General features: G+C 29.0%; 1 protein-coding gene across 3 annotated transcripts; it reads left to right on the top strand.

The window, feature by feature from the left end:
- The first annotated feature begins 6,935 nt into the window (after positions 1 to 6,935).
- LOC129616462 (protein suppressor of forked) lies at positions 6,936 to 81,211 on the top strand. Of its 3 annotated transcripts, none has more exons than XM_055532100.1 (11): positions 6,936 to 7,113; positions 7,169 to 7,491; positions 7,590 to 7,865; positions 7,922 to 8,033; positions 8,403 to 8,594; positions 26,666 to 26,857; positions 26,917 to 27,042; positions 57,287 to 57,574; positions 71,737 to 71,844; positions 71,902 to 72,181; positions 77,998 to 78,296. In XM_055532100.1, exons 1-11 carry the CDS (start codon positions 7,081 to 7,083, stop codon positions 78,177 to 78,179), a joined length of 2,112 nt encoding a protein of 703 aa, XP_055388075.1. In that variant the 5' UTR covers positions 6,936 to 7,080; the 3' UTR covers positions 78,180 to 78,296. The 3 variants fall into 3 exon arrangements, with proteins under 3 accessions (XP_055388075.1, XP_055388076.1, XP_055388074.1); XM_055532099.1 differs by lacking the exon at positions 77,998 to 78,296 and adding an exon at positions 80,943 to 81,211 and having other exon boundaries at positions 6,938 to 7,113; XM_055532101.1 differs by lacking the exons at positions 26,666 to 26,857; positions 26,917 to 27,042; positions 77,998 to 78,296 and adding an exon at positions 80,943 to 81,211.
- The last annotated feature ends 25,242 nt before the right edge of the window (positions 81,212 to 106,453 follow it).

Raw genomic sequence — 106,453 nt, 5'->3', positions numbered from 1 at the left:
ATTATTATTAATTATTATTATTATTATTATTATTATTATTATTATTATTATTATTATTATTATTATTATTATTATTATTATTATTATTATTATTATTATTATTATTATTATTATTATTATTATTATTATTATTATTATTATTATTATTATTATTATTATTATTATTATTATTATTATTATTATTATTATTATTATTATTATTATTATTATTATTATTATTATTATTATTATTATTATTATTATTATTATTATTATTATTATTATTATTATTATTATTATTATTATTATTATTATTATTATTATTATTATTATTATTATTATTATTATTATTATTATTATTATTATTATTATTATTATTATTATTATTATTATTATTATTATTATTATATTATTATTATTATTATTATTATTATTATTATTATTATTATTATTATTATTATTATTATTATTATTATTATTATTATTATTATTATTATTATTATTATTATTATTATTATTATTATTATTATTATTATTATTATTATTATTATTATTATTATTATTATTATTATTATTATTATTATTATTATTATTATATTATTATTATTATTATTATTATTATTATTATTATTATTATTATTATTATTATTATTATTATTATTATTATTATTATTATTATTATTATTATTATTATTATTATTATTATTATTATTATTATTATTATTATTATTATTATTATTATTATTATTATTATTATTATTATTATTATTATTATTATTATTATTATTATTATTATTATTATTATTATTATTATTATTATTATTATTATTATTATTATTATTATTATTATTATTATTATTATTATTATTATTATTATTATTATTATTATTATTATTATTATTATTATTATTATTATTATTATTATTATTATTATTATTATTATTATTATTATTATTATTATTATTATTATTATTATTATTATTATTATTATTATTATTATTATTATTATTATTATTATTATTATTATTATTATTATTATTATTATTATTATTATTATTATTATTATTATTATTATTATTATTATTATTATTATTATTATTATTATTATTATTATTATTATTATTATTATTATTATTATTATTATTATTATTATTATTATTATTATTATTATTATTATTATTATTATTATTATTATTATTATTATTATTATTATTATTATTATTATTATTATTATTATTATTATTATTATTATTATTATTATTATTATTATTATTATTATTATTATTATTATTATTATTATTATTATTATTATTATTATTATTATTATTATTATTATTATTATTATTATTATTATTATTATTATTATTATTATTATTATTATTATTATTATTATTATTATTATTATTATTATTATTATTATTATTATTATTATTATTATTATTATTATTATTATTATTATTATTATTATTATTATTATTATTATTATTATTATTATTATTATTATTATTATTATTATTATTATTATTATTATTATTATTATTATTATTATTATTATTATTATTATTATTATTATTATTATTATTATTATTATTATTATTATTATTATTATTATTATTATTATTATTATTATTATTATTATTATTATTATTATTATTATTATTATTATTATTATTATTATTATTATTATTATTATTATTATTATTATTATTATTATTATTATTATTATTATTATTATTATTATTATTATTATTATTATTATTATTATTATTATTATTATTATTATTATTATTATTATTATTATTATTATTATTATTATTATTATTATTATTATTATTATTATTATTATTATTATTATTATTATTATTATTATTATTATTATTATTATTATTATTATTATTATTATTATTATTATTATTATTATTATTATTATTATTATTATTATTATTATTATTATTATTATTATTATTATTATTATTATTATTATTATTATTATTATTATTATTATTATTATTATTATTATTATTATTATTATTATTATTATTATTATTATTATTATTATTATTATTATTATTATTATTATTATTATTATTATTATTATTATTATTATTATTATTATTATTATTATTATTATTATTATTATTATTATTATTATTATTATTATTATTATTATTATTATTATTATTATTATTATTATTATTATTATTATTATTATTATTATTATTATTATTATTATTATTATTATTATTATTATTATTATTATTATTATTATTATTATTATTATTATTATTATTATTATTATTATTATTATTATTATTATTATTATTATTATTATTATTATTATTATTATTATTATTATTATTATTATTATTATTATTATTATTATTATTATTATTATTATTATTATTATTATTATTATTATTATTATTATTATTATTATTATTATTATTATTATTATTATTATTATTATTATTATTATTATTATTATTATTATTATTATTATTATTATTATTATTATTATTATTATTATTATTATTATTATTATTATTATTATTATTATTATTATTATTATTATTATTATTATTATTATTATTATTATTATTATTATTATTATTATTATTATTATTATTATTATTATTATTATTATTATTATTATTATTATTATTATTATTATTATTATTATTATTATTATTATTATTATTATTATTATTATTATTATTATTATTATTATTATTATTATTATTATTATTATTATTATTATTATTATTATTATTATTATTATTATTATTATTATTATTATTATTATTATTATTATTATTATTATTATTATTATTATTATTATTATTATTATTATTATTATTATTATTATTATTATTATTATTATTATTATTATTATTATTATTATTATTATTATTATTATTATTATTATTATTATTATTATTATTATTATTATTATTATTATTATTATTATTATTATTATTATTATTATTATTATTATTATTATTATTATTATTATTATTATTATTATTATTATTATTATTATTATTATTATTATTATTATTATTATTATTATTATTATTATTATTATTATTATTATTATTATTATTATTATTATTATTATTATTATTATTATTATTATTATTATTATTATTATTATTATTATTATTATTATTATTATTATTATTATTATTATTATTATTATTATTATTATTATTATTATTATTATTATTATTATTATTATTATTATTATTATTATTATTATTATTATTATTATTATTATTATTATTATTATTATTATTATTATTATTATTATTATTATTATTATTATTATTATTATTATTATTATTATTATTATTATTATTATTATTATTATTATTATTATTATTATTATTATTATTATTATTATTATTATTATTATTATTATTATTATTATTATTATTATTATTATTATTATTATTATTATTATTATTATTATTATTGTATTACAATATTTGAAAATCTGGTTTTAGCCTGATATGTAGACGTCATTGTTTGATATTCAGCTCTATCATGAATTCCACTCGTAGAATCCTACAATAAGAATTACGAACTAACTGCGCCGAAGATTATTGAATGATCACAAATTCCTGTAGTAGAGATTATAAATTACCAATGGCATTATTTTTTTTCATGCGAACAATTTTCATGCGAAAGCATATTTTTCAAAGTATTCATGAAAAAGAATATTTTTTAAAATATCCAGGATAACTATGTTAAAGTAACTCAAGCTTAAACAAAAAAATTCAAAATTTTAAAATTTAATACTATGTGCCATTATCTTGTTATGTAAATTGCTTGTTACGTGTAATTATTTCTTTCGTAAACTTTTTCGGGTAATTTTTGGCAAAGTATATTTCTTAATAAGTAGTCCGACTCGTTCCATTCCATTAGTTTTCGTTTGCATTTTGCTTCGAAATTCTTAAAATATTTCATTTTTCTTTAGAAATAGATAGCAATAAGAGTTGTATAGGCAAGAAAGAAACAAAATATTGTAAACAAACGAGTGTATCAAAAACATTGAACTAAAATAAAATTAAATTAAGTTAGGTAAAAATTCTGTTATTTTTATTTGGATAACAACAAAAATTGTTTCTTTATATTTTATTTTTCATTTCATAAAAAATTCAAATGCATGAAAGTAATAGTTATAAATTTAAAATTTCATACTTTGTTATACAGTACTTACCTATTCAAGGTAGATACACAATATGATGTAGTAAAATGTATGTACTCCGTTTATATGGCTGTTTCAAGCTTATCATTGTCTATATAAATGTTACTTGACCTGAAGCCGGCTTCACTCAAGTCGATTCCTTGAATTGAAATGTTAATAATGATCTGAAATTTAATAGCTAAGCGTCGTTTTTTGGGCTCTTAAGCCAACATAGTAAAAACGCAGCTTGAGTTTCGAGCTGATTTATCTTTTGCAAATTATATACATATAAAATGTATGTAAATTATTACCTTTTTTATTTTAGTAGTCAATTTTTTTTAAATCGCTTCGCTTTTATGGATACACCATTTCTGCCACCCTGTACAGAAATAAATCTCCCGATATTAAAATTTTTATTATTTTTCCCTAAACTTTATATACGAAAAAATAGATAACTCCCGCTTTTAAAAATACATTATAAAAGAACAGGTCTATCGCGCACTCTTTCCCTCTCCCAAAAATTCTTATGTGTATAAAAATGAAAATAAGAAGGTATACTGCTTAACTCTTTTAGTTAAGGGAATTTTTTGTATACAAATATTGGTGAGTGATTGCATTAGTGTGATGTAAACGGAGAACCGAACTAGTTATTAATAGATACCTATACTTTGATTTTTACTAAGAACGTAGGTTATGATTTTATTATGGAGCAGAATTTTAGTAATTCGTAATTGATATGATATTCGTAATTTTCCGAATTTCAGAGCTAACCCAGCATTTACACATGCAAGTTACTTGCAAGCAAGTTTGTATAATATTAATTGTCAATTAGTTTTTCGAAATGTCAAATTACTTGCTATTATGACGTAGGTGTTTAGCAAGTTAATTTTTGAAAATGTCTTTGAGAAGAAAACAACTAGCAATATATATAATTGTTTATAAATTTTAGAAACCATAAGTTTGCTAAGTTTAATTTTTTCAAAACAAAATTCAAAAATTTTAAATTAAAAAAAAAATCAAAACAACAAATTTTTTTTTGTGAATTTCTCAATATGTCAAATTACTTGCTCAAATTACTGGCAGCAAAATTTTCTTGCAAGTTGAACTGCAAGTAAACAAGCAAATAGAAATATTTCAATGTGTTAGTAAAATTTTTGTATGTATTGCAACTTTCTTGCAAGTAACTTGTACGTGTAAATGCTGGGTAACACCAAAATTCATGATAGGACCAATGTTGTTAATTTTACTACAATTGTAGTATTTTACTGCATTTTGGCATTCTATACTACTGTACTACTGTAAAGTCATTTTTACTGCTTTTTCGCCTTTATACTAAAATGTCATTATTTACATCGGTTTTTGAAAATGTCATTATTGTATTGCTAAAAAAGCCACTTGTACAAAAATAAGGAGACCTAAAAATATTTTTTGTTATATAAAATTTTGTTTTCTAAAATTAGAAATTATTTTCCAAAAAAAGTTTGTTAATGTTTAAATTTGCGCTTTACGCATTATGTGAACTCATAGTAACCAGATCAATTTGACATTAAAAGAAACAATCAAAAAACAGAAAAAAAATGTACGTACCGTTGCCAAAGTCGAAAATATCAATACGTTGCGTAGGCGCGTAGCTCATTTGGGGGACTTGATTTTACATGTACGGGATATAAAAACATCTTTACGGAAGCACTTTCTGCTATGCATCTATTTAGTCAGATGCCTTACTATTTGTTTGATATTAATGATAACCCCAAATTACAACGCTAAAGCTCTCCATACTACTTTTTTTAAGTAGCCATTTAAATGAAATTTAATATGGCCATTTAAAGTTTTTTTAATGATGTGTTCTTATTTTCTTATTGTTTTCCTTGTTTTTTTTTGTATTATTGTACTTTTTACCAGTTTCTTGGATTTAGCAAAATAACAATCGGCGAAGAGTAAATTGAGTTTATAAGATTGCTCCGAAGAAGAAAATGTCTAACGAAATGTTTCCGCGAAAAACAATTGCATATATTAAATTAATGCATTTCATATCTGTATATTCATATTTGTGTTCATTTTATTTTCATAATTTTTTACTAATAATTCTTTTCAATTGTTCTTATAAATGAAATCTATTTTTTTATATTATTTAAATTTAAAAAACTAAGCTAAGGTTTTTAGCGAATTCATCACGCATACTGAGAGCTGCTTGAAAGTTGTGATTGCAGAAAATTACTTTCAACATTTTCCCTTAGTAACAAAACTAAAATAATCTAATGTTTAAAACCACCTTAGGCAACGTTTATATGTCAAACAAAGCTTGTCAATCATGATTGAGTTTGATGAAGTTTGAGAGAATTTACGTTTACATCAAGCAATCTTTCTATATGCACTTAAATTTAAAAGTGATACTCCACTATCAATTGACAAATCGGAAAAAAACCTTAAAACAGCTAATCACAGCACATTTTATTCAAAAAAGTATGTTTACGTCATTTTTAATTTAACTTCTGTCAAATATGTTTAACGAAAATAGAATCAATTTCTGCATTTTCGTCAATCAAAAATTTAGAAATGATGGGATAATGGAAATTATTAATGGATATTAATGGATATATAATAAAAATTAATGGATTAAATTATCCTTGATCAATCTTCATCAATCTCAATCATGATTGTCAATCTTTGATTGACATGCAAACACTGATTTACAGATTATGTAGCATTCAATAAAATTCGATATAAGTATGTAAGTCAGTAAATATACTATTACATATATCGAATACATATAGTACTATACTAACATGAAAGGTGATGGTAAAATGCAAATTGTAAGATATGTGAGAATGCTTTTTAAAATATAAGAGTATCAGAAGCAAAATATTTTGGTTTAGCAGTAAATTATATACTTAAAAAAGTCGCGTAGTGAAATGTCTGTCAAAGAACAAATAAAAATAGATATTGTAAGTAATTTATGAAATACGTATTTTACTTTTTAATTTTTTATGAAAATATTAGGAGTGGGGTCATGAAAGATTGGTTCGGGCTCAACAAACCGTTGAATTACGCCCTTATGATATTGAATCTTGGTCTGTATTGCTGCGGGAGGCACAAAATCGTCATGTTAATGAAGTTAGGTCACTTTATGAATCTTTAGTAAGTGTGTTTCCTACAACAGCGAAATATTGGAAAATGTATATAGAGCAAGAAATAAAAGCTCGAAATTTTGAAAGAGTAGAGAAGTTATTTCAAAGATGTTTGGTAAAAATATTAAACATTGAGTTGTGGAAGTTGTATCTAACATATGTCAAAGAAACTAAAGCTGGTCTTGCTACTCATAAGTAAAATTAAAACAAATTTTAATATAATGAATAAAATATTTTTTAAATTTATACGGGGTATTATAATATATGTATGTATGTGTGTATAAAAATTCTAGGGAAAAGTTGGCGCAAGCTTATGACTTTGCTTTAGAAAAAATTGGCATGGATTTGCACTCGTTTTCAATATGGCAAGATTATATTCATTTTTTGAAAAGTGTTGAAGCTGTTGGAAGCTATGCTGAGAATCAAAAAATAACTGCTGTTCGGAAAGTATATCAGAAGGCCGTAGTTACTCCTGCAATAGGAATAGAGGCATTATGGAAAGAATATATTAATTTTGAACAAAATATTAATCCCATAATATCAGAAAAAATGAGCTTGGAAAGGTCTAAGTGAGTTTAGTATATAATACCTGTGTTTTTCATTTGGTGCATTAGATATTTTTAAGAGATTATATGAATGCAAGACGAGTAGCTAAGGAATTAGAAATTATTACAAAAGGATTGAATAGGAATTTGCCAGCTATACCACCAACCTTGACTAGAGAGGAAAGAATTCAGGTAGTAAATAAGGTGTTAAACAAATATAGGATTTTATATCAGAACATCATACCAAATTTTTGACATAAAAAAGTTGTAAATGCATAATTACTCAAAATTTTAAGCGTTTTCTGATGCAAGAAAAAAAATTAATTGCTTCAGTAGTTTTAAAAATAATCTTTGAAAAACATAACTTACTCATTGCTGCAAAATTTTTTGATAAAATTAGATATCAACAGGTATTCACTTGAAATAATAAATTTTCTAAAGCAAAGAGCAAGAATGTGTATAGCATGTTCTGGTAGAAAATCCTAGCAGTAATTTACATACATATAATCTATTTTATTTAAAATAATAAATGATAATTTATTTTAAATAATGGTAACGCAGATAGAACTTTGGCGAAAATATATTAGTTTTGAAAAATCTAACCCATTGAGATCTGAAGATACGGCGTTAGTTACAAGAAGAGTCATGTTTGCTACTGAACAATGCTTATTGGTTTTGACGCATCATCCAGCGGTATGGCACCAAGCCGCCCAATTTTTAGATCAAAGTGCAAAACTTTTGACAGAAAAAGGAGTGAGTACTAAATTATATTTACAATGTATGTATGTATGTATGTATGTATATAAAACTTTCAAAATGAAGTATAGATACGAAAAAGTCGAAAAATAGAATTAAAACAAACTTAGTGCAGGAGGAGGAAAATTTAAAAAATGTTTTATCATAATTGAATACATGTGACATCAATATTTCATTTTTAATAGAAATCCTCTGCATTTTTGCATAAAGCGGTCATATTTATTTGATAATAAAAATAGACGATGTGCCTAATTAGCGACCATTTACAAATTTCAAAAGATTATTTGTTGAATCTCTAGTTATGTCGTTCATCTATTCCGCATTCTTTCGTATTCAAAAAGTTTTCTTTCTTTCTTTAGATTGAGAAATTTAAGTTAAACAACTACATCTTGTTATTTAATTGTACTGACATCCATAGGTACATAACAGTAATGAGGCGTAACATTTTGAGAAAGAAAGCACAAAAAGCAATATATTTGTAGCGAGTAAGTGAAGAATAATCTTTTGTGACGTCCTAGTCTGCTTTGAGGCAAGAGTATTGTAACTGAGGTGGTTTCAGATAATGGCTTCTTACACCATTACAGTCTTGTTTGAAATTCACTTTGTCATTTAACGGCGTTTTCACAGTGAGAGAACAGAATTTCGTTCTGTAATGGGTTTGTATGCCCCAAAGTATAAATCGCTTAATTGCAATAACCAATAGCAATCAACTTTTCCAAATTAAAGAGACTAAAGTGATTTTTTTTTCTAAAAATATTGGAACAAGATCCAAGCCTTCAAGAACAGCTTTAATAGATTGTTGAAACGAGATAAAGGCAATCCGATCATGCAGCCAAGCATGACATATTGTAGCCCGCCCATATCCCATTTAAATCACTTACACCTCTTGACACCAACAGCACGTCATCAAAACAGAATATGCAGGGTGATTCAGTAAAGAGCACAAAATTATATATTTATTATATATTATTGTTTAGCGTATCAAAATTGGATAAAATTTTTGTTGGGAACTAGTTGTCAAAACTCAACGGTTTCTAAGATACAGGGATTTTAACGAATTTTCACGAAATTTTTAATTGCCCAAGCGTTTTTGCTTATAATTTCCTTTCTGAAAAAGATGAAGGCTTTAAATGAACAGTTTCTAAAAGGGCTAGTAAAGAGATTGAAAGCAAAATATTTGATTTTGTATTTTATGTACTAATAGAATACGATGTCTTCAAACTTTGAAAAAACACCCATTTTTGCCATTTTATATTTTTCTAATTTCGAATTGCCCATTTTGCGCAAGTGATATTTCACCTAACAATATCCAATGAAGAAACCAGTAATAGCACGAGCCAGCATCGCAAGCAGCTCTGAGAAGAACTTCCTGAAGCAAGATATTAGAATGTTGCTATATATTTCATATAGCAACATTATGCATGTATTCCAGTAAATTTCCAAAAAAATGTCTCGTAGATCAGAAATGTATTATCATTCGTGCATAATAGTAACGCATATTAAATAAGAGACTAACATAATTCTCAAATTTAAGGGTTAATTGTGTAAGTTAAGAAGAATAACTATATTAAAAAGCGCGGATTTTACCGTAATATTGCTGCATTTACAGAAATTTGGAAAAGCTTGCAGTTTCGGAAATGCAAGAGGTTAAAAATTCAAATTTTACAAATTTCGAGGGGCGATAGCTTGAAAGTTAGTGGAGATGGAAAAAAATTGTCTTTGAAGGAAATGAGCTATTTATTAGTGTCAAAAAGCTGCCAAAACTTCAGGCTCCTGCAACTTGAGGTCTAGTAGAAAAATGATATAAAAAAAAGCGGATTTTAGATAAGGGTAAATTTTAACGGTAATTTTTTTCTTTTAAAGTTCAAATATGGTATGCCGCGCCACAAAAAGCTCAACATTACTTTTCTCTCTCTCTCGCTGCTGCCATTATCCTTTATAGGATGTAAGCGAATCGTATGTTGTAAAGTAATATTGCATATTATGTTCGCGAATTCGTTCCTATCTGCAGTTGTCATAATTAGTTCTTCTGTTGTTCTACTGCCAGTCAAGTTTTTAATGTTTCGGAGCCATGACATCTGTTTCCTCCCTACACCTATTCGTTGACTATTAATCGAAGAAATTCATACTTCGCTCCTCGTATCACATGATCGAAAAATGCCGTCTTTCTTGTTTTTATAATATGTAGAAGCTTTCTTTCCGTTTGTAACTTATTTAACACTTCGAAATTGGTTATACGGACCGTTTATGGAATACGGAGTATTCTTCTATATATTCACATTTCTAGAGCTTCAATTTTATTCATGTGCGCCACTTTCAACGTCCGTGCTTTATACCGTACAACATCGTGGACCAAACAAAGCAGTTTACAAATGTCAGGCGAAGCCTCAAAACTTATATTTCTACTACTACTTTTCTGCGTTTATAGAATTTAAAAAATGTTTGTGGTTTCGTTTCGTTACAATAGTCAAAATATTGCGTTGTTGGGGGGCTGTAACTTTTAGAGGGGAGAGGTAATTTTCTTGTACGGAAATAAATTTCACCGAGTTTCACAGAGTGAAACTAATAAGCACTTTTTTTCAAAAATTTTTTGGAAAAGTTTTAAAAAAGGAGTAGAGTTAAATTTTTTTTTATGGTTTGTTCCATTCATAATTTTAAAAATCATTTTCTAGCGGAAAAACTTAATTTTTATGTCTGAATTTAAAGCTACATAATTTTTTAGTGTGAGTAAACTATTTAGGTAATTATAGTTGAATCGAAAAAACTATCAAATATTTACAAACTAAAATTTTAGTTTGTAAATATTTGATAGTTTTTATCAACAATTTTTTATTTAGCTTTGATTACTGTATCCGTCCAAGTTATTTTTTGGTCCTTATTTTGTTTTTTTTCTTTAATTGTGTAGTTTAAGACAGTTAACAAAATATGCATCTTCCAGTATATTCGAGTCTATAATGTTTTAAATTATTTAGTTCTTTAATTGTTCTGTGTCATTATACTTCCATGCTAGAGCAGTGCAATGACAAAATGTAATAATAATAACTTAAGAGACTTTCAGTATCTTTGATTTCAGCCTTTTGGTCATCATTATATAAAATCTGATATATGATAAATTCATTTCGCTCCTACAAAAAATTTCTTAGTCACTATTTGATTTCTAAGACAGATAGTTGATCACATATATATTGCAGTAGTCCTATATATATCGCATGCGTATACATATCCACATACATCTTTAAGTGGACATCAGACTCCGAAATTCACAATTTACTAATACATACATACGTTGTATTGGAAATTGTATACTTTTTGTATACTTTTTGTTAAGAAATATATTCTTACATTAGGTATTTTTGAATAAATTAGAAATGTTCATGATCATTTGAGCTCTTTGAAAAAGTGAAAGTGATTAAATACTAAATATTTACAGCAATTATTTTATTTCGTTTAAAAAACAAAATTAAATTTCATGTTCTTATAAATTAGTTACAAGTGACAAATTTTCCAGGTAAAACAAAACTAGTTGAATAGTTCAAAAATAATTGAATCACTTTTTTTATTGACTATATGACATATTTATATAAAAAAATAAAATTTTGAATGCATTTTTGTTAAAGTCAGTAATATTTGATGAGAAAACCTATAAATTTTATCATACAAATGTACCTATGTATTCACCTAAATTACACAAAATTTTTTTTATTATTGATTAAATTACATCCTTATTTAAATTGTTAAAATTTTAACATCAATAGATAATTGATTAAATTATACTTGCCGCAGGCAACAGCATACAATTTAAAGCTCTTACAAATTAAAAATACTTCGTTGGTGTCGAATCGCTTTTTCCTAATGCTTGTATCCATTTGTCCCTGATGACCTCGTTCTTTGGCAAAGTTCCCCTTTTCTCGTAGACCATTACATCTGCTTCCTTCGACTCAACACTTTTGGCGCATTTCTATTTATATGAAGGTAATCAAATATACTATTATATTTTTTTTAAGTATGATTACAATAAAAACTTTAAAAAGAACACAAAATATTAGCAATTTATTAAGTGATTTTTTCTTTTTAAATAAATTTTAGTAAGTATTTTGTTTTTCAAAATCCACCTTTGTTTCATTCCAAATATTGCGAACAAAAGAATAAAAAATCTGATGTGGTCAGCACATAACCGACCGCAATGTGTATTGTCTATTTAAGTGAAAATGTTACAGAATATTATAAAAATGCGTGTTAAATACTTCTTTTCAATTTTTAGGGCATTATAAGCTTATAGTTAACATATCTAGAAAAATGTATATTGGGCTCTTAGTAGACTTTCGTTTTGTGATACCCAAATTCAGTACTAACCAAAACTCAAATATCAAATTTCAAGAAATTCCATCAATTCATTTCGTAGATATGGTAAAAAATGTAAAATCGGCTCGCAGACCAGTTTTCGAGCCCTGATCTTTTCAAGAAATTTATATGTTCATTGTTTTAATACGAACTATTAAAATATTAAATTTCAATGAAATCGGTTAATTATTTCTCTTCATATACGCAAAAACATATATTCGGCCCGTAGTAAACGTCTAGTTGCTGACGCCTGATTTCTTTCAAAAGTTAGGAGGTTTCGCGGACGATCGAGCAAGTTTTATATATGAAATTTCAAGTAAATGTGTTGAATATTTTCTTCAAAATGATCAAAAATGTAAAGCAGGCCCGTTAAAAAGTGCAGTTTCCTAGGCGTGATATATCCCAAAAGTTGATCAATCTGCGCCATAATTAAAATAAACTTACATATAAAATTTTATCAAAATTGGTTCAGCCAAACTCAAACACACGCGTGCACACATAGACCGACAGGCTGCTAAGAATAGTTTATTTACACTTCTCTACTATGGAGAAGTACATTCCCGCCGAAAACTCGATATGCACCTACCTATTGTGTACACAATTATAAATCTTCATTTTATTTAATAACACAAAAAATTAATATAATTATTAACTAAATATTAGTTAAAATAAAATTTTAAACAGCAAATAAATTATTTTACCGCTCAGCGCCACTGCCTTCCCGTACGAAATTTATGTATGGACTAAAGAAATGTTATAGTCTCATTATATATATGTAGCTACTTCTCAGGTGGCAAAAAGTACGGGTACTTCTAGAAGGGCTAGAGACATGTGACAAAAGGCATTAGATAGAGTTTTGCCTCTAGGGTCCCAGAAAAATCTGACATTGCAACTTTTTATCCCCGAAATGGCCCTATTTTAAGATTTTCTGAAAAAATTTTTGTATAACAAAAGCACCTTTCTCTTTTACTCTTCATATTACTAGAAACGCAAACCAACAAATAAAATAATACTTTTTATTATTAGCAACACAAACCGAGAACGAGAAATAAATAATATTCGAAAATATAATGATCTCACATATATTTTAAGTTCGAAAAATCGAAATAAACTTAAATAAATGTCAGGTTAATAGACATCAGATGTTTTGTGGCAACTGAATATTAATACTTCATTTGTTATTGCTTTGAATATTATGTTTCGTCAGCAAGCTTCAAAAAAATATATATACACAATTTATGTACGTATGTATCTACCTAAAATTTTATTTTTATTGTTCGAGCGAAAAACTGTAAAATGCTAAATTCTAATCCATTCATATGTACATACACATATTTGAATAAAATTATTATTTTGTTTTTGCCTAAACCTTTTCTTTATTTAAAAAATTTAATCCTATATGTTAACCCACAGTTTTAAAAAAACAGGTATCCATTCATAATTATGTATGTTTGTATTTATAATTTTATATCTAATTGTTCCTACAGAAAATTTCAAAATTTTCAATTCTAATACGTTCATATGTTGAAATATCTTCAATTTTAAAATTCGTCGTTTCAACAAAGTTTTTGACTAAACCTTTTCTTGATTTGAAAAATTAATTTTTGTATGTTTACCCCATGATTTAATAATTATGCGTTTAAAATTTATTTCTATATAGAAAACCACAGTTTTGAATATTATTCAATTCATATAGAAAGCTTAACAAGTAAAAACGTTTCAGTCGGTATAAACCGATTGAATTATACCCTGCACCTTTCGTTATTGTGTAGCAATTACACGAACCCGTGAAGTCATTCTGTAGAAACTTCACGGATATGTCTGACCTATAATTGGATATCCGACTGCCAAGTTTCATGAATCTGACTTTATAATTTTTCCAAATATTTAAAATTGGCTTTAGGAGTTGTATGGCAAGTACCTGAACCTGTCAAGCAATTCCACCAAAACTTCATATATCTGGTCTACAATCGGACACACAACTGCCAAGTTTCATGAATCTGACTTTATTATTTTTCCAAATATTAAGAATAAGCTTTTAGGCTTGTATGGTATCTACTCGAACCTGTCAAGCAATTCCACCAAAACTTCAGAAATATATCTGACCTGTAACTCGACATACAAGTGCCAAGTTTCATGAATCTGACTTTATTATTTTTCCAAATATTTAAAATAAGCTTTTGGAGTTGTATGGCAAGTACCCAAACTTGTCAAGCAATTCCACTAAAACCTCATAAATATATCTAATCTACAATCGGACACACAACTGCCAAGTTTCATGAATCTGACTTTATTATTTTTCCAAATATTAAGAATAAGCTTTTAGACTTGTATGGAGCTACTCGAACCTGCCAAGCAATCCCACCAAAACTTTAGAAATATGTCTGACCTATAATTGGACACACGACTGCCAAGCTTCATGAATCTGACTTTATTATTTTTCCAAATATTTAAAATAAGCTTTTGGGCTTGTATGGGAGCCACTCGAACCTGTCAAGCGATTCCACCAAAACTTTAGAAATATCTTTGACCTATAATTGGATACACGACTGCCAAGTTTCATGAATCTGACTTGATTATTCTTCCAAATATTTAAAATTAGCTTCTGGAGTTGTATGGCAGGCACCCGAACCTGTCAAGCAATTCTTCTAAAACTTCAGAAATATATTTGACCTATAATTGGACACATGATTGCCAAGTTTCATGAATCTCACTTTATTATTTTTCCGAATATAAAAAATTTGCTATTGGAGTTGTGTGGCAGCCACCCGAACCGGTGCAGCTATACCATTATAATTTTTAGAGCATGTGTAGAATATAATTGGACACATGTATACAAAATTTTATATTTATAGCTTTATTAGTTTTCGAAATATTTAAAATAAACTCTTTGAGTTGTATGGCAGCTACCCGAACCCGTTGTCCGAATTAGTCCAATAACAATAGGGTTCGTCCTTGGCACAAAAGAAAAAACTTGTGAAAGTTTGGTGTCGATAGCATTATTCGTTTTTGAGTTATCGTGCGATCGGACGGACGGACGGACGGACGGGCGGACATGTCTAAATCGACGCAGAATTTTACGCTGAGCAAGAATATATATATATGTCCATACTGCAGATGACTCCTTCAAGTAGTTACAAACTCCATACCAAAGTTAATATACCCTTCACGAAGTGCAGGGTATAAAAAAAATTACTCAGGAAGCTTTAAAAAAATATACATACATATTTAAGTACTTAAAATTTTTGTGAATTTTTCCAATCTATTATAACAATATTTTTTTGGAAATTTTCTTTAAGCTTTTATAATAATATTTATTTGTTATATAATAAAAAAAATAAAACAAAAAATTTAAATAAAATAAAAAAAAAATTTTTAAAGTAATCCAAAAAAAGAAAAATACGACAAAATCCAGGCAAGCATTTAGTTATGCATTCTTTTCGCGATCTGTTGCACTATGTATTAGAAAGCAAAACATAAGTTTACATTAAACTTCTTGACAATATATTTTTAGTGTAAAATTTTATAAGAAAATGTTATTCTATTGCATTAAACTTTTTACAAGTAGGGTATTTACAAAAAAATATTTGGAATGGAAACTCGATGATATAAATTTGTAAGGGTGAAGCTTTTTAAATTTCATTAAAAAAAGATAAAATTATCAATAAAAAAAGTTCATCTGGCAAATCGCATTTTTCAGGGTTCGAACCTGGAACTTTTTGCATAGAAATCGTATGCTCTACGTATTACCCTATATACGTTAGTATTGGTGTTAACTCATTCTACAGTCACGCGTTTTATTCGCAAGTATTATAAATTCCAAATACATACGTGCATGAATATTAGTAGCAAGTTATTTCATGCGTATACAGTAATTTATCGCTTAAAGTGCTTATTGTAAAAGGTATTTTACGATTTTAAGCGACATAACTCAAAGCGAGGTTCTAAAATAAATTACTAAAAGATATTAGATCTCAAAGAAACTAATTATTTGTTTAATTATGTACTTTTTCGTTATTAGTTTTAAGAGATTTCCTTATTTTAAGTTTTATCTTATAAAATATTAGGAAAAATACATATTTATATGTATATTATGGCTGTGTTTTTGAAGAAGAAAAAAGTAAACTCAAAATGCATCACACACAGAATGGAACACAATTTCAAAACTACAGGCATAATACTTGCAAGGCTTGCAATGCAAGCACACACGACTAGTTTTTTTGGAAACCTTCTTTAATGTCTTTATATCTAACAAGTCCCAATACTCAATTTTTTTTACGAAATATTACGAATTTTTGAATTCGTTCCTGTTTTTTTCTTTAAATGCCTCTGATCGTGTCATATTTCTTATTATTTTTTTCTTTTTTTTACGTAAAAAAGAGTTTAAGATTTTAAAAATCTTAGGATATTATACACATTTTTTAAAGAGCTTCCCATTTAAATTCTATTGCATGAAAAAGAAAGAAAGGTAGGAGGAAAGAAAAAATCAAAAATTTTTTCAAATTCATATTTCAGTATTGTTTCAAATGAGGAAGGATGTATGATTTTTATGTACATTTTTAGCACTTTTCCAAAAATTTTTTGAAAAAAGTGCTTATTAGTTTCACTCTGTCCGTCCATCAGTCCGTCCGTCAGTCCAGCCGTTTGTCCGTCCGTGGACACTTTTTTTGGTTACAAAACTTTTACACCCTTGAAGATAAAAAGTTAAAATTTAATACGTACATAGATCTTTACTAGAAACTTCTTTCCGTAGAACAAAATTTTTACCTATCTCCCCTCCCTCTAGAAGTTATACCTCCCAAAAACCATAAAAATGGCCTTTTTTAACTATTTGTTGCAATGAAACCATAAGCATTTTTGAAATTTTGCAAACGCAGAAAGGCAGTGGCTTGCTTTCTCTAGCGCGGTATAGTTAAACTTTAGAAGAACAAAATGGCCGTTCAAATTTACAGTTATCTAAAGTCCTTTTCCAAATTTTTGACGTCGTTTTTCTTCTAGACCCCAGCCTGTAGAAGCTTGAAATTTTAGGAGGTTTTAGACAGTAACAAATAGTTCATTTTGTTAGAAGAAAATTTTTTTCCATCTCCACTCCCTCTCAAGTTATCGCCTCTTAAAATTTGTAAAATTTGAATTTTTGGCACCTTATATTTCCGAAACCGCAAGTTGTTTCAAATTTCTATAAACGCAAAAAGCTAACGTTAAATTCCATGACATTAAAAAATATAATTATTTTTCTTTACTCACACAATTAAACCTTAAAATCGAGCTTTATGTTAACCCCACTTTATATTAATTTTTGCTTTATTTCAAAGACTGCATATATGCATCATCCTAAATATATGCAATCCTAGAAATAGTTTTGTATATGAATGAAAATAAATTTAATAGTGTGATAGGTATACATAGAATGTATTTAAAAGCAGAATTTTCACTTGTTGAAGGGAAAAGTGCTACAATACAAACCATTTGTTTGACCCAACTTTATTTATTTCCCATTAAGGTAAGTTGAGTAGTGTCGGATAACAAAAATGTTAATAGAAGTAATATAGGTTGACACATTTCAACAATTTGAATCATCTCATTTACCGTTATTTATACGTTACTTATAAAATTGTTTCAAATAATTTCAATTAGTTTTTGAGTTACTAAAAATAAAAATAATATATGTGTCTACTTCCAATCAATTTTTTGTTACATAATTATTTTAAAACTAGTTCAAACATGTTATATTGAGTGCTTAATAATTAATTTTTGCTCTTGTTTCATGTTTTAATAGCAGGTAAACAAGAGTAATCTATTAATAAAATGGTCCTGGCTGTGTATGAATCTTAATAGTAAATGCAAGCGGACAAAAATTTACATGAGTACCTACCACCTGTCATTAAACATTTGGAAATTTTGAGTCATTTGCTGAGATACTATTCATTTCAAAAATAAAAAATATATTGAAATCCGGTCATAAAAATATAGGATTTCTTCCAAAATAGGATCTTTTCCTAAACCTTTTAAATATTTTTTGCTCAGGTAATATATAAAGTTTTGAAAATTTTTAGAATAAATAAAAATAGAGACAAAATTTGTATACAAAATATGTATTGTAAAATTATTATTATTAAAATATTTAATTGTATTTTAGATATTATTTTCTAATTCCCTTTTCAAATTTTTTTTTTACTATGTACTCATGTCAATATTTAATAATTATCCTTTCATTAATTATATTTTCAACTTAACACTCAAGTTACTTCCCATATCTTTAGTTAACTTACCTAAAAAGCTGTTCACTTATAAATAATAATCTGCTTTCAGTACCATATTAAACCTTGAAGGCGAAGGTTGTGCTTGTTGTTTTTCCGCTTTTTATATTAATATTATATTCCGCTTTTTATATTAATATTAATATGCTTAATTGATTTTTTAAATATATTTTTGGAATTTTACCTGCTTTGTAATAAGTGTGAATTCATTTTAATACTTCTTCTCAAAGAATAGTTACTTCGATTTAAAAAAACCCATATAAAAGAAGGTCGTGCTTTCAAGTTTCTCTCTTAGCATTGGGACTTCTTAGAATTAAAGACATTACCTTATTCTATAAACACAAATACAAAAATATTAACATGACTTATAGGCGTTTATGGTGCAGGTAATGTCTTTATATCTAACAAGTCCCAATACTCAATTTTTTTTACGAAATATTACGAATTGTTGCCTTTGTTTCTGTGTTTTTCTTTAAATGCCACTGATCGTGTCATATTTCTTATTATTTTTTTCTTTTTTTTACGTAAAAAAGAGTTTAAGATTTTAAAAATCTTAGGATATTATACACATTTTTTAAAGAGCTTCCCATTTAAATTCTATTGCATGAAAAAGAAAGAAAGGTAGGAGGAAAGAAAAAATTAAAAATTTTTTCAAATTCATATTTCAGTATTGTTTCAAATGAGGAAGGATGGTTCTCCCCGGTTAAATGCACCACGCTTAATTGATTTTCCCCTTTTATTGAACGAAAAACTAAGGCAACTTTAAATCCCTATTAAAATATACATGAATAACATCGTTTAATTGAGTCCCGTTTAATTGAACAACTCGCTTAAATGAATCTCTTTTTTTGGTATTACCTTATAAAAACTGTGAAAAATTCCCCTGTTTATTGACCTGATAATTTGTTTTTATTTTTGATATGAAATATTTATTTTTAATTTTTGTTATGTTATGTGATATAAAAATATTATGGTTTACATATTTTGAATTTGAATTCACAGTTACATTACTTAGATGGATTTAAAATGATGAAAAATTTAAGTTTTAAAATTTTGAAATAAAGAAAAATTTAAGTTTTTAAATTTTGAAATAAAAAAAAATTTAAGTTTTAGTATTTCATTAGTGTATCCCCTATTTTAAATATAGCTTTTTACCTAGGATATTTTGATAAGTATATGTAATAGGATATGCTTCCTATTGTTTTTATTAATTTTATGCAGTAGCAGGATCAAATTCGTTTTTGCGCCTGATCTTCAATAGCGAGTACATATTCGTTTTCATGCGTAAACGATTCAGTTAAAAAAATTCGTTTTATTGCACCAATTGTTCAATTAAACGGGATTTTTTTAATTGATTTACCCGCTTAATTGATACAAAAAGTGTGCAACTTTTCTCGGTTCAATTAACCGGGGAGAACTGTATGATTTTTATGTACATTTTTAGCACTTTTCCAAAAATTTTTTGAAAAAAGTGCTTATTAGTTTCACTCTGTCCGTCCATCAGTCCGTCCGTCAGTCCAGCCGTTTGTCCGTCCGTGGACACTTTTTTTGGTTACAAAACTTTTACACCCTTGAAGATAAAAAGTTAAAATTTAATACGTACATAGATCTTTACTAGAAACTTCTTTCCGTAGAACAAAATTTTTACCTATCTCCCCTCCCTCTAGAAGTTATACCTCCCAAAAACCATAAAAATGGCCTTTTTTAACTATTTGTTGCAATGAAACCATAAGCATTTTTGAAATTTTGCAAACGCAGAAGGCAGTGGCTTGCTTTCTCTAGCGCGGTATAGTTAAACTTTAGAAGAATAAAATGGCCGTTCAAATTTACAGTTATCTAAAGTCCTTTTCCAAATTTTTGACGTCGTTTTTCTTCTAGACCCCAGCCTGTAGAAGCTTGAAATTTTAGGAGGTTTTAGACAGTAACAAATAGTTCATTTTGTTAGAAGAAAATTTTTTTCCATCTCCACTCCCTCTCAAGTTATCGCCTCTTAAAATTTGTAAAATTTGAATTTTTGGCACCTTATATTTCCGAAACCGCAAGTTGTTTCAAATTTCTATAAACGCAAAAAGCTAACGTTAAATTCCATGACATTAAAAAATATAATTATTTTTCTTTACTCACACAATTAAACCTTAAAATCGAGCTTTATGTTAACCCCACTTTATATTAATTTTTGCTTTATTTCAAAGACTGCATATATGCATCATCCTAAATATATGCAATCCTAGAAATAGTTTTGTATATGAATGAAAATAAATTTAATAGTGTGATAGGTATACATAGAATGTATTTAAAAGCAGAATTTTCACTTGTTGAAGGGAAAAGTGCTACAATACAAACCATTTGTTTGACCCAACTTTATTTATTTCCCATTAAGGTAAGTTGAGTAGTGTCGGATAACAAAAATGTTAATAGAAGTAATATAGGTTGACACATTTCAACAATTTGAATCATCTCATTTACCGTTATTTATACGTTACTTATAAAATTGTTTCAAATAATTTCAATTAGTTTTTGAGTTACTAAAAATAAAAATAATATATGTGTCTACTTCCAATCAATTTTTTGTTACATAATTATTTTAAAACTAGTTCAAACATGTTATATTGAGTGCTAAATAATTAATTTTTGCTCTTGTTTCATGTTTTAATAGCAGGTAAACAAGAGTAATCTATTAATAAAATGGTCCTGGCTGTGTATGAATCTTAATAGTAAATGCAAGCGGACAAAAATTTACATGAGTACCTACCACCTGTCATTAAACATTTGGAACTTTTGAGTCATTTGCTGAGATGCTATTCATTTCAAAAATAAAAAATATATTGAAATCCGGTCATAAAAATATAGGATTTCTTCCAAAATAGGATCTTTTCCTAAACCTTTTAAATATTTTTTGCTCAGGTAATATATAAAGTTTTGAAAATTTTTAGAATAAATAAAAATAGAGGCAAAATTTGTATACAAAATATGTATTGTAAAATTATTATTATTAAAATATTTAATTGTATTTTAGATATTATTTTCTAATTCCCTTTTCAAATTTTTTTTTACTATGTACTCATGTCAATATTTAATAATTATCCTTTCATTAATTATATTTTCAACTTAACACTCAAGTTACTTCCCATATCTTTAGTTAACTTACCTAAAAAGCTGTTCACTTAGAAATAATAATCTGCTTTCAGTACCATATAAAACCTTGAAGGCGAAGGTTGTGCTTGTTGTTTTTCCGCTTTTTATATTAATATTAATATGCTTAATTGATTTTTTAAATATATTTTTGGAATTTTACCTGCTTTGTAATAAGTGTGAATTCATTTTAATACTTCTTCTCAAAGAATAGTTACTTCGATTTAAAAAAAACCCATATAAAAGAAGGTCGTGCTTTCAAGTTTCTCTCTTAGCATTGGGACTTCTTAGAATTAAAAACATTACCTTATTCTATAAACACAAATACAAAAATATTAACATGACTTATAGGCGTTTATGGTGCAGGTAATGTCTTTATATCTAACAAGTCCCAATACTCAATTTTTTTCTTTAAATGCCACTGATCGTGTCATATTTCTTATTTTTTTTTTCTTTTCTTTATGTAAAAATGAATTTATTTCAAAAAAAATCTTAGGATATTATACACATGTTTTAAAAAGCTCCCATTTAAATTGGAGGTAAAATTTAGAGGTAAAATTTAGAAGTATATATATATGTTATATATATACAAATATATACCATCATTTTTTACCTTATAGTAGAACACGCAGATCCTTTCAAACTCGTTTTATTTTGTATTCCGATAGCTTGCAGTTAATCCGAATTGCATTTGCCACTGCATTATTGGTTAGATTTTTATTAAGCTTTATTAATTGTATCTTTATTAATTGTTTGCAATGGGATAGGTTACTCATCTTTTACTTTTGCTTAAAGATGTCTTTGGTGTAAAAAATATGAAGAATATTGTTAGAATTTTGAAATGAGAACTTGATAATACAATTGAACTGAACTTTAAGCTCGATATAAATTTCATGTAAAATATGTAGAAATGATTTTAGGCAAACTGTTAAGCAATCTTATTTATATTAGAAAAGGCGCTGCAGCTTGTAGCGTATGCTTACTGTTTCTATAAAATGCTTTCAGAAATATATGATTTTTATTATATGTGAAATTAAAAGCATGAAAAGAAAGTATATGCATACCGTTTTCAAAATTTGTATTTAGAGCTTAGACATAACCTCAATATTGTTATTTTAAAACAGCTTTGCAATATCAAAATTAATTCTTTGATATTTCTAAGACTGAAATAAATGCAATATCGGAAATCAAGTCTATATAAAAATTACTATGAAAAATAATATATATATAAATATTTGTCAATTATGTGACTTAAAAATGCAATAAAGCCAAAAAATATATTTTTTTTCAACTCCTTATCCTTTAATATGTTACTTATATTGCAATTACTTAGTTTTTTACTTTCAAATATTAGCAAATGACATTACTCGAAAATAAAGTTTATTGCGGAAATTACATAAGGTAATGTCTTTATATCTAACAAGTCCCAATGCTCAGAGAGAAACTTGAAAGCACACCTTATTTTATATGGCCTTTTTTAAATCGAAGTGGCTATTTTTTGAGAAGAAATATTAAAATAAATTCACACTTATTATAAAGCAGGTAAAATTTAGAACATATATTTGAAAAATCAAAAAAATATATTAATATTTTCATTGATAATTATTTTAAAATTTAAAAAAAAACGGAAAAACAACAAACACAACCTTCGCCTTCAACGTTTTATTTGTTACTGAAAGCATTTCATTATTTTTAAGTGAACAGCTTTTTTTTCTCATAGGGTAAGTTAACGCAGGATATGGGAAGTACCTGTGGTGTCAAGTTGAAAATATAATTAATGAAAGATAATTCTTAAATATTGATATAAATACATAGTAAAGAAAAAATTTGAAGAGGGAATTAGAAAATAATATCTAAAATACAATCAAATATTATTTGTTAAATACAAATTTTATATAAACTTCAAAATTTTACCTCTGTTTTTATTTGAAAAAATATTAAAAACTTACTATCATTTATATCAATTACCTAAGAAAAAAAAATATTTAAAATGTTTGGAAAAAACAATCATATATTTTTATGACCGGATTTGAATATTTTTCTATTTTTGAAATAAATGGTATTTTACCAAATGACTCGAAAATTCCGACTGTAAAATAACAGGTATTTTAAAATTTTTGTTCAGGTATTTTAAAATTCTTTCCGTTTAGAATTAAGATAGGTCATACATACACATGCAGGGACATTTTATAAATAGATTGCTCTTGTTTACCTGCTAATAAAATATGAAAAAAAGCACAACAAAATTTTTGAAGCACTCAATATAACATGTTTGAAATAGTTTTAAAATAATTATTTAAAAAAAAATTTATTGGAAGTAGGTACGTACATATTTACTTTTAATAATTTAAAAACTAACTGAAATTATTTGAAACAATTTTATAAGTAACGTATGAATAATCGAAATGAGATAATTCAAATTGTTGAAATGTGTCAACCTATATTACTTTTAATAACATTTTTGTTAGCCGACACTACTCAACTTACCTTATTGGGAAATACAAAATGTGCATAAAAAATCATACATCCTTCCTCATTAACATTTGAAACCATACTGAAATATGAATTTGAATTTTTTTTTCATTTTTTCTTTCCTCCTACCTTTCTTTCTTTTTCGTGCAATAGAATTTAAATGGGAAGCTTTTTAAAAAATGTGTATAATATCCTGAGATTTTTTAAAATATTAATCTCTTTTTTACGTAAAAAAAAAGAAAAAAATAATAAAAACGAGAAAAAAATAGAGTTGACCTTGTCAACTCTGTGATACCCGTACGAATTTGTTATCCTATGTGCGAATAACTAATGTGCCATAACTAACTATGGGGCAGACTATGACTTTAAGTTGCCGTATTACCATATTAATTTATGCAAAATTTCAGTACTATATGTTATTCAAAATACTGGTTGTGCCAAACTACTATTGATGTTGTATGGCAGCTACCAGAAAGAGCCAAGAAATTTTAGCGAATTTTATCAGGCACATCGGCCCTACTAATATATTCACTTGTGTGAAATCTCAATATCACAGCTTTTATAGTTTCTGAGATATAGTCAAATAACTTTTGAAGTTGTATGGCAGGTACCAGAAGGAGCCAAGTAATTTCAACGACTTTTATGAGACACATTGGCCTTACTAATATATTCGTTTGTGTGAAATTTCAATACCATAGCTTTAATAGTTTCTCAAATATAGTCAAATAACTTTTGAAGTTGTATGGCAGGTACCAGAAGGAGCCAAGTAATTTCAACGACTTTTACGAGACACATCGGCCCTACTAATATATTCACTTGTGTGTAATCTCAATATCACAGCTTTTATAGTTTCTGAGATATAGCCAAATAACTTTTGAAGTTGTATGGCAGCTACCAGAAGGAGCCAAGTAATTTCAACGACTTTTATGTGACACATTGGCCCTACAAATATATTCGTTTGTGTGAAATTTCAATACCATAACTTTTATAGTTTCTGAGATATAGCCAAATAAATTTTGAAGTTGTATGGCAGCTACCCGAACCGGTACCCCGATCATGTCCAATTTAAATAGGGTTCTGGCACTTACTACAATAAGTCATTTGTGAAAATTTGGTGAACTTAGCTCAATTAGTTTTTGAGTTATCGTTCGGACGGACGGACGGACGGACGGACGGACAGACAAAGCTAAATCAACTCAGAATTTGACGCTGATCAAAAACATACACTTGAGTCTATATCTAACACCGTTATTTCTTAGCGTTACAAACGGTAAGGCAAATTTAGTATACCCTTCGAACATACGTTCGTACGGGTATAAATATAACACGATCAGTGGCATTTAAAGAAAAAACCAACAACGAGGCCAAAAATTCGTAACATTTCGTAAACAAAATTGAGTATTGGGACTTGTTAGATATAAAGACATTACATAAGGTATTACGAGAAGAGTAACCGGTGACTTTTTACTAAGAGCATAACTATTTACATAATGAGAAAACATATAAATTATTTATTATAATTATATAAATAATAAATATATAAATTATTTTGATCTTATTATTTTGATTTTTTGTTTATCTCGTAATTGATATTAACTGTTTAAATTTTACTTTTTGCATGCACATAAAATTCTTGTTAGCCTCTATTTCTCAAAATAGATGGAAATTTTCGTGAAACTTCGACACAAGATTTAACGTAACGAAACTTTTTTCATATTTAGTTTCAGGAGAAGCCAGAAATTTATTTACAATTAACAGTTGATTGACAAATACTTTTGAGATATTTAGAAAATTATGCCTCGTTTATATTTTTTTATATTATTCGTTTATATTATTTTTACTTCTATTTTTCTTTTTTTTGGAAAGGATGTCCAAGCTGCCCGAATTTTTGCAGATGAAGCAGCTAATATTTTAGAAAGGGCGATCAGTGGGGTTTTAAGCAGGAATGCGTTATTATATTTTGCTTATGCTGATTTTGAAGAGGGTCGTCTAAAATATGACAAAGTTCATCAAATGTACAACAAATTTCTATCGATATTAGACATTGATCCTACATTAGTAAATATAAAATTATAATATTTCACGAACACATTTTTAAAGAATTCCTTTAATTTAAGGCATATGTGCAATATATGAAGTTTGCTAGAAGAGCTGAAGGTATAAAGTCCGCAAGAGCTATATTTAAAAAAGCAAGGGAGGACATTCGATCACGTTACCATGTTTTTGTTGCAGCTGCGTTAATGGTAAATATAATATTATATATGAAGATCGTAGAATCGAATATATATATAATTGCAAAATTAAAAAAAAAACTGTAATACGGTCATATTTCCCTTGTGAAAATATACATATTCCTGTCATAAACTGTTGCTAAACTCATTTCTTTCATTAAAAAAGAACAGATTAAACAAGTAAAAACATTTCAGTCTGTCTAAATCAACTGAATTGTACCTTGTACTTAGGAGAGTCTGTATGAGGCCTTGTTTTGGAAATATTTAGAATTAGCTTTTACGGTTGTATGTCAGTTACTCGAATCTGTCAATAAAATATAAAAACTTTGATAAAAATTTTGAGAATATATCTGGACTATAATTTGACACGCGTCTATCAAATTTCATTCATTATTATTTTTCTCAATATTTGAAATTAGCTTTAGGTGTTGTGTGGCAGCTACCAGAACAATTCAAACCATTTCATAAAAACTTCGAGAATATTTCAGCTAATCCAGCTTTATTATATTTTATTATTATAAAATTAGGTTTTGATGTTTTATGGCAACTACCCGAACCAGTGCAGCATTCATTGAAGTCGCTAGAGCACGTGTAAAATAAAATTGGACACACGTATACAAAATTTCATATTTATGTCTTTATTAGCTCTTCAGATATTTAAAATAAACTCTTTATGTTGTATGTCATCTACCCGAACACGTTGTCCCAATTGGTATATTAAGAATAGGGTCCGTTTTTGACACAAAAGAAGCTGGTCGTTTGTGAAAATTTGGTCGTATTTGCTTCATTCGTTTTTAAGTTATCATGCGATCGGGCTGATGTACGGACATGTCTAAATCAACGCAGAATGTTACGCTGAACAAAATTATATACACATGTCCGTATCGGAAACGACTCCTTTAAGTGGTTGCAAATTCCATACCAAAGTTATTGTACCCTTCACGAAGGTGCAGGATTTGAAAATCATAGTGAAATCAAAATCTTACATTTGTCTACAAATAAATATATCAAAACCTTTATTTGTAATACAAAATTTTTTTTTGTAAAAAATCTCCCATGTTTGGCTTTTTGCTGTAGTATTAGCAACCGTAAAATGTTGATTTGAAATACATTATTTGGAGATTTAAAGTTTGACATACATTTTTATCCTGAAACAGTATTAATTGGACAACTCAAATATTTGTGATTGAAGTAAAATTATACTTTATTTTAAACTAAAATTTTTGATAATTAGAAAAATTTCGATACTTTTATGTTTATAGTAAAGTGATTGGAATAAAATGGAATAACTGGATGAATTGTGCAACATTAAAATTAACTCATAACTTAATTGTTTATGAAATTGGAAACTAAATAAACCGTACATCAATACTTAATTTTACTGAGTTTTTAATGTTCTAATAAAAAAAGATACAGAAAGACTTAGCTTAGCAAAAAATAATTTGAACAAACAAACTCAGAAAGAAATAATTTCAATATTAATCAACTTTAGGTAAATTATATTTCTTTATTACAAGGCTTTGATAACTTTACAATATTATCATTTACAAATGCATCCAAAGTAAAATAATAAATAAAAATAAAGATAGATATTTAACATAAATGAAAAAAAACTAGGGCAGGCTCGTCATCTATTAAGTGAAATTGAATGACGCAAGAAGCTGGTTCGTGGTTATTTACGATATCATGCGCAAACTCTATGCTCCTCCTACGAGCGACGTAGGATTAAAAAAGCATGAAACAAAACAAAAATCGCGATTAGTATAAGAATGTGTTTAATATAATTGAATTCCTTGCACTAACCGAAGAATTAAATCTTGAACTTGAACTAAATGAAATCAAAATGAACTTTGTTCTATTTGCGTGCAAGCGTAACGATCTTTCTTAAACATCCCAATGAATTTCTACAAAAATACAAATCTTCAATTTTTAATTAAAATTTTGATAACTTTAGTCCAATAAATTAGATAATTTATTAGCAAGCAGAATTCAAATATTAAATTTTAAGAAATTATGTTAATTAGTTCCTTAGATGTGATAAGAAAGGTAAAATCGTGTAACATACGAACAAGAACCACTATTTGCAATTTTAGTTGCAATAAAATTTATTACTACTTGCATATACATATTTGCAACAAAACTCCACATTTGCATTCTTGAATTACGTATTTTGTTCAAAATGTCTTTTTTCTTTACAAAAAGGCTTGAGTTCATTTTTTTTTCACGAGTACAAATAATATAATTTGAAATATGAATGCTGAATTACTCGCAACGCTTTTTTTCTATTTTACTCAAAACTCATTAATCTGCAAATTTTAGCTGTACAATCCTCATATTCACTAAGAGCCGAGCTATAATATAATATTTCTGTTTTGGGAATTTTTGCTTCTCAATATAAAGTAACAACATTTTTTAGTGCTTTGGGATAAAACTTAAGATGGTTTGCCGTTCTTTTGGCAGAAGTGAAATATGTATTTCAATTTGAATGTAGGTTCTTTCTGATTGTTGAATTATAGGAAATCAAACGTTTCAAATTAAGCTTTTGGTATACTTTCTGATTTTGCAAAGAACATAGCCAACTGAGGTCATGTCACGTCAAGTAACGTAACATCTCTAGTTTCGACAGCTTCGAAGTCGTTATGGATACTTATCAGACAGAGTTTTTTCAGGCTGAGACAGAACTTTTATATTAGTTCCGACTTACTCTTCATTGCTTTCCTATTATATTATACTGCATTTTTAATAATTCAGTTCTGTTTTTATTCAGTACAATAATTCAGTACTAAATGTTTCCTTATATTTGACCACAAAGTGTTTGAAAATACAGTACTATTTTTGCAGTTTGTTTTATATAATTTTTGCAGTTTGTTTTCATTTTTAACATATACGCGCAACGACTTAGTTTTGATTTTACTTTAGGTCGGATTTATAGGATTTTAAAATAAGTTTTTTTCAAATTTTTTTGTTACTTTAGCATAAAATTTAATTTTATATTTCAGTGAACTGCAACTAATAAAATATTTGATTCTCTGGTTTCACTTTTGAAATTTTAAAAAACATATTATGACAATCTCAGAGCTTTTACAAATAAACAAACTTTTTTTTTTATGCCAATGTCAAATTTGTAGTTTTTGCAGCTGCGTCTTTTTGTTAGAAATGCAAAATATCTACTTGCCTGAGTTTTTTTTGCTAATAATTTCCCTTTCGAAAAATATAGACGCTTTAAGCAAATAGTTTCTGAAAGGGCTAGTAGAGTTAGGGTATTAGAGAAAAGGCTTAACGGCAATATTTTACTTGATTTTGTATTTTATGTACTCTCGGAATACTAAGCGTTTTTACTTTAAGAAAACCGAACTTTTCTTTTTTTTGTTGTAGCTTTCTTTAAAGGGATAATCTCGTACGAAAGTTTTTGAAATTTTAAAAATTTTTTTTACAGAATTTTGCCCAGATAGTTAAGCTTCAATTTGAGTTTTTAAATGTTAAAAAGTCCGTAATGGTAAATAAAATATAGCGCAAAAACAATTTCTATGCCATTACTTTAATAGGCCTTAATAAAATGTATAAACTCAAAAAATCATCAAAATTTTTGATTTTTATTAGTTTTAAGTGCTATTATTGTAAAAATAATAATATTAGTGTAGGCACAATACTTTTAATTGAACAGCTCACGTTGTATTAGTAATTTAGAAATGTTATCAGTATAATCTGTAAATCAGTTAGCGGAGCGTCCGCCTAGAAAGCGGTAGGCTCGAGTTCTATTCGAGGAGAAAAATTTTACCTTTAACTCTTTTCTTTGATTACGATTCAATTGAGTTAGCAAATAAAAAGTTTTTAGTCGGTCTAAATCAACTGAATTATACCCTGTGCCCTGAAAATCTAAGCATAAATTTTTTTCAAACATTTAGAATTAAATCTCACGGTTGTATGACATTTGCTCAAAAGTGTCCCACTATTAAACAAAAACTCCACGGATATGTCTGAACTGTAATTTGACTGACAAGTCTTCTGAATTTAACATTATTATTTTTTATACCCGTACGAACGTATGTTCGAAGGGTATCCTCAATTTGCCTCACCGTTTGTAACGCTAAGAAATAACGGTCCTAGATATAGACTCAAGTGTATGTTTTTGATCAGCGTCAAATTCTGACTTTGTCTGTCCGTCCGTCCGTCCCAACGATAACTCAAAAACTAATTGAGCTAAGTTCACCAAATTTTCACATATGATTTATTGTAATAAGTGCCAGAACACTATTTAAATTGGGCATCATCTGGGTACCGGTTCGGGTAGCTGCCATACAACCTCAAAAGTTATTTGCCTATATTTCAGAAACTGTTAAAGCTATGATATTGAAATTTCACACAAGCGAATAAATTAGTAGGGCCAATGTGTCTCATAAAAGTAGTTGAAATTACTTGGCTCCTTCTGGTACATGCCATACAACTTAAAAAATTATTTGGCTATATCTCAGAAACTATAAAAGCTATGGTATTGAAATTTCACACAAGCAAATATATTAATAAGGCCAATGTGCTAGATAAAATTCGTTAAAATTTCTTGGCTCTTTCTGGTAGCATTATACTTCAATAGTAGTTTGGCACACACTGTATTTTGAAAAACACATAGTACTGCAATTTTGGAATGTGGTAGTAATAACATGGTAATTCGGCAACTTAAAGTCCTAGTCTGTTCTATACTCAGTTATAGCATATTTATCAATTTTGTTTTCCTTATTTTTTCGTCGAATATTTAAGCTTTGAAGTATTTAAAATAATCTTCTTAATCTTTAAAAATATCTATTAAGTTCTGAAGTATTCAAAATAATCTTTTCGCTAATCTGCCATATAAGCGAATATATTAGCAGGGCCGATGTGTTTAATGAAATTCGTTAAAATTGTTTGGCTCTTTCTAGGAGCTGTCATACAACTTCAATAGGAGTTCGGCACACACAGTATTTTGAAAAACACAGTACTGGAATTTTGCATAAATTAACATGGCAATACGGCAACTTGAAGTCATAGTCTGTCCCATAGTCAGTTATTGCATAATGTGTGCAAATAACAGGATAACAAATTCGTACGGGTATCACAGAGTTGACAAGGTCAACTATATTTTTTCTCGTTTAATTATTTGTTGCAGTGGAGCCATAAGCATTTTTCAAATTTTGCAAACGCAGAAAGGCAGTGGCTTGCTTCTCATATCGTGGCATACTATAGTTATACTTAAAAATAACGAAATGGCCGTTCAAATTTCCCGTTATCTAAAATCCGTTTCTTTTTTTTAATTTTTAATGTAGTTTTTCTTCTAGATCCCAGGTAGTGGGAGTATGAAGTATTAGTAGTTTTTAAGCACTAAAAAATAGTTCATTTCGTTAGAAGAAATTTTTTTTCCATCTTCATTCACTCTCAAGCTATCGCCTCTTGAAATTTGTAAAATTTTAATTTTTGGCGCCTTATATTTCCGACACCGCAAGCTTTTTCAAATTTCTATAAACGGAGAAAGCTAACTCTAATTCATAACATCAAGAAATATAACTATTTTTCTTAACTCACGCAATTAAACTTTAAAATCGAGCATTATGTTAACTCCTCTTTAAATTAATTTTTGTTTTATTTCAAAAACTGAATAAACTGGTCATCCTAAATATATGCAATCCTAGAAATAGTTTCGTATATGAATGAAAATAATTTTAATAGTGCGGTAGGTATACATAGATTGTTTTTCAAAGCAGTATTTTCTCTTGTTGAAGGGAAAAGTGCTAAAATACAAAGCATTGGTTTTACCCAACTTTATTTATATCAGTTTCAATCGCTTTATCGATTTCAGTGAATATTTCTAGCCTGCCTTTGATATCTAGCCTGCACCTCAATACTAAGGTTTTTGTTTCCTATAACATCACGATTGAAGCTTACCTAATCTGTGGTTTTGTTGATTAAAGTGGACCCACTCCGTTTGTTAGCTATTTTCTCACTAAGGGTTAATATGACAGCATTAACCCTTAGTGAGAAAGTAGTAAGGGACAATATGACTGATCAAAAACTCAAAAAATTTACCAAAATCCTTTTATATATAAAAAGTCATTAACATCCGGGACTTTTGTTGGCATCAGTAGACCAATAATTCGGACTGCTAGTTGAATGATAGGAACATCCCGGTATGGGCATGTATATATAGGGTGATTCAGTTAAGATACAATATTATATAATATTGTTTAAGGCATCAAAAATTGGTAAAATTTGTGCTTGGAAATAAAAGGTGTCCCAAAATTCACGCAAGAAGTAATTTTGATAATTAAAAATTGTAAATTTTTTATTGATTTGTATAGTATACAGTATAGGGTTATGTAAGAATAGCATAGCGGCATAACGAAAAAAATCCAACGGCGTTAAATCGCATGTTCTGGGTGGCCAATTCTGATCACCAAAATGTGAAATTACACGACCAGGAAATGACTCATGCAGTAATTTAATTGTTGCTCGGGCTGTATTGTTGCTCGGGCTTGTGGCACCATCTTGTTGAAGCTACATGCATGGACAGCATGTCTTGAAATTTTGCACAAAAACCTGGATTATTGTCTGACCAGCTGCATTTTCAAAGAAGAATTGTTCGATGATGCCTATAACCCAAAATCTGCACAAAACAGTGACACGTTGTAGATGCATTTGTTGCGCTTGTTGATTTTCTGAACCCCAAATGCAACAATTTTGTCGATTAACAAAGCCATCAAAATGAAAATGAACCTCATCGCTGAAGATGATTTTGTTCGAAAAACTTTCATTATTTACAAAATATTGTTCAACAATAAAAATTGCGTTATTCTTTTGTGAAGCGCTCAATTTTTAATAGCCCTGGACTGTCAGTTGTCGCGCTGTATTTTTTTCTTTGATTGGCAATACTTTATCGCACAAATGGCGCAAAATTCGAATCTTGCGTGAATTCTGGGATACTTTTTAGTAGCTCTTTTAAAAACTGTTCATTTTAAGCTTCTATCTTTTTCGGAAGGGAATTTATAAACAAAAAACCTTGGGCAAGTAGAAAATTCGTGAAAAGTCGTAAAAATCCTTGTGTCTCGTTAACCGTTGGAATTTGACAGCTAGCAAAAACAAAAATTACCCATTTTTGATGCTCTAAACAATGATATATAATATTGTACTCTTTACTGAATCACCCTGTATAAATTCCTAAAACAATGAAGTTATAATTTTTTTTTGGAAAAAGCAGTAACTAGGCTAGGAGCTTTTATATTCTTTATCATTTCTAAGAAACTAATAGACGGAATTGGTTGGATATTTGAGTTCCGTTTGTCTTTTGAAATTTGATGTTTGTTCTTTTTGCAGAAAAAACTCAAGATCTTTCCAGGGGATTCGGATGGCATATAAAGAATCTTTTTTAGAATTTAAATCTACATTTTTTTAGGTTTGTTCTTATTTAAAAAAAAAAACATTTTTATTTTTTTTAGTTTTCTTTAACTCGATAATTTCGTATAAAATTTTTTGAGACCGTTTAAGTGCCGCTCCAGTTATGCACACATTTTTTTTCAGAAGGATTTTTAATAAATTTTGTTTTCCTCAGCGAGTGGCCCTACGCTGTTGGCAATGAATAATATACGCTTTTAAAGGAATAAATAGTATACAATAAACATCGCACATTGTGCATAGTAATTGTCCGCCTGTTTCCTGGTGTTCTTCGCATGCGCTTATTTTACATATATGGTTGCCCCTTGAGTTGCTTTGTATCACACGTGATTGTAAATTAATTTTTCTAAACCCACACTGTTTTTTTTTTATTTATCAATTCATATCTGTCAAGATATTCTGCGATTTCTTTCATTTCAAAAAATTTCGCTTCTAATTGTTGATATTGGAAGTATAATTGGGAGGATATGGTCAACGTCAATTTTAATATGGGCTCTATAAATGGGAATAATCTTGTTAACTTTAAGTATGTCAAGAAAAATCAGAATATTAAATTATCGATGTCAAATAAGAAGTTATTTCGTCATTACATTCTTTAAATATTTCGTTGGCTGAGTTCTCTGAGAAATTTGCTCAATTCGCCACCAACACGAATTCGAGAAATTTGAAAAAGAAAATTTGAACCTTCATTAAAAAAAATATGTGCCAACGATTTTATTTAAATTTGGCAGTTTAGTTTATTAATTATTTATGCACAACGGAGTAAAATTTCATTTATCCAGATTAGATAGAATTTAGATTTTTCGGAGAAATTCAATTTTTTTTTTTTTGAAGTAGGTCATTTTTGCCATTGCTCTATATCCAACGAACTTGTTAATTTATATTGATCTCTTTTTACACGGAGTAAATAATTTTGTGAATGGAGCACATCAGAAGTCAAGTTTAGTTTCACTAAAATCATGTTGAAATTCACTGACGGAGGAACAAATTATTGGAGAAATCTGAAGGGAAACAACGCATTTCATCATTTGGGGAAGAATAAGCTGAAAAAAACGAATATAGAAATATACAGTTTTGGTCAACTAAATAGAACATTTTCTTTTGAGAATTTCTTTGTTGTGATAAATAAATAAAATATAACTATGTTTTGCACTTCGTGAAGGGTATATTCATTTTGGTATGGAGTTTCAAATCACTTGAAGGTGTCGTCTCCGATATGAACATATATATATAAAAATTCTTGTGCAGCGTAAAAATTTGCCTTGATTTAGATACGTCCGCCCCTCCGTCCGATCGCACGATAACTCAAAAACGAAAAACGCAATCGACACCAAACTTTCACCATTTGTTTCTTTTAAGCAAACGACGGCTGCTATTGTTATTGGATCAATTCGGACAACGTGTTCGGGTAGCTGCCATACAACTCAAAAAGGATTTTTTAAATATTTCAAAAAGTAATAGAGATATTAATATAAAATTTTGCAATCATGTGTCCAATTACACTTCACGTAAATTCTGAAAATTTTAACTGAATGGCTGCACTGGTTCGGGTAGCTGCCATACAACTCCGAAAAATAATTTTAAATATTTGGTAAAATAATAAAGCTTGATTCATGGAACTTAACAAACGTGTGTCCAATTGCAGGTCAGATATAACTCCGAAGTTTTGGTGAAATGGCTTGACAGGTTCGGGTAACTACCATACAACTCCGAAAGTTAATTTTAAATAATTGGTAAAATATAAAACCTAGATTCACGAAACTCGGCAGTCGTGTGTCCGATTTCAGGTTAGATATATTTCTGAGGTTTTCATGGAAGGACGGACGGACATGTCTAAATCGATGCAGATTTTACACTGAGCAAGGATATATATATACGTCCGTCCCGGAGACGACTCCTTTGAAGGAGTGGTTACAAACTCCATACCAAAGTTAATATACCCTTCACGAAGTACAGGGTATAAAAAAATATCATTTCAAAAAATTTGAAAAATTAAGGGTACTATTTTATTTATTACAAATATTACATAGTAATATTTTATTTATCACAAAAAAAAAAATTTTCAAAAACAAATGCATGTACTATTTAGTTGACCAATTAGATATAGTAAAACTGCTAATAGTTATAGACATAGTATAATTGATAAATGCGATTTTAACCAATTTTAACTATATGCGCAGAACACACTAAAATATACCTAAAGAAATCACGCCTTTTTTCATGAAAAATATACTCCATTGACAAACAATTAATGGTTTATGAAATGAATAAACACAAAAAGATTTGTAAAATGTGGTTTATAGAGCAAAAACGACACCAAATATCTTACAAGAGAGATAGGAAAAAACGGTTTGTGTCAAGTGAAAGAGCAAATGTGAGGTTAAAATTTCTATAAAACAGGCATGTTAAATTATATCACCGGCCATTTAGGATTTCCGCACATTACTTCGGGCCGCACAATAAAAAAAACTCAAACTACTAAATTATCAAATTTTGATTTTTATTATCAACATAAAAAGTAATATGAAACATACATATAATACAGTCATACAAAGAAATATAAAATCAATTTTTTGAAGAAATTTAGCAACGTTTTTCTGTCACTAAAACTTCGAAACTTGGTTGAATTTAATTGACAGTAAGTTGTAATATTTATTATTGACTGAACATGTTGATCTGTTAATCTTGATCTTTCAGCCGTTTTATTATTTTTTTAGTTTATTACAGGCCGTAGGGTCAAGAGTTGCGGGCCACATGTTTGACATGCCTGCAATAAAACCGCTCTTAAGTCAAAATTTTCAAAAATGGCACATGGAGCAAATTAGAACTCAGCCGACGGTTTCTATTTGAACAATTTCAATTTTATCAGTTATTATTAAAACTTTTTTATGATTTTCTTATTTTCTGGACTAAACTTAATTTGAATTAATAGCAATGTTAAATTTTCTTAGATTTACTTTGTGTAGTTTTAACTTAACTGATTCAATTGGTTTTTTCTTAATTTAACTGATCCAATTTTGTCACAAATAATGATTTCGTGTATTGCACTGTAATTTTGTTTTGTTAGTAAATAATTTTTTCCTCTACTATCGATTGCTATTGTAGAATAGAAATTAAATTTATTTTTTATTAAATTTATGTTCTTTTAATATTTCATAATTTATTTTCTTACTCTATATTAGTATTAGTAACTTTTTTGGTTTTAGTCTGGTCTGTTTATAACCTCCTCGTAGATAGAGAATCAATAATTTTCCCTTTATCTACTAAAAATAAAGTGTTTAATTTCAATTAAGTTTTAAAGATTTTAATATAGTGCATATATATTAAGTTTTAAAGAGTTTAATATAGTGAAAATTTTAATAAAGTGCATAAAGAAATAATTAACTTTATTAGTTATTGAGTTAAAATAATAAACTACTTAGCTTCTATTTAAAAAACTTTGCATCAATACAAAATCACAGAAAAAATTGAGGCACAGCTGATTTAATATGATGCGCATATTTTTGACATTTTTGGATACCAAACTTTTAAGTATTACAGTATTGATACATTTTCGTACACGATTTTTACATGATTACACATCGATGCTGCACCGATTATTTTCCGATTATACCCTATGTTACACATGTCACCCAAAAATATTTACAATTTGTCGAATTCAAATTAACAGTTTAATTTGATGCTATATTGATCTAATTATCTCCTAATTAATGCTGAATAATATCTTAAAATCTAACAGTATTTATGCAAATTATTACTAACTTCATCTCGTGTCAATTGCAGACGTTACATTGCCGTTTTTGATGGAAACTATAATTTCATAATTCTGGAATTCGTTATGTTTAGACTCTGTGTCAGCATTTTTGGCGTGAACCATAATTTTATAATTTCTTCATATTAATACATGTTCCTTACTTTTCTTAACATGTATATGTTTCGCATTGGTATAAAAAAATTAAATAAAAACAACTTGATGTGATTTGTTTCCTAGCTCGACAAAAGGATTGCACATAATTTAAAATATTCTTTTAAAATTTTTCAAATTTTAAGAACGCTAGTTAGTTTTTAGTTACCGTACCTTGAAAAATGTCAATCTTGCTATTAGTAGAGGTTCTCGTTACGTCATACAAATTCTCTGAAACATTCCTAATTAAGTATTGGTTGCAAACAAAACGTACTTATTGAATTTTACGAAATTCTATCGATTAATTCCTTAGATAAGTTAATTTACCTGGGGCTTCTTTATTTTAAAAAAATAAAAAAATAAAAAAGAACTCGCAACCTTAATATTTTTTATTAATTAAATCAAAAAATTAAAACGCACAAAATTAGATTTTCTTCTTTTTTATTCCGTCCGATCTGTTTTTAATCTTAATTACAATTGAATAATTATTTTTATAATTTTTGTGTTTGACTCTACCTGTGCAACGTGATATTTTGTTACTTTCAACGTGATATTGTGTTGCATGGGAATTCGTTCAAAAATTCGTTCCCAACAAAATTGCTGACTCGGCGGCATGTGTTAAATTATTAATTTTTAGGCTGTTAACTTTCGTTTCAAAATATTTCTCAACAAAATTGCTGATTCGGCGGCATGTGTTAACTTTTTATTTTAGGTTGTTAACTCTTCCCCCCTTATGACCAAATGTCCTCATTTGGATGCAGAAGTCAGAGTGTTTTTGTTTTACGGTCGGCTTGGCTAACTCCGATGAAATTGTGCTATAGATTCTTTGTTTCTCGCTAAAACCCAAGTTTGATGGCGAAGCTTTATCTTCAGGTTTTTTGACGACCTGTTCTTTCACATCAGCCTTTGCTTCTGGAGTGTTGTTGATTATTAGTTTGGCATGTTGCTTTGACTTGATGAGAACGCATACAACTAACGAGCCTGTTACCATTACTATTAGTGGTCCATAGTTTATGATGTTCCCTATTAGCTTTTCGGTTTTTAACAATTTGATTTCCTTGGTGTTATTTATGTTGATCTCCTTGAGTAGTTCGAGTGAAAATTGATGGTGTATTTCTTCCTTCACGGGTTGTGGCTGTAAGATAGCTGGCAAAATTTTGATTGATGATGTTTCTCTTGTTTCAAATTTTTGGTAGCCAATCTTGATAGTTGCATTGAAGTATCTAACAAGGTAAGTTCCATTTAGTACGCGTGGTTCTCCGTTTATCTCAATTATTCCCTGAAATTGGTTTAGGAGCAGTAAGTCATCAGCAATCTCTTCCACTGAGGGGATGTGGTGATTGTTGACCAGGATGCAGGTAGAGTTTTCTCCCTTCAGCAGCTTTTTTTCACAGGTAGAGTCATTTAAATTTACAATATTTTGTTTTTTACATATAAATATATTTCCTAAGTTCTTACAATTGTTTTTTAAACCATACAAATCTGATTTATCTGATAAAACATTTTGCGTATCTATTTTAACAATATTTTCTCCTGTTTTTACAGGTTTTAATAACAATTTACTATAAACATTTTTACTTGTGAGTGGTATTTCTAAAAGATAAAATAAACAAGAATTATTAGTTATGATTTTAATATTTGCAAGATCTAATGCTTCCTCAGGATTATTGTAAGGAAAGTTTTCTTTTTGGAGTACTTGTGTGAGAGTGTTTATTTCTGATTTTGAAAGTAAAAAGGGATTTACTGTATTTGTTTTAGCCCAATGAATGGCGTATTTAATGTTCACTACCCCCTCTTTGAGGATCCTTAGTTTGTATTGAATTTTTAGAGCCTGGTAGTCGTTAAGTTTGTTTTCTGTTTTTATGCTTTCTAGTACTTGGTTTGTCAGTAGTGTTATGTTGTTAATCCTGTCTTGAAATGTTTTATTTATAATAGTCTGTCTGTTGTTGTTTTCTAGGATATTATTCATCCTTCTTTTGATCATGACAAGATCATCATGGTCAGGTGAACCAGCTATCCACTTCCAAGTAGTACCCAAGAAATTTAGAGACCTTTTTGCTATTCGGGTCGGTTTGAATTCGTCCAACAGGTCGTGTATTTGCTCAAATTCCTGTCGAAAATAAGGATATAATTGATGGGTCTTTATATTTTCGACCGTCAGCACTCTTTCTATCTGAGTCAGTATTGTTTGTAAGTCGTTCAAGTTCGTTACATGTATTAGTCTGTATGTCCCCTCTTCTATTTTTGCTTGTCCGACCTCAATTGCGATCATGTAGGATCCGGTATAGTCCAAAATTTGTACCTCTGCTAAGCTTTCGGTTATAAGTAATCTAAAATGTGCAAGAATTGTAAAATGTAAAAGAAATGTTATAAGGATAAGCAATGTTACTATTAAAAGTTGAAAAATTCAGAAGAAATGTTATGGGTAATAGAGTAATCAAGTGGCAAAATATCGGTATCGTTTAGGATTTTATATTTGATTTATGGACTACCCTACCAGACTTTGTAAGGATTGTCGTATTGTTATTTTTCGCGACTATTTCTTTCTTATATCTGAAGGTGAGTTTAGACCCTAAACGTTTATTATGTTTCACATAAACCACTTCACCTATTTGATATTGCTTTACCGGCCTTCTTTTCTTGTTGTGTGCTTTTAAGTCCTTTAGTTGTTGTTCTTTCAATTTTTCGATGTTAGAGAGCCGAGTTTTTTCGTATTCCTCGGGTGTGATGTTAGGGATTCTGCCTAGAAAGAGTTCTATGGGACACTTATTGGTAACTGTATGGATCGTGAAATTATATTTGTTTACTGCCATTTGTAGTAGTTCCTCAAAGTCTTTTGTTCCTTCCTCAGCTTTTGAGCAGCGCATGATTTCCGATAACGTAGAATGAAATCTTTCTATTTGCCCGTTTGTTTCACTTTTATACGGGGGAACCGTAAAGACTTTGATCTTCATTTCGTCTTCCATCATTGCTTTAATGGAGGCCGAATTGAAAGCCTTTTCATTGTCCATCACTACCCATTCTGGAATTCCATAATAGAACAATATATCTCTCAACGCAAGTCTAATGTCTTCGATTGACCTACTCTTTATTACCCTTGCCTGTGCAAATTTGGTCAATTTATCTATTGCTGTAATTGCCAACTTAGACTCTGTTGAAAAAATATCGATGTGTAGAGTGTGTCCAGGGAAACTCGGAATTGGTGTAGCTTGAATCTCTGGTCTGTTGGGATGTCTGTCGTATTTATTTTCTCTGCATATAGTGCAGATTTTTACTAAGTCCGTGATTTTTTTCCTCATCTGTGGGAAGTAATATTCGCGCGTGATTTGAGCCGCATTCTCTTTAGCGTTTCTATGAGCTCGTCTATGTGTCGTGATTATAATTTCCTTCTGTTCAGTTTCGTCTGGGACATCTTTAACGATTGTACTCGTGAATCTAATTTTATAGTTTTCGAAATGTTCTTGGTATAATTTTTGAATGCAACACATATAGCTTTCATCTGCTTTGATTGCGTTCAGGATATTTGGATTTAGATATTTTTTTAGAATAGTTTTTAAATCGTTCTCCGTAAAACTTTTTTGAGTTATGGTGTGTCTCGTATAATTTGGAAAGGGCTTTTCCAGTTCATAATCTTCTTTGAAGTTGGTTACTAGTATTATTTGATTGCGAAATGCATTTATAGGTGCAGTGACGCATTGGATGTGGTTGCGCGAGGAGCTTTTAGTGCTTAATTGGGTTATGGATAAGGTATTAACTTGTGAATCAGGTGTTAGTCTAGATAATGTGTCAGCCACCACATTTGTGTGACCCGGCTTATACTTCAATTCGTAATTGTATTCCTCAATAATCGCTTTCCAGCGCTTCAATTTACTATTAGAGTTCTTGTTACTGAGCGCATATGTAAGCGGCTGGTGATCAGTATAGATTACGACTCGCTTCGCTCCGTACAAGTAATTTCTCAGATTAGTGAGGGACCAAACGATTGCCAGCAACTCCTTTTCATTTGTTGCGTAGGATTCTTCAGCTACTGTCAGTGTCCTAGATAAGAAGGTGATCGGTCTCTTGTTTTGCGATAGTACTGCTCCGATGGCATAGTTGGATGCGTCCGTTGTCAATTCGAAGTCTTTGTCGAAATCGGGGTAATTTAACATTACCTCAGAAATCAAGGCATTTTTTAATTGCATGAACGCTTGCATTGCTTCCCCATTTAAACTTATCAATGTTTTGTTTGATTGGGACTTGGACACACGTCCCCCTTCCCCCCTTAAAAGCAGTGTAAGTGGTTTTGCTATGTTTGCGTAGTCACGGATAAACCTTCTATAATACCCGGACATTCCTAAAAACGATCTAAGTTGTTTCAAATTTTTGGGTGGAGGCATGTCGCAAATTGCCCGGACCCTTTTCGCGTTCGGTCGAATTCCGTCAGCTGAGATCAAAAATCCAAGAAATTCCACCTCGCGTTTGAGGAACTCGCTTTTGTCCAATTGGACTTTCATGTTAGCGTCCTCCAATGTCTTAAAAATGTCTCTTAAGTTTTCGAAGTGTTCTTCCTCGTTTTTTCCCAGTATCACAATATCGTCTATGTAAACGTAACACTTTGTACCGATGTGTTGTCTTAGTATGTCGTCGAGTGTTCTTTGAAATTGCGAAGGTGCGTTTTTCAGTCCAAAGGGAAGTCTTGTAAATTCATATTTTCCGTTGTTAATGGAAAACGCCGTTTTTTCTATATCACTCTCCCTAAGTGGTATCTGGTGGAAACCACTTTTTAAATCTATCACTGAAAATACTTTGTTTTTTCCCAGATTTGCTAGTACATCATTAATTTCGGGGATTGGGTATTTGTCTGGTATTGTGATTTTGTTAATTTTCCGATAGTCTATGACCATCCGGTATTTCCTTTCCCCTGAGGCATCCTCTTTTTTGGGAACCACCCATACGGGGGAATTATAAGGCGACCTAGATGGCCTTATAATACCATCGTCTAATAACTTTTGAACTTGTTCCTCAATTTCCTTTTTCAATGCCATTGGGTATGGATATGTCTTAGAGTACACGGGGTCATCGGATGTAGTGCGTATTTCGGCCTGTACTCGAGTAGTGTACGTGAGCCTCTCGTCAGGGTCAGCAAATAATTTTTGATGCTCATTTATAAGGCAATTTAGTTTCTTTTTCTGAAGTTCATTCAGATGAGAAGTCCTTAATTGGATTCTATTTACAGATTCAGAAACCTGTTGCTTAAACGGAATTTTAACATTATTTATGAGTTCCAGGTAGTTTTTATCCGTGTGAATTGTAACGTTCAGTTCTCTCATAGTGTCGTTCCCTAATATACCGTCGAAAAGTGTTAAGTTGGGTAGGATATAAAACTTTATTTTTGGAATTTCAGGAGTAAGGACATTAATAAAGGCGTGATGCGTAACAATGACGTTACCACCAACCGAGTTTGCTAGGAAGTTTTCGTCATTTGGTATAGGATTTTGTATTAGTCGAGGATGTATAAAATTTTTGTTTGAGCCTGTGTCAATAAGTATTTTCAACAATTCCCCGTTTCCCGTTTGGTGTTCGATATACGGCAACGAGGAACAGTTTAGTCTAAAAAAGGATTACTGTTGTTTTTATTGCATTCGCACTTTTGACATGAAGCCTCTGTATTCCTCGATTGTTGGTTTGCCTTATTTCTTCCATCTTCATATCTAGTATAGTTGATTCTCTGTGTCATGTTATTATGGTAATTTTTGTATGGATTTGGTCTCCTGTTGTAGTTACTATTGTAATTCCCACTGAAATTTCTATTTTGATCAAATCGTGACTGTCGAGAATGGTGAGAATTTGCCGGTTCGACTTTTGTTGTTGGGTTTGTTTGTTCTTGAGGAAGATTGTTTTGGGCGTTATAAGTGTTTCGTGCATTGTGTTTTGTGTATGGGTTATTTGCATGAGGACGAGCGTTGTGTATGTTATTGTAGTTTTTGTTCTGTCCCCAAGAGCCTTGAGTGGGGCCGAATCGTGGTCTCGGTCTTGGGAAGCGTGAGCTCGATGAGTCGTACTGCATTGGCATACGTGTGTGAGGGAAGTGGGAGGTAGATGCAGTTGGTGCACCACCAGAGTGTTTGGGTGATCTAATTTTCATATGGTCGACTTTCAAAGCCAAATGCAAGGCATGTGGTAAATCCCTTGGCTCCTTTATGCTTAGGTGTCTCGGAAGATCACCGTTTAGTCCTCTTATAAAGGCATTTAGGGCCTTCCTCCGGTACATGTTAGTTAGCGCTTTATGTGCTTCCTGGGGCATTTCTTCTGGGGATAGCTTTTCGAAAATAAGGGAAAGGTGTTGGTAAATTTTTTTGTAAAACTCCTCGACAGTAAGATTTCCCTGTTTTGTTTCCGTCATTTCATGTTCCAAGGACTCGATGTCTCGCTTATCTGCATAGTGCAGATCGAGGCATTTTACTATCTTAGCCCAGTTCAGTGGCGTGTTGTACGATTCCAAGGCCACATCTGCGCTACCTACTATTTTGCTTCGTATGGTATGTAATATACCGAAATATTTCCCTGTCCCTTTTAAATGATAATAAGCTCTCAGAATTCTATCAACTCCCTTTTTCCAGGAGCCATACTCCCCAGGTTTTCCAGAGAATTCCCTGAGTGTCTTTACAATGTCGGGTACTTTGTCCATACTTTCTATATCCTCGCAAACAAAGTCTAGTTCCTCGTCAGAATCGTCATATCTGTCGTTCATGTCGTTACTAGTTTCTTCAAAGTATCTCTTTGTTTCATGTTGTACCATTTCTTTTATGGTATTCCTAATTAATTCACTGTTTTCTTGTAACGGTCTAGGTGTAGGTATGGGACTGACCACAGGTTCGGTTATATCGGGTATTTCAGGTGTAGATCTACCTTGAGGATAACCCTCGAAATTCACGTGAGTCATTGTTTCTTCTATTTCAAAATTTGAAAGAAATAAAAAAAAATTGGAAAGGTAAGTGAAAGTTAATATAGGGGGTATGAACTACTTTTCAGTGCAATGTTAATTATTTTTTAATCTGAAGGATATTTACTAAATATTACATAAACTGTCTCACACCTTCGTTATGTTTGGAATTGAAAAAATTTCTGAATGGTATAAAACTTCCTTGAAACTTTCGTTACAAATGATCTATTAACAATTTATTATGATTTAGACGTCTTGTTTATTCTACCTTTCGTTATTCTATATTTATATAATTATTAAATTCAAACAATTGGTTCCTCGTAAAAACACAATTTTCTTGTTTATTTGTCTTCTAAAATCTATAAATTATTTATTTTATTGATTATTGTTATATTATTTTTTTTATACGTGTACAATTTTATATTAGAATTTTAGTTGTATGAAAAAGTATCCAGAATTTGACTTAAATATTTTTATTAATGAATGAAAAAATTTTATTTCTAATGAGAATGATTTATGTTTTATTTTTTGTTTTAGCAGAAAATCTATTATTTTATTTTCCCTTCTTTTGTATGCTTGTTTTCTTCTTATTTCAACAATATTTTTTGTTAAAAATTTATGGTACGATAATTTGTTAAGATTTACTTACATACTTATTTTAGCCTTTCCTGAAAAAGGTATTTTAAATTTTTCTAAGTTCTAAATTAAAGTATTTAATTTATTCTTTAATTATTTTCGTTAAATGCAATTTTATTACAATTTATTAAACAAAATTTTGATTTGTATGGTTCTTGTTTTTATTACTTTCTTATAATAAATGTGTTATTAAATATTAGTAGGTTAGTTAAAAATAAAATTAGTAAGTTATTTAGAGAAAAAGAAAAATATAAAATCTTATTAATTCGATGAGGGATCCCTTGAAATTTCCAATATACTTGTTTCGATATAATATCTCATAAAAGCTTCTTTTTCCTTTAATTTTTTAGGAAATTGTTGACGAAGTCTTCTATGAATAAAAAATACTTGTCAATAAATTAATTTGTTCTGATACGAAACTTCTCTTTTCTTTTATTATAAGAAAATTGTTGACGAAGATTTCGAACAGAAATGATAATAACGAATTTATAAATCGTTTATGTTTTACTTCTTATTATTTTTTATATTATCTTAAGATTTTATAAAATTAATAATTTTTAGAATTTTATGTTTCTTGCAAGAACACTTTTAGTAATAATATTTCTTTTATTTTATTTCAAAAAAAATTTCCTGTTTGATTTTAAAATTTCTTTTTTCTGATAAAAATATATGTTTTTCTTTTCAGGTAAGTGAAATATTCCTGTTTAATTAACTATAACTTGACTTACATGACGATGATGTTAGTGAGCCCCATCTGAAGGATGTCCTGCAGTCTTTTATTGCAACGAGCAAGCGGCTGCTGTTAGCACTTGTTGGATTTTACTGTAATACCGTTCACCCAGACTCAGGTGAACATTAAGCCTTGTGTCTTTTGCGGTATCAGTTAATCTCTGTACTACAGCTCCTGTTTGTCCTCTGTTTGAAGACTACTAAGGGGCCTCTTTTCTTGCTCGATATGTTGCAATAAATTCAGTAATAAATTTACTTACTTGCTGCGCGGTATACGGAGGGGGGTTCTTCTAGTGCTGTTCCTTTGATTTCCTATGAATTTTATTTGTTCTATTGTTTCCAATTGATTTTTTATGATAACTAAAAATTTTTTTCAAAAGTTTGTTCTATAGTTTTATTTGTTCTATAGTTTCCAATTAATATTTTATGATAACTAAAATTTTTCAAAAGTTTGTTTTATTTTATGTCACTTCAAATGTTTTTAATTTCAGTTTGTTTTTTATAATAATCTAAAATTTTTCAAAAGTTTATTTTTTTTCTATTTTATGGCACTTCAAATGTTTTTGTATTTTAGTATTTTTTTTCAATCTTATTTAGTTTATTTCACTATTCACCCCGGCACTCCTATACCTTGGGACGGTCCCTGCTCGGGCGCCAGTTAATTTACCTGGGGCTTCTTTATTTTAAAAAAATAAAAAAATAAAAAAGAACTCGCAACCTTAATATTTTTTATTAATTAAATCAAAAAATTAAAACGCACAAAATTAGATTTTCTTCTTTTTTATTCCGTCCGATCTGTTTTTAATCTTAATTACAATTGAATAATTATTTTTATAATTTTTGTGTTTGACTCTACCTGTGCAACGTGATATTTTGTTACTTTCAACGTGATATTGTGTTGCATGGGAATTCGTTCAAAAATTCGTTCCCAACAAAATTGCTGACTCGGCGGCATGTGTTAAATTATTAATTTTTAGGCTGTTAACTTTCGTTTCAAAATATTTCTCAACAAAATTGCTGATTCGGCGGCATGTGTTAACTTTTTATTTTAGGTTGTTAACTGATATAATAAAAATATAATAAAATTAAAAACGTTCGCTGTAGTAAACAGATGTGTTTGGAAAAAGAAAAAATCTTGATACCTAATATGAAAAAAAATGTATGTCCTACAAAAAGAACTAAATAATTCCCATTTTCGTGGTACTTGTACCATTTTCATGACATTAGACTCCAGTACCATGAAAAATTTTTGCTTGTCATGGTACGCTAAATGTACCATTTCTTTTATCAGTTTTTATTAAAACGTACCATTTTTTATTGGAACTTGGAAATTCTTTGCTGTCGATATTTTTCTCTAAAAACATTTTTCCTCAAAAAAAGAATGATGAAAATTTAAGTATGCAAATAATAAAATAACAAACACGATAAAGATTTTTATGATATTTGTGATATCTATGACAGTGATCTCTACCACAATAATTGAATGGGTAAAACTTTTTTTGTGAAAATAGATTTTCGTACAGTTCTTGAATACTTACTAAGATTTTACGAAAACTACGTGACACTTCGACTTGTTTGCATTGTTTTGTAATTTTCGTTTCAAGAAAAATAGTATCTCGAAATAAATGAATTGGCGTTCAACATCACAAATTTGGAAAGATTCCATTAAAGATAGAAAGCTAAAATTTTATATGTACATAGATCTTTACTAGAAACTTATTTGCGTAGAAGAAAATGTTATAAAAGTTATACCCACCCTCTAAAAGTTATACCCCTCTAAAACCATAAAAACGGCATTTTTTAACTATTTATTGCAGCGAAACCATAAACATTTTTAAAATTTTGCAAAATATGAAAAATTGTGGCTGGCTTCTTCTATCGCGGCATATCATTTCTGAACTTTAAAAAAATAAAATGGCGGTTAAAATTTACCATAATTTAAACCCCGTTTTCTCCAAATTTTTGATGCCGTTTTTCTTCTACACCGTACGTTACAGGAGTCTTAAATTTTAGCAGCTTTTTTTTTTTTCACCCAAAAAAAGGATTCCAAATTTTTTTTTATATATCAATTTATAGCGAAATTAACTTAATAAAATCTACCTACATGCAAACATAATATTTTGTTCCTACACATATTTTCTATTTGCTCCATATAACAAAAAATGTTCATAGAATTAAAATTACTCATACATTTCTTCACTCTACACTACCCTTTCATTCTTATTTTTTATACGAATGCAGAACATATTTTTTTGAATGATATGAATCATCAGATTACAATTATAAATATTATTACTTTTATATACATACATTATAGAATGAATTTGTATATGCCTATAAACACAGAATATTATTTCACACAGCTGTATACATTCAATTGTTCATATATATAAGTGAAATCGTATCATATAATATACATACATATATAGAAGCAATGTACGCAAAAAATAAAAATATTCAAAAATACACATGTATACATAATTTATATTGCCTAATATGTATAAGATCAACATTCATGCGTACACATATAATTATCTCATAAAGCAAAATTTTTATTTTGCTGAGATTGCTCCCTATCAACACTCGCTCGTACACATATAATTATATCACAAAGCAAGGTTTTTATTATGCTTAGTGATCGCCCTGGCTACACTCGTTCGTACACATTATATTTAAATTGTTTCATATACATGCAAAATTTTATTTATGCTTAGTTGTCGCCCACTCACCAAACAAACAAACACATTATTATAATGTATTAGTTTTTTTGTATACTATTGCATTAGTAAACAACAAGAACAAAAAAAAAAGAGAGAGAAGAATGAGAATAGAAAGAAATTAGAAAAAGAGAATGAGAGCAATTATCTTAAATGATGGAAAGCATAGCTTGATATTGAGATTGTGTATACTAATATTTTCTTTTTGTTTAACAACAAAAATTTTAAATGAATTTAAATATTACATGATCGTTATGAATTTCTACTACTATGTTTTGCTTTTGTTTTTGAAAAAACTGTTGTCAATCACAGAATTAAATATTAATTGGTAATATTATCTACTACTTATATTGAATTGGAAAAATGTTGTTTAATAATCAAGCGAATGTTAAGAATTTTATGTTGAATTGATCTTGTGTAAATTATCCAAACAATAAAAGTAAAATGAAATGGCGCAATAATTTGTTTCACACATTTAACTCCAAAATTAAAAATGCATTTATTTTAATAAAATCTAAAAAAATTTAATGAACATTATAAAAGCTTGTACCAATGTGCATAAAAAGCTTAGTTTTCAAGTCACAAATTTTAGAACGAAACTTTGAATTTCTTTAAATTTTTGAATGCAAGTCGAAACTTTTTTTATACGCTGCTTCAATTCTCAGGCGTTTTGTGAAATCAAAAGCCAAATTTTATTCGTAAATTTAAAATTACCAATAAAATTTCGCTATGTACCATCATTTAAGTATACATATGTATAAGTAAATAAAATTTTCAAAAAAAGTTCATTTGATATAATTTTCATATAAATCTGATCATAACTTCATAAAAAAACATACATTTAAATAAATTACCTTGTTTTTGAATTCATAAAACAAAAAATTGAAAGTTTAGTTCAAGACTTTAATTTTATAATTCAGCATAATAACGTTACAAGAAAGTTCTTTATGATGCACAATATCCAATGCCTATTAAATTTTGTTCACAGTAATAAAATAGGTGAAACGATTGAAGGGGGGGCGCACTTTTTAGGAACCGCTTAGGGCGACGAATACATCAGGACCGCGCCTGGGTATACATAGATTGTATTTAAAAGCAGCATTTTCACTTATTGAAGGGAAATATGCTACAATACAAACCATTGGTTTTACCCAACTTTATTTATTCTTTGATTTAAACGATTACTTAAAGTTTTCAAAAAGATGTTATTAAAATTTTGTTGACAGTTCGTAACAACTTTAAATCTCGGAAAGTATGAAGCCTTAACCAATATATTGTTTAAATATTCAAATATTAAGAATTACTTAATTGCTGCAGGAAAAAATAAAAATGAACGATTTTTTTGTCTGTGGTACCATGATTTTAGGTTTTTTGTAAAATCTTTTGAAATTTAATTTATCGCAGCCCTGACCAGAAGTTTAAAAAATTGAATTTGATAGATTGACTTAGAAAAACAATAATTTTCAATATTTTGGAGAATACAGATTCTTTTGATTCTACTTTAAATTTTTGGTTTTTGGTCAATCTTTTAATTATTTCAATTTTTTGTATTTAAATAATTGTTAATTGTATACTAAAGTAATGAATTAAAACATGTAATAAAAATTAAAACTTAAACGGCTCTTTTATATTAAAACAAGTTGAATAACCCTGCTACGCGGCCGGCATATCACTCAAGATTATCGTACATATACAGTACAATATTAAGTTAGTTGATATGTAATAATAATAAAGATAAATATACGAGTGCGTTAATGTGGACAAAATTGAATAATGAAATTAAAAAAGATATTAATTACCAACCTCTTAGTGTTTAAGTAAAAAGAGAGATATCGAAAGTAAGAGAATGCCAGAAAATGTTTAGCAGGATCCGAAACTATTTGGAAAATAGTTTCGGATTGTGAAATACTCTGATCTTCTCTCATTGAAAACATATTTCGAAACGACAATAAAAAAAATTTTATTCTTTATCTTTCCATACCTGTTCTACAAATTATGTACATGTTTTATTACTTCAACCCGTTAGATATTTATAATACTTTATTACTCCAAGTAATACCGTCAAATGTTTTGAAAAATTTGTGGGAATTCATTACTTCTTACATACATACATCAATAGCTAACAATAATTTTCAAATTTAACATTTTAAAACAATTGTTATTTTTAGATATTACATAACACCATTTGACGAAAACTAACATCAATTTACTATTTGTGCCTTTTACAACTATTTAAAGATTTTAATTTTTTTAAAATATTAGTTTAAAAAAAACTAATTTTGAGATAACTAACTTATATTGAAACCGGGTAGAAATATTGAATTTTTTTCTTTGTTTGTTTCTTTGTTTCTTTTAACACGCATACATATTTTTTTTTATTTTTTTTTATTTTATTTTATTCGCCTAACTCAAACCAATTTACATAAAAAGCGAAAACAAAAAATGAATATACAATTTAGCAATTACTTAATATATACTTATACTAAAATCTATTTCAGTACAGAAATAATAAAAAAAAAACATTTATTAGTTATCTTTTGTTTTTTTTTCTTTTCTTCTTTTTTTTCTTTCTTTGTTTTTATACAAGACTAGTCGTATGTGCCTGCATTGCAAGCCTTGCAAGTATTATGCCTGTAGTTTTGGAATTGTGTTCCATTCTGTGGCTAAGATATTTTAAGTTTACTTTATTTCTTCAAAAACACACCCGTAATATACATATATGTTTTTTCTTAATAAATAATAAGATAAAACTTAAAATAAGAAAACTTCAAAAAAATAATTAGCAAAAAATACATAATTAAAAAATTAGGTTCTTTGAGATCCAATACCTTTTGAGTAATTTATTTTAGAACCTAGCTTTGAGTTATGTCGCATAAAATTGCAAAATACCTTTTACAATAAGCACTCTAAGCGATAAATTACTGTATACGCATAAAATAATTCGCTCCTAAAATGCATGCATGTAGGTATTTGGAGTTTATAATACATGCGAATAACACGCATGACTTTACAATGAGTTAACACCAATGCTAATCCTGAAAAATGCGATTTCCTAGATGAACTTTTTGTTATTGATAATTTATTCATAATTTTATTTTTGTTTAAAACGAAATTTAAAAAGCTTCTCCCTTACAAATCAATATCAGCGAGTTTCCATTCTAAATATTTTTTTGAAAATACCCTATTTGTAAAAAGTTTAATGCATTAGAATAACATTTTCTTATAAAATTTTGCCCTAAAAATATATTGTCAAGAAGTTTAATCGCGAAAAGAATACAAAACTAAATGTGTACGTACATACTTATTATAAAACAATGTAGATTTTATTAAAACTTTTTGTTATAACTCACACTTCCAAATATGAATTTACATACAATACCACCAAAAGTAAATAAAAAATTACCCCTACAGGATAGTACCATTTTGTAAAAAACGATTACAAAGCACCTTGGGAGGGGCTAAAGTGGGAGGGCGGATGGAATTTTTGCTTTTTCACCTGAGAAGTACCTGTATATATATAATAAACTTGAACTGTAAAAGCTACCAGACAGATAAAACCAATGGTAATTTGGAGAACAAAACCTTTTTAGTTGTTCTCTACTTTGTGACAGATCAATAAAATTTTTATATCTATTGGCATTAATAAACACCCTATTTATTGGTTCGTATTTCCCACAATTTGTTCGATGAAAAGCCGTAATAAATATATTTTCTAACGTAAACCGGGTACTGGTATTTAAGCTAGAATCAACAAATGTTTTAATTCTTGTAGTTTATTAGTGTATTAGTTTATCTATGTAGTGTAACTCATTAATTTGCCCATTTTTAACCTGGATAATGAACAAAATATCTGCAACGATTGTTCTAGATTCTAAAGTATTCAGCCTTAAAAGTTTAAGTCGGTCTCCATACGGCGGCAGATTTATCGGATCATGTCAATTTAGACCACGCAATGCAAATTTAATAAAGTTCTTTTGAACCGCCTGAAGTCTTCCTATATGGAAACAATAATGTGGCGGCCAAACTTTACTTGCATATTCAATATTAGACCGAACCAATGATATATACAAAGATTTTAGAATATAAGGATGATTGAATTCTTTACCCCACCTTTTTACAAAAGCAAGCATTGAGTTGACCTTATTGATTATTGCATTCAAGTGAGTTCTAAAAGTCAGTTTTACACCAAAGACAACACCCAAATCTTTAAAAAAAATCAGCTCTTTCTACAAGCTCATTATTAATACAGTAATCAAAAATAAAAGAAACGAATTTGCAAAAAATTAAGGAGCAGAATGTTGTGGTTGCACCAGGTCGAAAAAAAAAGCCAAATGCTCTTGCAATTTATTATTATCCTCCAAGCAGGAAATGACCTTAAAAATTTTTATATGATCAGCATAAACTAAAATTTCACTATACTTAATAATAGAGGTAATATTATTAATTGCCATTATAAATAACAAAACCTCAAGCGACTACCTTGCGGAACCCCTGAGTTGGCAACATACGGAATTGAAATGCATGATCTAAACGAAACTTATTAACTGCGACCCACCAAATATGATTCAAACCAGTTTAGCAAATTTGGAGAAAACCCAAGTCTTTCAAATTTAAATAAGATCACACTATGCGGTAATCGATCAAAAACTTTCGACAAGTCCATGTAAATGACGTGTTCGGAAACCATAATCCATAGCATTCAAACAGAAAAAAGTCAAATCTACTAAATTACTTATCGGTTGATCGTTTTTTTTTACAAAATCATGTTAATTCGACAGCAAAAGGCCCAAACACTGATCATAGATGGAATCAAAAAATATAAGTTCAAATAATTTATCGATAATTGGTCACCTCGTTTTTGGGACTCTTTTATGAACAGGGCGAATAAATGCTTCCTTACAAAACTACGGAAAATGACCACAAGAAAGTAAGCGAGTAAACAAAATTGACAGCGGACCAGATAGATATAAAGAGCAGTTTTTTAGTACTCTTTTAGGAACATTATGAGGGCCAGGAGAACAATCTGTCTCAAGCGCGTCCGAATATTTTTTACTCAAGAAATGGAAAAGTCCATTGAAGAAATCTGCAGAATTAGAAAGGTATCAAGATGATTAAAATTGTCAGAGTTAATATTAAAAATATTATTAGAATACGAGCTGAAAAGAAATCACGAAACACTTGTGTAATATGAAATGAATTATTGGAACCCTCATAATTCATAAAAGATAGAAATTGGTCACACTATCTTTTCGAATTAATAAAATTCCAAAAAGACTTTGAATTATTATTATAAAGATAATCAAATTCGTTATATCTATATTCCATTCCATGAATTTCAGGATCGGTTTTTCAACGGTGGTGAAGAGTTTACGGTTTTATCACGTCTAATATTAGTAAATAAGTCAGGATTTAGAACGTTGTAAAAAGAGAAAGAAATTTCATTTCGTCATTTGCAATTAAGGTACTCTAATCTGTAGTAACAATGAAGTCAAATTGTCTGTTTTGAAAATTAACTTTATTAGAAATTTGTTGGAGACCATTAGCGTTTAAACAATCAATGAAAATTTTCTGAGAATCATTTGCAATATGACCGGGTATTAAAAAACATTCTTCATCATGAAGCGTCCAATAAATATTTGGAAGATTAAAATCTCCAAACAAAAGTAATTCATGAAAGAATGAATATAATAAATAGCCTGGCATAAATTTTCATAGGTTTCAACGGATGAATTAGGAGGAATATAACAATTCACTATAAAAATATTCTTGCAAATTAAGTTCATCTTTATAGCAACAATTTCCAAAAACGAAAACTGATGCAAATCTATCTGATTCGTATTAAAACCATTTTTAACCGAGACCAGAACATCTCCGCCTTTTGCTATCAATGTTCCCCCAACAGAATCACTTGAGACAGCACCATATCTGTCCCTTCTATAAACAGAATAACTGCTCCCAAATAATTCAAAAAATATAATCGTATGGCAAAGCCAGTTCTCAGTTAAAATAAAATACCACAATCGAGGACAACTAAATTTACAAAAACTTCAGAGATTTTGTACGTAAGCCCCTAACATTTTGATAGTAAGTCGAAATAAAAGTAGGTTGGAAATTTATATTATGGCAGTTAATAGTGCTGGTGTTATTATCAGATATTTACATAGGGGGGAAAAATATAGAAAGAGTCAGGTGAAGTCAATGAAGTTTGAAAACATCAAGCAAAACCTCATGCGTAAATCCAAATTCAAATAAATTTAAGGGTAACAAAAGAAATATAAAATCTCTTGAGGAAATTGAGCAAGAAATACTTTTTTTAAGGACGAAAACGAAGGGCTTTTTTTCTTGTTCTTGGAAGAAGATCCTTACAAATATGAAGAAAGCGCTTTTTTACGTTACCTAAAAACTACTCAGGAAACACTTCCAAGTAATATAAATATATGACGAGCACAGCTACACGAAGCGCTGAAGAAGCTCTTCTCTTGTAAAAAAAATATAAAGCACTTCTTTGACCATTTTCTAAAATTGTCTGGTCTAGAAACTATTCCGATATAAATATTTACGATGTATTACACATATTCTTAAATTTTTTGAAGCATTTAATCATAACGATAAGCCTCAGGACTGATAAAGACCCAGGATCGAGTTCGTCACTCACTAACAAAAAAATTAAAATAAAAAGTATCTCAAAATCTAAAGAATCAAAAAGTACGGGTACTTCTAGTAGGGACTAGAGGCATGGGACAAAAGGCATTAGATAGGGTTTTGCCTTTAGGGTCCCAGAAAAAGCATTAATTCCACACACCATCCGCTTTCACCTCCTCCCAAAAAACTTTGTGACCGCTTTTTACAAAATGTTACTACATCCTGTAGGAATAATTTTTGTTTACTTTTGGTAGTGTAAGTATTCTATGTAAATCGTGTTTTGGAAGTGTAAGTTATAACAAGAAGTGAACACTACCCCAAGAAAATTGTAAAGAGTTAATGAAATCTACATTATTTTATAATAAGTGTGTAGGTACGCAGTAATGTACTCCTTTCGCGGTCTGCTGCGAAATGTATTGGTAAGCAAAACATAAGCGTACATGAAATTTTTGATAATATATTTTTAGGACAAAATTTATTAAGAAAATGTTATTTTATTTCATTAAACTTTTAAAAATAGGTTATTTTCAAAAAAATATTTAGGACGGAAACTCGCTGATATTGATTTGTAAGGGTAAAGCTGTTTTTAATTTCACTTTAAATAAGAACAAAAAAAAAATAAAATTATCAATAAAAAAAAAGTTCACCTGACAAATCGCATTTTTCAGGGTTCGAACCTGAGACTTTTTGCATAGAAATCGTATGCTATACGCGTTACCCTATATTCACGCGTTTTATTCGCATTTATTATAAAGTCCAAATACATAATATGTGCATGAATTTTAGTAGCGAATTATTTTATGCGTATGCTGTAATTGATCGCTTAAAGTGCTTATTGTTAAAGGTAATTTACGATTTCATGCAACATAACTCAAAGCGAGGTTCTAAAATAAATTACTTAAAAGATATTAGATCTCAAAGGAACTAATTATTTGTTTAATTATGTACTTCTCTGTAATTATTTTTAGGAACTTTCCTTAGAAACATATCTGTATGTATATTACGGATGTGTTTTTGAAGAGAAAAAGTAAACTTAAAATGTCTCACATAGGGAATGGAACAATTTTTTTTTGAAAAGAAGGCAGTTTTTAAAAATTATTATTTAATACTTCAAATTGATTATATAAAATTTTATTAGAAACGGATAATATTGGATTTTCTTATCGCAATTAACGATCATTATATATTAAATAATTATATAATATACTTAAGTTGTGAATTTTTAAAATTTACTTATTTGTAAAGAAACAAAGTTAAAACTATTTTAAATATTTTTTTCGTTTACAGGAGTACTACTGTTCTAAGGATAAAGACATAGCCTTTCGAATCTTTGAACTAGGTTTGAAAAGATTTGGTGGAAGTCCAGAGTATGTTATGTGCTACATTGACTATTTATCGCATTTAAATGAAGACAATAATACGAGAGTTCTATTTGAACGTGTTTTATCATCAGGAGGTTTGACACCACAACTTTCGGTTGATGTTTGGAATCGTTTTTTAGAGTTTGAATCTAATATTGGTGACTTATCAAGTATAGTCAAAGTAGAAAGAAGGCGTTGTGCAGTTTTAGAAAATGTAATTTTTATAATTTAATTTTACCTTTATTGCAAACAAATTTCAAATTTATTTAAATGAAATAGTTTATTATAAAAATGTTATAAAATTATAAGCATTTGCAAGGGGTGCCATTTGAAACTTAGGGAAAAGCTTAAACTTTAAAATTTTTACATTTTTTTCCGTTACGTCTTTCTTAAAAATTTTTGTGTTTCAGTTTACTGCGAAATTAACTTGATAACGTATACTATATACACAAAAATACATGAAAGTACACAAAAATTAAGGCATTAATCTATATTTTCCTTTCGCACAAAATGAAAGAAAATGTTTTTACATTTTAAAATTGCTCTAACATTTTACTACTATATACTACGCTTTTATTTATGATTATTATATGAATGCCCTAAATATTTTTTTGATTGATATGAATTAACCAGAAATTGATAATCAATTATTATTTTCATACTAGAAGACGTCAGAGGCAACCATCTTCGGTAATTATGGCATAGAAGGACGAATTTTTTTAAGTAATTTTTTCTGATTATTAGATTGGTTTTCTTATACTACTACGCTACTACACATATATACTTCAAAAAATTAAATAATTTAAAAAACAACATACCACAAGTCCCTGCATCACAGGTGAAATCGTTAAATATAGAGAAACTCAATAATAAAAAAAGTTTCAAAATATTGGGTGTTCTCTTCTACGAAAGAAATTAAATTTTAACTTTTTAGTTATTCAACTTTAAAAAAAATTGTTGTTTTAAAAATGTTCACTTGGAATAAAGTTATTTTTGTGCTCACCGTTCAGCATGGGCTGATTCATTGAGATTCACCGTAGTTAAATTATGTTCATAAACACTGCTCCGATAAGTATTAGGCCACTGCACTGAAAATTTTTTTCAAACTGCTTCAATCGGGTCAATTTCGACATAATTCGTATGTTTTTTTGCCGACCGTATTGTTTAAACAATAGGTAAGTTATGTGATGGCAACAAATTTTGCATATCGAGTTTTCGGTGAGAACGTACTTCTCCATAGTAAATAAACTATTTTTAGCAACCTGTCGGTCTGTGTGTGCACGCGTGTATCTCAAGTTCGGCTGAACCGATTTTGATGAAATTTTATATGTAAGTTTATTTCGACTGTGGCACGGATTGATCAACTTTTGGTATATATCAGGCCTCGGGAACTGCACTTTTTAGCGGGCCTGTTTTACATTTTTGAACATATTGAAAAAAATATTCAACCGATTTACTTGAAATTTTATATATAAGCTCAGCTCGACCGTTCGCGAAAATTCCTGTGTTTTGGAAGAAATCAGGCATCGGCAGCTAGACGTTTACTACGGGCCAAATATACATTTTTGTGTATATAAAGAGAAATAATCAACCGATTTCATTGAAATTTAATATTTGAATTCCTCATATTAAAAAAATGAAGATGTAAATTTTTTGGAAAATTCAGGGCTCGGAAACTGATCTGCGGGCCGATTTTACATTTTTCACCATATCTACGGAACGAATTGGTGGAATTTCTTGAATTTTGATATTTGAGTTCTGTTTGTTACCGAAACTAACTGGCGAGTATTTCAGGGAATTCGGGTGGCACAAAGCGAAACTGTACTAAGAGCCAAATTTACATTTTTCTAGGTTTGTTAACTATAAGCTTACTAATGTCCTAAAAATTGGAAAGAAGTATTTAACAGACATTTTTATAATGTTCAGTTATACTTTTATTTAACTAGACAATACACAATGCGGTCGGTTATGTGCTGACCACATCCGATTTTCTCAATTTATATTCCTTTGAAATTATTTTTTAGTTTGAAAAAAATTATTGAAAAATTTGCTTCCTTTTCTTTGCTTAATAAAGTTTCGGGTACCGAAAACTCAATATGAAAAATTTGTTGCGGTCACATAACCTCCCTCACCGTATGCAAAAATTATGTGGGTGGGTTTCAATTGGTAGACGTATCTATCAGTATATCAATGATGTCAAACTTCTATATCTACTTCAACAACTTTTCTATATATAGAACCTTATTGTGATCGGCGAAGCGAATGAAATTTTTGGCGAATATGAATTTTTGGTATTATAATTAGCGAATTCGCCTAAATTTTAGGCGAATAAACTATCAAATTAATGAAATGAGAATTCTGTGTGATAAGCTTGGCGAATGAAACCAAAAATCAAAATAATACATAAATGTTTTTTTTATTCCATATTATACCATTTATGATATAATGGAAAAATCTAAACTACTTGTAAAGTAAGTTCAAAAAATTCTACAACTTATTGTAAAAAATATTGATTGTTTAATATTAATTTAGGCGTGAAAAAAACCACCCAAAATTCGAACATTTAATTAAATTAATGGAGAACGACCCCGACATTGCTAAAGAGATAGCAAATAAAATTGTTTTTGCAAATAAAATAGAAGAAACAGATATCTGTGGTGCTAACCTCATTATTTTGGTTAGGTCTTTTGATGTCTTGCGGTGGCAACGTTTTGAATCTGGCGAATGAAAGCATGGCATGCGAATTATGTATTCTATTTTATTAAGGGTAAAAAAACAAATTTTTTATTCTAAAAACGATTTATTTTATTTAATTTGTTAAATTGGCAATCGGAACAATTTTACAGTTAAACATAGACTTTGATTTAATACTTAAGAATTATTATTCTTACATTATATTATATATATTTATACTTTTAAAATATTCTTAATCTAATTTGAATTCTTCGTTTTTATATTATTAGGACAAAAAATGAAATTTTTTTGTCTTGTTTTTTTGAAAAAACAAAAATTTAGCAAAATTATATACCTGTTAGCAAAATTAATATTTGCTAACAGGTATTATTAGTAAATAGATATTCTTTTAGTTTTATTATTTTCGTGCTTTTAAACATCAACATGTTTTTGAAGGGGCGACGACTCAACAAAAATAAAATTTTGCACATACGAAAGAATCTAAATATGTGTACGACCGGGCGTTAACAGGGCGCAACATTAACATAATAAAAATCTTGCTTTGTGGTATAATTTTATGTGTACGTACAACTGTTGATAGGGAGCAATCTCAGCAAAATAAAAATCTTGCTCTATGTGTACGCAAGAGTTTTGGTCATATATATATATCACCAATATAAAATAACTCTACATGTGTATTTTTGATATATTATTATATATATATATAAGCTTACGAATGCCTTAAAAATTGGAAAGAAGTATTTAACACGCAATTTTATAACATTTTGTAACACTTTCACTTAACTAGACAATACACATTGCAGACAGCAGAATTTATACCACTATGTAAATGGAAGTAATAATTAATAATTGTAATTCTCATGATTCATATTATTCAAAAAAATATTTATTGTATTCGAATAATAAATATAATTGAAGGAGTAGTGTAGAGTAACAAAATGCACGAATAATTTTAATTTTATGACCATATTTTTTTACATATTATATGCACCGAAATTAAAATACATAGATCAATGTCTTAATGTTTTGCATAACAGAGTTTTTTTCATACACATTTTTTATATTGTTAGGAATAAAATATAATGCTTCTATATATAGGTGCATGTTATGAAGTTAATTTCACTGTAAATTCAAAAAAAACTGTAAATTAAAAAAAAAAAATTTATTTTTGACATAAATGTCGGATTTTTCTTAAGTTTTCAATGGCGCCCCTGGCAAATTCTTATTTTAAAATATGAGCGGACCTGTATTATTCTAAATTCAGATAGATAGCGACTGTTTTCTTGACTAACTGAATACTGATTTTGACAAACGAGTATTAATTTTGTTTTTAAAGTAATGTTGATTTCATTATATACATACAAGTGACGTTTCATTATTCCCTGCGCCTTCGTGAAGGGTTAATTAACTTTGATGTTGAGTTAATATATAGGTTATTACCACTTGAATGAGCCGTCTGCGATGTGTGCATGTATATATATATTCTTGCTCAACGTAAAATTCTGCGTTAATTTAGATATGCCCGTCCGTCCGTTTAATGGCACGATAACTCAATAGCGAATAAGGCAAATACCACTAAACTTTCATAAGCTGTTTCTTTTGTGCTCTATTGTAATTGGATAAGTTCGGACAACGGGTTTGGGTAGCTGGCATAAAACTTAAAAGTTAGTTTTAAATATTTCAAAAACTAATGAAAGTATAGATATTAAATTTTATGTACGTGCGTTCAATTACATTTTACATATGCTCTAGATAAAATTAAAAAAATTTTAATGGAATAATTGCATCGGTTCGGGTGGTTGCCATACAACTTCAAAAGTTAATTTTGAATATTTGGAAAAATAATACAGTCAGATTCATAAAACTTAGCAGTCGTGTGCCCAATTACAGGTCACATTTATTCCTGAAGTTTTGATGGAATTGTTTGACAGGTTCGAATAGCTGTCATAAAGCTCCAAAAGTTAAGTTTCAATATTTGGAAAAATAATGGAGTCAGATTCATGAAACTTTTCAGTCGCGTGTCTAATTATAGATGAGACATATTCGTGAAGTTTCTATCGAATCGTTTCACAGGCTATTCAACAATGAAAGATGCAGGGTATAGTTTAATCGGTTTATACCCTGCTTGTTTTAAGTGCAATTTGTAGATGACTTGCCAACAGTAAATTGGAGAAAAAAATTGGTTTAACAAATCGAGTGAGCTTTATTTAAAAAAAAATAAACCAAGAAAATAATTTTTTTATATTAAATGTAAAAGTTTATTTTATTTAATTTGTTAAATTGGCAATCGGAACAATTTTACAGTTAAACATAGACTTTGATTTAATACTTAAGAATTATTATTCTTACATTATATTATATATATTTATACTTTTAAAATATTCTTAATCTAATTTGAATTCTTCGTTTTTATATTATTAGGACAAAAAATGAAATTTTTTTGTCTTGTTTTTTTGAAAAAACAAAAATTTAGCAAAATTATATACCTGTTAGCAAAATTAATATTTGCTAACAGGTATTATTAGTAAATAGATATTCTTTTAGTTTTATTATTTTCGTGCTTTTAAACATCAACATGTTTTTGAAGGGGCGACGACTCAACAAAAATAAAATTTTGCACATACGAAAGAATCTAAATATGTGTACGACCGGGCGTTAACAGGGCGCAACATTAACATAATAAAAATCTTGCTTTGTGGTATAATTTTATGTGTACGTACAACTGTTGATAGGGAGCAATCTCAGCAAAATAAAAATCTTGCTCTATGTGTACGCAAGAGTTTTGGTCATATATATATATCACCAATATAAAATAACTCTACATGTGTATTTTTGATATATTATTATATATATATATAAGCTTACGAATGCCTTAAAAATTGGAAAGAAGTATTTAACACGCAATTTTATAACATTTTGTAACACTTTCACTTAACTAGACAATACACATTGCAGACAGCAGAATTTATACCACTATGTAAATGGAAGTAATAATTAATAATTGTAATTCTGCATCGGTTCGGGTGGTTGCCATACAACTTCAAAAGTTAATTTTGAATATTTGGAAAAATAATACAGTCAGATTCATAAAACTTAGCAGTCGTGTGCCCAATTACAGGTCACATTTATTCCTGAAGTTTTGATGGAATTGTTTGACAGGTTCGAATAGCTGTCATAAAGCTCCAAAAGTTAAGTTTCAATATTTGGAAAAATAATGGAGTCAGATTCATGAAACTTTTCAGTCGCGTGTCTAATTATAGATGAGACATATTCGTGAAGTTTCTATCGAATCGTTTCACAGGTTCGAGTAATTGCTATTCAACAATGAAAGATGCAGGGTATAGTTTAATCGGTTTATACCCTGCTTGTTTTAAGTGCAATTTGTAGATGACTTGCCAACAGTAAATTGGAGAAAAAAATTGGTTTAAAAAATCGAGTGAGCTTTATTTAAAAAAAAATAAACCAAGAAAATAATTTTTTTATATTAAATGTAAAAGTTTTTTTATCAGATTTTACGCTAGTTTTTTGAAATCAATATGGTAATATTGCATAGTAACCAGGACAGTAATTAAGGCATAACAAAATGACTGCGGACCTATATTATTTGATTGAAGTCGAGTACTAAACGATTCGATTTAGAATAAGTGTTAGGAATAGCGACTTCAGTTCGCACAATCGTTTATTACCGAAAATACATGCTTGGAAAATATTAAATGCTCGTTAGGAAAGCTGCTCATTGGCAAACTTTCACGAAAAAAATTCATTTTCGATCGTTTTTTTGTGTGGGGTATTAGTTATGGCTTTAAAGAAGGATTTTTTTTAACTATTTTCTTTAAGTGACTTGACATGATAGATTTGTAAAGAACCGCCCATAAGAGGTGCTGCACGAATAAACTCAGTCGGCTATTCTAGAGTTTTCTATCAGAAGATTATATCTATATTTTCACTATTTCGAGTAAAATATGATTGAAATTTTGTTTTTGGGGTCACCCTTATTGTGGATATCACTTGTAGGATTCTACGAATTTCAAACTAAATTACACACGTAGACTTCTAATTAATTATAAATCTTACTCGTAGAGATTATGAATCTGCAATACCAAAAATATTTTTCGGAGTGTCGAAATCGATATTTTGTTTTAGCTGTCAAGTGTCAATATTTAAATTCTTAACACTAGAAATTTAAAAAAAATAATGGACATTTTAAAAAACAATAGACAATCAAAAACAAAGTTTAATTAAAATGACTTCGTTTTCCTTCAAGAGAATTTTGATGCAATATAAACAAAATAAATTCTACTAAATACTCACATTTTCTTCTTTTACATAAAAGAATTTAACAAATAAACACAAATTTAAAAAAATTAACCGACCACTCTTTAATACGGGTTTTCTACGTTTGAAAATTCCATTCCAATTTGGGAACTTTTGACATTTATTTTCATTACGAGTGTGTTTTGCAATTACTCTATTACGAATTTCGGAATAAAATTCTATTACTACGGAATTAACAACATGAAATTCGTAACTTTTCCAAATTTCAGTGCGATTTACAATAAGGGTAGTTTTTTTTGTCGTCTTATTTTTGGTGTTAATAAAATAAATTTCATTAACACTTTTAAAACATTACCTACTTACAATTTAGTGAAGATGATTTAAAAAGTTAAAATTTAATATTATATGTCATTAAAATTTTATCATGTTTTTCTGTATCAAATAAGAAATACTCTTTTTCCAATTGCAATTAAACCGTCTTATTTTGTACAAACTAAATCATAATTAATTTACTTTATTCTGCAATGTGAGTTTTATAATTTATAGTTAATTCTTTAAGAAACCACATAAAACTGCTATTGCATTTTAATTGTAAAAGTTACGGTCAGAAAGTATACATTCTGATGTAGCTGCTGCACTATGCGATAAAGAAGATTCACCATGAAAATGGACAAATTTTAAAAAACATGTACAGCCAATGCATTTTCTACAACACCTAACTTACACCAATATGTTTCTAGTATGGTCTTGTCTAAAAGTTCTAGATTCGAACACGAGAAAACTAATTTAATACAATATCTACCTTACTTTCTCCTAAAAAATTTGAAATCTGTTTAATAAAGCCAACAAATAACATTTTTTTTGAAGATAAAGCAATTTCGCGGTTTAATATTAGCAGCACTTCGACAGTTTTGCAATATTTATTTAGTTCTTGAGAAAGAAATGTATCTACATATATTTCAGCAAAGTTTTAAAATGTAGCCAATTGCAGGATTTTAGCATATTTGAGTATCTTTGTGTCCACGCAAAATTTAAAGCAAACAAGTATCCAAATGGATACAATTGCATCTAAGTGGGAACGGAGCGCTGGTAAATATAATTTTTTCCATCAGACATCCATACGTATTTTTATATGCCGCTTTACAAAAAATATGTAACATGTCAATTCAAGTGAAATTAATTGTTCTATAACTACACTTGACCGTTTCTATTTCTTCGGAATTGCATCTACGACGCATCAGACTTTTTATCATCTTCTGAAATATCAACAAAAACATTTGACTATGTGTTATGTCCAGAACTTATTTGATGTTGTTAACACAGAAATATTTGTCAAATTGTGTATCCAAAATTTTTTCGATGCTTATATGTTTTTTATATGTTTTTTAATTAAAATAAATTGAAACAAAAAATTTCTTTTTAAAGTAAGCAATGGAATGAAATAATACAAAGCATCACGATTTTTAAGTTTTCAAATGTAAAATAATACAATGTGCTTAAAAAATGATAAATTGTATTAAAATTTAAGTTAAAATTTTATTTTTTTCGCTTTTGGCAAAATCGTACAACTTTCGTAAATTTTATTTTTACCGACCGAATTGTACACAATGAGGTAAGTCATGTGATGACACCAAATTTTGGATGCTGACTTTTCGGTCGTAACGCACTTCTCCACATCAGCGAAGCGTAAATAAACTACTTTTTAGCACTTTTCCAAAAAATTTTTGAAAAAAAGGGCCTATTAGTTTCACTCTGTCCGTCCGTCTGTCTGTCCGTGTGTCTGTTTATAAAACTTCTACACCCATGATAATTCTGTCTGGTGATTGAGTAGTTGAACTTGACATTGAACAACTTCGGATCTTTCGTTGTATATAGGAGGCAACTTCTAGTAAAAAAATTTGTTTTCAATAGCTCCCGCGTGGTATGACTACTTAATTTTACATCATCAATTTTATTTTCTAATTCTTTAGCTGTATCTTGGCCTAAAATGCCAGAAAGAATATTTGAAATCGAATCGAATTAACAAAATTGAAAAGTGATCGACGTAATCGTTTATATTGAAAAAGTTCGTTATTTTGCTCTAACGATGAGACCCACTTATAATAAGTTGCTTTAGCACCTGGCATTGACTAGGTTTAAACAAAGATGAACATTTCTTTAAAAGAATATCATAAATTCTCTGTAGATCTCTTAAATTTTGATAATAAGAGATCAAGTATTAACAGACGACGAAGTGCCACTCTGCGTCAATGAAATGTACTTCTCCTATGCCTTAAAAAAAAACCTCTCTTGGTTTATTTTTAAACGGAGCAACAGAGTATAGGGATAAAACGTTAGGTAGGACTATCGATGTCAACAAAATTCTATTTTCAGCTATTTCAGAGTAAGGCTGGGTTCGGTCAACATCCTTGGATTGACTTCAGCTGTATCATGATTTGATACTACTCCAGGTAGTTCATAATTTGGAGTTTTCACCGGTAAAAGTATAAGCGACGTAATTATGCGTTTAATTTCTCTGTTTTTTGTCTTAAGTGTGAATACTCTTGTAAGATGATTTTGATTTTTAATCTCTTCCGAAATTCTCCCTAAAGTCCACCTTGAAGGAAGTAGATTAGGTTTGCGAATTAGAACTAATTAATCCCATGTTAAATTATATTTTGGTTGTTGTCATTTCTTACGTGCTTGGAGTCTAAGTAGGTATTCATTTGACTATTTTTTCCATAATTGTTGATTCATTTGTTCTACAAGTTCAAGTAGGTACATGAATACTTTTGAGCCTACCGAAAAGTGCCATGATGTTAACGCTTCTATATCATTTATGTTTCCTGTAAATGTTGCAAGTGGACGGGAATTAAAATTAATTTTGACTTTTGTTAGAAGCATTCCTAATTCTTCAAATGTGAGTTTAGTGTCGCCAATAATTTTTGAGTGATGACGTTTTGCCGATTTTACAGCTTCACATATAGTGGACCAAAATGGGGAGTGCCTGGAAAAATAAAATGCCATTGAATTGAATATTCTGATATAAAATGGTCCAATTTCTCTCTGAAGTGACAATAAAGGCGTCGCTGGATAGGGCTGATGCGGCTTCAAGATGAAACGCTTTAATTACGAAACAACCAAAAACACAAATGTTATGCTGGTGTAACGCAACGTGCGCAATTCAAGTTGTATTCAACCAGCAAAGTCAACATCCGTGTGACTAAACGGTGGTGAAATGGTTACTCCGGCTGCTGGTAAATCACCCATAAGTTAGGTGTTTGGGCGTGTGTTATATCTGCAAAAAACCACACGCTCCGCTATTCGCTTTTTAACTTTGTGGAGATTACCGTTAGTAATCCAAAATTTTCCCAGGATCCATGAGATGGTAAAATCCCTGCCCCGTGATCTATTATTAAAAAGGCCAAATGACTGGAATCTGGTATTATAATACTTAGGATGTTTGGAATTATTGTCGATATTTTCTCTTCGTAGTCTACCTCCCACTATTAATATATCATCTTTCAAAAATTGGCGAAGCTCTAGTATCTTGCTGTTAACAGGCAGTAACTTGTTTTTTATTAGGCAGCTAATTACTGTGTTAGCAGCTAGACCAGCCATGTCCAACGTGCGGCCCTTGGGCCGCATGCGGCCCAATTGAAGATTTTTTGCGGCCCTCTGGAACAAAATATTTTTACCTTCATAAAGTTTCAACTTAGAATAAAAACAGCAAAAAACACACATTAAAATCATAGGCCAAATTAGAATAAAAAGGAAATAAGAAAATAATAGTTTTTATTTTTTAAAAATAATGAAAAAAAAAACAACTGCGTTGTGCGTCAACAAAATTGCCAGTTGATATTCAAAAATTAGCAGATAATTTAAAAAAACAAGCTTCACATTAAACTTTAATATGATTTCGATTTTATGAATAAAATTAAATAAAGTTACTGAATTAAATACTTTTGTTTTTTTTTAAATGTGCCCACATGAACCAGTAAAAAAAAAATTTCTGCCCAAGAAACCATTCCTGTTGGACATCACTGAGCTAGACAGTGTGCTCTAGTTTGATAACATAATACAGTGCAATTTCCAATTCAGTTGAATTGAAGAAGGCGATGGTTCTTTGTAGCCTTGGTGGTGATGAAAATCTTTCAATGGAAAGGGTTTTGATTGGTGTTCTTGTTGACGTAAGGGAACTAATTTTTAACTCCAACTGTATTGGTTGAAGCACCTTGCCTGTCACATTTATTGTACCATTATGTAGCTATTCTGGTCCTGACCACCGCAATTTGTTTTCAATCATTTGTTTCGGTCAGAATTATCTTGACGCCAACTCAGCGGGATTTTTAGTGGTATTAATACACATAATTTCAAGCAATCTTCCTTGGTGATTGTTAAATGATTTTAACGTGGTTGGCAACGAAGGTTTTTCGCTTGCTTGGGTTGTCCTGGAGCCAGGAAAGTACTATTTGGGTCAATGCATGCAGTACTTTATTTGATATTTCTAAATCATCTGGCCTTATTAAGTAGTTTCATTTATATCATCAGATCTTATTAAGTAATTTCATCTGTAGTTCTGCTCTTTTAGTTCTAGTCGCGGAATTGAAAGTTTTTGTGAAGACGATGCTAACTGGGTTTTGGCGTTGATTAATATTGATTTACAACCGTCTTGGCGCAGTCGTGAATTTACAGCATTTGCTCTTCCTGAAGCGTCACAGAACCCATGAAGTTCAAGTGGCTTGGTTAAAGTGTAGAAAAGCCACCTTTGAACTTTTACATGATCTATAAATTGCAATTGGTTTTGAAAATTGATATATTCATAATGTACGCGTGACGGTAATAGCTCATTCAATCAACATTTTTGTTCCATATTTCTTGTAGAATCATGTTTTGCGATTAATACAACTGGTGCACCAACTGGACCCACCCAAGTGGGTCGAAAATTCTGGAAATTTCGGACAATACAACCCTTTGCATGATATATTTTGGTTTGTTCGGAAGTTTATTATTATTATAAATTCGTCTTCTTTTAGGTACTATTCATTCCTAATATTTTACATGTCTCAGTTTGTTTATTTTCATTTCGACGCACTTTGTCGGCATTGTGTTGTCTACGAGCTGTTGGTTGTTATCTGCCCATTTGCGAAATCTAAAGCCAGCGCTTTTTAGGATATTTACAAGTTGTAATTTGCCTTGTACGGCTTTTTCAACTAAATCGCTACCTGATTTTACATCATCTACATACATATTCATTTGTAAGATTTTTGCTCACACTGAAAAAGTATTTTGTTCTTAGTTTTAGTAGAGTTTTTATTGCTAAATATGGAGCTGCAGCTGTTCCGTAGGTGACTGTGTTTAACGTGTGCTCTTGAGTTGGATCATTTGGTAAATATCTCCAGACAATTTTTTGCATATTCCTGTCTTCGCTATTAATTAATATCTGACGGTACATTTTTTAATGTCTGCTGTATAAACATATTTGTTTTCTCCATCGTGTTATAAGAAGTTAAATCTTATTGAAGTTTAGGCCCTGTCATCACTGATAGTTATGTTGTTTTGCGATTTACGGGATCCATGAGATATAACACGAAGTTCCGTGCCAATGCTTTCTTTTTTTATAACTGCATGATGCGGAATCATACTCATCTTAATTGCCCATTTCATATCTTTTCATATGGTTTAGGTTCTCATATTCTCGCATAAATTCTTTGTAGCTTTCGGCGAGTTTGTGACTTTTTGCGAACTATTTTTCCATATTACTTTACTTTGTTTTTACTGTCGTTATTCAGTTTTCGTCTTCAAAGACTGTTTCTTCAAATTCAAAGACTGTTTACTGAGCTATTGGATGGTATGATCGTCCTTTTATTATTCCACTAAGCAATATTTGTAGTGCTTTTATAGACTCATTAGATTCAATTTGCTTCTGCGTATGCTCCCTCCCTTCTGTGTATTCTTGTGAGGATATCCGTTTCTCTTCCACTTTTTCGAAATGCTCATGTCTGATATTCTGATTCTTGTTCATTTTCGGCATGGAAAATTTTGTCATCATTTGTTTTAATGATATCTTTCTAATATGTGTATATGTAATAGAGTCTTTTTGTTGCATGCATTCGTCTACTTTATTGACTACACCGTAAAACATTTTTATTTTGTTATGCTGCTTTTTGTAACGCTGCTGTTGCTCTAGGTTCATTAAATCATGAGCGTTTAACTCAGCTTTGTCATTATTGTTCTCTTCTAAATCGCCGTCTGTTTCAGGTTGGCTTGCGCTTTCAGCTGGTACCATACTTGTGAGTCGGTCTTGTAGGTTCTCCTTGAGTTGCTTCACCTTGTTGTAGTATTCAGTTTTGAAATATGCGTGATCAGTGTTTGCACTCCAAAATTCTTTAATTATTAAGTTGTTCATGTTAAATTGTTTCCATAGTTTGTTGAGTTTATCTAGCCTAGCAGCTAGATATGCTGATGTCTTTCTTGAAGCTGAATCTTTCTTAAAGTTAATCAGTAACTTCTTTATATCTTCTCCTAACTCCTTCTGTTTTGTATTTTTTAGTTATCCCCGAATAGATAGTTGCAATATGTAGATAGATAGTTTAATTGAGAAAACTTTTTGTTGCTTAGTTTGAAGTTAATTAATTTATTTATTAAAAATCTGACTTATAATATACAAAAATTATACTACTTAAAATTAATTATTTCCCACAGAAATAGACTAGTAAGCAATTTTATGTATTTATAAAATTCATAATTTTCCTTTGTTAACTAACGTATCATATTGGTTTCAAATTTATTTAAACTAGAATTAATAAACAAATTAATTTGACTCCTACTAAAATTAACTATGTTAACTATAACGTTTGCAAATACATTTGCGTTAATATTAAGTTTTGACAAATTAGAATTTTAGCATTTTTGGTAATTCAAATAAATGGGAAAATAATAATAACAAATATAGAATTAAGAATAATTGTTGTTACTCAACAATAATTATTAACATTTTTCTATATCATCCAAATAAATAGATGAAATTTTTTAGACTTTTATTCTCGAGAATTTTTCGTGTCGCCTATCCGCTCCTAGCTACAGCTCCTCAAAATCATAAAAGTGCGAGTTTTCAAGCAACTACTTTGCTAAGCAATTTCTCCCCTCCTCTGTTCAATTTAACTCGAACTAATTTTTCTTTTGATGGTTCATACAATTTTTTGTAAACGTATGCGGCACATTCTATTGAAGTATGTTCTGAAAAAATTTGAGATTAACTGAAACATTTTAACAAATTAGAACAAACGAATTTGTGGTAAGCCTTTTCGAAGCTTAAAACTTTGTAAAAATATGTTAATTTCAATATAAACCAAATATTATCATTGCAACCAATAATTACATTATTCAGATTTTAATGGAAAATTTAAAAATATTTATTTTTTTCAGTTAAAAGAATACGAGGGGAAAGAAACTGCTCAATTGGTAGACCGCTATAAGTTTTTGGATCTCTATCCATGTACTACAATGGAACTAAAATCAATTGGCTACAGTGATGTAATTTAGAATTTTATTAAAAAAATTTTTTGAATTAATTTGATATTCATTTTATAGAATATTGTTTTCACAACAGCAAATAAAAACAACGTCACATTTGAAGCTATCAATGAAAATGTAGTATGCTTAGTTAGACCAGACTTTTCGCAAATGATTCCATTCAAACCAAAATCAAATGCTTATCCAAATGAACATCCACTGGAAGGGGGTACTTTTCCTCAGCCACCAGCTCTTGCAGCTTTATGTGCCCGTCTACCTCCGCCTGTGTGTTTTAGAGGACCTTTTGTTGCGGTTGATATGTTAACAGATATATTTACACGAATTCAATTGCCTGATGGTAATATTGCAAATAATTTTAATTTGATTTTTCTTTTATACTTCTAATCATTTTTAGAATTAAGTTAGTATAGTTTACTTTCTCACATAAAAACTTGTTTCACGTTTTACTTATTTCCCCTTTGGCTTCTTTTAAATAGTTGTAGAAACTATAATAGTACCGTTAGAGTTTCTATTTTGGGTTCAAACATTAGAATTTTTTCTGATAGATTCACCAAATGAGACATTTTTAAATATATAATTTTTAAAAAACATAATTATTTAAAATATGTAAAATCTAGTTTTTCAGAAAATTTGTTTTAAATGAGAAAAATGCACCTTAGTATTTTTTGCAAAATTTTAATTGTAGAACGTTGAATTGAAATGAAAATTAAAGGTTTGAAATATTTCACATTATTTAATTCAAATTTTTGGGGTATCTACTTTATTGTTATTATTATTGTAATGATTATTGTTATTACTATTATTATTATTAATAGTATTATAACAATATTGTTATTATTATTGTTATTATTGTTATTATTATTGCTATTACTATTCTTATTATTCTTATTATTATTGTTATTATTAATGTTGTTATTATTGTTATTATTATTATTATTATTATTATTATTATTACTATTATTGTTATTGTTATTATTATTGCTGTTATTATTGTTATTATTATTGTTATTATTATTCTTATTATTTTTCTTATTGTTATTATTATTGTTATAATTATTGTTGTTATCATTGTTACTGTAATCGTTCTTATTATTGTTATTATTATTATTATTCTTATTCTTATTCTTATTCTTATTCTTATTCTTATTCTTATTCTTATTCTTATTCTTATTCTTATTCTTATTCTTATTCTTATTCTTATTCTTATTCTTATTCTTATTCTTATTCTTATTCTTATTCTTATTCTTATTCTTATTCTTATTCTTATTCTTATTCTTATTCTTATTCTTATTCTTATTCTTATTCTTATTCTTATTCTTATTCTTATTCTTATTCTTATTCTTATTCTTATTCTTATTCTTATTCTTATTCTTATTCTTATTCTTATTCTTATTCTTATTATTATTATTATTACTATTCTTATTGCTATTCTTATTGTTATAATTATTATTATGCTACTATTGTTATTGTTATTCTTATTATTTTTCTTATTGTTATTATTATTGTTATAATTATTGTTGTTATCATTGTTACTGTAATCGTTCTTATTATTGTTATTATTATTATTATTATTCTTATTCTTATTCTTATTCTTATTCTTATTCTTATTCTTATTCTTATTCTTATTCTTATTCTTATTCTTATTCTTATTCTTATTCTTATTCTTATTCTTATTCTTATTCTTATTCTTATTCTTATTCTTATTCTTATTCTTATTCTTATTCTTATTCTTATTCTTATTCTTATTCTTATTCTTATTCTTATTCTTATTCTTATTCTTATTCTTATTCTTATTCTTATTCTTATTCTTATTCTTATTCTTATTCTTATTCTTATTCTTATTCTTATTCTTATTCTTATTCTTATTCTTATTCTTATTATTATTATTACTATTCTTATTGCTATTCTTATTGTTATAATTATTATTATGCTACTATTGTTATTGTTATTATTTTTATTATTATAGTTATTATTTTTGATATTATTTATTCTTATGGTTACCATTATTGTTATATTTGTTATTATTATTATTATTATTATTATTATTATTATTATTATTATTATTATTATTATTATTATTATTATTGTTATCATTATTGGAAGGGTATACTAAATTTGCCTTACCGTTTGTAACACTAAGAAATAACGGTCTTAGATATAGACTCAAGTGTATGTTTTTGATCAGCGTCAAGTTCTGAGTGGATTTAGCTTTGTCTGTCCGTCCGTCCGTCCGCCCCAACGATAACTTAAAAACTAATTGAGCTAAGTTCACTAAATTTTCACAAATGATTTATTGAAGAAAGTCAGAACCCTATTTAAATTGGACATGATCGGGGCACTACCGGTTCGGGTAGCTGCCATACAACTTCAAAATTTATTTGGCTATAAAAGCTGGCTATAAATATACAATTTTCAGAAACTATAAAAGCTGTATGTCCAATGTGTCTCATAAAAGTCGTTGAAATTGCTTGGCTGTTTCTGGTAGCTACCATATAACTTCAATAGTAGTTTGACACACACAGTATTTTATAGTACTTAAATTTTGCATAAATTAATATGGTAATACCGCAACTTAAAATCATAGCCCATATTCAGTTATGGCATATTTATTCGCACATAGGATAACAAATTCGTACGGGTATCACAGAATTGACAAGGTCAACTCTATTTTTTCTCCTTATTATTATTATTGTTATTACTAATGCTATAATCATTGTTATTATTATTGTTATTATTATTACCGACCGTATTGTGTATACAATAGGTAGGTTATGTGATGGCAACTAATTTTGAATATCGAATTTTCGGTGGGAACGCACTTCTCCATAGTAGGGAAGTGTAAATAAACTATTTTTAGCAACCTGTCGGTCTGTCAGTCTGTGTGTACAAACCTGTATCTCAAGTTCGGCTGAACTGATTTTGATGAAATTTTATATGTAAGTTTATTTCGACTATGGCACGGATTGATCAACTTTTGGGATATATCAGGCCTCGGGAACGGGATCTTTTAACGGGCCTGTTTTACATTTTTGATCATTTTGAAGAAAATATCCAACAGATTTACTTGAAATTTTATATATAAGCTTCATTCTACCGTATGCGAAATCTAACTTTTGGAAAAAATCCGGTGTAAGCAACTGGACGGCCGAATATACATTTTTTCGTATATAAAAAGAAATAATTAACCGATTTCATTGAAATTTAATATTCAAATTCGAGGTGTTAAAACAATGAATCTATAAATTTTTTGGAAAGATAGGGCTCGGAAACTGATCTGGGGGCCGATTTTACATTTTTATCATATCTACGGAACGAGTTGATGGAGTTTCTTGAAATTTCATATTTGAGTTCTGGTTGTTACTAGAAGTTACTAAAGAACTTTTCGTGAATTCGGACGGCATAAAATGAAATTACTAAGGGCCAAATTCACATTTTTCTAGGAAAGTTAACTAAAATCCTATTGGTGTCCTCAAAATTGTAAAGAAGTGTTTAAAACGCATTTTTATAATTTTCTGGAATACTTTTACTAATCTAGACAATATGCATTTTTACAGATTTTATAATTTATAATATTTTTGCAATAGTTATTAAAAAAGTTAAAAATTCATTTAGAACCTTAAACACAATTGTCGTTTTCAGTTTGGGTTTATCGAACGTGCTTTATGTTAAGAGCCAACTGATTTATTGAAAATCCCGTTTTTCACTTTCAGTTTTTAATATCACAACCAAAGCTCGCTTTATGAGTATGTTAGTAATTTTTTATTAATGCATATTTCTATAACTTTTCTAATAAATTATAGTATTAATTAAAAACAAGAAAAAAATACATATTTTTTATAGAAAAGACCAAAATTAGAAAAAAACCATTTTTATTATTTTCGAATTCAGCAGGTAATTTCGTAAGTTAAGACAATTACTTATTTCGATAGCAGGACATTTTTAAACCTTTTACCTTTTGCTTTTATACAAATTTGTGAAAGCTTGTAGTTTCGTATATAAATAAGTGGAACACTGAAAGGCAGTTTGATCGAAAAAATAATTCTAGCTAAAAAAATTATTTAACCTTGTCTAGCAGCTACTATAATTTTGCCCTGCTACTAGGTATCTATTACTCATTTTGCTATTGTAGTATTTGAATAATCTACTGCGAGAGTAAAGGATAGATTTCAATGCAATACATATTGAAAAATTGTATTTTTGAGACTTTGAGGGGCTTTAACTTCTAAAGAGGGTGAGAACTAGGTTTCTCAAGTCAAATTTTAAAACTATTTTTAGAAATTTAAAAATATTTACGTTTTAATTGAATATTTAAAATTAAAACACTGTCGTGGCTACCGTGCAGAGAGAGAAACTCTTATTTTCCTTTTATGGTTTTTAAAAAAGTGTAGAGTTTTTATGAAAAAAAAATTACCACTGTCCCTTTATGTCATTTACATCTAAAAATACCCAAAAATATTTTTATATAAATAAATTTTGGAGTTTCTAAAAAAAAATGGCCAAAAGAAGGAAGTTTGCATTCAAAATAAATTTTATTAAAAATATATTTCCTAAAATTTATAGAAAATCTATCAATATAGGCCTTCCTCATTCCCATTTAAAAGGGTACTGAGTAAAATTATGAAAAAGATCAAAATAAATTATAAATTCAAAAATTTACATATAAATTATTATTTTAAATTTACACATAAATTCACCAAACTCTAAGCATATTTTCCTTTTATTACAAAACTTGTTTACATTACTGAAAACATGTTTATATCCAAATATTGATTATTCGAATTTAAACAATCAGTGCTAACTAATATTTAATACAAAATATCTTCGAAAAGTCAAAACCTTGAAATCTGCCAAAATAGGATGTTCTTCAAGGATTTTTAGATCTACTGAAACAATTGAATTTTTTTCTTGCATTAGAAAGTGCTTAAAATTTTAAGTAATACTGCAATCACAACTTTTTTTGTCAAAAATGTAGATATCATGTTCTGACATTATTAAAGATCAAGTATAATTGTGCGAAAAATAATTTTTAAGATTTTGGTTAGAAGAGCCTAAAAAGGAGCAATTAAATGCCTTCAATTGATAATTTCTTTAATAATATACGAAATAAAAATCTTATTAATATTAGCCAAGTAAGATCTCCAACGCTTGCAGATAAAATAACGCACAAAAAAAAAAAGAAAAAAACAACATGCAGAAAAAAGAAAACAAAAACACGAAATAGTTTTGTTACTTTTTTTTATTGTTGCTTTTATTTATGAACTTTAATAGTCGATATGATTCTGCGCTAATTGGAATAGAAAAAAAAATTTTATGTGATGTTCATGCTTTCATGTGTACAGTAAATAGCATTCGATTCGTTTGCAGAATAGGTCAGCATAAAATTTTTAAACCTTCTTATTGTGCAAATAAGAAGGTAAAAAGCAAATAAAGTAAATAAAACAAAGCGGTAGATAATATTCAGTACCATATTAACATTCCTTTTCTCTACAACTTAATAATTTTTACATCAACGGAACACCTTCCTACATACCGTTGAATGTGCGTTGTAAGTACATATTAAGCAATAACTTTTAAGCAATATTCATTTATAATAAAAGGCATACGTTAATGTATAATTGGGACTGTCTCCAATGAACCGAAATTACCGACGCGGAGTTTTCCGTTGGCGTTGAAATAGTATAAAATTTCGTTTTACCGTTGCCCGTTTTTTTTTTGACATCATCTGCTTCTATGAGTGCTCGGTTTTATATGCAAAATATTGATACTTGATTTTAGCCGGTTCGTTATAGTTATGGGCTAATAACGGGAATCGTCCCTCGCTGTTGTTCACCGCTTTGGTTTTGTTTTTCACTTATACAGAAAATAACGTACATTTGACGAGTATTTTACTTCAACAAGAACGTACTTTTGCAAAGCGTTAATATATTCATACTAAATATATTATACAGTTGTTAGAGTAAAACGATATAACAAACAAAACTGAAAGCACTTTGTAAAATTTACGTTCATGTTCATATCAAATTATTTCTCATTTTATTGATTACTGTTAGTATATGGATCAATTTTTTATATTTTGCAACTCAATGGCTTATTACCTAATCTAATTCATAATTTTCTTCTCTTCATTAAATTTTATATTATATAATTGTGCAGATAATTTCAACACGGTAATCCCAATGAATCAGCTCCTCAATGATGAGCACAAAAATAACTTTATTCCAGTGTTGAAGAACTATCGATATATTGAACCATCGATATTTTCGATGTATCGTCGCAAAACTATCGCGATATATCGATATTTTCGTAACGCAACTTGCTGCTGTGCCTCGATTTAAGTTGTATAGAAACATACAATAATGGTATGTACATGATAATTTGATTATAACCAAACATGGAATGAATAAAACAAGTATATAAATAGGTAATATTATTTGAAAAATATCAACTGTAATTAGATTTATCAACAGTTAACACAGGCATTGTAATGTACATAATATTAACTTTAAATATTTTATTATTTAATACAAAATTTTCTTTGTTAGTTTTTAATTCTTCATTTTGTCGATAAAAATCGTTCGTTGTTTTGAATTTGCCATATGTTTAACCAAAAAATTTCTTTGTCGGTTGCCAATAAACTAGCAACTTTAGATATTTTGGAATATTGGTAAAATTATTTTATACATTGATACATTTACGTTATGCCTATTGGCATGCATACTCGCTTATGCAAACGCCCAGTTAAGTTCGTTATTTAAATGACATGCTGTGCATTAAACTTCAACTTTGACAAAGCTAGTAGCACGTTTTTGCTCTTGTTTATTCTAAGCAAGAAAATTATAAATATAATGAAAATCAATGCTAGCTTCACTTCACTTCACATTTTCAAGAAATATTTGGAATGAAATAAAAGAACATAGATATAAAATGAAAAAATTTTCAATTTTCACTGCTGTAATAAATTAATGTGTATACGTATGAAAATAATGTTATGGAATTCATAAAATTTAAAACGACATTCCGTTCTTGCCCATTTTTGAAAATTATCAATTGCCAAGAATTGATATTTATATGACGATAGTATTATATCGGCTTTCAAATCATCGATAGTTTCGATAGTTGAAAACTATCGATAATGTCATCGATAGTTCTCCACCTCTACTTTATTCTAATGTGAACGTTTTTAAAACATCAATTTTTTTAATAAGGAAGAAAATACCTAATATTTCAAAGGTTTTTTTGTTATTGAGTTTCTTTACATTTAGGTATTTTACGAGGGATAAAGAGTCTTGTAGTAAGTTTTTTTATTTGCTAACTTTTTAAGATCCTGCAACATACAATGTATTGCTGTTCTAAATTATGTAATTTTTTAGAGTATGGGTTTCTTCGGAATCATCAAATAAAAGTCGTACGGTTTTGTCAAAGTCGAAAAAAAAATAAAATTTCAATTTAACTTAATGGAAATTTCTTCATGCAACTGCAGAACAGATGGATGACGTGATCAAAGGAACGAGTTAAAGGCAGAAAAATTCATTAAAAAATTTTTCTCCTTGAACTGGACTCGAACCAGTGCCCTACCGCTTTCTAGGCGGACACTCTACCAACTGAGTTACAGAGGCATGAAGAAATTGCCGACCAAATGTTCTCTACATTGCTTTTTACTGTAATTCACATGATTACTAAGTATTTGTTTTGTTTACATTGATTGCTACATACAATCTACTATTGAAACACACAATAACAAGAACATATATATTTATAGGATTGTGCCTATTCCACTAATTATATTATGAATTTTACTAATACAACATCATAGTTGCGGAATTAATAAGAATGTGCTTATTACACTAATAATTTAATTTAATGGAAATTTCTTCATGCAACTGCATGAAGAAATTTCGAGGAGAAAAATTTTTTTATGAATTTTTCTGCCTTTAACTCGTTCCTTTGATCACGTCATCCATCTGTTCTGCAGTTGCATGAAGTAATTTCCATTAAGTTAAATTATTAGTGTAATAAGCACATTCTTATTAATTCCGCAACTATGATGTTGTATTAGTAAAATTCATAATATAAAATTTCAATTTAAATTTTAATGAAATGTATCCTTTTTTTTCCAAACACATTGTATTTTTTTACACTAAAACTTCAAAATCTTGCTGCTTTGTATTATTTCATTACATTGCTTTCTTTTATAAGAAAATGTTTTGTTTCAATTTATTTTGGGATTGTTAGGAATCATCAAATAAAAGTTGTACGATTTTGTCAAAATCGAAAAAAAAAATAAATTTAAATTTAAATACAATGTGTCCTTTTTCTCAAACACACTTTGTTATTTTACATTTAAAAACTTAAAAGTCTTGAAGCTTTGTACTATTTCATTCCATTGCTTACTTTAATAAGGAAATATTTTTATTTAATTTATTTTAATTTAAAAATTTCTATTTGGAACTGAAAAAATTATATAAAAAAACATAAAGTATATGATAAACTTAGATGCAATTCCGAAGATACCCCATATATGTGTAATAGTAAAGAAAACCGATTAAATAATTAGAAAAAAATTACTTTAAAAAATTTGTCCTTCGATTTACCGAAGACGGATGCCCTCAAACATGCTGGTTAAAAAATATTTAGCAAACGAAAAGGAGCTGTTTCGTTAATAGTTTTTTTTAAACTAAAAAATAATTTCAATCAGAAGTAAATTGAGGAAAAATATACGAATTATATCGATGTTGACCCGATTGCAGTAGTTCGGAAAAAATTTTTAGTGCATTGTTCAAATATGTACAAAAATTTTTTATAATGTTGTCAAAGGAATTAAACTGTTCCTAAGGTTTCTAAATATTTTGCTTGAAACAATGAAAATTACTAGTTTACCTGATATTTGGAAAAATTGTTTAAAGGGCAGTTAAACAATCCTATGCAAATCTCTTACAAAATTTATAAAGACTTTCATAATATTATTCAGAAAATAATACATTGCCGCCTATTACGTACTGATCCCATGAGATTTTTTTATTATTCTTGTTTAAATTTTTAAATATTAAAAAATAAATAAGAATTAATTATAAATTTTAATTTTAAATTTATTTTTTTAGCTCCAGTACCAATTGGCGATCATGGTTTCGATACAAAACTTTTTGATCTTTCTAAGTCGGTTCATTGGATTATAGACGAAAGTCAGTATTCTGGAGACTGTAATTCCATTAAGAGAAGACGTATGCTACCTGGAGGTGATGATAGTGATGAGGAGAATCAAATATCTGCACCACCAATCAATGATATATATCGATTGCGCCAGCAAAAGCGCTTTATTAAATAAAATTGCAAATTTTAAACATTTTCTGTATTGAAACTGATTGAGAAAGTATACTGTTTTTTATTTAGTCATACGGGCCAGCATTAAAAATTCCTTATTTTTCTTTTTGTCTATAATTTATCAGTTTTCGAGCTACTTATAAAAATTAATGCTTATAAATATTATACAAGTAATTTTCATATGTTTATAATATTCGATATTAAAAACAAAGAAAAATGTACAATAAGTATTAATAAATTTAAATATTTAAAATAAAGAAAAAAAATGAAACTAGGGATAATATCAAACATTAGCCCCATGCTTCTCTTAGGAGTGAAGAAAGAAAAAAAAAAACAAATCAAAAAATCCAAATCAAAAGGATTATTAGCATCTCTCAAACAAGTATTCTCTCCAATTGCAAGTTCCTTTTGTCGATTTTTTTCTAAAACAACTACAGCAAAGGAAAACGAGTTCAATTTAATTAAACTATTTTTGATTGTTTATTATTTTTTAAAATTTCTATTATTTTTTGAAATGTCTATTGTTTTTTTAAATATCTACTTGAAATTTGAAAAATTTAAATGATGACACTTGACAGCTGTAATAAAATATCGATTTTGACACTCCGAAAAATAATGATCCCTTTGCAGATTTTTAATCTCTACAATTGAGATTACTCAAACGTCTGAGTGCGTAACTTAGTTTGAAATTCGTGAAATTAAATGTTTCTATTTCTTTTACTTGTATGTGTTCATTTGTATGTGACTGCTACTTGTATGTGAAGCTATAAATACTAGGAAATGCCCTCTGAAAACATCAGCCCAACAAATCCGACTCTCACTTCCCAGAAGGTAGGTAACATAGTTATCTGCCGGGTGTCTCCTGGGAAACTTATTTAGTAAGGCTGACGAGAGTGGCTGAAAGCGAGTACTCGGCGCTTAAGCCGGGTTTCATTGGTTAGGAAGCGCGCGGGGGGTAAATCCAGAAGCGTCTGACCTAGAATAGGCGGCTCCACTGTCTACGTTTGATCCCTTAGGGACGGCAGTTTTTGAAATAGGAGGTATAAAATGCAAACATGAACCATTTCTGCATTGGAGAAAACAAAAGGATCAGTACCCCGGGTGGTAATCTATCTACTTTGGAGAATCCACCCTCTTTGGAGGTCGGCTCTACGGATTCTAGGGAGAGCCATTTATTGCATTTAATCAGTGTTTGAAATTTTTCGTTAAATGAGATCTCATTCATAGTTTTTTAAAACGTCTCATAAAGAGAAATACTTTATCGTAAAAATATGGATTTAACCAGCAAAATAAAAAACAGAAAACACATCATATGATACAGCTCCTCATTTCAAGTAAACGTATTTTGTCATATAGACTCCTTACACAAACAAAATATAAACGAAAAAAAAAAGAAATAATCTGCGAAATTTTTGGAGCTAGTTTTTTGTTTTCTTTACATGATCTTTTAAATTATTTCAAAGCGATAAAGCGTTCTCTCATTAGTATAAAAAGAAAATAAAAAGAGTTCTGTTTTGCAGCATCGTTTTAATTCGTTTATAAATTTTGTTGTAGAAGTTAAAATGTATAAGAAATATTTTTTGGTATTAAGAAGTATAAGTCGATTTCTCCTTTTTCGTTATTTGATCTAGTGAATGTAAAGCTGTTTTTTTTTGTAGAGTATATTTTAGTGGACAAAATCAATATTTTTACAATATAATATTTCTCTTTATGAGACGTATTTAAAAAATGTAAATGAGATCTCATTTTATAAACTAAGAATTTAACTTACTGCGTTTTTACTTTCAGTCAAAGTTTAAATTCTTAAACTTTTAAAAAAAGTCAATTAAGCGTCAAAATTGTAGATTTTTTTTTTACATGCAAACAGTCTGACGTAGTAGTTCAGTAAATAAATTTGATGTATTGAGTGACTATCATTACGTTAAAAATAATATAAAAATATTTTTTTTGTTAATTTTTAATATGTAAGTATAAAATTATTTTAAATCTAAAACAAAATTTTTTTTTTGACGTTTACGGATGATCAAAATTCAAAGTCAATTACGGGTAAAAAGTTTACTACATTTCTGTCCGTAAAAGTTTTATACGTCAGACAGTTTTGAAAACAAAATTTTGACGTTAAAGAATTTGCGGTATGACTTTAAGTTGCCGTATTAGCATATTAATTTATGCAAAATTTCAGTACTATGTGTTTTTCAAAATACTGTGTGTGCCAAACTACTATTGAAGTTATATTGCAGCTACCAGAAACATCCAAGCATTTTCAACGAATTTTATGAGACACATTGGACATACTAATATATTCGCTTGTGTGAAATTTAAATTCCACTGCTTTTATAGTTTCTGAGATATAGCCAAATAACTTTTAAAGTTGTATGGCAGGTAGAAGAAGGAGCCAAGTGATTTCAACAAATTTTATGAGACACATTGGCGGTACTAATATATTCGTTTGTGTGATATTTCAATACCACAACTTTTATAGTTTCTAAGATATATATAGCCAAATAAATTTTGAAGTTGTGTGGCAGCTACCCGAACCGGTACCCCGATCATCTCCAATTTAAATAGGGTTCTGACACTTATTACAATAAATCATTTGTGAAAATTTGGTGAATTTAGCTCAATTAGTTTTTGAGTTATCGTTGGGACGGACGGACGGACAGACAAAGCTAAATCAACTTAGAATTTGACGCTGATCAAAAACATGCACTTGAGTCTATATCTAAGACCGTTATTTCTTAGCGTTACAATCGGGAAGGCAAATTTAGTATACCCTTCGAACATACGTTCGTACGGGTGTAATAATGAATATTTGATATTTAAGCTGTAAGCTGTATTAAAATTAATTAAATAATAAGTGTTGAATATGGCATCTCAGTAAATAGAACATGGAACTTATGGATTTTATGTTTTGTATTTTTTCTTTTTTTTTTAAATAAAAAATATGAGTACTCAAAAATATTTATTTTTTTTAAGAAATAAAAAATTAAATATATTGTTTGAAAATGTTTTTATTTTAAAAAAAAATAATAGGAAACAAAAAAACTTTTATATATTAATTTTTAGAAAATAAAAAAATAATTTTGTTTCGTACATATGTATTTAATATACGTATATAATAACGTATTAAAACCTTTTTTAAATTGAAAATTTTAACTCAAAAAGTAAACAAAAAAATTAAAAAAACCTTTGTAATAAACAAATATAAACCTTCACTGAAAAGAACCTAACAGAATAAAAAAAACCTTTACTCACAAAGCTATTAAAATCTGTTACACAAATGAAAACCTTCAACTAAATAAAAAATTACAATCGCTTCACGATATACATACATAAAATGTCTCATAAACGTCTCATAAAATAACGGATTATACCTTACTGATTGACTTTCTGATTCTCATTCTTTTGGATTTTATTAAAAATTTTGGCAATGGTCACGCCTCTCTTATAATTTCGTCTCAAAATAATAAATACTATTGAAAACAAAAAAAAGAATAAACTTTGGTAATTAGACTATTTCAAAATAAAAAAATATAAGAAATTATTGAATAGACGAAATGAGAAATAAGCAAATTCTTTTTCTCTCTTCACGAGATTTTTTTCTTCTTTTCAATCTTACTTCCACTACTGTTACAACAATATCAAGTGAGAAAAATGATCTACTTTTAACACGGAATACTATTTAAATGGCAAAAAGCTCTTAAAAAATAGAATAAAAAACAAACAAGCTGTTTTTCGCTGCGGCTGTATATTCGCTTCATTATTTTATTTGTGTATTGTATCATACGCAACAAAATGTGAGCGATCAATAATAAAATTTCAAACACTGCATTCAATTGATCCGTTCAGTAGTAATGCGAAAACCCGGCGTTCGCCACCTACATCAGATGCACGGATTTTAGAAAACAATAAAGTTATGGAAGTTATGGAAGCTCAAGCCAAAAAAAGTGATAATCAGAATGCTGACATACATAAAAGGACTAGCCAACTAGAGCAGCTCTCTGTGCCTTTGAAAAACGAGATTCTTCAACTGAGGACTGAGAATGAGAAGCTAAAGAAAGAGAAATATGGACAATTTACAAACAATAATTCTAATAATAGTAGTCACAAAGAAAAAGTTACACTACAATCAAAGCAGGTGAGGTCATTCTTAGACACCTACTCAATAAATGATGAAGAACTCGCCAGAGTCCAGTAAAAAAACGAAAGCGAAATCATCTCCGGTAGTGGTCCAGGTGACGATCAACGCTGAGAAAGCGGATGTTCCTGATTCCAAAAATCGAGGCGATATCACGAAAAACTCTAAGCCGCCTCCAGAAGGACATCAATTATAAGGTTAAAATGATGTATAACAGTCAATTCAAGCTTACTGAAAATTCCGAAATGGATTACAGGAATCCTACCAGGGCCATGAATGAATCTGGACTAGAATGGCATACCTATGAAAACAAGCAGCCCAGATTTCACGGTAAGAAATCTTCAGCTCAGTTTTAAACCGAAAGATATAAAAGAAGACTTAAACTCTAATGTACAAAACCTTAGATGTAACCAATAAAACTAAATAAATAAATGAAAATGGGAAAAACATTATGGTGCTTCTACCGTTGTTTATGTTAACGTTCTCAAATGACGAAGAGATGAAAAAAAATTATGAAATCGATCACATAATGAAAATTATGTGAACCAGCATGAAAATTAGGATAGTAAAAGGTGTCAAAGGTATGAACATACACAAAAATTTTGCCAGAGAGAACGAAATTGTATTAAATGTGTAGGCAGGCACTTAACCGCAGATTGTAGTAAGCCCAGGAGTACTGCAGCAAAATATTCCAATTGTTTGGAGGCCCATCCAGTAAACTATAGGGAATGCCTTGTAGCTAAGGAACTGCAAAAACGTAGGAATAACAACAACAACAAAAATTTGAAAAAGAATTCTGTCCGGCCACCGGATAAAAAGATGTAACATATAAGAACGGACTCCAAACGAAAACCGATGACAGTGCCACAAGCAATAAAGCAAGAGCTAGTGATGTGAGTGTTTTGTATAAAATGCAAAATATGGTGCAAAACATGCTAGATATGATGGACAAAATCTCTCATACGTTGAGCATTTTATGGAGCTAGGGAAAAAAATCGAATACCAAAAAACCCGGTAAATGATGGCACGAGGTAGTTCTAAAATTGCAACATGGAATTGCAATGGTATTGCAAATAAAAAGGACAAGCTTGAAGTTTTTCTACATACACAGAATATAGACGTGTGCCTCGTAACTGAAACATTATAGAATTTACAACACTAACCACCCTGGAAATATATCGAAGGGCGGAACGGCGATAATAATAAAAGAAAATACAGTGCATTATGATCTGCACTTCGACTAAGCAAAAATTTAGAGTGGCTGCTTTGTATTGTCACCCCAGATTTAAAAGCGGCATAAATGTTTCAAAACGTTCTGGACGACCTAGGCGATAGATTTATATTGGAGGGTGACTTTAACGCCAAGCACATCGATTGGGGTTCAATGCATACTTCAACTAGAGAAAGAGAACTTAGGACAGCAACTGGAGCCGCGGGGTGCTTATTCACTCTACTGCGAAGGCAACATATTGATCAACCGATATTAACAAGTGTCCAGATTTAATAGATTTCTTCATAACAAAACGGATCGCGAAAAATTTCATTGAGGTGCATGATAACTACGATCTTAACTCGATCTCGATCTCAGTGGTTATTCTTAAACTTAAGGAAAGTATTCTAATGAAAAGAGCGAAACCTGCATTGAAAAATGGAACTACAGATTGGTCAAGATTTCGTGTAGGGATTAAAACGACAAATAGATCTAAGGAAAAAAATAAAAACGACCCGGCACATAGATGAGGAGGCTGAAAATTTTACTAAAATTATTCAAAATGCGGCTTGGTGTAGCTCGAAAATGAATGCTATTAGAAGGGCAGGCATTAACTATCCCCCACATATACTAGCATAAGTGAGGCAAAGTAGGCGGAAGAGAAATAGGTGGCAACAAACGCTTGACTCTACTGATAAAGCTAGATATAATAGAGAATCGCAGCAATTAAGACGCTGTATTAGAAAATACAAGGAGATTCGGTTGCCAATTATGTTCAAAATTTGACGGCGTGTGAGAAAACCAATTACTCACTGTGGAGGTCAACAAAGGAAATGAAGCAACCTATCAAACATCTCGCTCCTATTAAAAACAAAAACTGACAAAGACAAGGCAAATGCATTTGCGAATCATTTGACCGATATATTCTGTCCGCATGACAGGGCGTGTATAAAAATGCTTTTGTTGAGGATAGCGTGACTATTCCTATTGTCAAGGAAAGATATGTTATAGAGGAAATCAGGACTCTTAGATCTAAAAAGACTCCGGGATTTGACCTAACAACGGGCGATATTTTGAAATTACACAAAAGGGGTATACCGATGCTTACGCCTAATAAATGCGTTTATAAGGTTGTAAAGTTGCAAAGACAATCATGCTGCACAAACTTGGCAAACCTATAGACAGGACGACTTCTTATAGACCAATCTTATTGTTGCCGATGATTTCAAAACTGCTATAATTTAAAGTAAAAGGTTAATCCCGAATCATCAATTTGGTTTTCGCCGGAACCACTCAACCATAGACCAGATTCATAGAATAACTGACCTAATAGAAAATTCACTGGAAGAAACAACGATATGTTCTATCATATCTTTGGACGTCGATAAGATTTGGCATTGCGGATTGTAGTATGTTAATCTGCTCAAATTTTGCCTGACTAATAGGGTATTTCGAGATAAACAGGAACAGGAGTACGCTTTGGACGCAAAGCTCAGATGCAAGGAGCACATAAAGGAAATCTCAACTGGAGGAGGAATATAGAAAGTTTGAATGGCTTTTAGGAAGGCGTTCTAAGTTGACAATATACGACAGAGTTTTGATATATAATCAAATATTTAAGCCTGTCTGGGCTTACAGTATTCAGTCATGGGACTGTGGTCAATCTATTCAGAGACTCATACTCAATCTATTCAAAGATTTCAAACTTAGGTATTACGGGACATTGTAAATGCCCCTTGGTATATCCGTAATGCCGATATACATGTGGGATTTGAAATAAAAAGACTAAACGAAATGGTTTTGTTTTAAGTATAATATTATTTAATTCAATGTCTTTTTACAATAAATAAATTTTTCTTAAATTCCATTGAAAATTTAAATATGTAATTATAAAGAAAAATGTTAAATTATTATTAATTGTTTTGCTATTCCGACTTTACAATACTACGTCCACGTTTTGACTAACTCCAAAAGTTCTGCAGTCCAATTTTAAATTTAAATGACATTTTACCAAATTTGGAGAGTAAAAATGAAAACAGTTATGAAACATACAAATAAATGCAGCTGAATATGAAATAAGAAACAGTCATTCCCACATTCGGCCTTTCCTGACTATTCATCAGCCCCTGATTAAATGTTTAGAACTTCTTCATTTTCCGAAGCATGTTGGTCATCATCTGTTTCAGTTTCTTCATCATCAAATATTATAATGTCGTCTTCATGTTTTGGCCAAAGTTTCATTTTGTCAGCACTTGATTCTGTAAGATTAGGACCTTCATGATTTCTTTCTTTCGTGACGCCATATCGATCGAATCCTTTTATAGTCGTGATTTTGTATGGGCCTAAAAACGAATTTTTAAACCGGTTCCAAATTGTACTCTTTCGATTGCAACAGTATCTCCAATTTTATATTGTACAGCACGTTTTCTTTTTTTATTATAATATCTCGCATTTTCAGTTTGAATTTGAACAATATCCTTTCGTGCTTTTTCTCTTATTTCTTCTCTTTTATCCTGAAAGTGCTTGATCCATTGTTCTTCGATTATTTCCATTATTCTAACATCATGTTTCGCTCGCATATCTGTTCCTACTAGTAATTTAAAAGGTGTAGTTTGAATAGCTCTTTGAAATGTAGAATTTAATATTTGTTGTACTGGTTTTACAAAACGGTACCATTTTTCAGTGTCTTCTAGGCTTAATTTTGTTAATGCAGTAATAACAGTAGAATTCAGTCTTTCTATTTGCCCGTTACCTCTTGGAACAGCAACAGTAGAAAAAATTAGCTTAATCTCATGTTCTTCACAATATTGGCGAAATTTGTTTGAAATAAAAGCTCCTCCATGATCTGCAACACATCTTTTAGGGTACCCGAAAGTTTCTGCAATATTTTCTATCTTTTCAATTGCCTCCTCACTGTTTAAGGTTTTTGTTGGAAATAACCAGCAATGTTTTGTAAAACCATCTATAATGGCAAAAATGTATTTATAATTTTTCTTCGTATTGTGCATTGGGCCCAGATGATCAAGATGAAAAGTTTGTAGCGGCTGGTCACCCTTAGGAATTGGTTGAAGATAATATTCACTTTTTCCAGCTTTTCTCTCTGCCAAAATACACTTTACACAACCACGAATGAAAGTTTCTATCCTTTTCTGAATATTGGGGATATAATATTCTTTTTCTAAAATCTCTCTCATCTTCTTAGAATGGAAATGGCCTTTCTCGTGTGCTTCCTTTATAACTCCTAAAATCATACAATCTGGAACTACAAACAGTAATTTATTATTTATATTTTTACAAAGAATATTGTTATTAATAGTATAATCTTTATAATTTTGAATTTTTAAAATTTCTATAATTGCATTCAATTTCTCATCTTTTTCTTGATTTTCCCTCAATCTTTTTAAAAAACTGTCGTTACTGCTGGTAATACAGATGCTTATGGGATTACGACTCAAGGCATCTACATGCTTCATTTGGTTGCCAGATCGATGTTCGACTGTAAAATCAAATTCTTCTAAAAGAAGTGCCCACCTGGCCACTCTTGTTGCTAAATCTCGTTTTTTTAGAGTGCATTCGAAGGCTTTACAATCAGTAACAAGCTTAAAGGGTTGTCCAATAAGGTAAACTCTGAAACGTTTAACAGCCTCAACAATAGCTAAAACTTCAAGCTCGTAACTGCAGTATTTTTTTTCAGCATCAGTTGTTTTTTTGCTCATAAAATGAACTGGATGAAACACGCTATAGCACCAAAATAGCACCATATCCTTCTTTAGAAGCATCAGTGTGCAACTCTGTATCGACGCCGTATTCAAATATTTTTAAAACTGGTTTCACTGTAAGACTGTTTTTTATTTCCTTAATACATTCAAGTTGGATTTGTTCTATTTTAAAATGATTTTGTTTCTTTAATAAATCGCTTAAAGGCTTAGCCCTAATTGCAAAATTTGGAATAAATTTTCTAAAATAACTGGCTAAACCTAAAAAACTTTGCAGTTGTTTCACAGTTGTGGGGGTAGGAAAGTTTAAAATCGCTTTTGTTTTTGCTAAAGATGGCGAAATATGACCGTTTTTAATATGGTAACCCAAATATTCAATTTCGTCCTGTAATATCTGGCACTTTTTCCACTTGATTTTCAATCCATTTTCAGCAGCAACTTTTAATACGAGTTTAAGTCGTACCAAACCTTCTTGAATTGTACATGATGGTATTACTGAGTCATCTAAGTAAATTATTACTATATTATCGTTTATTAAATTCCTCAAAATATAATTTATATATTTCTGAAATACAGAAGGAGAATTGCATAACCCAAAGGGTACTCTATTGAATTCGTATTGGCCATAACTTGTCACGAATGAAGTGAATTTTCTGCTTCTTTCTTCCACCATAACATGAAAAAATCCATTTTCTAAATCAAGCGTGGTGAAAAATTTTGCTCCTTGAAGTTTATCTACTTGATCCTCTATGTTTGGTAAAGGATATCTATCTTTATGAATTTTCTTATTTATTTTTCTGTAGTCAATGCATAGCCTGTGACTACCATCTTTCTTTTTCACCAGTACTACTTGGCTAGCATAATCTGAACTACTCTCACGTATTATTTTCATATCTAACGATTCTCGAATTTGGTTCTCTATAATTTTTTGTTCGTTGGGCGGAAATCTCCTAGGCGGCCTGTAAATCGGAATGTCATCAGTTGTCACAATTTTCATCTGTATAGGTGATTCTTTTGGATTTTCCGGGACATAATTTTCAATTAAGGTAAGTACATCTTTTATTAGTTCATTTTCTTTTAGGTGAGAAATATCAGGAAATTTATTTTTATTACCTTCTTGTGGATCAAGTGTAATTTCTGATAAGAAACAAGTTTTGGGTTTAATTTCTTCAGTAACTTCAATTTTGGTTTTTTCATCAGGTAAATATTTTTTTATTATGCTGATTTTTCCTCCCTGAATTTGAATTGTACCTAGTTGTAAAAGATTCATTCCAATAATAAAGTCTGGCGTCATTAAATTATTTTGTACTATGTGAACTTCTATATTTTCGAAAATTTCGTTATTTATTTCAATCGTAACTATGCATGAACCTTTCGTTGTTATATTTGCTCCCAAACCTGAAACTGATAGCTGTGAATTCTTACAATAATATGTTGGAATAACTGCTGGTATATGACACTCTTTCATTAAACATATTTCGCTTCCAGTGTCCACCAAACTTTCTAAAAAATAATTATTAATTTTCGATGAAATGTACATATTATTTTTGGCAATAAAATGTGATGATTTCGCTACGTAATTTTGTTGACTTGGACACTCCGTCTTTTTATGGCCATATTGGTTACAACCAAAGCATTTTGGGCCCCTCTCTTTATTTGGACAAGAATAAAATTGATGTTCAGCAGATCCATAATTAAAACAAAATCGTGAAATTCTATTTTTTTCATCAGTTTTTGCAATTTCTCTTCTAATACGTTTATCATTTTCATTATTTTTATTAACAGATTGTTTATTATTATCATTTTTTATTTTTTCATATATCTCTAAGTTTTCTTTAAGTTCTTTGATTGATTTTGCACTATACAATACCGTTTTATTACTAGGATAATCTCTTATTCCATCTATAACATAAGCAATTATAGATAATTCATCAACATCAGCTTGAGAGGCAATATCAATCATATGATATAGATATTCCCGTAAAGACTCGTCTGATTTTTTCTTTCTTTCTCGTAGTTTTTGATGAACATTAGCACTATTGACTTTTGGTAGAAATTCTTGCATTAAAGCTTGTTTTAAACTATTATAATTTAAAGGTTTGGCTTCACAATCAACAAAAATTTTTGCTGCACCTCTTAGCGAGCGTTTACAAAATATAAACTTTTGAAAATTATTCCATCGAAAAGTATCTGCATATTGTTCGAATTCTAAAATCCACTTTTTTATACTCATATTTTCATCTCCGGAAAATTTACGTACAAGATTTTCAAAATCCGTGAAATTTGTGTTAATATGCTGCTCATTTCCTTCTGGCAAATCGTATAAACGCGTTGAAGATCCTGGTGTATCAATATCAAAATCAACCATTGACGACCTGTGTCTTCTATTTCTTCTGCCACTCATGTTTTAAGTAGGTTGAGATTCAATTTTAATTAAAAAAAAATATATCGCAAAACTTTTTATGTTGAGTTTTTTCTTTTTCGCAAATTTTGGTCCGACCTACGTACTTTCTCAATATTTTGATTTTGAATTATTGTTGTTTGTTTTTTCTTTTTGCTTTTTATTTTTGCATTTAGCAGTTTAAAGTCAGGTAAATTTAATAAAACCAATAAAAGTTTTCAAAAACAAAAAAAAATTGTAACATTTATTATATTATGTAAATATCAAAATTTGAAAAATTTTAGCAGAGATTATGATTTTATTTTTACACGATAAAAATTATTTATTTTTTTTTTATTTTATTTTTTATTTTACGAAAACCAAAATGCAATTTTTCAATTTAAAACAAAAGTGTTATTTCAAGCTTATATTAACTATAATTTGAATTTTAATAATAAAAGTAATTTTACAAAAATATATGTATGTACGTTTAATCTTAGTCTTTAAAAATAAATTTTATTAAAAAAAATGTTTTCAATATCCAGAAAGTGAAAAATTTATTTTGTAATTTAATATCCAGATTTAATTTGCGGTTTCAATAAACTTTCTAACAACCACGTTTTATCTTAATCATCCACGTTTTTATTTTACTTTTTTAAGAACCACGTTTCATTAGTTCGTATTTTCAAAGTTCGTAATACACCGGTTTTATATAAATTTTCTTTTTATTCCGTTTGATCTCTCGTCTCAAATCCCGGTTGAGCCCCCAAATGTGGGATTTGAAATAAAAAGACTAAACGAAATGGTTTTGTTTTAAGTATAATATTATTTAATTCAATGTCTTTTTACAATAAATAAATTTTTCTTAAATTCCATTGAAAATTTAGATATGTAATTATAAAGAAAAATGTTAAATTATTATTAATTGTTTTGCTATTCCGACTTTACAATACTACGTCCACGTTTTGACTAACTCCAAAAGTAAAAAATTCAATTTTAAATTTAAATGACATTTTACCAAATTTGGAGAGTAAAAATGAAAACAGTTATGAAACATACAAATAAATGCAGCTGAATATGAAATAAGAAGTAGTCATTCCCACATACATTGGGATCTTACGATCCTATGTGTCACAGACGATGAAATGCGTTTATCCAATCATGTCAACATCGAAGCAGCCCGATTGGTTGACAATGAAAACTTTGTTAGGAGACTTAAACGTACAAAATCTCTCGAGTTAGTTTAATGTTTTTTATCTGGAACAAAGAGTATTTAGTACGCTATTGTGCCAGATCAAAAGCTTATAAATAATCAAAAAGGTTGGACCAAAATTAATGGTTAGTCGTTTCCGACTAGTTTTATATTTTATTTTGAGGAAGGTGTTTTTAGTGGATTAAATTCCACACTATTGCTTTTCGTCTGGCAGCGTCTTTTGAGATTTTTCACCTCTCCTCTCGGTAAAAAAAAATATTGATGATGACACCAAAGTTTAAATATTTATATTTTTTTTATTTTATTATGTTGCAGATGCTTTTTTGAGATTTACCTTCTGCAGGGTTTCTTAGCTAAAAAGTTTTCTTAATAATATTCGAAAAAAATATTTCTTTCTACATACATATGTATGTACTTAACCAATTTCACAAAAATCTTATATCATCAAATATTATGAGCTGACAGTTCTAAAAAAAACAAAAATTTCTAACGTCAAATTAGTGTACCAATATTGTTTTAAATGAAGTGGAAGAAAGATACTGTGTTAAAATCAGAAAGGTTCTTAGAATAGTTATTTAAAAAAATCACAGTACGTAAAGAAAATATAACTTCCATTTTTTCTGCAATTCATACATGATAAATTGGCAGCAATTGATTTTTAAAAATAATGCTAAGTCATCAGTTAATTTTTAAAAATACTTCCGGAGTATTTTTCATTAAACCGAAGATGCATCTATTTATCAGAAATCCAATATACCTACTTAGTGTAAAATTTTTAGGTATGAAAAATTTTAAGATTTTGCCATTTTTGTCAGATCCATCTATTGACCTTCGTTGAAATCTGCACCAGATTTCAATTTCTGTTATAGAGCAAAAAACAGGAAAAATCAAAAGCTAAAATATAAAAAAGAAATAATGAAATGATTAATGTGAAGTTATATGATTAATATGATTAATGTGAAATTATATATAATTTTTTTTTACGACCAGGGTCGACCATTCTGGTAGATTTCCATCCGGCTCTACTTTGGTAGCTTTTCTGTAAACTTAAATTCTTGACACTGAAATTCTTAAATTATTGCTATTTTTTAAAAGCTGAAAAAAGTGTTGTTAGCAGACCACATTCTTCTTAATATTGGAAATGACACTGTTTCTCATTAAAGAAAAAAAGTTGTTATTTTGCTTTGTTGATAAAATGATTGTAAATGAAAGTTATTTTGTATTGTAAATGGAAGTAAAATTTGCTTGAAGGAAATTTTGAGCAACAAAATAAGCTTTTGTTGCTCAAAACCAGGTTACGTGCTTCCCAGATTTTTTTTTTAAATGGTAATTTTTTCCCTTCCATATCAACCCTTCATACAATCAGGTTGTGAAATACATACATATTATACATTCTTATATATATTTGGTGTGTATTTACCCCTATAATATGCATTTTTTTCATTCGGCACGTTTTTTGAACGCATTTAACACGTTTTAGTAGCAAAACTATGAGAGATAGTGCAAGGTGTTGTATGGATTAAGTTTTAGATCTCATTGTAGCGCATTAAAAAAAAATAATAAAAATTTTCGAAAAATTTCGAATTTTTTGAATTTTTTCAAAAAATTTCGAAAAAAAAACAAAAACTCTGATTTCGACGAGCTATATTTCGAAAATCATGGCTCAAATCGAATTGATTTTAAGATCAAAAATAAAGAACAATCAATCAACTATAAAACAAGCTTCTCAAATTAAGTTTATGTTGCATGAGTATGTATTTAACGTGTGCAGGAAGAGTGCCGTTCTTTTTTTTCAATAGCTCGAAAACGATCGTATCTGTAAGAATCATCACCGAAATTATTGCCATCTTATGCGAAAACACCTGTATAAATAGAACAAAATTATAAAAATGTTTGTGTAGAATTATCTACTTACAAATTGGTGTGTAACATATACATATATATTCTAAACAAAATTTTTATTCGCTTTTATGGTTAATATTTTGATTTGCAAATGTTAGTATTTACATAATGTGCGTAATTATCAATAACACATATTTATTACCGACCGTATTGTGTAAACAATAGGTATTTAATGTGATGGCAACAAATTTTGTATATCGAGTTTTCGATGGGAATGCACCTCTCCATGGTGGGGAAGTGTAAAAAAGGTATTTTTGTCACCCTGTCGGTCTACCTGTCCGTGTGTGAACGCGTGTACCTCAAGCTCGGCTGAATCGATTTCCATGAAATTTTAGGTGTAAGTTTATTCCGACTAGGCACGGATTGATCACACGGATTTTTTTGGGATATATTAGGCCTCGGGAACTGCACTTTTAATAGGGCCTGTTTTACATTTTCGATCATTATGAAAAAAAATTCAATAGATTTACTTGAATATTATTACTTATCTAATTTTTATATCGTTTTTCTTCTAGGAGGCCTGATAGTTGTATATGGCATTAGCAATAGTATACAGAATAAGTAATACACCATAATAATGTGTTTGTTTGAAAAATGTGCAAACGAGTGTTAACGCCGCGCAGTTATAATTTTATGTGAACGAGCGAGTGTTAATAGGGAGCAATTTCAGTAAAATAAAAATCTTGCTTTATGAGATAATTATATGTATACGCACGAGTGTTGATCTTATACAGATTAGACAATATAAATTACGTGTACATGAGTATTTTTGAATATTTTTTTTGCGTATCTTGCTTCTAAGTATATTATATGAGCCGATTTCACTTCTTGGTATAATAAATAATAAGGTCGGGTCAAACCAATTGTGTGTACTGTAGCACTTTTCCATTCAACAAATGAAAATATGTACTGCTTTTAATTAAAAACTATTAAAATTATTTTCATTCATGTACGAAACTAATTCTAGGATTGCATATATTTGAGTGAAATTTATAAATTACATTTTATTAAAAAGTAAAAATCAAGTATAAATTATTTAAAAAAGAACATTAAAAAACTGAATATATTGTTTGAGCATGTTGTTCAAAAAAAGTTTCGGTGCTATAAAAAACAAATTGGAATAAAATGGAAAAGAAAATTTTTTTTTTCTTTTACCAGGAGGAACGATGAAAAATCTCGAAAGACACTGCCAGACGAAAAGTACTAGTGCGAAACTTTAATCCACTAACTACCAACCTTCTCAAAATACATTATAAAACTACTCGGCAACGACGGACCATTCATTTTGATTTAACTTTTTTGATTATTTACCAGTTTTTGATATGGCGCAATCGTACGTTTAAGTCTCCTAACAAAGTTTTGATTGTCAACCAATCGAGCCGCCTCGATGTTGACATGAATTGATAAACGCATTTTATGATTGGCTGCTTGTTTTTTGATTTCGTCCGTGACACATAGGATCGTGAGATCCCTGTGTATGTTGGCATTACGGATATACTAAGGGGCGTTTGCAATGTCTGGTAATACCCTATTTTGAAATCTTTGAATATATTGAGTATGAGTCTCCGTATCGCAGCCCCATAACTGAATATCGTAAACCTAGACAGGCTTAAATACTTGATTATATATCATTTGCCTTTTGTAATTTATGTGTAGATTATTTTCAATTCGTTCTATTGCGATAACTGCTGTATCAGGAATATCACACGTGTATAACAAGTACAATATCGGGCCCAATATACTTTCTTGTGGTACCCCCGACCTGATATCCATAAGCGAAGAGTTCTCCTCTTCCTTTTTAATTCGAAATACCCTGTTGGTCAGGTAAGATTCGAGCCTTGGTAGTAAATGTCTAAGTTTTTGTATTAATCTACGATGCCAAACCTTATCATAGGCCTGGAATACGTCCAAAAATATGATAGAACATATTGATTTTTCTTCCAGTGAATTTTCTATTAGGTTAGTTATTCGATGAATCTGATCCAAGGTTGAGTGATTTTTTCGAAAACCAAATTGATGATTCGGGATTAACTTTTTACTTTCAATTACTGGCTGAAGCCTTCTCAATAAAAGTTTCGCTACCAGTTTTGAAATTATCGGCAACAATGAGATTTGTTTATAAGAAGCTGCCTCGTCTATAGGTTTGCCAGGTTTGTGCAGCATAATTATCTCGGCAACTTTCCAAATATCAGGCATGTAATTAAACCTTATACACGCATTTGCCTTGTCCTTGTCAGTTTTTGAGTAATTGATTTTCTGACACGCCGTCAAATTTTTAACATAATTGGCAACCGAATCCTCCTTGTATTTTCTAATACAGCGTCTTAATTGCTACGATTCACGATTATATCTAGCCTTATCAGTAGGATAACGCGTTTGCTGCCACCTCTTTCTCGTCCCCCTGCTTTGCCTTACTTTTGCTAGTATGTGCTAATATGTGGATAGTTAATGCCAACCCTTCTAATAGCATTCATTCTCGAACTACTCCATGCCGCATTTTGAATAATTTTAGTAAAATTTATGTCCTCCTTATCTAGTTGCTAGGTTGTTCTTATATTTTTCCTTAGATCCATTTGTCGTTCAATCTCTTAATGAAATCTGGACCAATCTGTAGTTCCATTTCTCAGCAGAGGTTTCCCTCTTTTCATTGCAATATTCTCGTTAAGTTGAAGAATAACTACCGAATGATCGGAGCTCAGATCATAGTTGTCATGTACCGCAATGAAGTTTTTTGCAATCCACTTTGTTATAAAGAAATCTATTAAATCTATACACTTATTAATATGGATTGGCCAAAACGCTGGCTTCGTATTCGAGCCGCCAATTACTGTCCTCAGTTCTCTTCCTCTAGTTGAAGTATGTCTCTAACCCCAACCAGCGCGCTTGCCGTTAAAGTCAGCCCCCAATATAAATCTGTCGTCTAGATCGCCCAGAATGTTCTGAAACATTTCTGTCATTATTTTAAATCTGGGGTGACAATACAATGCAGCCACTCTAAGTTTTTGCTTAGTTGAAGTGATCTGACCAGATCCGCCGTCATTTGCATTCCCTGGGTTTGCATCTGGTGCAGATCACAATGCACTATATTTTCTTTTATTATTATTGCCGTTCCGCCCTTCGCTATATTTCCAGGGTTGTTAGAGTTGTAAATTTTATAACCTCGAAACTGAATCCCGCTTCTTAAAGGCATTTGTGTTTCTGTCACGAGGCACACGTCTATGTTCTGCGTATTTAGAAAAACTTCAAGCATGTCCTTTTTATTTGCAATACCATTGCAATTCCATGCCGCTATTTTAAAATTACATCGTGCCATCATTTACTAGGTTTTTTGGTATTCGGTTTTTTTCTGTCGCTCTTCAAAATGCTGAATCTCTGAGAGATTTAGTCCATCATATCTAGTGTGCTCTGCACCATATTTTGCATTTCACACAAAACACCCAAATCACTAGCCTTTGCTTTATTGCTTGTGCCACTATCATCGCTTTTCGTTTGGAGAACGTCCTTGTATGTTACATCTTTAGTCACTATTCTCGAACTGAATTGCCTCGGTGGCCGGTCAGAATTCTCCTTTAAATTGTTTTTATTGTTATTCCTACTTTTTAGCAGTTTCTTAGCTATAAAGTATCCCCTATTATTTGTTGGGTGGGCCTCCCAACAATTGCAGCACTTTGCTGCAGTACTCCTTGGCTTACTACAATCTGCGGTTAAGTACCTGCCTGCAAATTTAACACAATTTGGTTCTCTGGCAAAATTTTTGTGTTCGGCCATAATTTTGACACCTTTTACACTGCGGAATGGTTCTATCCTTTCAAAATGCCTCTATCCTAACTTTCATCCTGTTTATGTGATTGACTTCATAAATTTTTTTCATCTCCTCGTCATTTGAGAACGTTAACATAAATAGCTGTAGGGGCACCATAATGTTTTTCCCATTCTCTTTTATTTTTCTAATTTTATTGGTTACATTTTATTAAGTTAGTATCAGTTTTTAGAGTTTTTTCTTATTTATTTTTCTTTTGTTGGACAGAATTGAAATAGCTACCATTTGTTTTGACTTTGACATAGTAATATTTGAACAGCTAATGCTAACAATCACACAAATCAAGGGCGCTCATTGAACTGACATCTGGACCGGGAGTCTCATCCTTTTTATATTGGTTATGTTTCATTTCTCTTATGCTATGTTATTCTTTTATGCTTTTATTCTTTTATGGTAAACTGAAGACCTTGTAAATTTTGTTGGAATGAAAGTATAAGGAAAGCATCCTTTTCGAAGAGTTGACCGTTTCGACTTTCTCTTCAACAGTAGTCGTAAGCACACCCTTGAGCTTGCTCAATTTTGTCTTTTACCACGCGGAGAATTTTATTTTTCGCCTCATTGAGTTTCATTGAGGCATTTGCATGACATGATAACAGGCTATTGACGTAATCAAAAGATTTTGCCATTTCGACGAAGCTATCAGAATTTACATCAATTTTGCTCAATGATTTTTGAGCCCTTTTTTTATTACCTAATTTTGAAATAGCTGAGAGTAATCTGTAGTGTAGCGTCTTGAATTGCAGTTCTACATGTTGACACTCTTTGCATATGAAAAGCTGCTCCAAGGAAGGAAGGTAACAGCCTTTATCAACCCCGATGTACACCCCATGAACCTGTCTGCCGCAAATAGCTCCACATTTCACAATTTTGAACTTATTATCACAAATGGTAAAAGATTCCATACTTCAATTATAACTCATAGAAGAATGCACATATTAAGTAACAGTAATTTAAAAAGGAGCTCGCAATGGAAAAGTGCTAATTATAATATAAACGTAAAAAAATAATATACCACGAGGATCATCCATTCTTTTTCGAGTGAAGCTCAATGATTTTTGAGCCCTTTTGTTATCACCAAATTTTGAAATAGCTGAGAGCAATCTGTAGTGTAGCGTTTTGAATCGCAGTTCTACATGTTGACACTCTTTGCATATGAAAAGCTGCTCCAAGGAAGGATGGTAACAGTCTCTATCAACTCCGATGTACACCCCATGAATCTGTCTGTCGCAAATAGCTCCATATTTCACCATTTTAAACTTATTATCATAAGTGGTAAAAAATTCCATACTTCAATTTTAACTCATAGTAGAATGCACATATTAAGTAACAACAATTTAAAAAGGAGCTCGCAATGAAAAAAAACTAATTATAATATTAACGTAAACAAATAATATACCACGGGATCATCCATTCTTTTTCGAGTGAAGCTAAGTTTTTTATAAATTAGTGTTTTTCATTTCCTTGTACAAACATAAGTTCAACAATTAAAAATCTATCCACTCATATTGAAAACAAGCGGCGCTTATCATTGACGAAAGTTGAAAAAAAAAAGTGAAGTACTGAAGAGGATGCATGATTTTTATAATATTTTAACGTATTGACATATTATATGTTAGAAATAGTGTAGCGTTTTGATTTGCAGTTCTACATATTTGGAGTACTTGCATATGAAAAGCTGCTGCAAGGAAGAATGGATCTTGTAGGTAACAAGATTAATTTATGTTTTCATTATGTTTTTTCACCGATTTACAATGACGGTTGCCGAGAAAGCATAGAACGCCCCCAAATGGTCTCTTAAAAAAAACATAGAACGCTTTGAACATTGTGTTAATTCTCCAGATACAAGTGACAATCATGAAGCTATATTAATAGTTTTAAACGACATGATGTTAAATACAAATGACACACGTATATGTCAGTGTCACATCACAGAAATTGTAACACAATATCTATTTTATCAAGGAAAATTTTCAAAAGATATTTCATAGCATATATTTAGTACTTTTCAAAAACCTTTTTAAATATTACCTTGGCCAGACAAATACATTCATATCAGGTTAAAAAATTCCATAAAGTATACAGCGTGTTTCGTATAAGGTGGCAAATAACTTCAGAGAAGTAATTAATTATAATTAATAATACTAAAAGATACAGTTCGTTAAAGTCAGAATTTATGTTTTTTTTTCGAAACCTTTTTTACAAAACTCGAAAAAATTTTTATTATTTTGTTTGTTTTTTACTTTTTTGATGCGCTAGGATGAGATCTAAAGGTAAACCCATGTAACATTTTCCTCTATCTCTCATAGTTTTTCCAGTAATAAAAGAGATGGATGCCCACTTGAATTTATAAGAGGTTCTTGACTTCATTGCCCTTTGCACTGAATTAATCAAGATTAGGATTGGTGCATGGGGTATCCCAAGTGACCATAAGCAGGTTAGCTTTGATATCCTGATATCCGGGGACCTAGCAGAAGAATTGTATCAAGCGTCTCAATCCACAAATTAAAATCAATTCGAAATACTCCCCACGGGTGGGATTGGATCCATTCCTACTTTTGTCAGAAGATTGATGGATATCGAACTGTCCAGCAAGGCCCTGGCGGTGCCTATTACAAGTGCCTATCATGGGAGTTACTACACTGAGCCGAGGCTGGGCACTAGGAAGTACCCGTGGTGGAAGGAGAGTCTTTCACGGCTAGATTAAAGACCAGAAAGTTCTTCAATAAAGCCGTCGGGCTCGTGAGAGGAGTATAAAACCTGCCTCACAAAATACAAAAGCATTGATGAACTCCCCAGCACTGCGCGTCTTCACAGGGTGCTTTCCAAAAAGTATGCTAGCTGGTTGGGCCTTTTGGAACGGCCTGGGGGCTTCATGACTGAAAACGAAAAGCATGCGTGGGAGCTAATGGTCAACGCATTTTTCTGACTTGGAGATTCTTCGGAATCACTCGAATGCTGTCGTTGAACCAAAGTCATCTTGGCCCAGGAGAGATGACTGGCAACGGTCTCAGGCAAGAATTAGGTGGACTGTTTTCTCTTTTACACCCTTCAAGTCTCCGTGTGATGGCGGGATATATCAAAAGGTTTTTGCAGGGAGGTTTCTAATATACTGCCAAGGCGTTGTTGGAAATTTTTCGTTCCAGCTACGCATGGGGTTACATCCCCCAGTCATGGAGGGTGGCTAAATTAGCGCATATTCCGAAGGCAGGTAAGCGACCAAGCAACTGCTTCCCGTCGCAAGGATCTTCCCGTCCCATCACCCTTACATTTTTTTTAGTGAAATATGGGACGAACTACTGGCAAGCAATCCCTTGCATGATTGTCAGTGCGCCTATTAATCAAGAAGGTCTACTACACACGCTTTGCAGAGTTTAATGAGGGTCCTCACTTCAAGTGTGGGAGGTGGCAGTTGGCTGCTTCCTTGATATTGAGGGTGCTTTTGATAACAGCCCATATCACGTTATCTTTGGTCGCTGCACAAACACCATCAAATCAGACGCTACAGGATAGTTCACCATAGGTGACGATAGGCTCTTCATCTCCGTTGCAAAAGAGTGTCCGCAGGGTGGACCTCTTCTGTGGTCCATTGTAGTGGATGATAATTGCTGCTCTCGAGGCTCTGACACGCGTGTCTGGGGTTACACCGACGATGCGGCCTTCGCCATACGGGGAAAATTTGAGAGCACTATCTGCGTTAAAAATAAATCCCAGCAAAAGAACTTTAGTTGCGTTCAACAGATGCAGAAGCAAACAAACAAACACGTTATTATAATGTATTACTTTTTCCGTATACTATTGCATTAGTAAAAATCAAGAACAAAAAAGAAAAACACAAAAATGTAGAATGAGAATAGAAAACAAATGGTAAAAGAGAATGAGAACAATATTCTTAAATAATGCAATAATATAGTTTTGATATTGAGATGTGTATACCAATATTTTTTTTTGTTTAGTACAAAAATTTTGAATTAATTTCAAAATTACGTGGTCGTTATGAATTACTATTACTATGTGTTGCTTTCGTTTTTTATACAGAATGTTATCAATTACAGAATTAAATAGAAATTGTTAATATAAACTTATATGTATTACTACTTATATTGAATTTTAATGAGTAATTTATGCATTTCATTTATAATTTATTTCATTCTTTTATCTCCAAAATTAAAACAGTCTGAGCGACTTTGTGAAATTTCATAACCACAATTTATCATAAGCTTGATGTAGGTATGCAACTCTATAAATACCAGTAAATACATTTACTTTAATAAAATCTTAGAAATATAATGAATAAAGTTGGGTCAAACCAATGGTTTGTATTGTAGCATTTTTTTCTTCAACAAGTGAAAATACTGCTTTTAAATATAGTATATGTGTACCCACCACACTATTAAAGTTATTTTTATTCATAAACGAAACTAATTCTAGGATTGCATAATTTAGGATGAACGATTTATGCAGTATTTGAAATAAAGCAAAAATTAATATAAAGTGGGGTTAACATAAAGCTCGATTTTAAGGTTTAATCGTGTGAGTAAAGAAAAATAATTATATTTTTTAATGTCATGGAATTTAACGTTAGCTTTTTGCGTTTATAGAAATTTGAAACAACTTGCGGTTTCGGAAATATAAGGTGTCAAAAATTAAAATTTTACAAATTTCAAGAGGCGATAACTTGAGAGGGGGCGGAGATGGAAAAAAATTTTCTTCTAACGAAATAAAGCATTTATTAATGTCTAAAAGCGCCTATAATTTCCAGCTTCTACAGGCTGGGGTCTAGAAGAAAAATGACATCAAAAATTTGGGAAAAACGGACTTTAGATAACGGTAAATTTGAAAGGCCAGTTTATTTTTCTAAAGTTTAATTATAGTATACCGCGCTAGAGAAAGCAAGCCACTGTCTTTTTGCGTTTGCAAAATTTTAAAAATGCTTATGGTTTCACTGCAGTAAATAGTTAAAAATGGCATTTTTAGGGTTTGGGGGGGGGGGGGGGCGAGATAGGTAAAAATTTTGTTAACGGAAATAAGTTTCTAATAAAAATCTATATACGTATTAAATTTCAGCTTTCTATCTTTAAGGGTGTAGAAGTTTTGTAAACATGTCCACGGACAGACGGACGAACAGAAAAAGTCACAAATTTAGACTTAAAAATTTTAGACTTAAACTTTAATTTTTCCCAAATTTATAAATGAAAGTCGAAACGTTTTTCATACACTGTTTATGACTGAACTGTCGTCATTTCTCAGACGATTTGTGAAATAAGATGTTAAATTACGAATAAAATTGTTAGAATTACGAATAAAAGTTTGCAATGATTGAGTGTCTTATTAAAAATATAAAATTTCGCAATGTACAATCATTTAGGTATATATGTATGTAAGTAAATAAATTTTTATGTTTTTTTATATTCAAATAAACTTTGAAAAAGTTTACGTATTAATATTATTTTTTTAAAACGTTCAATTTAGTTTCAATTACCCCAAAAAGTGATTGATGAAATATTTAAATGATTCTTTTTTTTTTTTTTACTAAGTGAAAAAATCTCGAAAGACGAAGAAGTACGGCGCTATCTACCTTTTTCCTTAGACAGTGCGGGAGCGTGGCTCCTACCCTAAACCCTGATCGGATAAAACAGGTCCTACAGACCAACTGTTACCTTCGCGTTAACTTGGTTTTTTCGTACAGGAATTAAACATCTTCTATAAGGAAATAGGTATTTCGCGTTAAATCGAAAGGTCTTGTTCGTTTAAGTCTTTCTTCATAACCCCATCGTCTAGCAGCCGAGCTGCTTCCATATTTACATGCTGTTCTAGACGAGCCCTATGCTTTGTAGCACAACTCCTAATTTCGTCCACAACCAAAGGAATTCCTAAGTCCCTGTGCCCACTGGCTTATTTTGTTACTTGTCTCCTGTAAATTTTTTTGTCGAATCGTCAATGTTCGCTCCTACTGGTAGTATTCAGCGTCTTGTTTAATTCTAAATAATCTATCAGCTAAGTAAAATTTCGAAATTTCTAACATTTGTCCTAACTTAAATATAAGGCCTTTGCGCCATACCTTGTCGAATGCCTGTGGTACGTCTAGAACTATAGAAGAGCAGATTTCTTTATTTTCCAAGCTTTTTTCTATAATATTTTTTATTCCCTGCTCCTTGTGTTATCTTTTGACCATTCGGAAGACATAATCAAGATCTATAAGATGGAATACTTGCAGCACATGAGAGTAAAAGTTGAAGCTCTTAGAAGCAGTGAAATCATTTCGCAATGCAAGAGATGCCAGAGATTTGGACATACACAAAAGTTTTGCCAAAGAGAGGCTAAATCTGTAAAATATGCTGGTAATCATATGACAGCAGAGTGCAACAAGAAGGATAATTTTCAGCCCAAATGTGCGAACTGCAATGACGCACACCCTGGTAGCTATCGAGGTTGTTTGGTTACAAAAGAATTGCAAAAAAGAAGATTAAAAAAGAATAAAGCCAAACAAAATCAAGCTAAATTTAATGAGCAAACCACTACAAAAGGGAGTATCGTATTCACAAGCGCTTCAAAGCAAAACCCCACAAAACAGGAAAAAGAAGGAACCTCAGTATCAGTATACTACTCGGTGGATACGGACATTCTAATCTTTTGTTATAAACTAAATTGATAAATAAACCATATAATATATGTATACTTGTACATAATAATTATTATTAACATTTTCATCTCTAATTTATACTTAAATAAATAAAATTAACAAAAAAAGAATTAGGTCATATAATAGCGATGAGTGTCTACTCATTGCAAATAATAATTTTGTTATGCCAAAAAAACAAAAAAAAAGTAAAAACGTGGCACACAACTAACAAAACATTCAGACACACAACTAACAAAACATTCAGTGAAATCAAAAAACCTGTTTAACATCTT

Source organism: Condylostylus longicornis, unplaced genomic scaffold (genome assembly GCF_029603195.1).
Source record: "Condylostylus longicornis isolate FDR11 unplaced genomic scaffold, ASM2960319v2 ptg000214l, whole genome shotgun sequence".
Taxonomy (NCBI): Eukaryota; Metazoa; Arthropoda; class Insecta; order Diptera; family Dolichopodidae; genus Condylostylus; species Condylostylus longicornis.
The sequence above is the reverse complement of the archived record's forward strand: the minus strand, read 5'-3'. Positions and strand labels throughout refer to the sequence as shown.

Coding starts and splice junctions, on each gene's coding strand:
- LOC129616462 (XM_055532099.1), top strand. CDS start 7,081: ATGTCTGTCAAAGAACAAATAAAAATAGATATT. Junction 8,034..8,402: donor CTAGAGAGGAAAGAATTCAG/GTAGTAAATAAG, acceptor ATGGTAACGCAG/ATAGAACTTTGGCGAAAATA. Junction 26,858..26,916: donor TAGACATTGATCCTACATTA/GTAAATATAAAA, acceptor CTTTAATTTAAG/GCATATGTGCAATATATGAA.